The following is a 111,214-nucleotide window of genomic DNA, read 5'->3' on the forward strand; positions in this document are numbered from 1 at the left end:
CATACTTCAATTTTGTCCGGGCCATTTCTCTTCAACTAAAAAAGCTATGGACTTGAAACTTCATAGGATGATAGATCTCATTATTAAGAAGTGCAGTGCACAAGAACCAGTACTCTGCACTTCCTAATTTTTGAGTTATTGCCCTTTGTTAATTTTCATACATTATTTTTGTCCGGGCCATTTCTAATGTATATAAAAGCCATGGACTTGAAACTTCATAGGATGATAGGTCTCATTAAGAAGAAATGCAGTGCACAAGAACTGGTACTCTGCATTTCTTATTTTTTTGAGTTATTGCCCTTTGTTTATTTTCATACTTTAATTTTGTCCGGGCCATTTCTCCTTAAGTATAAAAGCTATGGACTTGAAACTTCATAGGATGATAGATTTCATTATTAAGAAGTGCAGTGCACAAGAATCGGTACTCTGCATTTCTTAATTTTTGAGTTATGGCCCTTTGTTAATTTTCATACTTAATTTTTGTCCAGGCCATTTCTCCGAAAGTATAAAAGTTATAGACTTGAAACTTCATAGGATGATAGATCTCATTAAAAAGAAGTGCAGTGCATAAGAACTGATACTCTGCATTTCTTATTTTTGAGTTATTGCCCTTTGTTGATTTTCTTACTTTCTTTATTTTTGTCCTGGTCATTTTTCCTCAAGTATGAAAGCTATGGACTTGAAACATCATAGAATGATAGATCTTATTGATAAGAAGTGCAGTGTACAGAAACTGCTGCTCTGCACTTATTATTTTTTTAGTTATTGCCCCTTGTTATTTTTCATATTTCATTTTTGTCCTGGCCATTTCTCCAAAACTACATTGTTCACAAGGCGACACATCCGACTCGCGGAGTTCTAGTTTTAATTTAAATTTATGGTCTTTTAGTAATTGAGCGACTTGTTAGATGTAATTTTATGATGTTTTAGCTTTTTCTTCATTAAATTTCTGAGTATAACGTTTGTGAAAAAGATTTTAAAATTGCTTAGTTTTTAATTATAATTAACTCGCTTCAAAAAGGTTTTTCTCAGTAGTAATGCTTGTAGAGTAATTTAATATTTATCTTTTCTTAACTTTTTCACTAGATATCACTTAATATTGGTTAAGACTCCAGAGTTTAAAGAATAGGTTGAAATAATTTTTTGCTTGAATTGTGAAACAGTAGCTTTGAATATGTAAAACATGTATGTCTCTAGCTTTTTGTCAGATTCTAGTGATTTTTGAAAGTTGCTGTCATTATTTGTTACCTTGTAAAATCATGTTGAGAAACAGCATTGTAAAGTCATGTCAAAGAATAGCATGATTTCTATCGTTTTTAGCTAGAATAGGGAGGGCAATGATTGTTACATGTAGTCTCCCAAGTGTCACAATTTGGTTAAGTTTGTACCTGTAAGGTGGTGTCTAAAAAAGTACTGAAGGGAAAGAATTGAACCTTTACACTTATTTAAGAGCATAGTAGGAGGTCACTGACCAAGGCCCATAACTCTAACATGGATTTTTGACAAAATAATGGCCCTTTTCGAACATAGAATATTCTTCATTTTTTTTGGCTCTTTTCTCATTTTTTTTTACTATCAAGGACTGAGAATAGTGGAGCAAGCTGTCCTACTAACAGCTCTTGTTTTTTTCTCTCTTCTTGTTGTCACTATCTTTTACATGTTGGTTTGTATTCTAAAAAGCTTATTTTGTAATTTTGCTTATGTGATATTGGTCCATGGCTAAGGATTACCTTTGCTTCACTTTTAAAGATGAAATATTGGATCATGGCCAAGGCTGTTATGACTGTAGTTTATTGTAATGAATGTAGTCCATGTCTTATTTGAGGACCAATAAAACTAGATATTGGTCCATGGCAGAGGGCCAATGTGACAGCAGTTAAGTAGGGTGATATTGGTCCATGGCTGAGAGCCAATATGAAAGCAATTAAATGTAGTGATATTGGTCCATGGCTGAGGGCCAGTTTGACTGCATTTAACAGTCATTATATTGGTCCATGGCTGAAATGTTATGTTATTGTAGTTAGGTGTGGTTAAAATGGAACAATACAAGTTCATTTTTGTATAGCGTATTTAACCATGGATTAGGCCAATATGTATTGTTTTGTAAGAGATGTTCCATTTGAAATTGCTTACTTCACTTTAATTTTCCAAAAACATAACTTCACATCTATTTGAAAGCATAATCGAGATTCCAAATAATTTACACTTTGATGACTGGTGAAGGTTTTCAAGATATTTACCTCTTTTAAACTTGCCAACATAGTTTTGTTACTGTAACAATGAGTTTTATAAGTCTTTCGTTTAAGCCATACATCTAACAAGTTAAAGTCATTTTCATTGTAAATTGGTGCATTTTCATTCTTCCCTTTTCATACAGTGAAATGATAAAAATGAATGCATCTCTTAATCATTTTTGTTTTCTCATTTGTGAATTGAAATATTGTTCTTATGCTTTTGATAACTGTATATTATTATTATTATTAGCATTCAAACCTGTTTGCAAAGAATCTACGTGGGAAATAAGTAAGGTTTATCGATATTTATGCTCACTTTGTATTTACATATCGTCACCTTAGTGCAATAACTGGTTAACTCTAAATTGAATTTAGATGGGCTTAACCCATTACTGCACTAAAGTGAAAATATGATAATTATAATATAATAATATTACTCATCACTCGCTTTCTACAACACTCTGTATGGGAGCTGTTTTATATGATAAATATATAGGATCTCACATGATTTGCCATACCAAGTAAGATTTTATTAAACAAGTTCAAGGAAAAGATATAACATTTTCTCAGACCAGTTTAATGAAATTTTAAATGAGAACAAATGTCAGATTCTTGTGATCACATGACTTAAATACATTGAAATTTATGAAAATATACAGTTTATTTGATGTTCTAGGCGTGCTTTTGTACATGTTTTTTTAGCTCACCTGTCACAAAGTGACAGGCTGAGCTTTTGTACTCGCTTTTCGTCCGTCGTCCGTCCGTAAACTTTTACTTTAAATGACATCTCCTCATAAACCACTAAGCCAATTTCATCCAAACTTCACAGGAATGTTCCTTTGGTGGTCACCTTTAGAAATTGTTCAAAGAATTAAATTCCATGCAAAACTCTGGTTGCCATGGCAACCGAAAGATATATTTTTTAAAAATCTTCTTTAAAAAAAATCCATAGAGCTAGAGCTTAGATATTTGGCATGAAACATCTTCAGGTGAGTGTCTACCAAGTTTGTTCAAATAGAAGCCCTGGGGTCAAAATTGGCCCCGCCCCAGGGGCTCATAGATTTTCCTTATATGCATATAGTAAAAACTTAAAAAATCTTCTTTTAAAGAACCCATAGAGCTAGAGCATGAAACATCTTCTAATGGGTGTCTACCAAGTTTGTTCAAATAAAAGCCCTGGGGTCAAAATTGGCCCTGCCCCGGGGGTCATTGATTTTCCTTATATGTGTATAGCAAAAACTTAAAAAATCTTCTTTGAAAAAACCCATATAGCTAGAGTTTAGATATTAAGCATGAAACATCTTCTAATGAGTGTCTACCAAGTTTGTTCAAATAAAAGCCCTGGGGTCAAAATTGGCCCCGCCCCGGGGGGGTCATTGATTTTCCCAAGATGCATATTGTAAAAACTTAAAAAATCTTCTTTTAAAGAACCCATAGAGCTAGAGCTAAGATATTTAGCATGAAACATGTTCTAATGGGTGTCTACAAAGTTTGTTCAAATAAAAGCCCTGGGGTCAAAATTGGCCCCGCCCCGGGGGTCATTGATTTTCCTTATATGTGTATAGCAAAAACTTAAAAAATCTTCTTTGAAAAAACCCATATAGCTAGAGTTTAGATATTAAGCATGAAACATTTTCTAGTGAGTGTCTACCAAGTTTGTTCAAATAAAAGCCCTGGGGTCAAAATTGGCCCCGCCCCAGGGGGTCATTGATTTTCCCTATATGCATATAGTAAAAACTTAAAAAATCTTCTTCTAAAAAACCCAAAGAGCTACAGCTTAGATATTTGGCATGAAACATCTTCTAATGAATGTCTACCAAGTTTGTTCAAATAAAAGCCCTGGGGTCAAAATTGGCCCCGCCCCAGGGGGTCATTGATTTTCCCTATATGCATATAGTAAAAACTTAAAAACACTTCTTTTAAAGAACCCAAAGAGCTAGAGCTAAGATATTTAGCATGAAACATCTTCTAATGGGTGTCTACCAAGTTTGTTCAAATAAAAGCCCTGAGGTCAAAATTGGCCCGACCCAGGGGTGTCATTGTTTTTAACTATATGTGTACAGTAAAAACTTAAAAAATCTTCTTTTAAAAAAACGAATGAGCTAGAAGTTAGATTTTAAGCAGGAAACATCTTTTTGTTGGTGTCTACCAAGTTTGTCCAAATAAAAGCCCTTGGGTTTAAATTGGCCCTGCCAAGGGGTGGGGGGGGGTGGAGGTCATTGTTTTTTATTATATGTGTGTAGTAAAAACTTAACATTATGAAACATCTTCTAATGAGTGTCTTCCAAGTTTGCTCAAATAAAAGCCCTGGGGTTTAAACCGGCCACGCTCCAGGGGCCTATATACAGGTGAGCGACCTCAGGGCCATCATGGCCCTCTTGTTTTATTGAAATTTTAGATTTGATTGCATTTAATTATAGCATTGTATATTCTACTATAAGGGTATGTCTGGAAAAAAACAATGGGGTAAGCCTTTAGATCAAATTTAATTCTTTGATTTACATTTAGCACGATTTATTCCACTCTAAGGAAGATAACTTAGTAAAAGCAACTGATAATTTTTGTTTTGCAAAATTGCAGTTAGCTCCCCTTTCTGTAATTGGTTTTGATTCATTCTTTGGTTCTTGTTATATGCATACTTCTGTGTGAAGTTTTAGCATATCAAAAACTGGGAAGTCATTTTATGCCATGTCAGAGTGCTTTTGACATAAAATTAGAAATTAATTTCAAATTTTTTCAAAAATCTGGAGTCATGTCTCTTTTATAGAATTGCTAAAAGTGTGAAGGACATGTTATAAAGTTGAAAAGGCTGCATTTACTATGTTGAAGATACTCGTTACTCTGTGTACAAATCAAACTTATCTGGTCATGTAGTCAGAGATATATACATGTTGATAAAAGGGAAAAACGGTTTGAATGAAAATTGTTTTATAATTGTTATTGTGTGATAATTTCTGTATACAAGGTTGCTCGACCAGGGCCGGCAAAAGCTCAGTTTGACTTGCTTGTCGTATTATCTGAAGCATTTCTTTACTTGTCCGCATGATATTTATAAAGTAATATCTGGGAAAAATTTACTTTTCCGTATAGGGTGTTGGACAACCTGAGTATAGGGACAACTCCTTTTGTCTGTACATGCAGTGGGACAACCTGGGCAACAAGGACAACTGCTTTTGTCACCCCTGAAAACCATTTACATTTTCATTATTTTAAAAGCGCTTGCTTATAAAAATATTTAGTTAGGGAAGGTCAGTGGTACAACTCTGGTTCCGACAGGTGCTTGAAAACATGGCAAGAGATGGCACTTCTGGTGTTCTTCCACTGATAAAGCTGAAAATTTGTCATATTTTTATTACTGGAATAATTTTGAGATTACAAAATTTCCATTTTTGAGCAACATTGAAGAGACAAATTGTGGATTGGCCCGCAAGTCTTCAAATATTGGCTCTTATTTGTTTTTTTTGTTGTTGTTTTTTGGGTGAGTTGTTAACATTTGTTTCTGTGTCATTTGATTTACCATTTTTCTTGATAGAAAAAAGTTTATGTGTGTGTAATTTAAGTGTGGTTTTGAATATTAATCAGTTAATATATTTTGTCCATCATTTTGATACGCCGTATGGCACATGATATGAATATGATGTTGCTGTAATAGTTAATAATGCTGTCGGATGAGAAAAGTAAATCTTCAAAAAGAAAAAAAAACACTTGGAAAAATGCATTTATAGTTATAGAATTGTATAAAATTATCATATTCACGATACAGGTGTAACTGAATGTTTTTATACAAAGTATGATAGAATTTTCTATGTTAAGCACAAATTTTTTTTGTATATTTTGACAAGTTACAGGTAAATTCTGTAGAAAGTATGTGCCTTAGGCTAAGGTTTATTGGCTTCTTTTGTACACATGACTACAATGGCTGCCCATTAGAACAAACCGTTTTCAAGTTTTGTAAAACTAAAATACAAATCTTGATGTGGCCTCTGAATAGAAGGTTATTTGATTGATAGAGACGAAAGAAATTAAACGAATACCTGGACTACTATACTTTATTTAATTGCTCAGAATAAAACTGAATTTTGTTTTTAGCCACAATTTTTTTCCTAGTCTCCAAACTGCTTTTGAGCCATAGAGAATGGTAGCTTAGTAAATATTTGACTCTTATATTTTGTCATTAACTTTAATGTGTTGAAATTGTTACTGTATTTTGTTACAATTAATGTAATGCTTATCATGTACATAGAGAACTATTTTTACACAGGCTTTTATTGTAAATACTGCAGGTTTCAATAAGAAAGAATGAAAAGACATCAAATAACCTGTTTATATGTGTTTGGTAATTATGCTTATATTGACATGTGGGATTAGAGATTCTTTCATGTAAAGAGGGACACCTGAGGTCTTCCTCCTCCAGTAAAACTGGAAAATGATAATTACCACAAGTTGTTTTCTGTGTTGGTGTAATGAAAACCCAATCAGTCAATCACTGATTTAAAATGGTGTACATCATGAAGTGTAACATGCACCCTCTACCATGGTGGTTTAAACGTTCAGTGCTATTACATATTGTACAGTGTGAATTTTTCTTTTAGAGTGCTGTGTTTAATTCACGAGTATGGCCTATCAATGTAAACAGTGATAGTTAAGAAGTAATTTTAATATCTTGAATTATAGTCTTTATATGTTTTAAAATATAATTTGAAAAATTGGTAATTTCTGTTTATAAAAAACAAAATATAATTACATGTTTATTTTTCCATAGTATTTTAATATAGTGGCTACTTTGTAATGAAACAGTATGAATGTGTAATTGTTGAGTAAATTATGAAATAAATTTTGCTTTCTTGAGAACATGGTTTATATTATTTGAATGACAAAAAAGTTACGTTGGTATTTTTTTAATAGAATTGAATTATTTTTTAATGACATATTGTATGCCAGTCGGCTTTTGTTAAGAAATTAGTGAGTTTAAAATCAAACTTAAAGATGTAAAAAAACTCATTCTATTATCAATGGAAATGTTTTGTTTTTTTGGTAAGGGGTTTTTGTTACAACAGTTGCATATTTTTGTTTTTTTTCCTTTGTTCCTTTTTTTTAAATCTACAAAACCAAACTTTTTTGAAGCTTTTATTATAATATACATTTATTTTTATAAGCTTGAATCAAAGGAAAAATACCAAACCTTTAATTGAAAACCTTTAATTGGTTATTTAATGTATGAATATTCCAGGTGACAAAAAGCAATCACGTGATAGTAATGAGAATTGTCCAAATATTGCAAACTTCAACACAGTGATCCCCCTTTGGTTCGCTACAGCGTAGCCAATCAAACCACTGCAGGGAGTAATATCGAGTATAATGAAAGGGAATGCCTTTTCTAATACCAGGCTATTCCTTCCTGTAGGTCAACACATATTTTAATGTTGTTGTGCCTTAAAGTTCGAAATTTTTATTCTGACAACACAACGGAGATGCTTTGCATTCTGGGTAATTTAAACCGATGAAGTCACTTACAGTAGTCAATGACACTGTAAACGACGTTTTTACAAAAGACAAAGTAGGACAAATTTCATTTTACAAAAAAAAAAACTTAAATGGTCAGCTAACAGTGGAGTTACTGTTATGTAAAATTTTCATTTTCAAAATTGGTGTCTGCATTATTGGGTGTATGTTTGTTTATTTTTCATTTTGTTTAACTGATAATTTTGTGTATTTAAATGCAATTTGTTTATGACTTGTTGAAACATAATATATATGATATGATCTTTTTGTAATATAGATACATGTTAAAAACTAAAATAAAAGGTCTGAAAATCTGGAGATATTTGTTGTAACTCGCTAAGTAGCATGCTTATGCACGTTGTTTTATGACAACAACACTGTTGCCAAGTGATGAGAGTACCCACAGTTTTAACATGATTATAATGGATATAGATGTTCAGTGAAACCTGTGTTTAAAGACCAACTCCGAATAGAGATTACCCTGTAAATAAAGGTCATCTTTAAAGAAAGCACCACAAATTAAATGGAAGAGAGTAACTCCAAATTATAAACCACTTGACTGAAAAGGCCATTTCTTTCTCTCCATTGCATGGACTTTGTATTCAAGTTTAACTGTAGGTCTTGGAAATTGTTATTTTTTGTCCCCCGCCCTTTCGAAGAAAAAAGGGGGATATAGCAATAGGCTCCGTTCGTCTGTCTGTCCGTCCGTCGTCACACTTTCGTGTCCGGTCCGTTGTCATTTTTCAAAGGAATTTGAAATAACTTGGCACAAATGTTTGTTATAATAAGACGATGTGTCATGCGCAATAACCAGACCCCTACCTCCAAGGTCAAGGTCGCACTTGCTCATTCAAGGTCAACGTTGTATATTTGAGGGTATATGTCGTCTGCGGTCCATAACTGTCTAATCTTTGAAGGTATTTTTATTAATACTTGCCACAATTGTTCACAATAATGAGATGATGTGTCATGCGCAACAACCGGTCACATACCTGCAAAGTCAAGGTGAAACTTGGAGGTAAAAGATTATCATAGTCTGTTATAAGGTATTTTGTGTCCGGTCCATAACGTTTTCATAGATCAAAGGATTTTGAAAATACTTGGCACAATTAGTCACTATAATAAGACGATGTGTCATGCGCAACACCTGCAGCCCTACCTCCAAGGTCAAGGTCACACTTAAAGGCCAAAAATTAACATAGTCTGTTATAGGGTATATTGCGTGTCCGTTCTAGAACTCCTTTAAAAATTTTAATTCGGTGTTTCATTTTATTTATGTAATAAATTTATTATTGCATTTGCAGATCTATAGCATTGGTAATAATTTTGGACTGAAAGTCCTGGGATCCATACCACAATCTTTTGAAATAGCACAATTTTATGCTTCTTATGAAACTTCCCTGAGGCGGGGAACGTTGGTAACTCTGTTACAAATTCTTGTATTAAAGAGTACCTAAGAATATAAAGAACCGCGTTATAATGAGATATATGGGACCGTGTTTGTTGATTGGCAAAACAGTGGTATATAATGCATAATCAATCTGTTCCTCATTTGAACAGCATGATGGTTTGTTATTTCACAGCATTAAGATGCAATCTTGCCGTATAATTTAGGTAATAACACATCTATAGGTTTGCTCAAAAAGGAAATTAGAAATGCTCTAGAAAACTAAATTGACAATCTGACGTGATTTAATGAAATTAAGAACAGTTTGCAGAGGAGATGATTTATGCAGTATAGGATCATTACTTTTCTCAGCAATGAACGATACATTACTCTCGCAAAGTAATGTCAATCATGCACGCGCATGTTTTTTCCAATCAAAACGGACGTAATACTGATACTGGTTCCCGTTCTCATTGCATATTTTTAGACAATTTGCTATCTATGAGAAGATGTTCAACAAGCTTGCCAATGCACTATTCATTATTCATTTCATAAAAGACCCATTAAGCCTAAATAATGCAGTAAGTTTTATATCGAAAAAAACCCACTTTCTTTTGTGTGTGTCCTATTAAATTATTAAAGTTATTCCTTGGCCACATAGATGATCAATATTTTGTTTGTTTGCGTTTAGCAATTACATGTAGCCTTGTATACTTGTAGTTATAGTGATTTAGTATTTTTATGATAGACAAAAACACTTTTGCTACCTTTATGACAAATTATTTCGCATTCAGCGACATTTTCTCTAGATTATAAGCATGTAACATGTTCTTAATCAATTATTGCAACATTATTAAAAATTTATTAACTATTCCTACAAAATAAAAAAAAATTTTTTATTCCTGAGTAACAGGTTTTTTTCGAGGCATTCAGACTCGAAAATTTAAAGACTATCGAAATCGCTAAGAAAATTCAAGATAGAGTCAATCTCTGTAAATGGTCTTCAACGCACATATTGTTGGAATTTCTACTTTGTTAATTCCTCTTGGCCAGAATTTATGAAGGTAATGGTTGGCAGGGTTAACATACTAAAATCTCACAGACTGATACACAATCTAGCCCCCACAGATTTATAGTAATAAATAATTGTCTCAATTCTCATACAAACCTAATCATTAAATGAAACCTTAACAAGGTGCATTGTTAAAACTACATCAATATTAACACCATCGGTGCTTCGTTCCTGGCAAACCATGTGTTAAATTTCCGGTGCTGCTATTGTGCGTGTACGAAAAACATCCAGAAAGAATATTTTTAGGATTTTGATATTTTCCTAAATGAAAACCATAGTTTTAAATTGCTTCATGTATATATACCGATGCATTAAAAAGTATTATTAAGGAATATTTAGATTCTGATAAAAAACAACAAACATAAACATATTACCCGAGAGCAAACCACCCCCACCAAAATAAATAATTAATAAATAAATATAAATAATTGGCAATTGATCGATTGATTAATTAATTAATTAATTAATTAATTAAACAAAAAACATTGAACAACAACAAATACCCAGAAAATCAACAAAATAATGAACAAACAAACAAACAAACAAAACAAAAGTAAACAAACTAAACAACACATGCTATGTCTATATTAAGTCTGTTCAACCTTCGCCACCTGCTTAATAATTGATTAGTCTTTAACATTAAAATATTAGTATACTACTCGTAAATGATCCCGAAGGAACAAAAATCATGAATGAATAACAACTCCGAGATGATGTACGGGACAAAAGTTAGCAGCTGACATACGTACATCACTTAACATCTGCTGTTGTGAGTATAAAAGTGTTTCCACTGAGGTTATTTTTGACATGAAGGGACTGAAAACAAGTTTTCGAGATTAATGTTCAATTTGATGTCGGTGTATACCAATAACTTGTGTGTTAAGTTTCAGATTCATTCGCTCAAACTATTTTTGAGTGTATTTCTTTATTATCTAACCTATGCAAGAAATTAAATTTCGGAGGAGTTCTTTTAAAGATTCTGGAAAACTGAAATCACTCGAGAGCAAGACACCTATGCTTCGTTCTTAAGTTGGGGTAAAACATTCTATGTACGGAAAATCTGCACTTGGCGTGTTTTTACACTGTAATGCCTAACCGGGACTCGAACCCGGGACCATCGGGATACCGCTCCCGGCTCTACCGACTTAACTATCCGGTCTCTAACACATCTTCGCCCCTACAAAGTAAGTTTACAGTTCTTAACCGCTACGTTAAGCTATAAAACAAATGTGATGAGATGCATGCATTTATTTCAATGTTTTGTTTTAACAACGCAGAAGCCTTAACTATGCGTTGTGTTCAATAAAAACAATGTTTTGCATTAATTAGAGGGTATAAAAAAACTTTACCACGTCCGCTCATTGTCATTAAAAATCTTCTCTACGGAACTTAACTACGTTTTTAGTTAAATCTGCAATCGCAGTAAACGATCAAAGGAAATAATTAACGTTAATCTTTTTCAGTTGTAGTTAAAGTTTTATTGTTATCCTAAACTTTGTTGGAAGATTATTTCCATGCCCTGTAGTATGCAGGTATCTTAAAATATACCTCATTATATGAAAATAATTTGTTTGATCTAGTTATTTGCTTGTTTGTTTTTGTTCAGTACAGTCACTGTGGCCTTTCTGGTACATGTAGTTAATTTAAACACTATTTTATACACAAAGTAATTACAATCAAATTCAAAGAGATTAATATTGGAAACTAAAACTTTTTTAAGAAACTCTCTAGCTCCAATATGGAACAAATATTGTCTGATAACATGTTCATATTTTGTAAAAAAAATTTAAAAAAAGAGTGAAAAGTTACAACAGATTTATGTAACTACTGATTAATTATATTATAGGCATTCAGATGGCCACGGATGAGTACAGTATATAATAATAATAACAATAGTTCTCGTCAAATACAAAAGATACTCCGAGTTTGCAGACTGTCAGTACACACGCTGCTGATGGATATCGCACTTGCAGTTAAAACAAGAAAACAGAGCCGGTATTTTTACACCGGACATGAAACAATCACGATTGCAGCTCACTTCTGAGTACTTTTTGCCAAAGTAAGCCTTAACTCGCGCACTATGTTTGTTTTTAAATTCTGCATACATGCATTTAAGTTCCATGTCAATATTTACCATTTTCAAGACAAATTTACACATCATAAGATTGATAAGAGTCGGCTTGTTATTATTTTCATTTTTTTTTATTTGCCGATGCATTATCACACATTTATGCAAACTCAATTACATATGTCACAATTTGCACGATTTTCAATGTACAACTACGGATGGTTGACGAACATAGCTACATGACGTCCTCGCACGAGGCGTGCTTTTCGTGAAAATTTTGACAAAATTACCGCGTCCACCACTGTACAATTTTTTCTTGTAACGTTGCTTTTTTCTTCTTGGATGTGTAGTCGTTCGGCGGGGGAAATATGCTGAGACTCAGACATTGAAACAAGACAGCAAAACAAACGTGTTTCCTAGTGCAGAGCATATATTTGACATTAACTGTAGGATTTATTTCGTGTTGGATATTCATTGATGAAATTGATATTATCTTAAACAGACGAACATATTAAAGTGAGACAAAATGCTACGTCATCAGTGTTTAGGATATATAGCAGCATCATCACATGTGATAAACGGCGTAGGCATGCACGTGTTAAGTGAATGCAAGTATGCTACCTTATATAAATGGTAAAATGAACACTGGAGAATACATTTGAACTTTCAATATTTTTCTTTGGCCTAATATTATAGAGAAAAATTCAATTGATAACTGATTGGTGTTTCAGAACAGCAATGCTCCCACCCAATTGTCAAAGAAGTTTAAGAAATGGACAAAAACACGCATTGCCCTATGTCTTTGTGGCCAGGTGGCTAGCACTGTTGTCAGATACCAATCAAATCGAAATTATGTGGTTCTCTATGAAACAAATGTTACTGAACTGAAATTCAAACTTTATTTGATATACTCTGGTGACGATTCAGCTGATGGCTTTGCGGAATAGTTTCCCATGAGACATTTATCAGTTTATTCACCCCTCTTTTACCGTGTGTAAGAAAGGAAATGATGCTTCAAAAGGGAAACATCTCTGAATTATAACAGAATTCATCCTCATGAACTGGTGAAAGGTAAGAGTGTTTGTCCTTAAAGATACACTATGCTCATTCTTGATTGAAATATTTCAGTCATAGAAATTATTTAAGTCTATGATTTTTTTAAAATTTGAATAACAGAATTAATCAACTATGAATTGGAAAGCTGATTTCCCCATTACAGGCCAAGTTAAAGATACTTTGTAGCAAGTATCAATATTTTCTTGTATCAAATTTTAGCATAGTAAATCTTTAACACTTAAGCACGTGCACACACACTCGTTTCACACATTATGGAATCATTTTACCTCACAGTGCCAATACCAATACCACGTGACATTTTTGTATATATTATATTCAATCTTTATTTTAGTCTCATCAATGTACATACATACAACAATATACATAGAACACATATAACATGATTAAAAAAAGTACATTGCCACTCATATATTGAGTTATAAGAGACTTTAGTAACAATTCAACGAATAAAAAGTCTTACGTAATTACTGCTATATATACTATATGCATGCTTATATCGTTAAAGCTAAGAAGCAGACGCTAATCGTTAAATAAAAAATCATTAAAATACACGACGATAAAAAACTGAATGTGGAAAAATGGCACTATTGCGCAATTCAAAAAAATGTGTTAAAGAATCAGGTATCACCCCGATCAGATCGTGGATGAACAGATTAGCATCTACTTCCTAGGAGAAGTTAAAAGATATAGATATCACATAAAAAGAAATTACATTATTTACACAGATAAAATTGTCTCCTATTTAAAATATCATTACAGGTTTTGGCACAAATTCTAATAAGTGAATGATTTGAAAATACAAGTTTCAGCTTATCAATTTCCTGCATATCGTAGAAGTTTGGTTCTATTGACAAAATTGTATTTAGCAAAGAAATTCTAAGGTCATTGTACAAAGGGCAATCGAAAATAACATGACTTTCAGTTTCAATTGCTTGACAAAACGGACATGTTCTATTTTCTATATTTAAATTTTCGAATCTCCCAGTTTCAATTCGAATAGGCGCTACCCCACAACGAAATTTACAGTATGCTGAGCGATGCTGGGGAGGCATAATCATATTACAATAGTGCTCTGTGGTAAATTCTGACTTATATGTACAATAATTTCTAAGCTTGTTACCACCTCTACCAGTAACACTCGTGGTCCTATTGATAGTTTCAAGCCATTCAGCAATAAACTTGTTTGTCATATATGATTGTATACCTTCAACAATGTAGGCTTTAGAAACATTTACATTTACATCAGAACAGTTGACTAAATTACAATCATTTATTTGCTTCTTCACAGAAAAGAACCAGTTTTTACATGATGTACCAGCTTTAACACTTGCCCAAACTGCAATTCGCTTATTAATACGAGTAGAACGGGTGTTACAAATACAGGCCCAATAAGAAGCTATAGTTTTCCATTGGCGAACAACGGGGGGCTGCCAAGCCATTCTCCTGCTAAAGCCGCATTAGGTTGTATATTTGCCGACGCCTAGGAAATACCTCATTGCTCTATTCTGAACAGCATTTTATACAGGAGAAAGATCGACAGCCCCACACTGCTGCACCGTAACTTATTACAGGCCAAACTAAGGAGTCGTATAACTTAGTAAATACATTAAAGGTACTCCACCTATTAATTTACATTTGGCAATTACCAAACCCAATGCACGGCTTGCACTTTGAGCAATTGTCCTGGCTGTTACATTAAAATCGAGGTGTTCGGTCAAAACTATACCCAAGTATGTATATCTATCAACAATATCAAGAGTTTCATTACCACATTTGAAAACAAAATCAACCTTTTGTACAGAGGGTGGTCTAAAGTGAACAATATTACTTTTTGTACAATTAATTTGCATATCGTTAACATTGCACCATTCACTCAAAGCATTTAGCAAAACTTGCAAATCATGTTTGTTTTCAGCTAACAGAACAATGTCATCTGCATATAACAAAATGCTTTATAATTTCACTTCCTATAGACACACCAATATTCAAGACTTAAGATACACAGCAAGGTCATTAATGTACAGATTGAACAGCAGAGGGGACAGGGTGCAGCCTTGTCTTAGGCCAGAATGTACACTGAACCAGTCAGTTTTATAAGAATTTACACGAACACATGACGAGACATTAGAATATAGTGATCTTACGGCAGTTAACATTTTCCCTGATATACCACTATCATGAAGTTTTTTCCATAACTTATTTCTATTAATATTGTCATAAGCTTTTCTAAAGTCGATAAATGCACAAAATGTTGATTGCTTTAGCTTTTTCCTAGTATCTATTAGATTACTCAATGAAGAAAATTGATCAATAGTTGTGCGTTTCTTTCTAAACCCATTTTGCTCGTCTACCAGTTTTTCATTTTCTTCAGACCCAGGTACTAAGACGATCATTAAGAACTGAACAATATAATTTGTATACTGCAGGAGCTAAAGATATACCTCTATATGAAAGAGGATCTCTAGGGTCCGCAGAAGATGACTTGGGAATTGGGTTAATAATACACTTTCCCCATATACCAGGAACAACTCCGCTGTCAAAAATAACATTAAATAATACATGAAGAAAATACACTGTCGTATCATTTTTCAAAACCTCGGTCGGATATTATCAGCCCCACAAGCTTTTCCTATTTTCGCACTAGAAATGGCCTTTTTAACCTCAAAAATTGATATTCGTTCATTAAAAGAAACATTATCAGAAGAATCAGGGTCTTGCAAAAAATCTAAAAGAGGAGGTGCATCATACTCTTTAAAGAGAGAACTATAATCCGTTTTCCATTTTTGGAGTACATCTGTGACAGTAGACGATGTATCACCGTTATCCAAATTTACTTCCATTGGTATTGTTTATTTTTTTCGAATAGCCTATCCCAATTTTTCCTATAGATTTCCAAAACTGATTACTGTCAACTTTACAATCGTTTAACAAGTCATTCTGCATAGAATTACCAATAAATACGTTTGCAACGCTGAACCTCATGATCAAAAATTTTTTCTACTAGAAATATACACAGATTTAAGATGTAGCTTATCACTTCTATTCTTACAATCAAGCCATTTGCGTTCATTATGACACATATATTCCAAAGATCTGATAACTTATCAGACCACCATGGCTTACCAGCTCTTCGCTTTCTATGAGAGCTACTAATATTTACCGTTTTATATGATAATTTACTATACATGTTATCTTTAACAATATTACACCAATCCAAATATATATTATCAATATCAGTCTGGTTGTTAATACCTGATTCTAACTTTTCTATAACAGTGTTTATTTGTGCTGTAGTATCATGACTATTTAAAAAATCATTAGGTATATTACGTAATTCAAACTTATCAAAAGAACTACTGGCATCTATCGAAATAGTATTACTTTTACTTATATTGACATTTGTCTCGTAGTTAATATTCCACATAAGTAACGAATGGTCTGGGATACTAGCTGGCATTGTAGTGGGTTCACATAATCAATACTATTTATTCAAATCTGTAACACGTACAATACAAAAATCTTTAAAACAATTTAAAATTTCGTGAGACGTGACACAATAATCGACTACAGCTGTACCTTTAACAGAAATAGACGTAAAATCATTTTTAATACAGTTCCTTCCATTAAGCATACACATACTTGTATTAATCAGAAAATCAATAAAAAGTTCCCCATAAGAATTTTTAACAAAATCTATGACATCACGGGGCGGTAAACTATCAACTCCACAAATGAAATCTTCTAAATCTCCACATCTGCTGTTAAAATCTCCGCAAACGTACACCACACCTTCATTTTGAAATCTATATATATCTGCTAAAATATTATCATAAAATGCATGTACGTCAAAATCTTTTGTATGAAGAAAACCATTACAAATAAGTTTCTTCCACAACTTTTTTATATTATTATTATTATTATTATTATTATTATTATTGTAATTTACGCTGATCACAAAATGTCACGTGATATTACCTCGTACCTCATACCCATCAAAAAGGGAAGGTGAAATTGCACAAATAAAATCAGCAACAATGATCTTAGGTTCCGCCTAAGAAATAAAGATCTGACAGATATTGATAAAGGTGGTATTTATGCATCTTTTCTGGCTGAAAATATCAAACTGAAACCTAATAATTATCCAAACTTAATCAGTGTTAATTATTGATTTTGATATTTTCGTGAAAATCGTGCATTTCAACGGAAATGCATTAAATACCTGTCGGATAAAGCTGAGTAGTAACCGGGTATACAAGTTGTGATCAATGTTATTCTATAAATAAACACGTAATTCACAATTATTTAATGATTTTCTTTTTACTTAAAGTGAGTTGGTCTACGAAGTTTACATTTTCCATGAGTATTTTCTAATTTTATATGAAAACAATAGAAATATATCATTTCGATATTCTTATAAAATATTTCTGGAAAGTAAAATGTTGTTAGAGTTCTAAAATCATTCATTAAGTATTAACATATTTCTGATGATTAGTATATAATATTTTTTTCTAGAACACTATTATTTGCCATATATTATTAATATGTCATATCGAATCAAATATCTAACACTTAACAATAACATCCGCATACAATTTTTTAGCAGTTTGTTTTCAAGTATGAAACTAAATACTATGAACATAACTATTTATGGTACTCCCGACCTTCCATTATAGACCAATTCACTTTAAAATGCTTCTATTATATTTTAAGATCATGCAAAAGTTTAAAGATACATTCCCACACAAAACGGGTCTAAAACATTAACATATCTGTATACAGCTATTAAATATGCATGGAAGTAAAACTTAAATGTTCTTCTTTTATTGTCTCTCTTTATAGACGTATTAATTTTCTATCATATATTGCGCAGCAATCCTTTATCTGATAAACAAAAAGCATGCGTCCGCAACCAACGGAACTTAACGGGTATGTTTACAACTTGTGTCAATATTTACAAAACAAAATATTGCAACGGTGTAAAATTACAGCATGACAATTATTGCAAAAACTTTACTTAGATGTCTTTTCGTCGCACAAGAAATGTATTGATTATCTAGTTCTATATAAATGTACGCGTCTCTGGTGAAATTTTATCTTTTGATGACATTTAATTCCAAAATACGCCCAAACTATGTGTGGGTTTGTAGCTTTAATACATTGTACTGTACAGTTTTCTTTCTGCCTATATGTCTATCTGAAACTGTAGCAGACGTCTTTATAAGTCAATTTTGTTGTTGAATATAATTACAAGAAATACATATCTGATGATAATTGCAAGTAACGTAAAGAAGTACTGTGCTCAACCTTGAGTAAAATATCTTAATCACATCAATTTATTGAAATCCATAAAATTCTTAATGAATATGTCTTATTTGAATAAAAAAATGAATAAACTTGTCATGGGAAGCTGCGTTCCGTGTTACGTGTCAAGTTAATTTCATATTTAATAAAAGAAAACCTGCCAGTTTTTAATGACTCTTTATATTTATATTGTGACCAGCTATAATATGTAGAATTTTATACATTACATTATTATCTACATAATGTGAAGTTGAAACATGTTTATTTTAGAAAGAGACTATGTAGAAATTAATTATTATTTTCAAAAAAAATATCAAAGTTGAGCATAGTATATCTTTTAAGGTAGTGAAAAATGGAAATATTGAACACATACGATAACGTGCGCATAACATTGAAATAATTGTCATTTATTTAAGTGTGTAGCACAAAGAAGCATATATGTAACACTATGAAACATGTGTAACAATTTTAACATCTTAATTTGAGTTGAAAAAACAAAAAACGGGCGTTTATTACGAGCGTAACACGTACTGGCATCGTTGTAACATATTGTAACATTTGTAACATTATCATATAATTGATTTCATACAAATGCCAATAATTCAAAATCAATTCTATAAGAAATACCAGAAAAATCTTTGCATCAACAGGATTGTGGCAAACTTCACTATCATTTAAAATGTCTTAATTGTTAATTAATCATTTCACATGATACATTTAAGGTTAATTAACAATAACTAACTTACAATTAATCAATTTTATAAGAAATGCCAGAAAAATCTTTGCATCAACAGGATTGTGGCAAACTTCACTACCATTTAAAATGTCTTAATTGTTAATTAATCATTTCACATGATAGATTTAAGGTTAATTAACAATAACTGACTTACAATTAATCGATTTTATAAGAAATGTCAATAAAAGTTACAAATTCTTTGTGGCACACCTCAATACTATCTAAAAGTGTTTTTAATATTAATTAATCATTTCACATGATTTTGATTAACTTGAAATATTGAACATGTCAGCTATATTAAAGGAAATTGTCTAGCAAAGAAGCATCTACATGTAAAAGTTTGTAATATTTGTATCATTTGAAATGGAATTTATTTTATACAAAATTATAGTATCAATAAACTTGAACACTAAAATATGTAGAATACTGTTTTTTGATTTTGTTGAAATATTTAACATCTTTTTTGACCTCATCACAAAGGAGCAGTCTTTTCAAGAGCATACATACTTATAAACCTATAAAAATTTTGTAACATATTATAAAATTGGAAACAAATTGTATTTTTAATGGAATCGATTTTATAAGAAAAGCCAGTAAAATAGCCACCGAAAAATCTTTGTACCAACGGAATTGTGGCAAACTTCACTACATTTTAAAGTGTCTTAAAAATAACTTATCATTTCACATGATTGAAATTAAAATCACGCATAATTTATTTGTTTTCTCATTAAAAACATTTTGTCCGGGCGGATTTTATCCACTTCCGCCCGGATAAATGCCGCAAAAATAGTGTTAACTCATAGAAAACAAAATGGGTGCATCCGCTGTTTAAAAATTAACCATTATTACATTTTGTTTAAACACTCGGCGTTTATTACGGCTGTTACAAAAACTAGCATTTATATAGCACATTGTAACACCTTTGACATAGGGAGCATTGTTTGTTTTTCAAAAGGAAGAAATTGACTTTAACCTAAAAATATCGAAAATCTAATGACTATTGCACACGTAGAACATGCATTTTATTGAATGACTTTGCATTTACTACAAGCGTGGCATAAACTAGTATCCTTATTACAAAATGTATTTTCTAATATTTGTAACAATTTTGTTTTAAAAGAATCCAGAATTATTGAAAAAATGCCAGTAATTTCAAAGAACATTTGAAAACAAGACTGTGTGACGCAAAGAAGCATTTATGTAACGTACTGTAATATATGTTTTTTTTGAAATGGAAATTTATTTCTACGAAAAAATAGTTTTTAAACTTTAACTTAAAACATTTTAATTTTGTTGGGGTTTTTTTGTTGAAAATTGACATATTTTAAAGACCTTAACCAAAGGGGGATCTTTTAGGGCATACATATTTTAACCCGATATGTTTTTTACTATCAAAACATTGTCACGTGACATCTTAACATTTTTTGAAATAAAGAAATATTTTCATAAAAACTTTAATAACATAACAAGAATTTTGTTAACGAAGTAGACAAATATACTTATCTTACTTTAAATTATTTAGTATTCATCAAGAGTGTTTCACAAAGAAGCACCTGTGTTACCAAATGTATAACCTGTAACATTTGTAACAATTCATTTTGAAAAAGAATTCGAATTCATTAGAAATGCCAGTAACATTAAAAAGTAGTGGCAAATGGAAATCTGGAAAATACGGAGCACAAATATGAAGAAAAATATGAAAAAGCCATGCATATTACACAAATTAACATCTTTTGTAACATATTGTTACATCTGTAATACTTTTGATATAATATTTTTTTTTCCAAAATGGAATTAAATTGAAAAAAAATGACAAAAACATAATTGTAATGTAAACCTGATACATGTATATTGCATATGTAAATTGATAAAATCTAATGACACGTGGAAATGTAGAATATTTGGATCACAAAGTAGGCATATTTATTGATAAAATATTTAAAATGTCATATTTTACAAGCGTAACGCTAAGAAGTATCTATAGTATACTTGACAAATGGAAATATTGATTATATTTCGGGCTCAAATTTAGCCAATTTATTGAACAAAAATGGCATCTATGACTAGTGTAACACGAAGTAGCAACAATTTCTTTTTCCAAAATGAAATCGATTTCATACCATTACACACAACATAAAAGTAACGTAAACTTCAAGTTTGGGGCATTTAGAACATAACGTGGGCGCATTTTATTGAAACAAATCTCATTTAAAACTCAAAAGTTAGTAACAAATTGCAGCATCAGTAACATTTGTAAATTGTCATAAAAAAAGAGAAGACATTGCTTTCAAAAAAGAAAGTAACATAAAAGAAGTGATAAATGGAAATCTTGAGCATATAGACCACAAATTGGGTGCATTTTATGGAAACATTTCACATTTATAAAGAGCGTTTCACTCAGGAACATCTTAGAACAATGGATCATTTGTAATATTTGTAACAATTGTTGTCAGAAAAAGATTTTATTTACGTTACGTCACACTATTAACACTGTCTGTAATGCTGTCTGACAGACTTGCAATGCTTTTGCATACGTCTTCTATGGACATATTTTACTGAATTTGAAATATGTTTTTTAGATAATACATCTATATGGACAGGTGTGATTGTAAATGATATCATTGAACCTCTACCGTCTTAACAATCTTCATGAAATTACAAAAATATTATTCAAAGAACTGGGTTGTTTTTATCCTCTCAAGTTGAAAGAAATGTATTTTGTATTCCTATATTGCTTCATAACTTTAAAATTTTATTTAATAATCAACATTGGCTATTGAGTCATGTGAAGGTTAAGAGCAGCATATGTATATTCTGTCAACATTTGTGTTTTAACACCCAACCATATATTTGCGGATTGTACTATTTCACCTTTTGTCCCTATCTATCTTCAATTAAGGATTATTGTGAAAACTTGTCGAGGTGCTCCGATTGCTGATCGTGTTGACAATTACTTAGATTACTTCGACGCAGTTGATACAAATGAAACTAATGAAATGATAAAAAGAAGGAAATTAATTGCAGAACATTTCCCCAATATCTACTAGTATTTGTTTTCATTCCTGTGACAATCATGGTATTGTAAGACTGCCAATACATCAGTGAATATAATAACCTTTTCTATCATCGGGATATGTTAGATACCAATCTGCTGCAGGGTGACAGAAATAAACAATTATTGTGTTTGTTGAAATAGAAAGTGTCACTTGAGAATCAATGTAAGCATAATAATTTGGAAGAAATATTTTGAACAGTAAAATCTGCAATAGGTTGAAAATGAATAAACAAAGCACGTTTTGTTTTTAAAATGCAAACAAAAACTCACATTGAAGAGTAAAACATGGATTAAATGGCTGAGTATGTTGGAATGATTTAGATTGCTTTGACAAACACAAAATGTGAAATGTGTACAGGATTTATTACCCGTATATGGATGTAAATGTAACAAAGTATAACGTAAAAAGCAAACAAATAATCACTTTATGCGGGATTTTGATGCTTTAGAACTGTAAGTTATTTTATAAATACAGAAGTCGATTTCCTTAAAACAAATTTGTGTTGGACATGAAAATTGATAATTTAAAATAAATCTTGTAAGCTGGAATAAATTGACACCTCAAAAATAACAATAGCACGATTTGTAAAGAAATTTGTGTTCAGAAGTAAAAAAAAGACTAGTTGGATAAGAATACTTATTAGGTGATTTTAAATAAGTAATGTGGACGTTTTGCGCCGTAAAATACAAGTTAATCATCCATCCATCTGTAAGGAAAGTTTAAGCAAATTAAATACTTGCAAAAAATACAGATAGTACGGATTATATAAGACGAAATATATCAGACGAAAAATAAGAAGCTTGTATGGTGTAAAATAAACACCACTAGCAAATATTGAAAACTTGATCTCTAAGATATATTTCTGAAAAGGAAAATGAATATGGGTATAAAGTAGTTGAACACAATAGCCAAAACTGATATGAAATATGCAATTTTATTTGTTTAATTTTGATTTTTATCCATTTTTTTAAAAACCATTGGAACTTAAAACTCTTTTAGCAATAATAAAGTGTAATGGAGTATAAAAAATGACAACATGGAAAAAGATTAATACATAAGAACGTACGGATAATATACGTTGGATTTGAGTCAGTTTTAAAACTCATATAATTTAATCAGCCATAACTCTTGTACATATTCACTATTGTACATATACTTAAGACATACTATTTTTCTCTATTTTTCTTGAACCACCGGTGTTTCAAGATAGGAAAAGAAAAAGAAATGGAGACTTATAAAACTGCTGATCTACATCCGATGTTTCAAGATTTACTGAAACGTACAGACGGATGGACAGATGATATAAATCAAACAAGTTTGGACTATAACTTTATGACGCGGCATCCTACTATGTCTATACTATTCCTTACGCTGCTTGGTATCTCCGCACTAGCGGGAAATATAGGAAACATTCTGGTAAGCGTTCCTAGCTTTTTGTTTGCCAACGCTTTGCTTAAAGATATACTATGCTTATCTTTTGGTAAAACAATTTATTTCAGAATATATTGAAATCTTTGAAATTCTTAAAGATTGTGTCTTATTAGAAAGAAAGAAAGCCCAAACTATGTTTCGGAAGCTGTATTCCCTATTACCGTCAAGTTGACTTGGTCCTTTCATAAATATGTTGGTAGTTTTTCTGTTGTTGTTGTTTTCCATTTTCTTCTGTTTACCTGAGTTTAAAATGTAACATATCTTCTTTTTATGTCCTCAAAAGATTTTTTATTTTATATTAAAAAAGGAAGGAGTTTAAAGCGATTTTCGCGATTAAGCATAATTTCTTCGCATTTTGCGTCTAGAATTGAAACTCTGCACCTTTTAATATTTTTCTTTATTAATAATAGTGTGTGCTTAAGTAATATAAGTAGCTGCTGGGCAAATCTTTGGTAGCATATGACAACTTCATAAAATTAAGAATAAGCAATAGTACTAAAATATAAATCTTAAATATTCAAAACTGATTGGTACACAGTTTATTTTTTTGGGTTGTACATTGTACAGTATATTTTAAATTGTAAGAACTTTAGATCAATGACAAATGCATTAAAATAACATCATTATTATTTATTAGTTCTATAATGGAACGTATTCAATTGTAATCATAAACAATAGAAGAAATTTATATACGTCCTTTTTTACTTTGTTTTCCGGATTTCATTTTTTACAGAACATATTATAATAATATAATAAATAATTATTTTATTTTGAGTTAAACATATTTATAGATAGTTTTTATGCATATTCCTTCAGGCACAAATATCAGTAGATCAAACTCTGATGGTAGCTGACGTCATTTTAATACATTGCAAGAAGCATTTTGATGTTTTCAAACCGGATGATTGCGAATCTTTGCTTTGCATGATATCCGATTAAAATCTATGAATACATGCATATTTGCAACTCATTTCTTGTCTAAAGACTTGTAATATCGTGACATGACGTCATAAATCACGAAGAATTAACCAATAAGATTAAAGTTACATGAAGATTCCATGAAGTATAATTCTCATTTTTTTTATTAAGAGCAGGCTGAGAACCCAACATATTTTATTTCTTTCAGGTCTAGGTTAAATAAGACTTACTGACATATTTCTTGTTAAAACTTAGTCGATATTTTTCATTTCATTTATGTCTTTGTAATTAAGCCTTGTATTCAGCCCGAGAAAAAAATACACGCAGTGCTAAGAACAGCTTTTAATTTGATTTTATTGTATTCCTTAAGCCGATCATCTTAAAAAAGTATAACGAATTTATTTTGTATTATCAGATATAAATGATATGTTTTTAATTGTAATATTCCCAATAAACTTAGAACAATAGGATGAATCTTGCTATCATTTTTTATAATAAAGAACGAGAACAACAAAAAATACATCAATTGATACTCATTATACGATCTTTAAATATTTTATGAATGTTTCTTTTTTATAGCGCATGTTAAGAATGAGAATGCAACGAATAGAGTTTAAAATGTGACTGATTCATTACAATTACAATGTAGTTTAGAATAAAACTATTTAAAATATTATCCCACGTCATTATGTAACATGTTATTCTCCATGTCATCATTAATTACTGATAAATCTTTATATCCAATCAATCTCACTTTTACATTAATAATTTACTTCTGTAGCATATATTTTGACACCCCATCCTGATAAACTCAAGATGCAAGGCTGGGTAAGTAAGCGCTGCCAATCCTGCGCTAGCACGCTATATGACATTCAACAGTAGCGGACAATTAATTACATTACTTGAATTTATATCAACATGCCTAGGGTTATACCACTTTGAGTCAGAATTCAGTTATTGCTAGAGTAATATTGGCACTATTTATATCGATTTGATTGGATACTAATGGTGTCCGGTTGTACCATGCAGTGTTTATCGTGTTTTTGTATTTTCTTTCTCATGGTATAATCTGATATACTTAAAGGCACATTTATATAAACATTTGCCGCGTTTTTGTATTTTCTTTCTCAGGATAGAATCTAACCTACTTTAAGGCACATAAATGACAAGCTGTTTGTTTTGAAGGAAAGGCAAATGGGTTTGTTTAATACTGTTTAAATAATAATGGATTTTGAGAATCTAAGATGCTTGTAAGCGAAGAAAGCATCGTCAAAATGAGTCATCAAATAAGCAGATCGTACACAAAGTTGTATCTTGTGGTCAATACAAAAAATAAGTAACAGTAACTTTACTCCAAAAGGCCAAAAAAGACTTTTAAAAAATAGGCTATATGGAAAATGATTATCGATTCTGAAACTGTTATGAATAGAAGAACAACACTTAAAGGATTTTGAGAATTTAACATGTTACAGTATAAAGTATTTTGAAGGCTTAATAAGTCTTTAAGTATGACATCTTCATTTCCCTACATTGTAAAGTTCGCTATTCGCTGTGTGGACAGGTTATATGCAATATCTTATCTTTGGCCAATGTAATTGTTCGCTTTGAAATCATTAAATTGATTGTAAATTCTTTGTGGTCCTTCTGTTTTCAAACTTCAAAATGTATTTTCTCTTTTATGACTGTCCGGATAGATAAGTAATTGTTTCAGCAGCTGTTATTTTTACAAAATTAAGTTATTGATGGACTGATATGATCATACTTATCTCTTTCAAAGCATATTGACTAAATAATTAATAGTTGTTTGTGTTGGTAATTATTTCAATAAGTATGATTTATCTTTTCATTTCCACCCACGATGTATAATAAAAGAATAATTTGTATGAACGTGTTCTATTACGATATGTTTTTTAACTTAAGAAAGTGTGAAGGTTCGAATGACCTTTAGGAAAATATGGTGTAAGGGTTGGTAGGGGTTTAGAGGGTATGATAGATTTGGTTGGACTTTATAAATTGTGGTAAAGGTGATTGAAGTTTTTTTTACAGTATTTCAGGGTATGTTGAGTTACAAAAGTGTCTTAATACAGTTGGGCTTATGCAAAGTGTGGTAGGGATGTCATTGGTTTTGGAAAATATTTAAGTCTTTAAATAGTGTGGTAGGGATGTTTGGGGTTTACATAGTGTGGCATAATGTTTACTAAAAACAATACATTAATGTTTGCCCAGCAATCTGAATCCGCTGCTTGCATAATTGATAACTGCAAAACATTTAATCGTCTATCAGTAAATTATCTGAAATAATAATTTAAATAAAGTTACTGAACCTTTGGGAAATAGGACCTCAGAATCATTATGTAATGTTTGTTTTGTTTAGAAAAAATCAATATATGAATGTTATTTATTCAGGATTATTTACTGATGTGACCCTCCATGCAAATTAAACTGTACAGAAGTTTATCCTATGTTTTGTTGATAAGAAAAAAAAAGAATACGTTTATTGAAATTGCTGGCTCGTTTTCTTGATGGAACCGATTGTCACCTCATATCTCAGGTTTCTATCTAATCAATCGGAATATGCGATATTTGTTCTTTAATCTTGTTTTGAAATTGATCACTGGAAAATGTTCTGCAACATAGTGTTTTTGTTTCATGGCGCTTATAAATAATGCAATGAATAATTAATTTAATTCTCTGCTATAATACAATTGATGATATACGTTAATGATCAAATATGAAGTAAACTGAAAAAGATAGGTTTGTAAAATATAGTTCAGTATTCAAGGTACATATACTCAAATAATGACCCCTTTTTTAAAAAAAAATGCTTAACTTATGTCATGAACTTAACTTCATGTAAAATGATACGTATTTATATTTAAATACCATGTACGACTGTTATTTTCATTTTTTATATATTATTTCTTACTGTGAAACAATAATGTATAATTATGATATTGATGAGGAGGGAAATGTTCAAGTCTAAAAATGAAATTAAAGTACTGTTCTGTTTTACCAATAACTTTACAGATGGATCGAATTCCATTAACAGCAAGGTATAATCAAAAAGTAAGAAAGCGTTATATGTTTTAAGTGAGAATGCAACAAGGTAATAACAAGTAATCCCGTATCTTTCTCAAGATTATCAAAATTAATCAGAATTTATATCTGACCATCAAAGACGGTAAATGATAAGGCAGTGATTCGATGTTTCAGTAACACATCAATTATGATCAATCAACATGACTTTCAAGGACATTCTAATCTATTTCTTATCGCAGTTATTTCACGCAGTTTGAGGTCAAAACTATTTAAATAATGTATTATGTAGGATATTGATATGCATGTAAAACATCTTATGATAAATGTAAATTGCTAAATTATGAATAGTCAATATTTTGTCCATCCGCTTAGTTCATCATGGAAAGCATCACATTAGTAACCCAATGGTCGCTGATTCGATCCTCGGGCGAGGCAAAAATTTCCCGTGACTATTGGTCTCGAATGATTATCATTTGTCTGTCACGGCCGGTTGAATATCATGATTGATTTGTAGTCGGTTACTTCCGGTAAAATTGGTACTTACTGTTGTTTGTCCAGGAAAGCTTGTTGGATGGATCGACTGTCGAGATATGACAATTTTATTTTTTTAATTTTGCTTAAAACAGTAAAAAAAGTATGAAAACAAGCAACAAATGAAAGCTTAACAAAGAAACATAACGTCACCTTAGTGCATCAAAGGGTTAAATCCTTCTAAATTTAATAGGAGTTTACCAGTTACTGCACTAAGTCGACGATTAGGTAACGATAAGTTAGCACAGCCGATTTAATTTATACCCACAAATACGAGCCACGAAAGCAAATCGTTTTGAGAACATTTCAGAATTCAGTTCTATTTCTCAAGCGAATAAGTTTTATCTAAATTACATTTTCCAACTACATCCGCCACCCAGCAACTGAAGTAAAACAAAAACGGAATCCCTAAAGAATACAAACACAGCAAAAGTGAAAAGCTGCAGGTTCGTTTTTTCAACATTTCAATTCACTCAGCGTTTTTGCTTGGGATGAAAAAATACACATATAATCTAATTTTTGTTTTTCAATAATTAATTATTTAACTTAATATGCTACATTGCTGATGACACAGACGAACAGAGTAGTTTTGACATGCTTGTTGCTTACTTCAATGTAGGGGCGAGAGTTGTTTATCAAAAACGTGTAAATTATCAACAAGGGAGACCAGCGTACACGGAACGTAGCCTTTGACAACATCTAGTCACACGCTACTATGGAAAGATTTAATTTCTATAAATTATTTGAAAATTTGATCAAAGATAACTATGACAATGGAAGAACAACTTTTATACTGATTATACTACATTATCAGAATATGTTCTTACACATAAATCATTCATAGCTGATAGCGTTATCCCTTTTAGTTTTCTGTAGTTGATATAAGCAGTTCCAATGCCATTAGATGATTAACATGTTAGATGCTGTTGCTGCCTTAACAAACATTGCTTTGGTGTTTTTACACCAGACATATTTCGGCCGAGCTAACAGAAAAGGTTTTACTTGTGTCCTGCAAAATTAAGTGCATTTCTTTTAGATAATAATTGTGCTGGTCAGTGTTTTATGAGCCTTATTATAACATAGTATCATTAAGTTACTAAAATATTTCATTCATAATACAATGTGTATACACGTCATTTTATAAACTTAAATAGAGAAAAAGAATGCATACTTACTAAATTCAAATTCATAGAGACATTTTTATATATATTAGACAATGCTCACATTGCCTCGGCAAAGACTCTCTAGCAAATCAACTAAAATAATTTTTAATTTCATGTATAACTCAGATAAAGAGAAGCAAATTATATTGTGGGATATGAACCAGTACACTTACAGCTAGATTTCGCAATACCTCATACGTAATCATTTTGCATGCTACATTGATGAATGTGCATGTCTTTTCACAATACGGAAGGTCTCTACAAATATTTGTGCATCTGGAAAGTACTTAAGTCCTTATTCTTAAGCAAACATGGGATTTTCTTCTAGATTTATTGCTCTGAGTTAATGTCAATAATTGACTTAGCAACACAATTGTTTACCAGCATTAATACAGTCTGTGGAATGGTTTCTACTTAATTGCTGGTAATTCGATAATATCTTAGAAATGAATCATTTTAAATGTAATGCATGTTGACACTTAGAAAGAATAATTGATGCAGTTATCAAATGCGTATTTCATTGATTCCTTGTATGCATATGGATCTTAAAACCCGAACAAATCAAATCCACCTATTCCCGTCATGTGTGACTCAAGGACATATCACTGGAACTGTTCGAGCAATTGAAAAAATATATTCATCTGTTGGTGTACTTTATGTAGTCCTCTGTACGATATATAATTATTTTCCTGCCAATATTTTGAACATTCGGTCTAAATCACGACATATGGAAAATTTCCAACAAAAGTTAAGGAAAACGCATAATTACCAAACAGATATGTGATGTATGCATGCACCCAGGTTAAACCCCTAACATTTAGTGTCCCGCTTACCTATGAGTTCTGGTCTTTGAAGGGACATGTGGTTGGCTGGCTGGCAGTAAGTGGCTGACATTGTGTCTTATGTGCTGTTTTTACTTGTTGAAAATATTTTTCACTTCGATATAATTATAAATGGGTGGATCGAAAGGTTATATTGCTTTGATTTCAAAGCAGCATGTTAACACATCCTGCAACTCACCTTGAAAAACAGATTTGAAGGACTTAATTGTATGACAGTTCGATGCAATAACGTAAAACATGTTAAGTTAATTAAGCTCAATTAATATCATTATCTTTAAACCACGGAGCCAGAAATGTGATATTCTATGTGGGCTTTAATAACAACAAATTTTCTTTCTGGTTTCATTTTACTGAACACCGATGAAGTCATGTGATAATTTCTAAATCTCTTATTAAAGATGTTTGCATCATAATAATGGAACAGAATTTGTTAGATTGACAAGTCAATTCTAGTTATTTAGCGAGGTGTAATGTTAACAAAGCAGGCTTAACACAATTCATGCATGTTTGATAAATCATTTGCTCATACAATTTATAATTAATCGACTGCATTATCCAGTCTTACCTTATGACATGACAGTACTGCATCAGTCCAAAATTTGTCTTCCTAATATATTCAAGACTGTCACAATGATATTAGTCTTGATATCTCAATTTGCTTCCCTATTTAAACAACTATAGGTAATCAAATACATTCGTATCACATTCTTGTAATTTTCTGGCTTGCAACTAAGAGGATGGCAAACTAGAATTTAATTATGGATCGAATTATTGATAAAAATTAAAACAATTGTACGCTATCATTATGATATTATATATTTCACTTGTAACTGAACAGTTTTAAAGGAAATTTTCAATAACGTTTTTGTTCATACAACAGACATTTGCTAAATTTGCAAAGCAAAAAGAGCCAATCGATTGTGTAACTGAAAATTGTTTTATTTATTTTTATATCGGTAAATATACGGATAATTTGATGAAGCTTTTCAATAACCGTTGTCAAAACATTCATAACAATGCGTTAATGACTTAAGTTGTTTTTCTTGTTTATCATTGGTCATATTTTTGTGATTTTACAAATTATTGTTCAATTACATACTTGATAAAATACACGCACAGCAGAAAAAACTGTTAGATACGTTTATATAACAAACCTTTTTAAATAAGCAAATGTTTACAGACAAAAACAAAAATAACAAAAGCAACATTAATCTCGTCATTTCGAAAGACAGTGAAAAAAATTCTTATCAATAACATGTAGTCCTGATAATATCTGAGCCAATTATTATAAATGATTCATAAAGTTTTGCAAAGTACCAATTATGTTTACTGGTGTTACTATATTTTTGTCCCCCCCCGTCTTTTCGAAGAAAAAAGGGGTAAAAAGAAATGGGCTCCGTCCGTTTATCCGTCCGTCTACCCGTAACACTTTCGTGTTGACAAGCTTGACATGGTCTGTTAAAGTGGGTCAATAACTTTTCTATAGATCAAGGGATTTTAAAATGACTTGGCACACTTGTTTAAAAATAATAAAACGATGTGTCCTATGTAATGCCCGGATCGACCCCCTACCTTAAAGGTCAAGGTTACACCTAGAGGTCAAAACCTAACATGGTATGTTACAGAGTATTATGCAAAGTCAGGCTCAAGCAAAAATGCCAATGGTGAATCGCCCATATAGCTTTGCTGATGAAAATATTACGGACTGGACACAAAATGTACATTGTAACATTCCATACCCTGTATTGATTTTGTGTTTGTCACATTTTGTGGTTTTGAAATGGTGATAACAACAATATAATTGTATTTCTGTTGAGACATACACATGAGTAATTCCATTCCATTTCTTTAATGAATTTATTGTTGTATATGCAGATCTAACATTGAACAAAATTTTGGGTTGAAAGTCGGGACCAAGCCCACAATTTTGTGCTTCATGTAAAAGTTCCCTTAGGCGAGGGAACGTTGGTAATTCTGTCACAAATTCTTGTTTTGGCATGAAATGTGTAAGTTAAGTACTGTTATTTTGTAGTATTCTACGAAAGTAGAAACTGTCATGTACAAACAGCTCTATGAATATAAGGCCAAATGATAGAATTTACAGGACATTTGCATGAAGACATTCTAAATAGTACAAGAAAAGCATTGATGCAAAGCATCAAAGGGCGTCCAAGCAAGAAATGCATCAAGTAAAGATTAACTAGTAGACATCTGATGACCACTTATAAACTTCTCAATGGTTAATTGGTTTTTACTAGAATGGTATATCATTCATGGATGGGAAAACGAAAGACATTATTCATCATGAACTTTGGTAGGCATGCTAGAGATTAGAATATTAGAATATTAAATGTTTTCCATAGGAACTTGTAATTCTATTAATAATAACGGATAATATCCAAAATATACAGATCTGTAATATCCAAAATATACCCCCATATAGTACAAGTCTATTTATACTAGAAAGGGGGCATTTTTGGATATTATCATTAACATTGGTTATTTGATAGAATTGCAAGTTCATGTGGTATTTTCTTTAGAACATACTAAATAGTGGTCAAAATTAACAAAGTCTGTTAAATGATTTATTGGGAGGTCAATCTACTATTTTAATGAATTACTTCAAAAACCTCGTCTGACCCACCAGTGTGTTTACATCCCTATCAATGAACCCATAACAGCTCATGTTAAAATTGCAGACGAAAGTTTCTGTTGTTAAAATGTCACAATATTCGGCAAATCAACATTCCACTCAAACTACCATAAAATCGATTGCCTTCAAACAAAATATAGAAAAGACTTGAACAGCGAATAGGTTTCATAGTATACTTTTCTTGACCTGTTTACTGTCGCACAGCGCCAAAATAAAAGCAACATTTAAAGTTATGAACTAGGTCAATTATATTCACGGTAAAAATGTCATAAATGCAATCAGGGCCGTTAAAGAACCTACGGAAAAGACAATTTCAAAATGATATTATTTTGATAAAAATGGCCTATTTAAGTTTTTTTCTATAGATTTTAAAAAAAGTGAAATTAATTGTTTAAATAAGTTTGCATTTCATTGCCTGCAAAATTCTCAAGTTCATTATTTATTACCATAGCGAGACACGAATGACCGTTTCGTCGAACTAAAACTACGTCTATAAATTTTTTTTCGGATTTTCACAATGTTTAAGTCATGATTCTCTTTATTCTATTTAAAGGTAAAGTAATAACCCACTGTGTACTACAAAATGATAAATAATAAAAAACGAAGTGCGCGATTAATTGACGGATAAGATAATTTCATTTGAATTTGCATTGCGAAATTATCCAGTTCGCTATTCATTGTACATATCGCGACATTTCTGTTTTGATAATTAAACACCCTCATACCAATCGGAATGATCGGCTTTTATGACCCACGAAATGCTCGAGAAGTTGCAATTGCCCTTTCACAAAATCTGATGTCATTCCATAAGGGGCGTCACGCTTCGGCGCGGACGCCAATTTAAAGGCTACCGTTGATGTATGTTATATGTATTGCTGGTTTATTTCTTTCAATATTTGGAGAACTAAATTTAAAGCTACCTAACATTATGTACTATGAGCTTTTATACTTTTTTCTATTGGAAAATTAATACTGTGATTATAAAAACAATAATTACAATGTAAAACGACTTATTATTACAAAAATATTAAAACTGAATAAATAAACCGTTGTTAAGCTTAAAGTTTACAAATTAAAACTATTTAAATTGCTGGATCGTACATAAATGTTTCAAATATTCGTTTATTAGACCGCATAGTTTGCAATGATGACATACATACCTTTTAAGGAAAATGGTCAATTTAAATCAATTATATTAACGATAAAAATGTTAACAGTGTTTGCTTAGGATTAAAGCCCAACAATTGAAATGGAACAACAATTGATAAATGTGAAAATACTAATTGTGTATCGGTATATAATGCGGATAATTTAATTATGATACCAGATGATCATATTACACGTTACTGACATTAATTGTAAATTATAAATAATTGAAATGACCAATCTTGAAATACTTGTGAAGCATTGAAAATCAAATTATGTTTAATTGTTTTGTTTTTTCTGATCGTTATTGTCAACACTTAAAGTTTTATATTGAAAAGTTTTTAGGGCGGTAACATTGTTTTTCGTTGTGTCTAATGACCAAACGCAATAATGCTGATCGACATTGAATTCGCTTTATTTATTCTGTTATTACTACTTTTGAAGTATCCATCCCTTCCAAACCATTTTTGTTTGTTTTACTTCGTACCAACACTGTAAAAATGACATTGTTGTGACTTTCCAGCTATCATGGCGGTGAATACTTCAGGTCTCTCCATCATGCATTTTATTTATCAGGCGGCAGGAACGGGTACCGCAGTATAACCACCGACGTTTAGTTATTTAGATCGATATTCTACGATAAAGATATTGAGAGTTTAAAAATGTTGACATTTTCGGGCAAAACAAAAACCTATACATCTACTTCATTTGCACAAATCATTTAGTATCGGTGAAATAAGGGCGTTGCAAAATATACAAATTGAATTGTAGTTCAATTTTTCGTTTTAACTCTATACTGTACAGGCATTTCTAAAAAGAATCAAAAAGGTGTTTTTAAATGTGTCTGCATGTTTTGTTTTGCTTTGTCTTTTTTTAGCTCACCTGATCTAGCTCAGGGTGAGCTTTAAGGATCGTTGAATGTCCGTCGTCCGTCGTCTGTCGTCCATCGTCCGTCTACACTTGTTCGTTAACACTCTAGCGGTCATATTTTTGCCTCAATCATTATCAAACTTTGTCAGGATGCTTATCTAGGTAATAGCTAGGTTGAGTTTGAACATGGGTCATCTCGGGTGAAAAACTAGGTCACAGGAGCTAAAAATAGAAAAACCTTGAAAACACTCTAGTGGATACATTTCGGACTCAATTATCATCAAACTTGGTCAGGATGCTTGTCTAGGTAATTGCTCAGATGAGGATAAACATGGGTTATCTTGGATGAAAACTAGGTCACAGGAGCTAAAAATAGAAAAAAAACTTGCTAACAATCTAGTGGTCACATATTTGACTCAATTATCATCAAACTTGGTCGGGATGCTTGTCTAGGTAATTGCTCGGTTAAACAAGGGTCATTTCGGATGAAAAACTAAGTCACAGGAACTAAAAATAGAAAAAACATTGTTAACACTCTAGTGGTCACATTTTGTACTCAGTTATTATCAAATGGTCAGGATGCTTGTCTAGGTAATTGCTCAGATAAATTTGAACATGGGTCATCTCGGATGAAAAACTAGGTCACAGGAGCTAAAAATAGAAAAACCTCTAGTGGTCACATTTTTGACTCAATTGTAATCAAACTTGGTCAGGATACTTGTCTAGATAATTGCTCGGAAGAGTTCGAACATGGTCTGAAAGTTTGTTTTGGTGATTTATAGGTCAAGATCGAATATGGGTCACTTGGGGTCAAAACTAGGTCACACTGCTCAAATATGGATGACACTCTAGTGGCACATTTTTGACTCACCTGTCATGAAACTTTGGTCAGAATGCTTGTCTACGTAATTTTTCGGATGAGTTCGATGGGTCAGGTTAGCGATCAAAGCCATCATGGCCCTCTTGTTTGTATATTTGAATGTTCTGCTATTTTTGTTTGCTTTTTATTCAGAATCAATTCTTGGTACATCAAAATGACAGCATTGATATTTTATTTTAAAATATGACACAATGATTTGACAATAATTTGATCATTAATAATTAATATAGAACTATTTGTACAAACATAAAGATTATGTTAGTAATGAGGGGCATTAGGCTGACGCCCTCATACCTATTACTGGAAAATATACGGGGTAACCCAGTTGGGGCCTAAAAATGTCAAAGGTGTTAAATCAATAGGTTTGACCTTTAATGGAAAGAATCAAATATGTTACTAAAAGACGGATGAGATATTGCTTGTTTTTTTTTCAATTAAAAAAGAACAACAACACAACAACAACAACAACAAATTTAACACATGACTTTTGTTCTTGCAATTACATTGATTATTGTCTAGAAAACCTGTCATGTGCTCCCTCTATATGATTTAAGCTGATGTTAACACTACTGTTACATGTACAATACGATATTTTGTAAACTGTTTTAGACAACATCTCTCACAGCACGTGACAAATGGAACCTATAAAATTGATTTTCGACAATCTGATGCTGATACGGGCATGTTTTTTTGTTAGATTTGATTATAAAAATCATGTGCCGCCCCATGAGATCAACCATTTTGATGAATAGGTGGGAAATTGTCAATATCATTTCATCTGAGGAAATGCAATTATTAGTCCCCTACCGGTTTAACCGGAGGGGACTTTAGGTTTACCCTCCGTCCGTCTGTCCGTCTGCCTGTCTGTCCGTCTGTCCGTCTGTCTGTCTGTCAGTCTGTCAGTCCGTCAGTCCGTCCGTCCACAAAACTGGATCCCGCGATCACGCAAAAAGTACTGAAAATATTTTTATGAAACTTGATATATGGATAGATGGCAGTATGGAGATTATGCACGTCTTTTTTTTTTCTTCCTATGTTGAAAATTCTGGTTGCTATGGCAACAAATAGTCTGAAAATATGGCAAATTTAACACATAAACTGGATCCAGTGATAACTCAAAAAGTACTGAAAATATTTTTTATGAAACTTGAAATATGGGTAGATGGCAGTCTGGAGATTATGCACATCTTTTTCTTTTCTTCCTATGTTGAAAATTCTGGTTGCTATGGCAACAAATAGCCTGAATTTCAAGATTTCTGATTTAAATTTTTCAGCTTTTTCACTATATGTTCTTTATTTCTTAAGGTGTTTACTTCAAACTTTAAATATAAGTTTCTGGTCATCAACCACATCATATGTGACAAGGTTTATAACTCTAGCACAAAAAATATCAGTATTACCTCCCTTGAACTTAGATTTTTTAGGGGAAAAAATGTTGTCTTTTTTAAATAACTTCTTTATTTCCTAATGTATCTACTTCAAACTTCATATATATGTTTCTTATTATCACTCGACATTTTTGAGAAGGTTAAATACTCTAGCAAGACTATTTCCAGGATTATGTCCCCCTTGAACTTAGATTTTTTTCGAGAAACTGGTATTTTCACTCCAACTTCTTCATTCCTTATAGGATTTACTTTAAAATCCCACATCGTAATAATATGACAAGGTTGTATAAACATAATTTTCTTACTAAGCATGGAAACTAAACACATTACTGTGATATAGACAAACTTATTTTATTATGTTTTGTGGTCGATATTTTCAAATACAGACTTCATCCTCAAATTCATTATAAATGGCAATACACAGGAGTGTATGACAATTAAATAACTTTTTGAGGGACCGGTAGGGGACTACTGTATTGCCCGCAATACTATCAAATGCTTGTTTTTATTAGAAAAAAACCTTGTTACTAGCAGGCTGAATATATTGTTTATTTAATCAATTGTGAAAATTAAGAGTAGATATCTATTTCATGACATCTAGAGATTAACAGTCCTGTCAAAATGATCTGTAACAGAAAAGTTCACAAATCCATTGCTAAAAGCATTTCAATAATCTCAAAGGATTGCTACTTATGTAATACTGATAAAACGTACATAATGTAAGGAAGGGAAAAACTCATTATAAATGTTGTATTGCATTGTTTCACAGTTATACATAGATTTATTTCACTCGATTCAAAATTCAATTGGTTTATTCCATGACTATAAATATCACAGAGGAAAAGGAAAGAATCTAATATACTTGCGGGATGGGAATTTATTTAGTTAAATATTTTCAATTGATAACAAAATTTCTAATGCACAGTTGGCAAGGTATCTGTTGAACTCTAATATGCAATGAAATTATGGAGACTTTAGTGTTGATAATACTTATTTATTTTTTTCTTAGATACCATTCCGTGTTATTACATATACAATGCATATACAATGTAAAACTTTTCAGTCAACGGGGCAAAGATTAGCACAGTGTATTTGTAAATCAGAAAAATATAACTCTAATGAATCTTTGTAATAATTGCATTACAGCGAACCATTCTACACGTCCTCTTTGATATACTGTGGTTATTTAAAGGTTAGAACAGCATGACAACCTGTCAATCAATTAATGATATTGCATTTGCCATGATTAACCTCATAGAAATTTGTAACGGTAACAAACTGTATACATGTGTACCAATATGAAACAGATATTAACTCTAATCGAACATTGAACATTTAATTCGTTTTTGTTCTTTGGATAAATGTTAAAGTCTTACCTTGATGAACGAATAAAACGGCAAAAACTGTGAAAAAACAACATTTTACAGGCTCTCTTTGATTTAGCGGGTTTATAGACAGTGGATAAAAGAATGCATTTTCAATGTAGCCTACACCAATGGTTCTTCTCAATACTAACCTACATCAAATAGCAATGACAAGTTATCTTTTTTTGTTTGACAAAACAAAAAAATGACATTATCATTTTCTTACTAATATCCCTTTTCTGACCTGATCTAATATATAAACATTTTTATTGCCCATTGATTGCAGATAAAACTAACAGTTGGGGGCATGTACCAAATACAGGTTTTGTTTCTCTCCTGTGACACAAATTAACGGTGGCACAAAGATGACATGTGTGTGTTTTTATTTATCTCGTGGCCAAGAGATACTATGTCGTGGCCACGAGTTATTAAGTCGTGGCCACGAGATAGCTAAGTCGTGGCCATGAGATACTATGTCGTGGCCACAAGTTACTAAGTCGTGGCCACGAGATAACTAAGTCGAGGCAACGAGATACTATGTCGTGGCCACGAGTTACTAAGTCGTGGCCACGAGATAGCTAAGTCGTGGCCACGAGTTACTAAGTCGTGGCCACAAGATAGCTAAGTCGTGGCCACGAGATAAATAACCAAACAGATTACAAGATTTATATGAATTTCCCTAATTCACTAGACATATGCTATAGTACAATGATGCCCCTTCTTCACCAGCCTGTTAAAGTGCAATTTATACAACTTATTGAATGGTCAATAATTTTACACTTAGCGTCACTGTGACCCTGATTTTTGGCCCAATGACCTCAAAAATATTAGATGTCATCTACTGCTCAGATACAATGATCTCTCTGAGTTTTATAAACTATGGCTTATCCCTTCTAAATTATTCATCAGACAAGGATTTTACCGTATAGGCTATCTACTGTCCATGGACAATGTCCCTTCCAAATAAAACAAACCAGGACATATTCTTCTCATGTTATTGTATACACAAGATTAACAGGCCGTAGTGTGTACAAACTGACCAATTCGATCACGAAATTGTCCCAACAAAGAGCTTTAGTCAAAATTAATGTCTGATGGGATGACTTTCTAATATCTTCAAAGTGAATATCTTCAGTATTTACAAAGATTAATGTTGCATGTAAAAGTAAGTTGTTAAGTTAAAAAAATTCATACTATATAGTGTATTCTGATTGGTTAATGATCACGTGGCCACGACTTAGCTATCTCGTTCCCACGACTAAGTAACTCGTGGCCACGACATAGAATCTCGTGGCCACGACAGAGTATCTCGTGGCCACGACTTAGCTATCTCGTTACCACGACTTAGTAACTCATGGCCACGACATAGTATCTCGTGGCCACGACTTAGCTACCTCGTAGCAACGACTTAGTAACTCGTGGCCACGACATAGTATCTCGTGGCCACGACTTAGTAACTCGTGGCCACGACATAGTATCTCGTGGCCACGATTTAGCTATCTTGTGGCCACGACTTAGTAAGTCGTGGCCACGACATAGTATTTCGTGGCCACGACTAAGCTATCTCGTGGCCACGACTTAGTAACTCGTGGCCACGAGATAGCTAAGTCGTGATCTAGAGATAAATAAGATACACACATGTCACCTTTGTGCCACCGTACAACTTTGTGAAATTGTGCTATTCGTGATTCCCAACTGATTTATATCAAATTAATCACGTTTTCTATCAATACTTTAAACAAAGCATTAATTCTTCCACTTTATCTAAGAACGCATGGCTGAGCAATGTGATAAATTTATGTAGGCGCCATGAAATTAATTCCGTGAAATCTATGCTGCGTGGTTATTATTACAAGAGTATCAAACCATTATCTTTGCTTCATAGCTTATGCCTTTGATGCGAACAGGTTTTATAAAATCAAAGTAATGTAAGATCTTAGATAACTTTGAGGTGTTTATCTGTTTGAAATGTACCGAAAGAAATTTCAAAATATAAAATACAATTAATTCTACAATCAACAGTTCTATAATTGCATTACGTATTTACATGTTTGTCATGCTAATAACTGTACACGTGTTTAATGTTTACTAAGTTGCTATGCTCCTTAATTTTTCTAATGAAATTCATCAAGTAAATTATTTTAGTGGTGTAGTGATTTGTAAACAAACATTATCAAGTGGAGGTAATAATAATGCTGAGGAACGCTAATAAGCTTTTCTTACAAAGGAATGCTAATTGTTATGCTTGCCTTTTTCCACGAAATGAAAAAGTAGCAGCTTAGACCCTTCATTTCTTCCAGGTGTGCTATATGCGTTTTTAAACTTGTTTAATATGACAGCTGTTCGTGGTACGCATGCTGACCTCCTCGACAAAATTTTATTTTATATTATTACCCCTCACTTTTTTCGTTATGTTTATTTCCCACAGCCATACAAATAAGGATGCTCACTTGTTGCCAAGTGGTATTTTAGTAAAGGTTTTCGGTAAATATGAAGATAATTTGCATTGAAACAGTCAATCTGAAGTTTAAGGAATTTGAGTATTTAAAAACAAAACCTAAGATGCAAGCATTATATGTGGCTCGTCAGACTGCAAGAGTATGCATGCTGGCGAAACAAGGGGTGACAACTTTAAGTTAGAGCAGCTTAAAATTTTAAAATGGATGTAATAATGACCCTTAGTTAAGCCAGAGACATTTATTCTGCATAGACATGTGACAATGTTCCTATTGCTAATGCAAACGATATCTGGCAACTAAAATTAATTTAATTTCATTTATAATTAATTAAGAAAAAGAAACTAATCTTAAATGGGATTTACACCAGTACACATACGAAAAAAAAAAAACCCGAAAAAAATGAAGAAAAAATCGCGACACAATACCCTTGCATGACAACGCAAAAAGTGTAATGATTTGTCATTGTTCTTATGTAGGTTCAGGATATGTTTTGTATATTCTTATTAAAGCTGGCGTCAAGCTTTTGTACTTTCCGATAAAATTTGCATATAAACAGTTTTTAAACAGCTAGATTTCTAATAATGGATTTTAGATCTCGCAACGGACTTAATGTGAATACATGCATATTCACATTGCGTAAGGTCTCTACAAACATTTGTACATCTGGAAACTACTATAGTACTTATCCTTAAGCAAACATCGGCTTTTCTTCTAGATTAATTGTTACGGGTTAATGTCAATAATTTGTTTGTTTGTTTGTTTGTTTCATTTTACGCCTTTTTCCAACAGTATTTCAGTCATATAGGCGGATAGTTTCCTAACCATCGTTCCTGGAGAGTTACACCAGTACTAGACTACCTTCCTCCGCGCTAAAATGTCAATAATTGACTTAGCAACACAATTGTTTACAAGCAAAGCTACAGTCTGTGTTATGGTTTCTATGTAAGTTCTGGTAATTCGAATATGTCTTAGAATTGAAATAGTTTGCATGTCATGCGTGACGACACGTGTAATGGTTAATTGACGCATAAATTTATAAAATGCGCAATTCCTTAATTCCGTGTACGGGTATGACACATAAAACCCGAACACACAAAATTCATCTTTTACCTGCATAAGTCAATCACGGACATACCACTGGAACTGCTCGAACAATTGCAATACATATATTCATCTGTTAAATTGAAGAAATATCACGCAAAGTATCACAAACTTTATTTTGGCTACTATATGACTGATGAAGTTTTCCGTGCCAATTTGTTGTACATTCGGTCTATGTAACGGCATACTGAAAATTTCCGACAATAGTTATTGGAGACGCATCTTTTTTCAAACCGATATATGTGATTTATACATGCAGTCCACTGGCATATAAACCTGTAATATTTAGTGAACTGCTTACCTTAGAATTCCGGTCTTTCAAGGGACGTGTGGTTCTAAGTGAGCAGCTGAAATTATGTCTATTGTATTGTTTACAGTTGTAGAAAATATTTAACACTCAGATAAATAAATGGGCGGATGGGCAGGATCAATTGCTTTGCTTTCAATGCAACGTGTTCTGCTTCTAACCTTGATAAACAGATTTAAACGTATTTTCAGGACAATTCCTATGCCATAACGAGAAACATGTAAAATTAATTAAGCTTAATAAATATCATTGTCCTTAAACCACGGAACCAGATATCGCGATATTCTACGTAGGCTTTGATAATAACACAATTTCTCTCTGGTGAAGTCCTGTGATCATTTCTAAATCTCTAATTAAAGATACTTGCCTCTTAATTACTGAACAAAATTTGAAAGATTGACAAGTCCCTTCTAGTTATTTAGCGTGATGTAAATGTTAACAAAACAAACTTGTTTGATTAATTAAAGCTAATTAAGCTGCTTAAAACAATAGGTAGCATTATCCAGTGTTACCTTTTGACATGTCAGCACCGCATTATTCAAATCTTTGTATTCCCCATAAATTTATAACTGTCACAATAATATCTGTCATAATTTCTCGTTTTGCTATCGTAATTTAAACCAAACAACTATCGGCAATCAAATACATTTTGCGTCACATATTTTATAATTTAAGGGGATGGCAAAATAGAGTTAAATGATGAATCAAATTGTTGATAAGAATCATAAGAAATGTATGCTATCATTATAATATCATATATTTCACTTGTAATTGTTTTAATTGTTTATCGAGAATTTTCAATAAGTTTTTTTTTATACAACAAACATTTACTATGTTTGCCAAGCAAATAGAGATAATCGATTATATAACTGATAATTATTTAAATATTTATTTTTCTATCTGTAAATAATACGGATGATTTTATTACGTTTTTACAACTACCGTTGTCAAAACATTAATATTAATAACATCACTTAAATGATTTAAGTTGCATTTGTAGTTTACTTTTGATCATATTGTTTGTGATTATACAAATTCTTGTTCAATAACATACTTGATAAGATACACGCGCACCATGTAAACTGTTAGATACGTTTAAATTACAAAACTTTCTAACCCTTTTAAATAAGCAAATGTTTACATACAACAACAACAACAACATCAACAACAACATTAACATCGTCATTTCGAATGACACTGACAAAACAAAAACAATTCTTATCAATAACATGTTATCCTGATTGTATCTGCTGAGCAATTATCTACAAATGATTTATAAGGTTATACTATCTGCTAGCGTTATCATCTTTTGTCACCCGCCTTTTCGAAGAAAAAGGGAGATATAGAAATGGACTCCGTCTGACTATCCGTCTGTTTGTCTGTCGTACCTTCGTGTCCGGTCCATAACTAAGCCTTTCATCAAAGGAATTTAAAATAACTTGTCACAATGATTGTTATAATAATTTGATATTTCATGCACACCAACCACACATTCAAGATCATGGTCACACTTGGTGATTAAATGTCAACAATGTCTGTTAGAGTGTATATGTGGTGTGTCCAGTCCATAACTTTTTCATCCGCCAATAAATTTTGAAATTACTTGGGACAAATGTTCATGATCATTACACTTAATTCCAATGGCAAGATCACAATTGAAGGTCAAAGCTTAACGTGGTGTATTACTATTTCATTGATCAAGGGATTTTGAAATAACTTGGCTCAAAAATTCCCAATAATAAGATGTGTCATGCGCAAAACCCGGACCCCACCTCAATTGTCAAGGACACACTTGGAGGCCAACGCTTTACATGGTCTGTTATAGGGTTTTGTTGTGCCCGATCCATAACTTTCTCTTTCGTCAAGAGATTTTGAAATTTCTTGGCACAAATGCTCATCATAATTGGACGACGTCCAGACGCCTACCTCTAAGTTGAAGGTCATACTTGTGTGGCCAAAGCCTAATACGGTCTGGTGTAGGGTAAACTTTCTACCAGGTCCTTAACTGTTTCAAAAATCAAGGGATTTTGAAATTACCTGGCTTAAATGTTCACAATGAAAAGACAATGTGTCATGCACCCGGGCGCCTACATCCAAAGTCAAGATCACACTAGGAAGTCAAAGCTTTAAATAGTCTGTTTTAAAGAATACTTTGTGTCCGGTCCATACTTTTTTTACCGTTCAAGGGATTTTGAAATTACTTGGCACAAATGTTCACAACAATAAAACGACGACTTATCATGCGCATCTTCCGAACACCTATCTCAATGGTTAATGTCATTCTTGGAGGTCAAGGTCTAACATAATCTTTTCCAGGGTAAGATGCAAAATCAGACCCAAGAAAATAAAATGTCATTAGTGAATCGCCCACATACATTGATCGATGAGGATGTTACGAACTGGACAGGACATGTACCTTGAAAAAAATGTGATGGACCCCTATTGAATTTAGGAAGAAGAAGAAGAAGAAGAAGAAGAAGAAGAAGAAGAACGTTTATTTCACTTAAACTACAAGTTTCTCGTGATTAACATATATACAAGCATACATATATATAATGACATGAAAAATACAATGACATGAAAGTAAACATAATAATTATATTGGATGGACGAAACAAAATAGAGATGACACTAATATTAAAGCATAATGGCTATTACATACACAGTAGTATACACAATAAAACTTTTCATTAGTTTGGTTCTGTTAGGTATACATAAAAGTAGGTTGAAATACATATCTAAGCATTAATAATCTGATATCGTAATTTGAAAGCTTCATTAATATATTGACAGAGCATAATTGTTTCTTTATTTTTATCACTTTTTAATAATTGAGTAAACTTAAACATACTTGGTCTGTTTCTATAATAATTCTTAATATATATTTTTCTTAAATTTTCATATGCAGGACACTTAAACACAAAATGGAACTCGTCCTCAATTTCATTTGTATTGCAAATTAAACAATATCTTAAATTTCGCTCTACTCTTTCACGTGAATATCTACCTGTCTGTATTCAAGATTATGAGCTGAAATACGCAGTTTTTGTCAAAGCTATTCTTAGTTTTCTTGATACAATATTTTCTAAATAAGGTGACATTTCAAAACTGTCCTTTACTGATTTATATAAAAAATAATACATCATTACAATTAATACTAGCTCTCCATTCTTGTAAATATTCATCTATTAATCTCTGTTAAAAAACGACAATAAAACAATTTTGATTAACGCTTAAAGGGTTTAACCATACATAAAAAAACCGTATTTTTCTAAAAGACTTCGTACATTTGCAAACCCATTTGTATACCCTATATTTATATCAGACATACACGAATTAACAATTGTAGTTATAATAATATTACTTGAACTTATTATCTTAAACCAAAATTTTTACAATTCGAACATATCTGTTTATATACAACGGATATCTTCCAAGTTCACCATACACAGCTGCGTTACTAGTAGATTTTCTAACACCAAGAATAGTTTTACAAAATTTCAAATGAATATTTTCTAACTTTTTTGATTTGTGAAAACCCCATACTTCACTTGCATACATTAAAATAGAACCAATAAAAGAGTCGAACAACTGTAGGGCTATTTTTGGTTTTGTTTCATATTTTTTCAAATTTGCCACTAAATTATTTAGGGCTTTTAAACTTTTTACCATATAAAGTTTGAGTATTTAAGTTAAAATTTCCTGTATAATTCAATGTAACACCTAGATAATTAAAATCATTTACAATTTCTATATTATCTTGACCATAAAACCATTTTTCTCCTGCTCTTAAACCACCTCTCTTACGAAAAACTACGATTTGGTTTTGTTTACATTAACTTCTAATCCCCATTTATTGCAGTATTCATGAAGCTTATTTAATGAATTTTGAAGATCTAGAGGATTTTCATCAATTAATACCATATCATCAGCAAACAAAAGTAAAATTAGGCAAATGTCTTGAAGATCTATACCAGAATTTAAGTTATTTTGCAAATAAAGTTCTAGATCTTCAATAAACAAGGAAAACATAACTGGGGAAATTATCTCCCCTTGACGTAATCCAATCGAAATATAAAAAAAAATCAGAATAGTTACCACAGGTCTTAACACAAGATTTAACAGAGCTATACATACTTCTTATTATTCTTAATAATTTACCATTCAAACCAGCATAATACATCTTAAACCAAAGTGCATTCCTGTATATAGAATCAAAACAGCGTTTTAAATCAATAAAAGCACAATACAATCTTTTATTCTGGTTCAAATATTTTTCAATTATAGAATGCAATATAAAAACAGCTTCTGTAGTCGAACTACCTTTTTTAAAACCAAACTGCGCATCAGAGATAATATTATTTTCATCACACCATTTAGTTATTCTTTGATTTAAAATACTAGTAAACAATTTACCAAGATGACTTAATAAAGTTATTCCTCTGTAATTTTGTACATTTTCTTTATTTCCTTTTTTATGTAATGGTATAATACAACCTCTTGTCCAGATTTCGGGGAAATTGCCAAATTCTAAAATATTGTTAAATAGCTCTGTTATATGTCCAGACAAAATATCACTTGCTTCTATAAAATATTCGTTTAAAAGATTATCTATCCCCGCCGCTTTATTTCGTTTGAGCATAGAAATTGCCTTAAGTACTTCCTGTAAAGTAATATTTCCATCTAATTCAGAAAAAACAGGGTTAAAATCATTAAAATCATGGACATTGTTAAAATCTTCTTCTCTTTCATTCAAGGAAAAATTTACTTCAGAGAACATAGTTTCAAAATATGTTTTAAAATCGTGCAAAGGTATTTCACAATTATTACGTCCCTGTTTCTTTTTAAAATAGCGCCAAAATCACGTGGTTTACTCTTTTTTAAATTTTCAAAATTTTTAGTTTGTTGCCATTTAAAAGAACGACGTTTTTTCTTAACAACATATTTTATACCTAGCTTTACGTTGAACTAATTCTAATCTATCAGTCTCTGCGTGTGACATATTAAACTGTTTTAATGCATTTTTGTACAATTGTTTTGTTTCCCTACAATCTAAATCAAACCATTTACAGGAATCATCAATTTCAGTTACATCAAATCTTGGAAATGTACAACCATGTTTTAAAAAAGAGGATCTGCCACTTCTCTCACAGCACTTGTGAATAAATTCACCGTATTTTTACACTATTTACATCATTTACATTACATTTCAATAATATATTCATTTAAAACAGGCAATTTTGCTATAATTCCAGAACGATATAATTCTTTATCATTATCACTCCATTTAATATATTCGTAATTAAATACTTTTGAACCATTTGCGTTAACCGAGTTACACAAAATGTCAAAATTTAAGGCTGCATGGTCGCTGAATTCATTAAAATTACATACATGAAAATTGTTTATCATTTCAAAATCTTTTTCACACAATAATAAATAATCTATTAAGCTAGCACCATTTATAATTATAGCATGTAAAAACACCTTTCCCGAAATCGTCACCTAAGCGTCCGTTTGCTATTCTAAGGGAGGTAGCTTTACACATGTCAATTAATCTATTACCATATGAGTTAGGGTTATAAGGGCAAAGGATAGGGGTCATCATGATCTTTACACTGAAAGTTGTGGTTTCTGGTTCTTTGAAAACAGCAAACTGTATATATATATATATATATATATATATATATATAATATATATATATATATATATATGAAGGTTCTTCAGCTATAAAGGTGGATTGCTTTTTGAAGGAGGTAATACTGTATTTAATTCCCATGTCTTACAAATGTTTCATCCTTACTAACAAAAAAAAACACACAACACTTTCGGGCATATAATGCTCCGCCTAGCGGTGCTCTTGTTGATTTATTTGTTAAATTTGATTATAAAACTCATGTGCCGCCCCATGAGATCAATATTTTTGATGAATAGGTGGGAAATTGTCAATAACATTTCATCTTAGGAAAAGCAATTATTTTGATTAAAAAGAAACAATAATTCTCATTGGCCATGTTAGCAGCAGATTCAATATGTTGTTTATTAAATCAATTTGGAAAATTAAGAGTAGACATCTATTTCATGGCATCTAGAGATGAACAGTCCTGTCACAATGATCTCTAACAGAAAAGTTCACAAATCCAATGTTTAAACATTAAATTAGTTTTAAAATCTCAAATGATTTGGTTTATGTAAAAGCGATTCAACGTATGGAAAACTCTAAATTATCACATACCATTGTTTACCAGTTATCGCTTGGTTCAGGCTCTTTAAATTTAATTGGTTTATTCTATAACCATAAATATCACGACCTAATATACTTGCGGGATGGGAATTTCTTCTATTAAATACTTTCCAATTAATACAATGTCTCTAATGCACAGCTGGCAAGGTATCCTTTGAAACTTTAATATGAAATGATTTTGTGGAGACTAGTGTTGAAAATATTCATTTATACCACCCTGCTTTATTGAACCGTGTTACAATGCATATTTGTCATTGAATAGGAAAATGTATATAATGAAAATAAATACACGTTGTAGCAGCTTTCTCGCGAGACACTTCTCGTAGAACACAATGCCTCGGAAAGTACTACAACATAATAGAGATTACGTAAAATGCTTTTAAGCGAAACATTAAATGTAAACATTATTAGTCATAAAATTAGCAGACAGTCAACAAAGTTGTAATTTGTTTTCTATAAAATATACCAAATCACTGTGACTTTACTTTTGTCCAAATTAGACCAAAATCAATTAAAATCAGCTATTTGGAAAATGAGTATCTATTCTGAAACTGTAATAGAAGAACAATACTAAAATAATTTTGAAAATTTAACATAAAAATACAGTATAAAGGTGTAATGAGTCTTTAAGTATTTCATCCTCATTGCCATACACTGTAAACTTCGCTGTCCGCTGTGCGAACACGTTATATGCAATATCTTATTAATGACCAATGTAATAAACATGTTTGATAATTCTTTGTGGTCCATTTGTTTTCAAACTTCAAAATGTATTCTCTTTTTGTCGCTGTCGGGATAGATTAGTATTTATTTCAGCAGGTGTTATTTTTACAAAATGGGGTTATTTATGAACTGTTATGATGATGCTACTCTCTTGCAAAGCCTATTGACTAAACAATTAATAGTAGTTTGTGTTGGTAATTATTTCAATAAATATGATTTATCTTTTCTTTCCCACCCACGATGTATAAATGAACAATGATTTGTATGGGTGTGTTATATTGCTATATGTTTTAGTAGATTGATTGCTGGGCAAACATTGATATTGATATTTGTTTTTCAGTACATATTTTTGAACCATATTTGAAATTTCTTTAAAATATACCTTTAAAGACATTTCAAATATAGTTCGATAATATTTACTGAATGAAAATACATAAATATTTGCCAAGCAATCAGAACCCACTGCCTGCATAATTGATACTGTAAACAAATTAATCGTTTATCAGTAAATGATCTGAAATGATGATTTAAACGAAGTTAATGAACCTTTAGGATATCAGACCTCAGAATAATTATATAATGTTTGTTTTGTTTAGAAACATCAATATATGAATGTTATTTATTCATGAATATTTACTGTTGTGACTCTCCATGCAAATTAAACTGTCCAGAAGTTTATCATAAGTTTTGTTACTCTAAAAATATTTTTATTCAAAATGCAGAATCTTTATCATCATGATGGAATTGATCGTTACCTCATATTTATCAGGTTTCTATCTAAACAATCAGAATATGCAATGTTTTTGTTCAGTCCTGTTTCAAAATTGATCACTGGAAAATGCTCTGCAACATAATGTTTTAATTTGACGGTGCTTATAAATAATGCATTGAATAATTGATTTAATTCTCAGCTATTATTCAATTGATGAAAGAAGTTAATTATCAATATGAAGTTAATTGGAAATGTTTGGCTTATAAAATACAGTTCAATATTCGCTAATTAATCAAAACTTATCAATATAAAGATACTCGCATGATAACTCTTTTACTACAAACCTCTTATATTCAAATATATTCAATAATTACGTAATGTTATTACGTCAGCAAAGTCCGTGATCAAATATGAAGTTAATTGGAAATAATTTAGCTTGTAAAATATAGACAGGTTTGACAGGTCAGATGAATCAAATTCCATCACCTGCATGGAATAATCAAACAGGAAGAAAGCGTTATATGTTAAACTTCTTAAGGGATTGTGCAAGGAAGGCAACAAGGTAATAATAAGTCATCCCATATTTTTCTTAAGATTATCAAATCAAAATTTATATCTGATCATCAAAGACGGTGAATGATAAGGCAGTGTGCCGATGTTTCAGTAACACATCAATTTTGATCAATCAACATGACTTTCAAGGACATTCTTATCATTTTATATCGCAGTTAAGTCACGCAGTTTGAGATCAAAACTATTTAATTAATGAATCATCTAAGATATTGACACCCCTTTAAAACATCTACTGATAATGAATGAATGTAAATTGATAAATCATGTATAGTCAATATTTTGTCCGCATGCTTAGTTCAATATTGAAAGCATCGGATTAGTAACATAATGGTCGCTGATTCGATCCTCGGGCGAGGTGTAATATCTCCGTGACAAGTGATCTCAAACATTTGATTAAAGATTGCCGTGACAATGGAAGAACAATGTTTATACTGATCATTCTTCATTATCAGAATATACCTTACACATAAATCTTTCATAACTGATAGCGTTACCCTTGTATTTTTCTGTATTTGGTATAAGCAAGTCCAATGTCATAAGACGATTAACATGCTAGATGCTGTAGCTGCTTTTACAAACATTGCTTTGGTGGTTTTACACGAGACATATTTTGACCGAGGGAACAAAAATGGGTTTACTTTTGTCTTGCAAAATTTAGTGCACTAAAATATGTCATTCATAATACAACGAGTATACACATCATTTTACAAACTAATAATAAAAAAATGCATACTTACTAAATACAAATTCATAGAGACATGTGCATATGTTTGTAACAATGTTCACATTTCTTAGACAAACACTATCTAACAAACCAAACTAAAATAACTTTTACTTTCATGTATAACTAAGAGAAAAAAGAAACAATTTTTAATGTGGGATATGAATAAACATAGGACAAAAAAAGCAAATAAAAAAAACAAAAAAACAATTACTCTGAACAATGCAATAACAGAATGATTGAATGATTTGTGGTTGTAATATATGAAATGATACTGTTCAGGATATGTTTTGTATATTCGTATAACAGATGGCATCAAATATTCATACTTTTCGATGAAAAATCATTTAGCAATTTTAATAATTTGTTTTCATACAGCTAGATTTCTTATTATGAATTTTCATATCTGATAATTTTGCATGCTACATATGATAGTTCTCCCAACGCACTAAATGTAAATCACAATACGGAAGGTTTCTAGAAACATAAGTGCATCTGGAAAGTACTTTAGTCCTTATTCTTAAGCAAACATCGGCTTTTCTTCTAGATTAATTGTTCTAAGTTCATGTCAATACTTGAATTAGCAGCACGATTGTTTACCAACATAACTACAGTCTGTGTAGTGGTTTCTACGTAATTCCTGGTAATATGTCTTAGAATTGACATATTTTACATGCAATGCGTGCCGACATGTTTAAAGGTTAATCGACGCATTGATAAATGCCTTGGTTCCTTATATGGGTATGGGACATATAAGTCCATCTGTCCCCTGCATGAGTGAATCAAGGACATATCACTGGAGCTGTTCGAAGAATTGCAATACATTTATTCACCTGTTGTTATAATGAATAAAATACACCAAAATGTTACTCAAACTTTATGTAGTCCTGTGTACGGTTAAAGAATTTTTTCTTTCTAATATTTTGTACATTCGGTCTATCTAACGACATATGAAAAATTTCCAACTATAGTTAAATAAGACTCATTTTTTTCAAAGCCGATATATGGAATGTGTGCATGCACCCTGGTGAAACTCTTAACATTCAGTGCCTGACTTACCTATCAGTTTCGGCCTTTGAAGGGACACGAGGTTCTCAATGAGCTGCTGGTATTGTGTCTTATGTACTGTGTTTAATTATAGAATTTTTTTTTTCATTTTGATAAATGAATGGGCGGATGCTTTGTTTTCAAAGCAGTATGTTAACATATCCTGCTACTCACCTTGAAATACAGATTTGAAGGATTTAATTACAGGACATTTCCGATGCCATAACGTGAAACACGTAAAGTTAATCTAGCTCAATTAATATTATTATCCTTAAACTACGGAACCAGAAATCGTGATATTTTACATAGGCTTTAATAAAACGCATTTTCTATCTGATTTCATGACACTGAACACTGGTGAAGACGTGATAATTTATAAATCTTTAATTAAAGATGCTTGCCTTTAAATAACGGAACAAAATTTGAAAGATTGGCAAGTCCATTCTAGTTATTTAGCGGGTGTAAATGTTAAAAAACCAGACAAAGCTCAATCTATGCATGTTTGATAAATTAGCAGCTTAAAACAATAGTCATGATGAATCGACAGCATTATACAGTGTTACCTTATGACATGGCAGCACTGTATTATTCTAGCCTTTGTCCTTCCAATATATTTATAACTGTCACAATAATATTTTTCATAAACTCTCGTTCTGCTATCCTGATTTAAACCAAACTACTATCGGCAATCAAATACATTTTGTGTCACATATTTTTTAATTTCAGGGGGTGGCAAAATAAAATCAAAGAATGAATCGAATTGTTAATAAGAATTATAAGAAATGTATGCTATCAGTATTATATCATATTATACATTTGTAATTGTTTTAACAGTTTAAGGGGAATTTTTATTTATTTTTTTATACAACAAACAGATGTTTGCCAAGCAAATAGAGCCCATCGATTATGTTACTAATTATTGTTTAAATATTTATTTTTCTATCTGAAAATATTGCGGATAATTTAATGATGTTTTTTCAACTACCGTTGTCAAAACATTGATATTCATAACAACACTTAAATGCTTTAAGTTCTTTTTTTGTATTTTAATATTTGTCATATTGTTTGTGATTTTACAAATAATTGTTTCAATAACATACTTGGAAAGATAAAAGCGCACCAGGTAAACTGTAAGATACGTTTAAATAACAAACATTTATAACCTTTTTAAATAAGCAAATGTTTACAGACAACAACAACAACAACAACAACATTACTATCGTCATTTCGAATGACAGTGACAAAACAAATACAATTTCCATCAATAACATGTAAGCCTGATTGTATCTACTGAGCCATTATTTATAAATGATTTATAAAGTTATACACATTACCAATTCTATTTGATAGCGTTAGAAAAAAAGGGATTATAAAAATGGACTCCGCACAGTTTGTCCGTCGTACCTTCGTGTCGGGTCCATAACTAAGCCTTGTATGAAAGGAATTTAAAAAAAAAAACTTTTCACATTGATTGTTTTAATTAAATCGATGGGCCATGGAAAACAACCACACATCCAAGACAAGATCATGGTCACACTTGGTGATTAAATGTCTGTAAAAGGGTATATGTCGTGTGTCCGGTTCATAACTTTCTCATCCGTCAATAACTTTTGAAATTACTTGGCACAAATGTTCACAGTCATAAGTCAATATGTCGTGCACAAACCCGGATGCTACTTACAATGGCAAGATCATAATTAGAGTTCGAAGCTTAACATGGTCTGTTGTAGGGTAAACTTTGTGCCTGGTCCTTAACTGTTTCATAGATCAATGGATTTTGAAATTACTTGGCTTAAATGTTCACAATAATAAGACGATATGTCATACGCCTACATTCAAAGTCAAGATCACACTTAAAGGTCAAAGGTTTAAATGGTCTGTTTTAAAGTATATTTTGTGTCCGGTCCATAATTTTTTCATCGTTCAAGGAATTTTGAAATTACTTGACACAAATGTTCACAACAATAAAAACGACGATTTATCATGCGCAACATCCGAACCCCAATCTCAATGGTCAAAGTCACACTTGGAGGTCGTCAGAGCCTAACATAATCTTTTACAGGGCATGATGCAAAATCAGACCCATTAAAATAAAATGTCATTGGAGAATCGCTCACATACCTTGATCGATGAAGATATTACGAACCGGAGACGATATTTACCCTGTAACAGATCATATCCTGTATTGATTTTGTATTTGTCACATTTGGAGGCTTTGAAATGCATCTTTTTAAGAAAAATGGTTTGTTTAAATCAATTACATTATCGATAAAATAATTGTTAACAATATTTGCTTAGGTTTAAAGCACAGTGAAACCACAATTGATAAATTTGAAAATACTAAGTGTGTATCGGTTGATAATGCGGATGATTTAATAATGACATCGGATGATAATATTACACGTTGTTGACATTAATTGTAAATTATAAATAATTGAAAAGACAACTCATGAAATTCAATAGGAGCATTGAATATCAAATTATGTTTAATTTGTCTTTTCTGATCGTTGTTGCCAACACTTTTAATGCGAAAGATTGAAGAGTGCTTAGGCCGGTTACATTTGATTTTCGTTTTTTCTTATATGACCAGACACAAAAATGCCGAGAGCCATTGAATTCACTTTATTTATTCTGTTGGCATTACTTTTTAAGTATCTATAATTTTAAGGCCATTTTTGTTGTGTTTTACGACGTACCAACACTGTAAATGTGATATTGTGACTTTCCGGCTACCCTGGCGATAAAAATCCTGAAAAATATTCAAATTGTAGTCTATTTTTGTTTAAACTTGATACTGTTTACTGGCCGTTCCGACAAAAATCAAAGGTGTTTTATCAGCAGGTTTGATCTTTTATAGACACGGAAAAAATCAAATATGTTACAAAGAGGGATGAGGTAATTATAGTTTTTCAATTTTAAAAAAGCAATTTAAGCACAAAGACATTGACAGATCTATTACATTGACTAATGTCTAGAAAGCATGTCATGCATGCGTTCTATGTGATTTAAGTTGACGTCAACACTACTATTACATGTACAATGCGATGTTTTGTAAACTTTTATTGGCACACTTCTTCCACAACATCTCTCAGCACGTGACAAATGCATAAAAGTGATTTTCGACAATTTAATGCTGATACGGGGTGTGCTTTTTTGTTAAATTTGATTATAAAACTCATGTGTTCCGACCCATGTCATCAACTTTTTTGATGAATAGGTGGGAAATTGTCTGAGGAAATTCAATTATTTTGATTGGAAAAAAGACTGATTACTAGCAGGCTGAATATATTGTTTATTTAATCAATTGTAAAAATTAAGTGTAGATATCTATTTCATGACATCTAGGGATCAAATGTCCTGTCAGAATGATCTGTAACAGAAACGTTCACAAATTCAATGTAAAAAGCATTTCAATAATCTCATAGGATTCTTGTTTATGTAAAACCGATTCAACGTACATAATGTAAGAACTCTAAATTATCATATTGCATTGTCCCAGTTATCCATAATATATTTTCACTCGATTCAAGCTCTTTAAATTTATTCCATAACCATTAATATCACGGCGGAAATGAAAAGAATCGAATATTGCGGGCTTGGAATTCCTTCTATTTCATATTTTTTATTTATTTAACAGTTGCACAGCTGGCAAGGTATCTTTTGAACTGTAATATGCAATGAAATTGTGGAGACGTTAGTGTTGAAAATACTTATTTATTTTTTCTTAGATACCATTCCGCGTTATTTTATTTACAAGGTAAAATGTTTTAGTCAACGGGACAGAAATAAGAACAGTGCATTTGTAAATCAGGAAAGTACTATTATTATCGATCTTTGTTATAATTGCATTACAGCGAAACATTCTACACGGGCTCTATGAGATACTGTAGTTATTTAAAGGTTAGAACAGCATGAAAACCTGTCAATCAATTAATGATATTACATTTGCCAAGATTAGCCCCAGAGAAATGTGTTGCCGTACCAGAATGTATACCTATATGAAACAAATATCAACTTTTCCAATGTTAACGTTCAATATAATCATTTAGTTCATTTTTGTTCCTTTGATAAGTTATTATGTCAAACCTTAATAAACGAATGAAACGACAAAATAAAATATTTTTCAGAAATGCTCTGTTTGATTTATCGTGTTTATAGACAGTGAAAAAAGCATACATAGTAAGTTAAAGTGGCACCAATGGTTCTTCTCTATACCAACGTACATCAAAAAGCAATGACAAGTAACCTTACCATTCCTGACAAAAAATAGCAATGACACATTCATTTTTGAGGGAATCTTCCTTTCCTAACCTGATCTAATACATTTTTATTGCAAACTGGTTGCACACAAATCTTATAGATGGACATGTTTGTTTACTAAATACGTTTTGTTTTACATTTGTGTTATTGTTTTTTTTTCAATATTCTAAGCTCATTTATATCCATTTTATCAAGCTTTCAATAAAACATCAATTCTTCCATTAAACATAAGTACGCATGACTGGGCGTTGTGATAAATTTAAATAGGCGCCATGAAATTAACTCCGTGAAATCCATGCTGTGCGGTTATTATTACAAGATTATTAAACCATTATCTCTTTGCTTTTGATGCGAACAGGTCTTTTACAATCTTACATAATCATATTACATTGAATAGTTTATCTGTCTGAAGTGTACCGAAAGAAATTTCATAATATAAAAAAACTATTTTTTTTCTATAATCAAATGCTCTGTGATTTAATTAATTAATTGATTAATTTATTAATTAATCAATTAATCAATTACATGTTAGTAATCCTATTCACTACATTTGTATATATAATATGTCTGTGAGTTTACTTAGTTGATTTGCTCCTTTTTTTGTTCCAAATCAAATTCATCAAGTATAATTATTATTTTAGTTGTTAATGGAGTGCTGTGTTTTTAAACAAACAATACAAAGTGGAAGTACACATGTAATGATATTGCTGAGGAACTCGAACTGTCCGTTTTTACAAAAAACGTGCTAAAATAATCATTTCTGCTTGTTTATTTCAATTTTATCAAACAACACCTAAGGCCCTCCATTTTTACCAGGTGTTGTTGGTACACACGCTGATCTACTCAAACTTATTCCATCTTTTTTGTTATGGAACAAGCATTCGTTTACTTAGTGACATTTGGCGCTTTATTGGAATGGCAAGAGAGTTTTACATTGAAGACAGCCGTCTATGAACAGGCTCAATCAAATATTTTTAATTATTTCATTATTTTTGTGAAAAGCTTTGTAAAGACGATTGCCAGAATCCCACATGTAAGAATCTAGAAAATGTTTTTAGTAGAATAATTTATAAAAGGTTTTGAAATGATAATTAAGTTTCGAAGTTTGAGCATAGAATACATAAAATCTATTACTTCTTTCAGCTTGACGTAACAAAGTAGGATAAAATGATTTATCCAGCTTTGAATTGGGAAATGTCGACTCGAAATTTAAGGAATTTCAGTATTTAAACACAAAACCTAAATAACCAGCAATGAATGGCTTGGCCTGATGGCAATAGTATGTATACTGGCCTTTTATTTGAAACAAGGGATTACAACTTTCAGTTCAAGCAGGTTATAAGGATAATGTATATGTAATAAAGTCATTTTGTTTAGCCTTTATGCTTTATAGAGATTTATTTGTACATATCTTTTGATGCTGTGTAATTTATTTATGTTTTTGTGTTTTTGAATCGTTTTCAATAATTCAACGATCCCAAACGCTGTTTAGTTTGTTTCATAATACATAATATTTTGATAAAAAATACACTGACTCGTAAAAGTGTGAAATAGTAATACCATCATACAAACCTGACGTCTTGTTTACATGACATACATTGGCATTAAGTATTGAAAACTTTTGCATGCGACTTTAATGTTAAGAAAATATAACACAACTGTCATAGAATTATTATAAAAACATACATATAGAATGTTAACCGAATTGTTCAATACGAAAGAACGCCATGTAAGCATACATACATGATTTTAGAATACAATTGAAACATTAAATTACAAAGTAAAATTAGCTGAAATATAAAAAGAAATGAAAGCACCTGATTCATTTAGTATGTATATATAATTCTATATATTGCTGTAATTCAACTCCAAAAATATTCGAAAATTCTAAAGATAAAAAAAGTTAACTACTTTATGATTTATTTTATTAAACGTAATATTATTTTATATAATATGTTGGTATGATTTTGTTCAATTAATTAGTACCATCGTTATTGAGTTGGATTCAAAACAATGCAAAGAAGAATCTTATTAACTATCGTCCTTTCAATTTTCGTTTTGTAATTTTAAATACAAGCTATTAAGCAACAACTATAACTATTATTAGATGTATAGATATCCTCTTACATGCTGGCATGTATATCCGTACCCCATTCAATAATGCGATTGTTTACAAATCTTTTTAAATTAACCTGTGCAATGTACTTAAATTAATACAGAGAACTTGAATAGGAAATGAATAACAATCGGTTGTTTTAACAGCCCTTATTGACAATTAAATGTAAGATAAACACCCTCGTTTTATGGAGAAATGGAGTATGGAACGATTGATTGCAATTTAGATTACTTCTAATGATCCTGAATCACGTCTGTCGAGTGATTTACTAAAGAGGGCTGTGTTGACGTGTTTTCCCGTCTTTATTATGTCCAAACATGCTATTGTTTGTACAACTTCATACGCTGTTTCTTCAGCTATTATCCTTTCATCGCATCTAGTGTGCTATAAAGATTGTCGTTACAATATTTATATCTCTGAAACGTGTACATACAACTTCATGAACTTTGTGAATCTGACATAACTTTTCTCCAGATCTTTATTCATCAATAAAGCAGGTTTCAAGTTCCAAGAGGCAGATGTAAAATGTTGTCCCGTGCTTCACTTCAGTGTTATTATATTTTTCTGGTTCTTCGGGTTATTGATTTCAGCACGTTACTTTTAGGTGTTGAAAACTGTATATCGCTTAAGCCGGTGCTACGGGGCGTGATGGATGTTACACTTTTTCAATATCCCTAATGTACAGACTCAATCAAACCGTGTCTGCAATTTTCATGTTATTTTGTTGTGATCAATGCTTCCGAGGGATCACCTTTTCTCTAGATCGTTTAAGAATACAGTGTCAATTTAACGCATCAAAACTCAAAGTATTTTAGCCAATACCACGCACATTATCTTAACAGGACTTGCCAAATTTTTCAGTTGGACAAAACCAGTCATCTTTTAAGAAAATATTTCAAAATATATCCTTACAGAAGAGGAAACAGTGAAAACTAATGTAAATAATCTATATACTATGCCATTAATATATGAAAGCTGTATGGGTGATCTCGGGGTCATTATTTGCACATCTGTGCATACATTAGACTTAACGTGGAAAATAACTGGAAAACATTATAAGGTTTATCTATATAAACCAGAGCATAAACACGTAAATTGTTAGGATATTTGCTTGCTTAGAACAATACCTATTGCGGTTAGGTCATATATTCTTATAAGAAAATTTATACTGATTTGTCCGAGGACTTGAGCGTTCATCACAGTCGAGATCAATCTATGCTTTAATATGATTTTACTCATGCAAACAGCCCCGATTGTGAACATGATTGCTACCGGACTGAATTATCAACATACGTTATATGTGCACGTGCGAATATTCTTTTCTGTCATGAACCATAAAAAACAAAATAAATTACTTAAAATAATTCAATTTGATATTCCCTAATCAGAGTTCAAAAACATAGGCTACAAAACAATTGCGTTGTTAAAATAGATAGAAATTTGATCGGTTATACGAGATTTGATACGATATTGTTGTAAATCTATATGTTTTGCTTCTCAATAATATATTAATACTAAAGACTGCGTACATCCGGATAAAAAACAAAGAACAACACGATATCTGATAAAGGTACACATTTAATGATAAATTAATAAATTCAGTAATTCATTTTTCTCCCGTTTGATTTTTACAAATATATTTGCTTTTCAAGAGGAAGCATGCGATTTTAAATTTTATCATGTAATATAACACAACTGTAGGGATTATCTGATAAGGTCTTTTATTGCAAACACTCAAAATTAAGTTGCATTGTATATTGTATCTGCCCACACAGCAAACATTGGTTGTACCTTATTTATTGTGTTTAGCGCAATAAATTGATTCGCCTTACAAAATATATTGATATTTTTTCCCTGATAACGGAGCATCAAAGGCATTGGTAGAGGTGTAAGCACACGTATGCATACTTCATATCAGGCAGGGAAGGAAACTCAACCTGAAAACATTGATGAGCGTAAGGATGCACGAAAGAATTTAATTATTATATTAGTGAAAATTAGTAGGACATTTGCTTGCTGTGTTACTTAAGAAACTTATCCATGATAATGATATTAAGCTACATTTTTGAATAAACGGAATAAAACATTAATACGATTTGTGGCACGGTATAGAAAACAAGGATGTTTAAATTTTCTATTTATGCCATTTTAGCAGTCCGGGAAATCAATATATTTTATAACAGTGATGAAAATGTGTTTGTTTCCAAAAGGACATAACTTCTAAAAAAAAATGCTTTATTTTGTACAGAACAGTCTTGAAAATCAAAATATTAATGGAGTAAAAACATTAAAAAATTTATTTTAAAGTTCAAATTTTGAAAATATACACGTATTAGGGCGTAAATATAACCTCAAATTTGTCTACAATACAGCTTAACTGAGACTTTTGTATTTACTGCCTCTTCTAATGTATATAATGAGGTAAGATTTCCAATTAAATGTGCAAAGTACAATTGAGTACGAAGTATAGATACTCTTTAAAGACTAACTGAATATTTTAACACAATGTCTTCTGAGGTTGAAAACTTGCATCCTATGTTCCAAGATATGTTAGAACGTTCGGACGGATGGACAGACAATATAAATGAGTCAAGTCTGGATTATAACTTTATGACACGTCACCCGACAATGTCCTGGGTGTTTCTGATATTTACAAGTCTAGCAGTGACTGCCGGGAATATAGGAAATATCATGGTGAGTTATTTGTGTCATTTTAATTGTTTATATATAGTTCGCTTTAATTGACCCTGCCTTGATGATAAAACGTTTACCTGTATCTTTAAAATGTTACTTAGTACTTACTATCACGTGGTGCTTCCATTTAAAACACTTAGAATTACGTAGGTTCTTGCATCACTGAAATATTGTTGCCATGTACCTACAATTGTACTTTGATTTTGATATTTTGATAATCATCATCATCGGTCATCGCCATCATTAATATCATTGTTGTAATCGCAACCATCATCATCATCATTACCATCATCATCATCATTATCATCATCATCACTGTAAACATTATCATCGTTATTATCAGCATTATCATTATCAGCGTTACCATCGTTAACATTATCATCATAGTCATCATCATGAGCAACGATGTTTTAATCATCATCATCAACAACGTGATTATCACCGTAATCATCATCATTGTTATCATTGTAAGCATTTATATCATCATCAGTACCATCATCATGTGGTTATAATTGTTATCATCATCATTATCATGATTAAGTATACATTATATATATTTTTTGTGCAATACATTCTAGGTTTTATTATGTGCAATTTTACCATGCTACAGATATATATTACCAGCCTTCTTAAATTAGTTACCTCTCGAGAGTAATGCAAACAAAGCAATATCCTTAAGTCAAAGCAACGGTATTAATAAGCTTGTTTATCAACATACAAGCAATAATGATAAATTCAACCTATTACACTCCTATGTATCACCTGTGAAAGAATGTCGATAACAAAAATAAAATAAAGAGTAATTCGGTGCTGAATTATGCTAAAGTAGTTAAATGTTAGCTTAAGGCCTCCACAGATGATAAGGTTTAGATGCATAGCACCAATTTGAGAAATACATTTTTTTTAAAGCAACACAACACTTTCATTCAGACAGTAATTCTATATCTGATTCATTTATATCCATCCTAACCGCCCTCTCCAAATAGGATTTTTGCAGATTTTAGACAGTAGTATAACTGGAACAGGATTGTATAATTGTTACACTTGAATAATCCGACAAGGTTAACAATGGGTCAGGGATTGGGTATTTAAACAATTCACCATGCACTTATTAAAACGAAAATGAGCACCCTTAACCTGTTTTGTGTTCATGCCATTGTGTTCATTACAGATAATAAATAGCAAGGCAATTTCATTTTAGATACATCATTCACTGTGTTGTAAATTTATTTAATCTCAAAAATGTTATTTGGTGTAATTGGAGAGTCTCAAGTGGTAAGAATAAAATACTATATTTATAAATAATTTTTTTTTCTATGTAAGTGTAGACTTGAATACTTAAGCACTATAGCAAAGCATCTTTTACAACCCGCTACGCCTGAAAGTACTTTATTATCAAGAGGGTTAAGATAATGGAATTGCTTGTGATTTAAAAAGCGGTGTAATTATGAAACCATTAGTAAGTTCAAACATAAAAGAAAAGATAAACAAGAATTTCACTTCAGTAGTAATTCTTGTCGATGTCTTTCTATAACAGCAAACAAAGATTTCTTCTATATATCATCACGGTTATTTTCATATATTCGTTTTCATATATTCGTTAGGGAATTAGGCAAACGCATCTTTAATTAACTCTAAGATTTATAGATAACTACCGGTGTAATTATAAAACACTATTATGAACTCTGTTGATTCCATCTGACATCACATGATGTAGATCTAGCAAAAATAAAAGCGATCAAATCATACTTATACCGTAAACATCAGAAAAAAAACTTAAGAATAGAGTAGAGAAAAACAGGATCCCCTAAGAAAGCCAAACACGGAAAAATTGAAAATGCTGCAGGCTTGGTTTGATTGAGGTCTGTTCATGGACGGCACCGGAAAGTGCAAGTAACCTGCATTGTCCTCTAGCACCGGCTTCAGCAGAATTAAACATTTAACATTACCTGGTAAAATATGAGAACAAAGATCATCAACAATAAACGCAGCTCAACAAACCCCGGCAACACCAAATCATCGACACAGAACCCAGCCTGGCAGCGAACAAACTTAGGAGAGGGTTAAAACACAGCACGATTTGATATAATAGACTAAGTACAGAGTACCTCTTTGCTGCGTTTATGTTGACACTTAGTAATGGGTTCATGAACTTTTTTTATCATTATTTCATTGCCAATGATGTTGACATGTCTGTTCTCTATTCTATATTCCTCGCCCATTGAAATGAGAATCATATCTTACTTATCATAATGTATCTAATAAAGAACACATTGTATCTGCTTCTAAATAGGTTTGGTATTTAATAAAAATGATTGCTTACTCTCATCTGAAATCATAATCTGTGCATCACATAGTCTATTCCCATGTGACAGTTGTAAATAATACATAATTATACTTCACACATGGAATCGACTGTCAATGTTAATGGAAACACGTTATCAAAATGAATATTGCTAATGGGTTCGAAACAACATAGTAATTATAAATGGCAGGTTTTCAATATAAAGCATTTTAAGATGGTAACGTTTAGAGTGCTGCGATATTCTCTTTTCTATGATAGAATAGCAATATTTATTGCTGATATGTTTAAATGTCTTCGATCATAAACAATCAACAACCATTAATTAATAAGTAAACCATTGGAAGAAGTAAAAATAAATCTCATCCGAAATGCCCAGTGTGAATAAATGTATGTCACTGACTGTATTTGAAATATATGATATAATAGCAGTCATTGTAACTGGAAACTGTATTGCATAACTATAATGCATTCATTTTATCTCAAATATACGAAGTATTTGTATATGAAGAGCTTTCGTACACACCAAAGCGTCGGTGTTTGCCAACAAACTTCCGATTGAAGTTACTTTGCAGTGTATTGTTTTTTTTACCGTAACGTCTTCTCTTCATGGGATATTTACTTTAAGTGTATATTTCTAATTATGATCCAACTTATATCTGATGTGGTTCATGACTCTAAATCTCCCTATTCTAGATTTATTCCCGCATAAAACTAAAATTGTCCTTAAAGATATAATTTGTAATTGCTTTAGCTTTTTTATTTCTATAGAAATTAATTCGAACATCTAATGTGAAAATATAAAAAAAAAACATTAGTTTGCGCGAAAGGCTTTTTGTGTCATGAAATTAAATTATTCTTGTAATTATGCACCTGTCAGGACAGAAAATACTCTTTAAAAATGATGAAATAAGATGATAAATATGATATTTTTATTCAAAATTCGTTTGTGGATTTTACGTAACGAACGGATCCCATATCTCGTATATGTTTTTATTATAAGAACATTTTTCTATTATCAAGAATCAGTACACCACTTGAATCAACTCACTCTCTTGGTAAACATAGGATTGTTTGTTCCGTAGAGATAAGCCTCCTTTAAACATAATGACATTTTAGTTGTTAGAAAGCAATCAAAGGTATTTTATCAGGTATGACCACTTGAACTCACAATTAAGATTACCCATGATAATTTTAACTCTTTGCTGCGTTAAGTGACTTTGTACTTGATCTTCTGTAACCATTTATCTGGATATAAATCAAATATTATATTATTAAAATCTGTAATTATTTTTTTACACATGAAAACAAAGGTTAAATAAAAGTTACTGATTCTTTATTTCATTTTTAGCTCACCTGAGCAATGCTCAGGGTGGGCTATTTTGATGGCCCTGTGTCCGTCGTCCGTCGTCGTGCGTCGTCAACTTTTGAACATAAACAACATCTCCTCTGAAACCAATGACTGCACATCAACCAAACTTTACAGAAATGATTCTTGGGTGGTCCCCTTTCAAAGTTGTTCAAATGGTTCCGGTCTGTTGCATATGTAGGTCATAGGGCCAGAAAAGGATTTCAAAAAACACAAAATTAAAAAATCTTCTTGTCTGAAAGAACATGGGCCAGAGCTTTGATTTTTGGTATATGGTATCATCTATGGGTCCTCTACCAAAGTTGTTCAAATTTTGTCCCTAGTGTCAAAATTGGCCCCGCCCCGGGGGTCATAGGTTTTCCCTTATATGTATATAGTAAAATCTAAAAAAATATTCTTCTATGATTTGGCAAAGGCTTCAGATTATATATTTGGCATGAAACATTGTGTAGTAAACCTCTATCAAGATTGTTCAAATAATGGCCTTAGGGTCAAAATTGGCTCCGCCCGGGGGGTCATTGATTTTCATTACATACATATAGTAAAAAACTTGAAAAATATAAATGCCCTAGAGCTTTGATATTTGGTCTATGGTATCATCTATAGGTCCAAAACCAAAGTTGTTCAAATTTTGTTCCTAGAATTAAAATCGGCCCCGCCCTGGGGGGTCATAGGTTTTTCCTAATATGTATATTGTAAAATCTAAAAAAAATCTACTTCTCTGAATTTGTGAAGGCTACATGTTAGATATTTGGCATGAAACATCTTCTAGTGAGTGTCTACATAGTTTGTTCAAATAAAAGCCCTGGGGTCAAAATTGGCCCCGCTCCAGGGGTCATTGATTTTCCCCATATACATAGAGTAAAAACTTAAAAATCTTCTTTTAAAGAACCCAAAGAGCTAGAGCTAAGATATTTAGCATGAAACATGTTCTAATGGTTGTCTACCAAGTTTGTTCAAATAAACGCCCTGGGGTCAAAATTGGCCCCGCCCCAGGGGTCATTGATTTTCCCTATATGCATATAACATGTATAATAAAAACTTAAAAAATCTTCTTTTTCATAACCCAAATAGCTAGAGCTAAGATATTTAGCATGAAACATGTTCTAATGGGTGTCTACCAAGTTTGTTCAAATAAAAGTCCTGGGGTCAAAATTGGCCCCGCCCCAGGGGTCATTGATTTTCCCCATATACATAGAGTAAAAACTTAAAAATCTTCTTTTGAAGAACCCAAAGAGCTAGTTTTAAGATATTTAGCATGAAACATGTTCTAATGGATGTCTACCAAGTTTGTTCAAATAAAAGCCCTGGGGTCAAAATTGGCCCCGCCCCAGGGGGTCATTGATTTTCCCTATATGCATATAGTAAAAACTTAAAAATTTTCTATTAAAGAACCCAAAGAGCTAGAGCTAAGATATTTAGCATGAAACATGTTCTAATGGGTGTCTACCAAAATTGTTCAAATAAAAGTCCTGGGGTCAAAATTGGCCCCACCCCAGATCTCATTGATTTTCCCTATATACACAGTGTAAAAACTTAAAAATCTTCTTTTAAAGAACTAAAGAGCTAGATTTAAGATATTTAGCATGAAACATATTGTAATGGATGTCTACCAAGTTTGTTCAAATAAAAGCCCTGGGGTCGAAATTGGCCCCGCCCCAGGGGGTCATTGATTTTCCCTATATGTATATAATAAAAACTTAAAAATCTTCTTTTAAAGAACCCAAAGAGCTAGAGCTAAGATATTTAGCATGAAACATGTTCTTATGGATGTCTACCAAGTTTGTTCAAATAAAAGCCCTGGGGTCAAAATTGGCCAGGCCCCGGGGTTCATTGATTTTCCTTTTGTGTGTATAAAGCAAAAATTAAAAAATCTTCTTTGAAAAAAAAACAACAAATAGCTAGAGATTAGATACTAAGCATGAAACATCTTCTTGTGAGTGTCTACAAAGTTTGTTCAAATAAAAGCCTGGGTCGAAATTGGCCCCAACCCGGGGGTTATTTATTTACCTTATAATTATGTGTAAAGCAAAAACTTAAAAAATCTTCTTTGAAAAAACTCAAATAGCTAGAGTTTAGATATTAAGCATGAAGCATCTTCTAGTGAGTGTCTACAAAGTTTGTTCAAATAAAAGCCCTGGGGTCAAAATTGGCCCCGCCCCGGGGGTCATTGATTTTCCTTTTGTGTGTATATAGCAAAAATTTAAAAAATCTTCTTTGAAAAATTTCAAATAGCTAGAGTTTAGATATTAAGCATGAAGCATCTTCTAGTGAGTGTGTACAAAATTTGTTCAAATAAAAGCCCTTGGGTCAAAATTGGCCCGGCTCTGGTGGGACATTGATTTTCTTTATATGTGTATAGCAAAGACTTAAAAATCTTTTTTGGAAAAACCCGAATAGCTAGAGTTTAGATATTAAGCATGAAACATTTTCTAGTAAGTGTCTACAAAGATTGTTCAAATAAAAGCCCTGGGGTCAAAACTGGCCCTGTCCCAGGGGTGTCATTGTTTTTAACTATATGTTTAAAGAAAAAACTTTAAAAATCTTCTTTTGAAAAACCCAACGAGCTAGACCTTAGATGTTTAGCATGAAACATCTTTTAATGGTTGTCTACCAAGTTTGTTCAAAAGCCCTGGGGTTTAAACTGGATCTGCTCCAGGGGCCTATATACAGGTGAGCGACTTCAGGGCCATCATGGCCCTCTTGTTCTTATTTTTTTTTTTTAAATTTCCCCGTTTCGTCAGATAATTTAGTCATTACAAAATTCAGGTGATAAGAATAAATGGTACATTTAGATTCATTGTCAATAAAATGCAAGTTATGATGATTTAATTTTTCATAAACATCCCAAGAATTATATAACAAAAACATTAATATCCGAGTTCTTTGAGTGTAATTCTTATTGTAAAGATCTTGATAAAAAAACCAAAGTTGCCTCATATCGAGGTCTTTTGGAACGTATTTGTTAAAAAAAACCTGCAAGATTGAAAATATTGTAGGCTTGGTTTGATCGAGTCTGTCTGTGGATGGTAGCGGTAACTGGAAGGTATCTCCAAGCATATATAAACACATATCAATTTATAAAAGCTAGGTAAATTTAAGAAATTCTGCGAATTTTCTTTTTGGAAACAATATACATTTAAAAGTCCCCAATATATTTGACAAACGTCTCTATATTTTTCACAGAGATCCCAAAGCATGAAACATAAAAGATGAAATTCTTACAAATATCAACTGGAGCATTTGAAACAGAACAAAAATCGATTTTTCTTTTGATATTGCCTATCTTAATAGAGTTAAACGTGTTTAAACGCTTTTCAATTTTGATTCAGTTTGCGCAATGCAAATGATTAATCAAGAACAATGGAGCAAATTACGATAAATGTTGCGACCAGGCCAACATCAAATGGTTCAAAAAGTTAAAAAGAAATTCATTAAAAAACCTCAGTGGAAATCCATTCAAAATATTGCTTTTAGATTATTGTTCACACAATCATTTCTAGTAACGTTTTCTTATTTGCCTTTTTTATATTGATAATTATAATACTGCAAGTTTGTAACTTCGCTTAAGTTTATATACATGTAGTTTTATATACACGACTGCTGAAAACTCTCACTTTTTTCGTTCACTAGAAGAGAAGTTTGCAGTATTAAAAAAAATGTTATAAAGATTCCTGGCAGGTTATGTGGCCTTATATAAACGGTTGTTTTGTAATAAAACCGTCGCCTGGTGGCTCGGGTTATATTTCCAAACAACCGTTTATATACGGCCATACAATTTGTCAAAAATCTGTATAACTAATACAATATATGTAAAAGAGGCAATGTATCAAATGGTACCCTCATATGGGGAAGTTCTTTTCATCTTATTTCTCTTGATCTAATAAACAGCAAAACTATCTGCTTTCAAAAAGGGTTTTTATTGAATCATAATGATTGTTTTTTACCACAGATGAACCGCTAATTACATTTTATCTATTCATAAAGAACATGGCACCCTCATGAGACGGAATATGAGTTCAATAATTAAATGAAAAAGAGAAATGTGTCTCGATAATCACAAATGGATGAACAGTTCTCGGATGTAACGTTAGAGTACTAGTGTTCACGTTAATCTATTGCGGTTATCAAAAGTGTTGCAAATGGATATTTTGTCTACATGGTTGCAAATGATGTCTTAAAGTTGCTTGCCTCCAGGTGAGCCAAAATATTTCAAGAAAATCAAAACTGAGAAAAATTGTTCTGAGATTTTATGAAAAGTAAAAAGTTTCAAGCTTAAAGTAATAATTTCCATGTTATTTTCGATAAATGACCGATTTTGCTTTCTTTTTCATCATATTTCTACTGCGTTACTAACGTAGTAAGGGCTATTTTTGCATATTTTGACTTCGTTTTGGTAATTTACATGTGTTGATTGCCGTATGCAATGTGTAAATTATTTTCTTTGTTTACTTCACAATACGATACTACTTTTAAATGCATTTTCAATTATTTTCATGACAGTTATAGAAGAAATCTGGAGGCGAGTTGCTTTAAACATAAAACAGTTATCATCAATGTAGCATATGAGATCTTTATCGCTTAATGTGGTTATCAACATTGAAGCAAATATAAGCCGTGTCACGACAAAACCAACATAGTGCGTTTGCGACCAGCATGGATCCAGACCAGCCTGCGCATCCGCGCAATCTGAACAGGATCCATGCTGTTCGCTTACCAACTCTATTACAAGTAGAGAAACTGATAGCGAACAGCATGGATCCTGATCAGACTGCACGGATACGCAGGCTGGTCTGGTCGCAAACGCACTATGTTGGTTTTGTCATGACGCGGCTCATATGTGTTTTCCTCATGCTGTTATCAACATTAAAGGTATAAAGGGTTTTGATTCTTGTTTGATTGTAGGAAATGCAAGTTATGATGTATAAAAATGGAAATAATTGATTAATATTGTTGGAGTCCGTTTTTAATTTTACTGAGATCACATGTGTGAATGGTAGTTTCGTTATGGTTGTTGAATCCGAATAATCCTGTGTATTTTAGTATTGAAAAATACAATAATTCCATAAAAATATTTGTTTTGAGCGGAAAAAAGATTTGTTGCTGAAGCAAAGAAACGGTGATAATTTGATAGGATTCGGTTAAAACTGATATTGTATTATATAGTGGTATGTATTGACATCAAAGTGCAATTAATCAAAACTTTTTACAACTGTTAATACACGATATAAATAAAACGCAGTTATTTTATACTTTATTATATCACCGCCTATTCCGGATGTTGCATGTATATCAATTTCTTAATAATCTTGATGTGTTTGTTTGTTTTTCTGATATTTTTGCAAATTTTAACAAATAAGTATTTTGGTCATACCTCGGCAGTCATCCACCTAACATGCTATCCCGGATGGCGTAGCTACTATAAGGCCATGTAGGCACGGGCCTACAAGTTTGTTAAGAAATTGACATTTTTAAAAGTCCCAAAAATACAATAAAAACATGCGAGGTTGGGGTTGGTAGTGTGTTCAAGCCGTTTAGTATAATGAAGTGTGTGTTTTTTTTGTGCATGATTTACCATCCTCAGTAAATTTGCAATTTATCAAATCCATCAATATATAGTTTAAAATCATTGTTTTGATAATTTTCCTTGAACATACTTTAAAACGCGCATTTTGCTCTTTTTAATCTGAACTTGTTTTTTGACTACTGGGGGCAAAGCCCCCACACCCCCTTTAATGTGCCTACAAGTTGAAAAAGCTGGCTACGCCGCTGACCAGTAATTACTAATTTCTCCTCAAGAGTCGCACATGATTTCTGAATCAGCATTTAGAGGCAAATGGCAATTTGACTCAATATTCGAGATTAGTTGGCACGGAGAAATTTCGTCTAGCTGGAGGGTCGAACCAAGAACCCTACTTATCAGTTACTCTACCAAGTGAACATAGCATCTTGGTTTGCAACAGTACTTATACTGCCATTTCAATTGCCCTTCACCGCTGTGGGTTCGAATCCCGACAGGGACTACGGAACGTCGGTGGTTCTACTCAGGTGCCCGTTCGTGCCCGGAAGGGCACTTGAGGTCTTCCTCCATCAGTAAAGCTGGAACGTCGCCAAATGACCTATACTGTGTCGGTGAAACGTAAAAACCCAATCAAACAAATATACTGCCATTTATTCATTAAAGCTGCACGCTGCCAGATGAGCCACGATATTTCAAGAAATTCAATCTTTAGAAAAATGTATGAAGATCTAAAGAAAAGTAAAAAAGATTCAATATTCAATTAATAATTTACATGTTATGTGCAATTAATGACTTATTACGCAGTATCAATCACTCTTGTTCTACTGCGTTATTAACGCAGTAGAGGTATGACCTCCTTTTTGGTAATTAACGTGGATTGCAAGCGCCCTTTGCAATGTGTAAATTACTTTCTTCGTTCACTTAACTATATTTTACTTTTAAACACATTTTCAAAATTTTTGAGAAATATAGCATGAATCTGGAGGCATGCTGCTTTAAACAAATACAACATGTCTCTTGCTATACAAAAAAGGAAAATACAATTAAATCTATAAACTATGTAATCGGACACTTATATTTCATATTCAAAATGGGACAAAAAATTTAAAACGTTGTTATATGATCTGACGTTGCATTGTTATTTAAAAAAAACATCTTCGTGTCAATTTCTACCGTTGACAATAGGAAACGGGTGTACAATTGTAAACCCAAAAAGAAGATGTTTAAAAGATAAGCTGAATTTAACGATTATACAGTTTTATTCCTGTTGTGTCGGTTTCGGTTAAAATATCCCTAGATACCGGTTAACGCGACAATTAAATTGAAATGTGGGGCTCAACGTGTAATAACTACATGTTGAAAATTGCATGTAATATAATGTTATAGGACAATGTTGTAATATGAAGATTACCGGGTGGTTAACTGTTTACACGTGTATGATGATCGGATAATATGTACGTGTTTGGCCAACAGTTGAAAGACTACATTGTTACATTTTTTTTATCACGGAGTATCTTTAAGGAATATCTCTCTGAATAGTACATGCATGTACTGCGGATAGGAGAGACAAACTGTGTCTTCTACCCAACGTGCGGATGAATATTCAACTTGATATCTGATATGTGTTCGTGACTATGGCATATAATGGATACATCTATATATTACAACAATAGGACACTATTTCATGTTTTTTACCCAAAGAAGTTATCATGTAAACACGGTTGTAAGGATTATCAGATATATTTTATAACGTCAACAATCACAGTTGGTCTCGTAAAGTAAACATTCAAAGTACATTATTTATTGTGTTAAACGTATTAAATTAATTCACCTTACAAAGTATCAATATTTTTCCTCATTCGAAGGTGTGTTTCGGCTAAATATCAATGCAACGCGTTCTTTATAGATCGTACACGGAAGTAAATCATGGAAATGGGAACCTATTCAAAGAAAGAAGTAATATTCAATATTTGTGTGACTTGCCACAGGATATAGTTTATACAATGTACAATATTTCAGTAATTAAACGTTGTAAATTTTGTTTTAGATTACAGTAAATAATGTAAAAATATGATATGTTTAATTTCCCGTCACTGTAATTTAAGCCTGTAGTTGTATGGAAAACAGTGCCTAAATATCTTTAGACAATATATAATTGATACTCGATTTTGTTTAAAATTGATTAAGTGTATCATATACGAAAATGAATAGTGTTAATGTCTTGTAAATGTAAATTGTTTTATACAAAAGATATACATGAAAAAGAAAGATTAACACGGATCAAACTACGTTGATAAAGAACTGTTTGCTTGTAATTTTTAAATAAATGAAATACTCTATGGAGGTGTAATAAAAAGCTGTTTTTCGAACGTGTGCTTTGAAAACATAACGTTTCAATACAATGACATCTGACGTGGAAAACTTGCATCCAATGTTCCAAGATATGTTAGAACGTTCGGACGGATGGAGGGACAATATAAATGAGTCAAGTTTGGATTATAATTTTATGACACGGCACCCGACAATGTCCTGTGTGTTTCTGATATTTACAAGTCTAGCGGTGACTGCCGGGAATATAGGAAACATCATGGTGAGTTTACTGAGCCCTATGTAATCATTCTCGGTAACCCAGGCTATTAACCGTATACCAGTATATGTATAAAACATATCATATACGGAATGTGTACCGTGGATTCCGACGATGTAATTAATAGTTTGAATTTCAAACTCAAGAAAGATAAAAGACTTACATTATCTATTTATTGTTATAAAGGTGAATTTTCGTGTGGTTTTCCTTAGCAATCATAATCAGAAAGGTAGAAGTATACGAGTGTAGTAATACATCTTACGCCCCTTAGCACCGGTTCAAATTCGCAACACTAAAAGTAATAAAGATTCAAAATTTCAAGATTCAAGATTTTATTTTCAAAACAACAGAAGGTCATAGACCCATGTGGCCGACATTTACATACTATATATGCCTACAGCAATTTAACATTTGATTAAATCATAATTACATATTCAAACATGCATGCATACATAAACACATACATACATATACCTTACGGAACGTCGGTGGTTCTACTCGGGTGCCCATTCGTGACTGAAATAATGCACGGAAGGGCACCTGAGGTCTTCCTCCACCAGTAAAGCTGGAACGTCGCGATATGACCTATACTGTGTCGATGTGACGTAAACCCCCCCCCCAAAAAAAAAAAAAAAAAAAAAAAAAAAAAAACAACATACATATACATAAGCATAAGTACATTCACGCTCATATATCTGCATATACAACATCTTAACCCGTGTATACATATACATTTTCACATATGTATAGACACTGCTATATGCAACCCGATTTTTAATTACATAATATAATCACATGATATAATCAATTATTCCGAAGTACCAGAAAAATATCACACTAACTAAAGATGAAATACGGCGCAACAGTTTACACTTGCCACCTACCGTTGTGAGTTTAACAAATCTGGTAAAAGGGAAATACCTCTTAAGCGAATACAAAATATGTTGTTTATTTTACATTGCTAACCTCAAATTATCTTTAATTCATTCATTTACAAGTGAAATATATTTGATCAATGAGTTAGCATATATGATCATTAAAAGAACTGTCCTGTACTGATTACTGGAATTCTGATTGATAGAAACAAACAGTTGTTACAAAAATGTAAAGACAATTACCTTCTTATTATAATTTTTGTTCAGTTGTGTTACTTAGAAAGTATAGTTGCTCATTAAATGGGTCCCTGCTGGTAAATAACGGTGCATTAGTTCTTAGATCTAATGTTTTGTACAAGATCTATAGCGTTCCTCAAATCCAATTATTGTTCGCCTATCGGAGTCTGTCTTAACGTTAAACTCCTCAAACCAGTTTACTAACCAAAAGATTATTTCAACATATTTTTTTACATTTCATCTTTTCACATAATATATGATCATGTTAATTTTGAACAATATGATTACATGAATATAATACAGAATTTTTTTTAGGTAATAGCAAATTCAGTAAGTCTAGCGTTTATAAATAACTCTTTAACAAAGCTGTTGAAACTAAACGCTTAAGAAATAGTGTTATATAATTCGCATTTTTAAAATCTTAAATATCAAAGTTGTTGGCAAGGATCAGTAATTTCATTGTATGCAGTCGAAGTAAAATTTATCGCCCAAATCTAAAGAAAGTAACCTAATACTACTATAAAATCTACGACAACAACATGACATAATGCACAACCAAGGGTATATAGCGAGTGAACAGTTAGAAGTCAATATAAGTTTATATGTTGGCTTAATTATGCCCCCATTTTGAAAAAAAGGGGGTATATTGCTTTGCACTTGTCGGTCCGTCGGTCTGTCGGTCCGTCGGTCCGTCGGTCCGTAGACCAAATGGTTTCCGAGTGATAACTAAAGAACCCTTAGGCCTAGGAACTTCAAACTTGGTATGGTGATTGGTCATGACCAGTAGATGACCCCTATTGATTTTGGGGTCAAGGGGTCAAAGGTCAAGGTCACATTGACCTTGAAAGCAAAAACGGTTTCCGATCAATAACTAAAGAACCTTAAGGCCTAGGAACTTCAAACTTGGTATGGTGATTGGTCATGACCAGTAGATGACCCCTATTGATTTTGGGGTCAAGGGGTCAAAGGTCAAGGTCACATTGACCTTGAAAGCAAAAACGGTTTCCGATCAATAACTAAAGAACCTTAAGGCCTAGGAACTTCAAACTTGGTATGGTAATTGGTCATGACCAGTAGATGACCCCTATTGATTTTGGGGTCAAGGGGTCAAAGGTCAAGGTCACATTGACCTTGAAAGCAAAAACGGTTTCCGATCAATAACTAAAGAACCTTAAGGCCTAGGAACTTCAAACTTGGTATGGTGATTGGTCATGACCAGTAGATGACCCCTATTGATTTTTGAGTCAAGGGGTCAAAGGTCAAGGTCACATTGACCTTGAAACCCAAAACGGTTTCCGATCAATAACTAAAGAACCTTAAGGCCTAGGAACTTCAAACTTGGTATGGTGATTGGTCATGAACAGTAGATGACCCCTATTGATTTTGGGGTCAAGGGGTCAAAGGTCAAGGTCACATTGACCTTGAAAGCAAAAACGGTTTCCGATCAATAACTAAAGAACCTTAAGGCCTAGGAACTTCGAACTTGGTATTGTGATTGGTCATGATCAGTAGATGACCCCTATTGATTTTGGGGTCAAGGGGTCAAAGGTCAAGGTCACATTGACCTTGTAAGCAAAAATGGTTTCTGATCAATAACTAAAGAACCTTAAGGCCTAGGAACTTTAAACTTGGTTTGGTGATTGGTCATGATCAGTAGATGACCCCTATTGATTTTGGGGTCAAGGGGTCAAAGGTCAAGGTCACATTGACCTTGTAGGTAAAAACGGTTTCCGATCAATACCTAAAGAACCTTAAGGCTTAGGAACATCAAACTTGGTATGGTGATTGGTCATGATCAGTAGATGACCCCTATTGATTTTGGGGTCAAGGGGTCAAAGGTCAAGGTCACATTGACCTTGTAGGTAAAAACGGTTTCCGATCAATAACTAAAGAACCTTAAGGCCTAGGAACTTCAAACTTGGTATGGTGATTGGTCATGATCAGTAGATGACCCGTATAGATTTTGGGGTCAAGGGGTCAAAGGTCAAGGTCACATTGACCTTTTAATTAAAAACGGTTTCTGATCAATAACAAAAGAACCCTTAGGCCTAGGAACTTCAAACTTGGTATGGTGATTGGTTATGACCAATCAGATGACCCCTATTGATTTTGGCGTTAAGGGGTCAAAGGTCAAGGTCACATTGACCTTGTAGGTAAAAACGGTTTCCGATCAATAACTAAAGAACCTTAAGGCCTAGGAACTTCAAACTTGGTATGGTGATTGGTCATGATCAGTAGATGACCCGTATAGATTTTGGGGTCAAGGGGTCAAAGGTCAAGGTCACATTGACCTTTTAATTAAAAACGGTTTCTGATCAATAACAAAAGAACCCTTAGGCCTAGGAACTTCAAACTTGGTATGGTGATTGGTTATGACCAATCAGATGACCCCTATTGATTTTGGCGTTAAGGGGTCAAAGGTCAAGGTCACATTGACCTTGTAGGTAAAAACGGTTTCCGATCAATAATGAAAGAACCCTTAGGCCTAGGGACTTCAAACTTGAGATGTTGATTGGTCATGATCAGTAGATGACCCCTATTGATTTTGGGGTCTAGGGGTCAAAGGTCAAGGTCACATTGACCTCTTAGGTAAAAACAGTTTCCGATCAATAACTAAACAACCCTTAGGCCTAGGAACTTCAAACTTGGTATGGTGATTGGTCATGACCAGCAGATGACCCCTATTGATTTTGGGGTTAAGGGGTTAAAGGGCAAGGTCACATTGACCTTGTAGGTAAAAATGCTTTCCAATCAATAACTTAAGAACCGTTATGCCTAGGAACTTCAAACTTGGTATGGTGATTGGTCATGACCAGCAGATGACCTATTGATTTTGGGGTCAAGGGGTCAAAGGTCAAGGTCACATTGACCTTGTAGGTAAAAACAGTTTTCCGATCAATTAACTAAAAACGCTTTAGGCCTAGGAACTTCAAACTTGGTGTGGTGATTGGTCATGACCAGCAGATGACCCCTATTGAGTTTTAGATGAAGGGGTCAAAGGTCAAGGTCACATTGACCTTTTAAGTAAAAACGGTTTTCTGATCAATAACTCAAGAACGCTTAGGCCTAGGAACTTCAAACTTGGTATGGTGATTTGTCATGACCAGCAGATTACTCCTATTGATTTTGGGATCAAGGGGTCAAAGGTCAAGGTCACAATGACCTTGTAAGTAAAAACGGTTTCTGATCAATAACTAAAGAACGCTTCGGCCTAGAAACTTCAAACTTGGCATGGTGATTGGTCATGACCAGCAGATGACCCCTATTGATTTTGGGGTCAAAGGTCAAGGTCACATTGACCTTGTATGTTAAAACGGTTTCCGATCAATAATAAGAGAACCCTTAGGCCTAAGAACTTCAAACTTGGCATGGTGATTGGTCATGACCAGCAGATGACACCTATTGATTTTTGGGGTCAAGGGGTCAAAGGTCAAGGTCACATTGACCTTGTAGGTAAAAACGGTTTCTGATCAATTTACTAAAAACGCCTAGGCCTAGGAACTTCAAACTTTGTATGATGATTGGTCGTGACCAGCAGATGACCCCTATTGAGTTTTGGGTCAAGGGGTCAAAGGTCAAGGTCATGGCCAGTAGATACTTTATAACCCTTATTAATTGTTTGATCACTGGGTCAGAAGTCATGCATAATAACCTTATCACATGACTAATTGGCTGCTGATAGGGGGCATACATGTTTTACAAACATATCTTGTTCTTTTAGTTTTTATAATTTACTTCGTATGAATGGTAAATAACTCACATGACCCAAGCAAATTTATATAGATATCCATCGGAAATTAACTGTAACGTCCAATTTGTAAAAAAGAGCGGAACAGTCTATTTTATATCTTAGGCAGATGAATATAAAATCCTTTACATTTTCTGGTATCAACTATTGGTCAATCACTATTATAACAGTCAATTTAGCTTAACTTGACAATGAAATAATGAGCATAATGTCACTAATAAATAAGAGACAACATTGTGGTTGATAAAGGTTAATATTTTTATTTTGATGCATTGTTCATATATGATTTAAGTCTATATTAAATACTATTAACAGAACATAATAGAAACGTGCATCCAGTTAGTTGTCATACAATAGAAGTTCTTTTATGTAGATTATCATTTGAGGCGTTTCAGGTTTGAGAAGAATTCGAAATTGAAATTATGCCTAAAACAGACGGGAATTTACCGCAATAATAAATTCTACTTTGTGTGGATAAAAGCTGTATATTTGATGTCACATGCGTAATAAAATGTGTTGATCAAAATATGGCTAGATTTACATTTTGGAACCTGTATGCAAACTAATTATTCCTTTTAAGGCGATCATTTGTGTTTTCTTCGTAAAATATGGCATACTATTTTTGAATTTCAAAAAAAGAAAGAAATGCCGAGTACGTACGTTACTCTATATGCATGATTCAGCATGAATTTTTACGAAAACAACGATAACGAAAATAAAACATATGTTTTCCTTCACCAAATTCATTTTATCTTCACTAGATTCGTTATCAGAACAGAACAGAACAGAACAGAACAGAGTTTATTTCATAACTTGTACACACATAGGTACATCGTTATTACAAGCATTTTTAAATATAATTATAGGTCACATATTTTACAATTATACATAAAGAAAAAACAAATCAATACAATACTGAGCAATGGGATATTTAATACATACAATGTGATTCATTATATACACTGACAAAACTCCATTAATCAATTATATATCCATTTCTTTAAATTACATCTGTAAATGAATAATGAAGAGTACTAAATTTAAGCGGAGAACAAACTATAACTTCGCTTTTAATCGAATTTGTTTGATAAATTATTTATATAATAATATACTGAAAAAACATCGAGGTATATATAATCAAAACTGCATCATCATACTATTGAAGATTTCTGAAGTAATCATTTCGTTTGATGTTTGCCTTTTTTAAATAATAACATAAGTTTATAAGTACTTTATGACTTTTAGATTGTAGTAGTTCTATAAATTTGGCCATACTAGGCCTAATGTAAAAATATCGCTTAATATATTGACTACGTAGATTTTCATAAGCACTGCATTTTAAAACAAAATGATATAACGCAACTGTAATGGTGATAATTTATGCTGTTATGTTGAATAAACTAACAATCAAAATAAATTGATTGATAACAAATTTATTAGTTATCGTACATCATAAACAAAAACGCAAAGGAGCTCGTTGATTTACCGTCATTGTAAACATTAAGGGTGGTTGGGTTATAGTGGTAAAGTAAATTTGTGATAAGATGTAATAAATTGATTTGTCTTACATTATAATGATATTTATCTCCTGTTAACGGAATATCATTAAGACAAATATCACCTGTAGAGTACGTAAGTCCACTAGATTAGACAAGGAAATCATACTAAAAATAATGTGTTGTTATGAATAGGATAAAGTAGAATTTGATATATGTGAAATGTTATACATTGTACAATCAGATAATTTTGCGAGGTTAAAATTAAGTGCAATGAACATTTGGAACAAATGCATTCAGTCATGTAAAAATCTAATGTAAGAATAAACAGAAGTAATTATTTGCATTCCGGAAGTGATGTCGATTGTAGCGACATTTGTTTTAAATGCCTCCGAGGGAGGATTTAACAGTTAGGTAGAATTTCATACCAAAGTGTGTGTGTTTGGGTCTGTTCATTCATACCAAAAATAAGAAATTGAGAAGTGATCAACATATCATTACATCACCTTTTGTTATGTGATTCGCTGAATTAACCGTTACCTATTGTAACCGTATATTGGGCACGATGAAGTGTTATAAATACCATATTAACCGTGTCTGATTTGTTTGTAAAAGATTATATAATACGTGTTCATAAAAACAGTTAACCGTTAGAAGGTTCGTCTTAATTTTCAACACCTTGAATACACGTCACTGCGTCGGTGTCATAAGGAAGTTTAAAACATCTTTAACACTTTTGTGTCCATTGTTATAATAATATCGTTAGCTCATATTGACTTAAACTTGAGCGAAAAGAAAGCGGACTTCTGACAAATTGCTACATATTGTATACAAAACACGATTTGGATATATATGTTCGAGGAATCATTCATAACAACATGTTTAGTTGAATTACACATGAATAAGAACATGTTTAGTTAAAAAACAATATTCCAGTCAAACTTTAGATGAGGTTGTACAGGATAAGAAAACGTGTTTTTAATCAAACATTAACTGTCGTTAAAGTTTACCATTATTTAATCGATGGTATAAAATATAGGAAACTAATTTTCAGAACATGTAAATATTCATAAGACACAACTTAAGTACAAAGTGATCTATATTAAATAATCTACTCATTACAGACAAGGATTTACATAAATTATTACGTTAGTTACATTCAAACGTTATGTTTGTTATGACATTCAAATAAATGTTCATAGTTCAAATAGTAAAGAAGCAAATTGTGTGGATGAAAAACAGATTAATCAAAGAAAATGACATCTGAGATTGAAAACTTACATCCTATGTTCCAAGATATGCTTGGACGATCAGACGGATGGACAGACAATATAAATGAGTCAAGTTTAGATTATAATTTTATGAAGCGACACCCGACAATGTCCTGGTTGTTTCTGATATTTACGAGTCTGGCGATGTCTGTCGGGAATGTAGGCAACATATTGGTGAGTTCACTGTATTCTTTCAAGACGTCCTGTTTGTGCTGAAATTTTGTAATGAACACTGATGAATATTAAAAGGATGTGGAAGTAAAATAAAGATATAAATATTCTTGATGTTCAACCTGTGTTATCAAAAGGCCTTTGGTTATAAGGCTTTTAAACGGTTTTCTGTTATATAACCATTACCAGGAAGTTTGTGTTATACATGTATAAGCATATAACTGTTTATACTAGATCATATAACTCTTCTTAAATGACGCTGTGTTTTACGTCATATGTTGTAGCAAAACTACTAAGAGCCCCATTTACTTATAACATAAGTCTTACAGAGTTTAATAGGTCCTTTTAAATAGTAAGGAGATGTTTCTGGCTCATAAGCAGATCTTTAAAAGCATAATGTTATATATAGTTTGTAATTCCACCAGACCAATGGGTTACCTATAAGCAAATCTAAATATTTAAGTTTAAATTAGAAAGTCATAGATAATACATATCAGTGAGATATTTCAAAGCGAATCGTATTTTTTGTCAGTGAAAATCAAGTGTACCTTTGATATAAAAGGCAAAATTGCATGAATGTCCTATAGGTTGTGCATATCGGATTTATTTTAGTGTACATGTATATATCCGAGAACAAGAAAACTGTTTAAGGAATAAGGAAAACAAATAATTTCTACACACTATTAAGCTGTGTGTTTTTTTGTTTTTTTTTGGTTTTGTGTACTTATTTTTGTTGAACTTTCTGAAGTTTCCAGGAAATAAACACGTTCAACAAATGAATTCCGGATTACTAACGAAACATCCGGTGTTCTTTTATGTTCTGGTTTGAAAGAAAATTTCACATTTTCTGGAATGTAGGAGATACATACACATACTATTTATGTCAAGGAAGATCACGCATAGCTGAAAACAACTTATCCCTAGAACATTTATCACACTTCCACCGGAATCATGGTAATGCTATTATAAACACACGTGATCTTACAATAACTGTGCTTGAAGTTTTTTTTAAGAATTGGTTCAATGATATTTACGATACCGTAAATCAGTTACACCCTATTTAAATTGAAATCAGACTTATACCGTATCATTTTCAAGCTATGCCAAACAGACTTAGCTCATATTGCAAAGTTGTTATTATTGTGTGTTATGCTTGACCTTTTGAGACTCTAGGAATGAAATGAGTGATTTTTTTATAATTTGTTTTATGTTCTTCGAGAATACGAATGATACATAATTCAAATGATTCATCCCTCACATTCTAATCCGCCATTAGGGGCACAGCTGCAAGTACTCACTAGTGATACCCAAGACTGTGCCGGCCGCGGCCACCGTAACCGGAGAGGTTTAGGCGGAAGAGGCGAAAATGTAGCTGGCCAAACTTTTTGTCTATATCTCTTTCTTTTGACCTATTCAACCTCTTCTAACTTTGTATCATTTCACGTATATTTCTTTTTATTGACCTAGCACCACCCGTCGCGTTATAATCAAGTGTGATTGCGCCGACGTACGATGTAGATTTAGTAGATATAGGAGGAACTGCCGATATCTCCGTCGCTCCGTTGAATTCTTTCAACGTTGCACAAAATTAACAAATGTTGCATCATTCAATCAGTGCATTTGTAAACATGTACCAATAACATCGCATAACTGGTTTTTAAAGTAATGATACATAATTCAAATAATTTACATTAAAATGACTGAAATTCATCTACAACGCATTTAATTAATTGGCATATCTCTATATATTTATATATGAATTATAATGGATTAATTATTTTCAGGCTTAATTTTGGTAATAAACATCCGATATAATAAATTGCTCCATAAAGTAGAATTATCAGACAAATGTTTGAAGAAGGGTATTAATATATTTACAAAAACAAATACTTGCATTACCTATTTATACTTAGAATTCGTTAAAACAAAAGTCTAGAAAAAAGTAAAGCTTAGTTAATGAATAGTTAGTGCGCTATTTATAACGTAATTGCAAACACACTTGATGATATACTAAATTTGATTAATTATTATCTTCTGTTCTTAAAATATCGTTATTTTCTTTATTATCTAGCCATTTGTAATATCATTATTACTGACCTACAATTAAGTAAGGTAATAGAATGTCTATATAGTCAATTTTGTCAGAATTTTTTTGGTACCTTAGACACTATGCCTAAACTTACTACATATAAAGTTATAAAAAGATGTTTTGATATTGAAAAATATTTGCTATGTGTTAAGGTGAATAAGCATAGAATAGCATTAACTTAGACTACGGTGCTCTGCTCATAAACTTGCAATAGAAGAGGGTCGTTATCGGAAACATTAGTAGGATGGAAAGGAAATGTATATTTTGTAACATGAAAGTCATAGAAGACGAGTATCAATTTTGTACTTGGTCTGTCCGCAATTATCGTACTATAAGAAATCAATGTCTCCCAAAATTATTATTCCAATTGGCCAACTATACCAAGAAATTTCAGGCACAGTTTTTAACTTGTAGTCAATCTTGGTGTGTTTATGTAAACTTGCTAAAAATTATGTTTTTTCTGGCTGATAATAAACCCGTACTAGTCTTATTGATCAGTCAGGTATTGTATTGAAAATTGAAATGTAAGAAAACATAGTTTGATGTAATCATTAAAAAAAATGCTGCAGTAATGTTTGTTTCATACATACAATTGGGTTGCTAACAAATTTTTAAATGTTAAGCAAAAAGAAATTAAAAGGGGAGGTTATCCTTTAAAAAATGATGCATAAAGGGAAACCCCAGATTGTTTTTCCCTTTTTTTACCCCTTGGGATCTATATGTAAATTAGGAAAAAAACGTTTTTAAAGTTATTTTTTTTTTTTTTGGATATTTTCCCAGAAACCTTTTTTAAATAGCAAAAGTTTTTAATTTAAAAAATAAAAACCCATTTTTTTAAAAACACCCCGGGTTTATGAAGGTGGCTGAAATAAAAATTTTTTAAATTTTTAAAGTTAAGGTATACCCAAAATTGTGTTGCATTTTTCCCCAGGTTTAAAATACCCCCTTTTACTGGCCTTCGGGGCCCGGTTTGTTTTGCAAATTTTTGGTATACATCTTTTTTTACATAGAAAATAATGTGAATTAAATTAGGGTATGCAAAATATTCCCATCTCTTCCTCAAATTTGAAACCCCGGCCGCCCCAAATTGTTTAAAGGGCCCCGCCCAAAACATAAATGTTCTTTATGCTGAATAAAAAAAATTGGGGAATTAAAATTGGGAATTTTTTTCGCTAAAAGAATTTTTTAATGAGTTTACCTCCCCCCACCTCATCACCGATGGTATATTTAATTATTTTATGCTTTTAAAGTTACTAAACATTAATTTGAAAACAATAGAAATATGAAAAATGCATAAATTTATCTGATTTACATTAATTAAATCATTTCATACATCTTTCCGTATTTGCGTTTAGTAGAAGAATTACATGAATGTTCTCCTCTCATTATATAATTCACTTTACGTCATAAATGAACGGAACGGTTTGTTATTATTTTCATACATGATAATATCCACTTGAACAATATTGTTATTATGAGAACATCGATATTTTGATTTGATTTTTTCATATGTGTAAGAATGTTTAATAATGTCTCTATATTTTATAGGCGTCAAAAATACGATTTGTTGAACATTTGGCTGCGTTATTTTAAATCTCTTTAAACAAAATTGTTGTGATAAAAAGATAATTTGGAGGGTATTGTTTATTTACATAAATCTTCATGCTTTATAAATATTGCAATATGGTTTTTCTTAATGATTACATATTTATTTTGCTTCTGATAATACGTCATCTAAAGATACGATATAAATGTCAGAATATTTAAACAAAGAAACTAGCTCGTTATCATGGTAACTTGATATCAATACCAGTAATTTATTAAAATTATTTTGTTTTTCAGATATTCACAGATTAATTAACGTACACATAAGTTTACTGTCTCGCCAGGGATTCTTTACTAAGATTGATAAAATACACATAACAGCATTAAATAAGAGTATGGATATCATATTAAGTTGCATTAATTGGTGTGGGGTGGCTTGTCAATAAATTCCGAATTTGAAGGTTGTACGAACAAAGTTACTTATGGTCTGTTAGCTATGGCGAAAATGGAGAATCAAGTCTATTCTGCAATCGTACTTTCTCGAGCTCTTTTCGTCAAACTTCGGAAAAAAACGGAAACGGTATTTCGGTCTGACCTACGCTACGAAACTATACATGTAAACAAATAGGTTTTTTTCCCTCCAATATCGAGTAAAACTCCGCCTAAATTAAGTAAATTTATAGATATAATAGTAAACAGTATATTATATAGATTACATACTTATTGAAATAGTTGTAGAAACCGAAAGTACAAAATGTCTACTTGTTCGGATTTGTTTATTATTGTTCATCATTATGCATTTTAATATTGATTATAATTGTCAGACATTTTTTTTTAAATTTGATTTTACTGAAACATACTTTAGTTTCCTTTAAATGTCAAATTCACAGAATGCATTCGTTATACATTATCAAAGATTGTATCATAGTTTGGGGACCTTTCTGTTGAGTTGAATCATATACATATACATGCATAGTGCGTTAACTGGAGTACAGGTATTAGTTACCCGCACTCCAGAGCATGCTCATTGATTGGCTCATTTTGCTGGGGTTCACTTATTGTGACGGCCGAGAAAAAGGAAATCGATAGAAGTAACATATTCAGATGCTCGTTCATTGTTTTTCTGGGGTTTCATATTGTGACAACAGGGAATGTGTTTTTTATGTTTGACTATGATACAAAAGAGAAAGAACAAAAAAAAACTAGGCAATCTGATTAATACCCGGGGGCTACGCCCCATCGTACAAATTAGATAGCCTCGTGTTTCGATGCTCTTTCTATTACTTTTAAAACCACGAGGTAGAACTATTTTTAATCTGTAAGTCCGAGGTTATCATGAATAATAGCAAACATGTTCCGATTGGTCTACACTGTGTTGCAAGCGCCTACGTCATTAACATAATACATTCAACACAGAATTATATTATTTAATCATTTTCAGGTAATCGGAGCTGTTATAAGCTACAGACCACTTCTCCGGAACAAAGGTAGCATGTTTGTAATAAACCTGGCGATTGCGGATCTCTGTATCACGGGGATTGTATGTCCTATGAATATGATAGGTAAAGTTTTTATCTAGCTATTGTCATTTAATTGATTTATCTTTTTGTTTTAGGCCACACAAAATATGGTTTACATATATGACTTAGTTTGTATTATGAGTTCGTTTTAAGGATACAATGAACATTCGATATAGTGCATTCTATGCTAGTGGAATATGTAAAAGCTTTTTTATTGTTATCAAAACCTGCATTGAACTGATTTTCAGTATAAACAGGTGCAAGGGATTATTTAATAAAGCTGGCAGCTTTTTAGTAAAATATCGTAAACAAATCTCACATGTAAGGCATTTTAAACAATGAAAATCCGTCAAAAAAATCTCATGCAGTTCATATAAATTCTTTTGATCTATTCAACATTCCAGGTGTAACAAAGGGCCCTCGTTTCTTCTTAGACAAAGTCCAATTGTGTAATCTGCTGGGAAGCATTTGTACAGTAAGCTGTATAGTGTCTATGCTATCAATAGCAGCTGTCGCTGTAAATCGGTGAGTAACGTCACTGTTAATAGCAGCGGTAGCTGTTTATCGGTGAGAAAAATCATTGTTAATAGTAGATGTTGCTGTAAATCGGTGAGTATCGTCACTATTAATAGCAGCGGTAGCTGTAAATCGGTTAGAAAAATCATTGTTAATAATAGCTGTTGCTGTAAATCGGTGAGTATTGTCACTATTAATAGCAGCGGTAGCTGTAAATCGGTGAGTAACGTCACTATTAATAGCAGCGGTAGCTGTAAATCGGTGAGAAAAATCATTGTTAATAGTAGCTGTTGCTGTAAATCGGTGAGTAACGTCACAATTAATAGCAGCGGCAGCTGTCAATCGGTGAGTAACGTCACTATTAATAGCAGAGGTAGCATTAAATCGGTGGGTAACTTCGCTGTTAAAAGCAGCGGTAGCTGTCAGTCAGTGAGTCAATTCACTGTTAATAGCAGCGTTAGCTGTCAATTGGTAAGTAAATTTTTAATAGCATCGGTGAGTACCTTCACTTTGAATAGGATTTCAACTAAAGCATATCTATCTTACTAATAGAAGATTGTTCTGAAGTCAGAGAAACATTTGCTACAAATTACATTAAACAAGACATGCATCTATGATTTCAATAGAAGGCGCTTTCGTCCTCTTGTTAGTACATGTAGCAGAGTATGCGGTAAATTTAATAGATGACTATTAATTCTGCTTTTGAACAATAGATGCGAGTCGTTTAATATATTGTTAAGAACAAAGCATCATGTTTTCAATGTACAATGGTTGCATGTGTATCGTTTACTTATAGATGTTTGCTTAATCCTGCCTGACATTTTTTTATTTGATCTTGTGATTTTCTTGCATTATGTTTTGTTTGCATTTTTGAGTCATGTTTATTTATGCTTTTATTTAAACACTGCAATATTGTCAGCTATACCATCGTAGTAATGTAACAAACAAATTTAGCATTACATGCAATCAACCTTTAGTATCACACGATTTTACTGAGCCCTCTGATAATTTTAGCGAAAAAATGTTTAAAAAAATGCCTAATAAAAAAACTTTAAAATCATGTGCTTTTAAAACAGACAAAAATAAAGAAATATCCATATTGTCTTACGACATTTCTCCAGATACATGTTACCATTTTTTGTTTGTCAGAACTCCGCGAAAAAATAGTTGTTCAGTGTTCGTTCAAATGAACTTTTTTAAAGACCATCATAATACAACGCAATACAATACCATGCAATGCAGTGCAAAACAATATAATGCCAAACAATATATACAATACAATACAATACAATGCAGTACAATGCAATACACTATATAATGTGTAATACAATACAATGTAATACAATACATACAATGCAATACACTATATAATGTGTAATACAATACAATACAATGCAATACACTATATAATGTGCAATACAATACAATACGATACGATACGATACGATACGATACGATACGATACCATATCATACAATGCAATGCAATGCAATGCAACGCAACGCAACGCAACGCAACGCAATGCAATGAAAAATACAAAAAAAAAACAACAAAAAAAACAATACGACACGACTTTTGGTAATGTTATAGCTTGGTAAAGGTCTTCATGCAAATGGTTTTGTAACAATACACATAGTGCAGCTTATAAACAATGGTTTCACTACTAGATTCGATACGAATATTGCACATATGAATATCCCCTATCTGCATCATTTTATATTTTTGTTAATTTTGTTTTCCTTTGCACCATTCGTACCCTTTAGTTCATTTTGTGTCTTTTATTTACAGAGCAATACAAATATGCAAGCATTTCTCTTACAAAAGAATTTTCACACAGAAAAAGACAATATGTTATTGTATTGCCATATGGCTGTTTACTATTTTACTTGATCTACCAAATTGGCTTGGAATCGGGGGACATACGTTCGCTCTCAAGGAAATGGGATGCACATTTGATCGAGTAGCAAATTACTACTACTCCGTTTTCCTCGCAGTTGTGACGGTTGCCATCCCAATGGCGATTGTTTTTACTTCATACGTGACAACTCTTTGTTATGTAAGGTCAAGTAGAGAAAATTATGTGAAGCATTTTGGAAACCTGCCAAAACAAAGAAAGCATGATGAAATACAATTCAGTATTACGTTATTTATAGCTTTTCTAGCATTCGTATTGTGCTGGAGCTTGTATATGCTTGCAGTTTTAATTGATAGACATGACACGTGGCCGAAACAGGTTTATGTTTTTGGGACATTATTCGGACATAGTAACAGCTGTATGAACCCGATAATTTATGCCTCATTTAATGAACGATTTCGTAGAGGATACAAAGTGTTCTTGAGAAAACTCTGTTGCAGAAAGATTGTCAAAGAGCCATTTCTAAAAGACGCACACTTTACAAGTGGTTTTAAAACATCTAAAAATAGAACATTTTCCGAGTTACGAACAGCCTCTACCAAGTCAAACGAGTCATCGTCAGCCTCTTCTAAGTCAAATGAGTCAGCATCAACTAACAAGTCAAACGAGTTACCAGAAGCATCAACGAGGTCAGACGAGTTACCACTAGCTTCTATTAAGTCAAACGAATTACCACCAGCCTGAACTGAATCAAACAATTGTGATGCTATTATCTGGTAATAGAAACTGTTTCATTGCTCAGACGTGTATGTTAAATCCATGCATCAATACGCAAATGACGAGAATTATGCAAACATACATTTCACACATTGTTTATAAGTATACATGAATATCATAGCATAATCGACGCATCTGAAAAACGTAAACCATTGTTTCTTCTTACTATCCTAGTCAGATTTACTAATCACGTCATTTTGCCTACAAAATTGATTAATGGAGTGTTGATGATAGAATGTTGTATGTTGTTTTTGGTTTGTTACCAGAAAAAGAAGAATGTGCATGTACAAAGTATCAAAAACTATTTAAATCCTATTTCAGTCGTAATCATGTGCCATCAAATAACTTTTGTATCGAATGTGAAATATTTGAAAATGTTTTTTTATTGGATTTTATGAAAACTAGAAAAACTTTAAAAAAAACCCCGGCCATTTATATGCACTAGATTGTTCTTAATTTTATATTAATTTTACTTGTTAACTCATACATATTTTTATATTTTTTCTAATAAACAACTTTTTATTTTGTTAAGAAAGGTAATCGGTTCATTAGACATTATCAGCATTTCATAATTTATGTAAGAGAGATTTTATATATAAGTATTGCAGATACTAGAAAATAAAAGAATATATACATTCCTTTTAACATGTCTTAATATTTATAAGTCCTTAAGTTTTGTCAAGGGAGCTCATGTCTCAATATTGATTAGTTCATAAGCAAGGGGGCTCATGTCTTGATATGGATAAAACCTTAAGCAAGGGAGCTCATGTCTTAATATTCATTAGTCTCTTAAGCGAGAGGGCTAATGTCTTAATATTCATTAGTCCTTAAGAAAGGGGGCTCATGTCTTAATATTCATTATTTCTTAAGAAAGGGAGCTCGTGTCTTAATATTCATTAGTCCTTGAAAAAGGGAGCTAAAGTTTGAATAATCATTAGTCCTTAAGCAAGGGAGTTCATGTCTTAATATTGATAAGTCTTAAGAAAGGGAGCTCATGTCTTCATGTTCATTAGACCTTTAGCAAGGGAGCTCATGTCTTAATATTGATAGGTCCATAAGAAAGGGAACTCATGTCTTAATATTGATTAGTCCTTAAAAAAAGGGAGCTAATGTCTTAATATTCACGAGTCCTTTAAAAAGGGAGCTCATGTCTTAATATTCATTAGTCCTTAAGCAAGGAAGCTCATGTCTTAATATTCATTAGTCCTTCAGAAAGGGAGCTCATGTCTTAATATTGATTAGTCCTTAAGCAAGGGAGCTCATGTCTTAATATTGATAAGTCCTTAAGCAAGGGAGCTCATGTCTTCATATTCATTAGTCCTTAAGCAAGGGAGCTCATGTCTTAATATTGATTAGGCCTTAAGAAAGGGAGCTCATGTCCTAATATTGATTAGTCCTTAAGCAAGGAGCTCATGTCGTAATATTGATTAAGTCCTAAAGCAAGGGAGCTCATGTCTTAATATTGATAAGTCCTTAAAAAAGGAAGCTCATGTCTTAATATTGATTAGTCCTTAAGCAAGGGAGCTCATGTCTTAATATTGATAAGTCCTTAAAAAAGGAAGCTCATGTCTTAATATTCATTAGTCCTTAAGCAAGGGAGCTCATGTCTTAATATTGATTATTCCTTAAGCAAGGGAGTTTATTTCTTAATATTCATTAGTCCTTAAAAAATGGAGCTCATGTCTTCATATTCATTAGTCCTTAAGCAAGGGAGTTCATGTCTTAATATTGATAAGTCCTTAAGAAAGGGAGCTCATGTCTTCATATTCATTAGTCCTTAAGCAAGGGAGCTCATGTTTTAATATTGATAAGTCCTTAAGAAAGGGAGCTTATGTCTAAATATTCATTAGTCCTTAAGCAAGGGAGCTCATGTCTTAAAATTCATAGGTCCTTAAGCAAGAAAGCTCATGTCCTAATATGCATTAGTCCTTAAACAAGAGAGCTCATGTCTTAATATTGATTTATCCTTTTTAAGCAAGGGAGCTCATGTCTTAATATTGATTAGTCCTTAAGCAAGGGAGATCATGTCTAAATATTGATTAGTCCTTAAGCAATGGAGCTCATGTCTTAATATTGATTAGTTTTTAAACAAGGGAGCTCATGTCTTAATATCCATAAGTCCTTAAGAAAGGGAGCTCATGTCTTAATATCGATTAGCCCTTAAGCAAGGCAGCTCATGTCTTAATACTGATAATCCATTAGCAAGGGAGCTCATGTCTTAATATTGATTTGTCCTTAGGCAAGGGAGCTCATGTCTTAATATTGATTAGTCTTTAAGCAAGGGAGCTCGTGTCTTAATATTGATTAGTCTTTAAGAAAGGGAGCTCATGTCTTAATATTGATTAGTCCTTAAGCAAGGGAGCTCATGTCTTAACATCGATTTTGCCTTAAACAAGGGAGCCCATGTCTTTATATTCTTTAGTCCTTAAGCAGGGGAGATCATGTCTTAACATTCATTAGTCGTTAAACAAGAAAGCTCATGTCTTAATATTGATAAGTCCTTAAGCAGGGGAGCTCTTGTTTTAATACTGATTAATCCTAAAGCAAGGGAGCTTATGTCTTTACATTCACTAGTGTTCAAGCGAGGAAGCTTATGTCTTAATATTGATCAGTCTAATTCTTTCTTTTACCGAATAGAGAACAGTCCACATTATACACAACCATTCTGTATTTCTTGCCAATCAATGTATTGCTTTGATTACCAAATGTGTGTTGTATTTGACTTGTGTGCATTCCGTCAACATTGTATTGTCGTGTTCTGAATTTTATTTTTTAAGTTTTACTTGTATCATTTATTTTTTCCTTGCAAGCTACATTATTACTTTCACTTAACCATCAAAAGAATTATTGATGTTTTGTTTGCATAATTCTAGTTTTATTATTTCAAAGCAGAATAAATGATTTTTGTGGTGTGTGTTGCGTTTCGGACGGTGCATGTTAAAGGTAATGTGTATATTTAATTTGTATAGCTCTGTTGTTTTTATTTTTATAATTTTCATATTCCAATCAACGTAAGCTGAATTTTTTGTACAGAGTCCATTTGTATAAATGTTTTTCTTTCTATTTCTTGTTTAACATATCAAATTTGAGTAGTTTATGACGCTTTAATACTCAAAACTTCATTTTCTATTAGTAACAGTTAAAGGTACATTATGCCTCAAAAGTCATTTTTTTAAATAAATAATGTATGAATAATGGATTTAGAGAATGTTAGATGTTTAACAACCGAGGGACGTATCTCTGAAAGTGACGTAACGTGTTGTAAAGGCAGCAACATGTAGACAAAGTACTATTTTGACTACCATACAAAATACAAGTTCATTATAATTATACCATTTGTCGAATGAGCTAAAGAAGCAAACGATAGGCCACTTATATGGTAAATGAGAAATTTTTGGAAAACTTATCAGGTACCGAAAAAATACAGTTGTGGAAAGGTACTTCTGAGGCATGATGGGCCTTTAATAGCAATATCGTTTTATTTTTTTCTGAAGAAGTAATACGCTGTAACATTTGCGTTTAATATTTGATTTCCTCTACGCAAAAATTCATCATATATCTACTTATTCATTTATTTCAGACTGATTCAAATCTGCAAGTTCTTCATATATCACCGTATATTTACCCACAAGAAAACAATATTCTATTGTATATCACTATGGCTGCTAGCAATAACATTGGACCTTCCAAACTGGTTGGGTTGGGGTGGACATACATTTGGCTTAAAGGTAAGTTAAATTTAGATCGCTTTGTAAAATACTGGCAACATGTAAGAATCCCTTGCCAGTGTTTTAGAGTCCATCTAAGTATGTATGTTTGTTTGATAAACCTATGCGGTGTAATTTTTCATTTTTTTAAATATGAACTATCACGACTTATTTTCATATTTGCCTTTTTTTGTGGTGAAATGAATTTCAGGTTATTTCAGTACAATCGTAGTTTGTGACATAATATTTTAAATATAATCCTAATGTTGCTTCACATCGTTATTCTTCCATATAGTGTCAACAAATATTTATTACGCTTGTGCATGCAAGAAATATTATATTAAAAGTATATAGAAATTTCATATTTCTTTCAGTACAAATGATCTGATTTCGTACAGTTGTGTGTATTTTATTTTAAATATTTTCTCTGGATAGCCACCATTACCCCTTATGAAAATGCAATGATCACGTGATTCTAGTTATGATTTAATCGTTGCAGGAAATGGGCTGCACGTTTGATAGAATAGCCAACCATTCTTACACGATATTTTTGGCAACAATGTCAATAGCGGTGCCCATGGTAATTGTTCTAACGTCATATTTGATAATAATACTGTATGTGCGGCATTGTCGGATGGAATTAAAACAAATAGGTGAGTTGAAAGTTACAAGATCCTGATAACAAGTAGACATTTCTATTTGAAAGGCCTCTATTATTTAATACGGATGATACTTTTCATTAACATGTTTCTAAAACAGTAAAATAACCCGAGAACAATGAAAACGATTAATGCAGACTCGGTTCCATTGAATTTTTTTCATGATAGGGAATGAAAGCTGAAGTATTTGTATAAATAATCCGTAAGGCATACATGCCTATGAAGGATGCAAATGTAAATGTGCAACCTGACCGGAACTTGAACCCAGGACTCATGGATATATGAATTTCGACCACAAGTCATAAGTTAACAGGTGTTTTTGTAAAATACATGACATAAATCACATTTAATCGAAAACATCCATTTTTATAAACTTCTTTGAGTGGTTAGACTAAAAGAGCCGTATATTTATTCAATTTTGCAACGGAAGTTACATTTGGCACTTCTCAGAACATTCTGTTTTTGATTAATGTTTTTGTTTCCTATAATAAAATGGGTAAACAGGATATGTTAAAATCCAACTTACTGCATAAATTTTCTTCGAAATGAATTTAATTGTGCTTAATGAATTCAAGTTTCTGGTAAATTACATTATTTCCAACTTCTTTTACGCCTTACTATCTTACATGTGAAGTTTTTTTTGAATTTTACAATTAATATTACTTAACGTGTCGGATTTAACAAAATGCCATAATGTATTAAAATGTGAAATCTTGGCAAACAATGGTAACGCATACGTCGGTGATATTAATCTTAACGAGAATAATGATAGTAAAAGAATAATTATTGCACACATTATACAAGAAAATGTATTTTGTTGCTTGAAGCACGAACCTAGGTTTAAGATGTCATTTATTCAATAAATCTTAGAACAAATAAACTTATTTTCATCATTATCTTCAGTTGCCTAAATATTCAAGAACAAATAAACCGATTTTTATAATTATCAATACCACAATAATAGCCTTAATTAATGTTCAATGTATTTTTGACATATATTTCTGTTTTAATGATATTGTGTAAATTATTCAAATATATACCGAATACTGCTGAAACAAACAAACAAAAAAAAAAAAAAAAAAAAAAACAAAACAAACAAAAAAAAAAAAACAACCCCCCCCACCACCCCCCTCCCCCCCAAAAAAAACAAAAAAACAAAAAAAAAACAACAACAACAACAACAAAAAACAATGTAGAGGATGTGATAGATGTTGTACTTACTATGTGTAAGATTATTCGTACATAAGATTAAAAGATTCTTTTTTTTTACTTTATTTTTTTTATCCGAATACTTTCGGAAAAGCGCAAAAGTCGTTTTCATGTATATATAAATGGAGTTAAGATTAATAAACATGTTTAAGATATCTCAATTTATAAATGTTTTATAAATTATCTTATAATTTCTTCTACAAAGTGTTTTTTTAAACTATGCATTCTTTTCCATTCCGATGACTAAACTTGACATTTTGTATTAACTTTTTAGGGGCGGTAATTTTTTTAAATTTCTATTTTGGAAAGTACTGGGTTGGACATTTGATTTCACATTTTTGATAAGGAATTATGCTTACTAAAGTAAAAACATTTCGTTTTAAAATTATTTGAATTACCCTTTTCAGGCAGCATGTCAAAGAAGAGGTTAAAAGACGAAATACAGTTTGCAGTGACGCTTTTTGTGTCATTCATCGCATTTGTCATCAGCTGGTCACCGTATATGATCGCCATCATCTTCGATTACAAAGACCTTTGGCCTAAACAGGTCTACGTAGCAGGAACGCTTCTTGGACACAGCAACAGTTGTTTTAATCCAATCATATATGCTCTAGCGTGTGTGAGGTTCCGCAAGGGATATTATGTGTTTATTCATAAACTTTTCTGTCTGAAAATTACTAAAGATAGTTACATAAATGATTCTAAGAATGGAACTACATTAAAGTTTACAAGTAAAAGTAAAAGCCCAGTGTCAACACCTATATTGGACAGATCTGTCAGAATACAGGATGCAAGAATCGTAAAACATAATATAAGATCGTGGTAGACATACAAATATAATTGTTTTTATTGTTAAACGTAAAAAGATTAACAACATATTTTTTCTAGGAAGTAAAGGCTGCATTGAGGACAAAAAATCATGGTCACGAGAAGTTGTAAATGGTCTAATGATATATTTGACGACAAATTCAAAGTCTTTGCTCTTTATATTTGCCCGTGAGAACGTTTCTAAAAATAAGTTATTATTAAGTTTATTTATGACTTAATGCATAAAGACATCGAATGATGGCTGAAATATTTTGCATATGTTTTTGTTTGTATACTTTTCATATGCTTTCAGTCGCCTTTGCAATAATTCATAATTAACATTCTTACAATTTCGCAGACAACTTCGAACAAAAAATATCCTTCTCCTGACGATCTAGTATAAAGTTTTACCACTCTGTTGTCCATTTGTTCAATATCTAAATTTTGTCTTTTTTCACTTTTTCAACACTTAATAATCAATGTATATGAAACATAAATGATATCATAATTGCAATTTCAAGTGCAATTATAATCTACTATAATTCGATTTACGTTAATTCTTATGCATCGCATCTACATTTTAAGAATGTTGATCATAAAGTTTCAGAATTTTCACAATAATATTTTTTTTTCATTGATTTTTCGGCGGACTCTTCATATCAACCAAACTGGATCTCGCTTATCCTCTGAAATATCACGGGTGAGACATATGTACAGGGTAGATATCGTGACGCAAACACGGACATGATATTACTTTTCAGAAAATTTCTGATATGAAAAAAAAAACATGAATATATTTCTTTTAATTTATCACTTTTATTATGATAAAATCACCATTTTTATTTTAATGCTATGTATTGGTTAGAACCATCTTAAAGTATTTTTCTTTTCTTAAGGTGACATTATGCTCATTTTTCATTGCCAAGTAAGGCTAAACTGTATATACGAGTACAAGTATTTCAAAAGATTCATTATTTAAAAACTGTTTACCAGTAGTTGATATTGACAAAAGTTAAGGAATAAATATAAATCTGTCTGAAATAAAAAAAAAATATAAAAACTATTGCACTACACTTTTTTATAATTTGAACGTTATGATTAAATTCCGATGTATATTTTTTAAAAGCCACGTGAGTAATGGGACTTTCATGCGAAATTGGTTATGCAACGTTATGAAATTATGGCAAAATCTTACTTTGCGGTTCTCTTCACATGTTTACTCACTATAAACACTTGGATTGGCATAATGTCGAAGAATATGAGAGCTATTGTAGTCGCCCCGGCGTCGGCGTCGGCGTCGGCGTCAGCGTCCGCGTCGGCGTCTGCGTTGGTTAAAGTTTTTTGTAAAGTTAAATATCTCAATTATTGCTTGAGATATTCAATTGAAACTTACAATACTTATTAATAGTAACAAGATACATCAGATTGACAAGTTGGATAACTCTGCCTACAATATTGACAGAATTATGCCCATTTTTAACTTAGAAATTTTGGTTAAAGTTTGTTATAAAGAAAAATATCTCAATTATTGCTTGAGATATTCAATTGAAACATACAATACTTATTTATAGTAACAAGATACATCAGATTGACAAGTTGGATAACTCTGCCTACAATATTGACAGAATTGTGCCCCTTTTTAACTTAGAAATTTTGGTTAAAGTTTGTTATAAAGTCAAATATCTCAATTATTGCTTGAGATATTCAATTGAAACATACCATACTTATTTATAGTAACTATGTACATCAGAATGACAAGTTGGATAACTCTGCCTACAATATTGACATAATTATGCCCCTTTTTAACTTAGAAATTTTGGTTAAAGTTTTTTGTAAAGTCAAATATCTCAATTATTGCTTGAGATATTCAATTGAAACTTACAATACGTATTTATAGTAACAGTGTACATCAGATTGACAAGTTGGATAACTCTGCCTACAATATTGAAAGAATAATGCCCCTTTGGAACTTAGAAATTTTGGTTAAAGTTTTTTTTGTAAAGTCAAATATCTCAATTATTGCTTGAGATATTCAATTGAAATTTAAAATACTTTTTTTATAGTTACAATGTACATCAGTTTGCAAAATTGCATATCTCTGCCTGCAATATTTGCAGAATTATTTGCCCCTTTGAAACTTAGAAATTATGGTTAAAGGTTACAGGTCTTCAAAAATATTTACTTGAAACTTCACACAATCATGCACTTAGGGTCATAATTGGAGGGTCATAATTGTATGTCACTGACCAAGTTCCATAACTCTATCTTGCATTAAGGCTGATTCATATCCCCTTTTTCTACTTAGTCTCTTGGTTAATGTTTACATGCAAGTTATACATATCTCAATAACTATTAAAGATATTTATTTAAAATTTCACATATGTATTTAGGGTCATAATTGTAGGTCACTGACAAAGATCCATTATTCTATCTTGCATTTAGGCTGATTTTTCTCCCCTTTTTCAACATAGAAATTCATGGTAAAGTTTTGCTTGTAAGAAGTTATCTCAATAACTACTGAAGGGTTTGTGCCTTTTTTGGGACAAATTTATGCATTCATAATGATAAAGCAGTGATTTACTTGATAAAACATCTTAATAACAAGCCTTTGTACCTTTTCTGTCAAATTTATGTATTCATAGGTAATTAGTATTATTATACTCAATAAAACACCCTTGTGACATTACCTTCCAAATAGTCAAGCCAATACTGTATAATTAGACTCTCTCTAAGGCCTATTACATGTATTTATAAAAAAAATTAGCCCTTTTGTGAACTTAAAAAATTTAACATTATCAAGGCTCTTTTACTATCAAGCACTTAGAATAGTCGAGCGTGCTGTCCTACTGACAGCTCTTGTTTTATGACGTAGTTAAACAGACTTCATGCTACCGGTGCACTTGTAAAAAATGTTATTTATATGGAAAGTCATTGCAGTTTTAATAGCAAAAATATCATTTGCGCATTCCTGTATTTATATCTATAAAACTAACTTAAAAACAACACAAAAACGTGTGTTTCATTAGTTTACTGTTCCTCTTTAATCACCCCAAGGGATTTCTGTTTTAGAATATTTTACTCCCAATTACAGGTGTATATTACAGTATGTGGCTGGATTCAAAAATCCCCTTCACTTCATTTTGGTGTTGTTGTGATTTTCTGGTCCTTTAATATCATTGAATATATTTTATTTCTGTATGATGAATATTAAATATCAATATGACACTTTACACAGGCTCCCTAAAAAGACTGAATGAAACTGATTTTTTAATTTTCACAAACTATTTTATATGCACTAATGGCTTTCCATAGATTATTTTTCCCCGCCAAAATGATGTCAAAAGGTAAAGTGACATGTAATGGAGGTTGAATGACGTCAGCACCTGTCATTTTTTATTTTTTTTTGGAAAAAAGTGTTTTGTAGATGACCAATTTATGCAATGGAGGAATATGATAGTAAATAAAAATAAGGTAAGATGTGTGAAATATTTCATTAAAAAACTCATGAAAATGTTTAAAACTTTAAAATAGCAAATATTATTGGGAGCATGTCAATATAAACACTCGGTAGGTGGTTTTGACAATAATATCGCCAGATATGTGAATATGCCGGTAACGTTGAACCACCGGTATCATGAGTTCGAGTATACATTGAATTCTGCATGCATTTAAATCAATTTTCTTTAAAATAAATCGTTGTTTTTTACAAGTAATATCTAGTTAACACTAATAAATAAATCCTACATTCATCACTTTGAAGTATTATGTTTCAATATAATTTATTATATGACTAACGTTCTACTATAGCCCCTCACCGCTGTGGGTTCGAATCCCAACAAGGACTTTGGATTCTTTCATGTGAGGAAGCTATCCAGCTAGCTTACGGAACGTCTGTGGTTCTACTCGGGTGTCCGTTCGTGCCTGAAATAATACACGGAAGGGCACCTGAGGTCTTCCTCCCCCAGTAAAGCTGGAACGTCGCAATGCGACCTATACTGTGTCGGTGTGACGTAAAACCCATAACAAACCAAAAAAATCTATTACATACCAACCCACTTTAAATAACAATACAGCTCATAGATTAAAATGATTATGATATTCATGAGACTGTGTTCACTTAGCATGGATCCTGGTCAGACTGCGCGGATGCTGGTCGCAAACCCATTATGTTAGTGATGTATCATTTGGATACTCATATGACATATCTCTTTATCTGATGCATCTCTATATAATGCTCACAAATCAGTGAAATAAACAAACTGTTCCCTGTTAATACCAGCTCTACCATTAAATGTCCTAAAAAAACTAAAGGACTAAATGCTAAACATTATTTGTAAATGTTTATGTCATAAATCACGCATTATGTTCAAATTACTATAACTATTGTCTGATATATATTCATCAGTGTATAGACTTCAAACATGATTTGTTAAAGTACTTTCTGTTATACACCTTTAATTGTATAGACGTAACGCATGATGTTAAATTTGGTATAATATATGTTAGTGTACAGACGCAACGCATGATGTAACTTGAAATTATATGCAATTTTAACCCGTTTAGCCCGTTTAGAGGGAAAAGCGTTGCGATCCGTTTTGTGTCGCCTTGTAAAAGTCGACAAACAGGCGTCACCTTAGGCTTTTACGGGCATTTCTCAGTCATTTTAGGTCGGATTGACTCTAAACGTAGTATGCAGGCTTCTTCAATGACCCCTGATAATCTGCACTTCTTATTTTTTAAAATTATTGTCCTTTGCTAATTTTCATATATTTTGTTTGTCCGGGCCATTTCTCCAACACTTTAAAAGCTATTGACTTGAAATTTCATAGGATGATGGATCTTATTGTGAAGAAATGCAGTGCACAAAAACCGGTATTTTTATTTTTTTATAACATAACAGTTTTATTAATCCTGACGTGAAATTGTTACAATCAGTTCAAATGCTAGTAAAATAAAGGCACATGGATATTGTTAGAGCAGTGTTTATAAAAATAACCTAGTATATGTAAGAAGAAAATGCCTACCTGACAGCTATACTGTTAACAAGGCGCGGAGTTCTGTGTTTATTTATATTATTATCATTTTTGTCATTCTTGGCTCACTTGGCAGCACAATAAAAGTTCTGGATTCTTGAAAAACCGATGAGATTTGCATTCACAATTTTCAAATCGTACACACATCTCTGAAATTGGTTGCTGTTTCGTCATATCAAGAACCTCAGTTGTGTTCCTTTAAGATAACTTTTAATATTGATTGGCTATCCAGGTAAGCCTGTTAGGTGGACAAAAAAAAACAAAAACAACAAATATAACAAACAAATAACATTTGCACCGAAACATTAATATTTATTTGCTTTCCTGGAAAACCGGTTTGGAGGAACTTCAGCCGAGGTAACACCAAACTTTTACTTAATTTAGCGTGAAAAATAAACAGATAAATATCATTTGTAACGAAACATAAATTTGAGAAGCAATAGGAATAAAATGAAAAACATCAAATGATATCAGTAAAATCCATCGGCGTGACCAATTGACGAATAATATGCTTTTGATGATTTGATTGATATATGGTTATCTATTCAATATTTTACTTTCATCTTCTTGGTAAAGTATTTGGACTTTTTATCAAAACTGCCATTTTAGACTTTCACATTTACATTAACAGATTTGAATAAATTACATATAATGCACTGCGCTGAAAGTTTAAATAACAAATAAGCACAATTAATGCCGTTTAAAATGCACTTCAATTTCAACACAGTAAGTAATTTGCAAATATTTGTGATGTCTTATTTTACATTTGCAAGATCAACACAATGCACAATTATAGTTATAAATTTACTGGAAATTAAGTTTAAAATTTATGAAATATTTAGCATATGTACTTTTAAAGCTATATAATTTCTCATCTTATCCCAAGGTCTTTACCTGCAAACAATATCATCTACCAATGATATTTCAACACGCCAATTTGCTTTGATATTACATCGTTAAAGTTGGCGTATACTTCGGTAACGTTTTGTTATCTCAACTTTTGTAACGGCAAAGATTTCAATTTCTATCTCGTAGAAAAATACAACACATTATAAGCGTACTTTCTTTGACAGAACAAAGTTAAAAAAAAATAATTTAATAATTATAAATGCTATTGCTTTGATGATATGCATTACAAAGTTGAATTTCAATAAAGAAGTTATACAATAATTTTATCTTATTTTCATTGAAAATGTAGTTAAATCATTATCCATAACGAAAGCCAATAATGTCAAACTTAGAAATCCTACATGCTTTGCTAGCCTGCTCATGTTCGGAAGTGATTATTGCAAGATTATTACCGCAAAACACCCTCCCCCCTGCACCGGTTTAAGCATTATTCAGTTTTGTTTGCAAATGTATATTTTATGTGTATTAAATTTAGAGGTTGGAATCTCCTATATTTCATAATGATGTTTGTATGTTTGAATTTTCTACTGTTGCTTTTCTTGAAAATCTATAAACTACTTACGATAAAAATACATTTAGTTATGCTTTGTTTGTTTTGGGTTTTACGTCACATCGACACAGTATAGATCATATCGCGACGTTCAAGCTTTACTGGTGGAGGAAGACCTCAGGTGCCCTTCCGTGCATTATTTCAGGAAAGAACGTGTACCTGAGAAGAACCACCGACGTTCCGTAAGCTAGCTGGATAGCTTCCTCACATGAAAGAATCAAAAGTCCTTGTCGGGATTCGAACTGACAGAGGTGAGGAGCAAATAATTTGAAGTGTTTACGTTTTCTTAATGTGCACGCACTAATGTCCATATAATGTTTTTAAATGTTTATTGTAGAATACATAAAATAACTTAAAGTTCTTCAAGCGCAAATTGTCAGTTTAACGTGCAATGCAATGCAGTAGAAATTCACTGTCACCACCGATACTAATTTTGTATTGAAATCGGCATAAAGTAATTGTAACAGTGATTTATATATTAATCACGATAATTATTCACTTGACAAACTACCGCTTTAAATTACAAAAAGTAAATTATATAAATGATGGTTTTAATTTCTCCTTATCAAGATTTAGATTCTGTACCATCATTTTTTTCCTTACTTCATTTCGTAACAGCAATTAATCTTAAACGATTTTAATACCAACCAACATATTTTAAGTGATAACATTCATATCCAAAGGTTATTTACGTCTTTATCAAGCTCATAAATCAGTGAAATGATCAATGGAAATATAATAATTATGCTGATCTTGTCTATTTAGGCATGATCTATAGTCGAAGTCACTTAAATTGTTAATGTGATGACAATTAAATTGTTCATCTAAATATCTTAATATCTTTAACGCACACAATAAAATTTTATATGTGTTAGAACGAACGCAACCCCACACGACTGAGAGCATTGGACCACCAGCAAGGAACCCATCACGACACAAAGACAAATGAATACTAGTGCACTTGTACTCAGATGTCGAACTATCTTGGACGACCTATAATTTATATTACAATTGTCGCAAATTAAAACAAATACATCTTTCTTTGCACATGTTAATAACATTAAAAGTATCACACGTTTAACATTAAATTTAACATTAATGCAATGATGTCAATATCTTTTATCTGTTGGCCGCGAACACTATAGGTGGTATTTTAGTCTAGAATTTTTATAACAGACATCATGCAATGCTAAAATGACTTGGACAGTGCCATTTGGTACTGCAGTGCTTAATTATTCACTTTATTTGTAATGATAAAAAGGCTTACCTTTAATGGTATACATTAACATTAAAATACTCTTTTCTATTGAAGTGTAAGTGCATGATGAAAGACATAGAAGAAATAGATTTTGCCAATAGTATTAAACATATTGTATGTTTAAACAGCTTCGGAATAAGTATGCATATCTAGAATATTTGCAAACTAAACTAACCCTTCTTAAGGTAGTACACCCCTAATGCACTATCACCACTTTGAAGAGTATTCAAATAGGCTAGAATGACTGTAATGTGCATTGAAACTGTGGGGGCGTGGGTTCAAACCCCAGAAGTGGCAACTTTTTTCACTCTTTTTTTTTCTTTTACACATTTTTTTTATTTATCTTTCCGATCCTTAATGGAAGAAAAAGGTGTTTCATTTTAATTATATAATCTTTTAGGTATCTATTTACTAAATAATCCCAAATTTAATAGCAAATATGATACGAGATATTTTCAAAATTTAATAAAGTTATAACTACACGGTAAAATTATTTTATATTTTGCAAGACCAACCAATAAACATTTTAGAAAATTTAAGCAAAATTTCAAAACAGCCCCTCATTGTGGAAAAATTAAGGGATATATTATATAAGGCTTTTACACAGGGAAATGGTGAAATAATTGTTAAAAAAGTGGTGCGGTAGGGTTACATTCTATACATATTAAAACATTTCGTTTAAAAACAATTATTTTGCTTGTTAAATGAATTACCTAAATGTCATTTTTTGTTTATTAACAATGTGCAATAAGAAAACATTTTTCATAATGATGATACTATAGATTATTTAGTGTTTCCTCATATATGAAAAAAAAATCTTCTAATGGCAAAGTTCTAGTTCAGAAAAATGTCCTCATAACCCACACGGTATATTTTGTTTAAATTTTGCACACAGGTGACATTTAAGGCATATAAGTGTCCTTTGTTGTCAAGATTACAGTTCCTTATAATGCCCATTAGGGGTGTTCTACAGCATAAATGAAGAGTCCAGTCAAAAATGGATATAAAGTTAAGCACAAACTGGCATTTTTTAAATATCACAAACCCATTACAATGACCAAAGTTAAGTCTCCCACTGAACTTTTCCATTCTATAGTTGAGTTTTTGCCATATAGTGGGATACACCATTGGATTCTACCCTCATATAATTAAAATTCTTGTAATTTTCACGCTAATATATTCACATACCAACAAGTGGCTGGATAAGACAGCCCAAATTTATTGCAAACAACATGAATTTTTCACTAATAATTGCTTATTTATTTAATATTTTGATTTTTTATCTTATAATTTATTTCACTTATTATTGCGATATTTAATAAGTACATGTTAAACAGCAAGTTAAGAGGAAACATTATATGAAGTGAATAAAGTCTGTATTTATATGTGCAATTTCATTAGGTTAAGTGTACTATAACAAAACAAACAAACATTAAATACGAATAATAAATTTTCTGCACTTAGTTAGCATTTATTGTGCATTCAATATAAAATACAGTGTTTTATATGTGATATTTGTATTATAAAGAAAATAAACTTCTGTATTTGTACATCATAGTTTTATCAGTCATGCACTAATAAAAGGCTGAAAGATATTCTTTTACACAGGTCCTTAAAATACTCATGTGACGCACTAAATATAACTCTTTTAAAATAAATGAACCAAACATTTAATAAAATGTAAAATGATTAGAAAGTATTATATTGACTGTAAAATCCTAACCCAAACTTTGTCCTATCTATTTTTAAAGTACTGTCCCTTATCAACAAAGCGTTTAAAGTAATTAAAGAAAACAGAATGATGCTGGTCTTGAATTTTCTTCTTGTGAATGGCAAAGTGCATTTTCCAGAGAGAGGTTTAGCATGAGAGTTGTGAATAAGATGAATGTTTGTTTCGCGCTTAAAAGTAAGCGTTTATCTAAACATTTATGCAATATTATATTTTTTCTGACATAATTACCGAATATGCTTTGGATTCCGTTTTACATTGCACCAACAAAATATTGGTCAAATGCTGACTGGCCAGCTTTACGTGTCAAGAAAGACCCCAGGTACCCAATCCGTACATTATTTCAGACAAAAACGAGTTGTGTATAACTACCGTCGTTCCGTAAGCTAGCTTAATAGTTTCCTTACATGAAATAATCCAAAGTCATCGCCGGGATTTAAACCCACAGCGGTGAGGGGCAAGCGGTTTTAAGTCAAAGATCTTGATCATTTTTAAATACCTATTTCCTACATATTTTTTTTGAAGATAGCTTTCTCAAATATAGAATCCGGCGACAAACAACCATTTATCGGAGGGGCAGGGTATGACATGACACATACCACCCACGCATTCCACTGTATCTGCGCAAGCATCAGCAAGCTTTTACAAAAATAATTACATGTAGGGCGAATCTAAATAACCGGAACGTTAAAAAGTATGTACGTACCTCAGTACTTCGGTAAATTATATAAAAACAGATATTGCAAATCACATGTTTTAGCACGGTTGAATTTATTTTATTAACAAATTTGCACGCTCCAGCCAACCGTACTTAATGGATAAGCATTGAGTGCACTACTGTTGCCGGGGTATGTTTTCGATTTCACACATATTTGCAATATTTCCAGTTTGTTATCAAATGTAAAATTATAGCTCTCACGTCTTATTGTAACATATTATATTTTCATTTAAAAGAATAACACATATGTAACAACAATTACTGCGTAAGGAATTCAATAAATGATAATTTACTAAGGTGCCATAGATCTTATATCAACATATAAATTGCTGCGCATCTTCAAACATATTTTAAGAAAAGATAAAAACATTAAACAAATATTACTGTTTATGTAATATCTCTTGTGTAAAATAAATAATTCTACTTTAGAAAAAGTGGATACATTATATTTATTATTCATTATCAATTTATTATAATCAAAGAAAAGATGTTCACCACGGCACGATACTTACTTATGTTGTTGTTTAGGGAACTGCCCTTTTCCAGATTTTTTTTTTACTTTAAATTGATGATTTCGTTTAAAAAATAAATTGTTCCAAAATAATCTGTTTGTGAATGCACACTGTTTTTATAGTTGTTAATGTATTTGTTGAAATGGTTTTTTCTTATGAATGAAGAGAAGTGGCACTGAACGTTTTCTGAAAGTCTTCATATTTCTTGATTTCTCACAATTTTCCATTTGTTGCCGAAGGATATAGTGACATTATACATTCTATATCAGTCTTTACAATATAATGGGATATCAAAACATTACAATAGACAAACGAAATCGTCAATTCAATGTGTATTCAAGATCATACTTATAACAACCAGGTAGGCATAGAGTGGATGTGGACAAAAGAAATAAGTTTATGATCATTGTAATTTATTGGTGTCCTGAAGACCACAACAATAAAATGTAAATACTTTAAGTAAATGGTTTGTAAAAGGGACAGTATGTATATATCAATTTCATTTACATAATAAGAAATGGACTTTTAAGTCACCTTATTTTTACCGGTAGAAACCGGCGACTATATTTGTGACAGTTTATATCATAACTATGGTAGGAGAAGCCCCTAAAATCTGAAAATAAAACGTATCAATTAATAAGAAAATAAGACCACAATTATTTTTCAGTAATCTCAAAAATTCAAAGATATGATAACTTTGCTCAATGAAATGAAATATAAACATATTGACATCTTAAAAAGCACCATTACAAATTTCATAAAATGAAACAATAATGTATCCCTAAGGATCAGTAATTAAATTTTAGGATACTTTTACTTTTTTCTATGTGTAAAGCGTTGCTATTTCAAAATATATGATTATACAGTTGAGACTGTCATATGTGACTTTCCAAGTGATTTTCAGAAAAAGGTCACATTTGACATGGAGTCTCTAAATACAGTCTCAAAGAAAATTAAATGTAAATACCATCTATCTGTCTATATACCATTGTGACTTAGCATACATAATTGTGTGAAGGAATAATGTCTAATCAATTGCAAATCAACTTAGGTATTCTTAAAATTTTTGATGTAAATAAAATAAGAATCCATGTAAAACAAATGTATTTGTATATATATCATATAAAATTTACTTTTATTTTTTTTTGTATTAAGATTACAATTGAATCTTTATGGTATAAATAAACTGGAATTTGATATTTTGGTGTGTGGGTGTATATTTTCTCATTTCTTTAACAATTTATTTGCACACTTGTATCTTTATCTGATCCCTAGTAGGGGAAAGTATAACTTACTATATATATACATATAACAATATATTTATCATGAATGATATTAGAAATGGCACTTTTAAATTATTTGGTTGTTTATATTTTATGAGACATATCATATATAAACAAATCCTCCCTGTTATTTTGTAAGAATCACATGACTGAAGTATATAATGGTAATCGTTGATTTCGTTATATTCCGTCGGTTTCCACCTCTCAGATTTCCAAAACAGTATGACGGTAGGGGTTCGGAATCGTATAAGATACTTAGAAAAAAAAATTTTTGTTAATAGTTTAACGCACTGAAAGGCAATTAAACACTAATTATATCGTATTAAACGATGGGATTTCAACTAAATCATATATTTTTTTCGATAGCGCATAATAATGATGGACACTTTTACAGTAAAATTGCATTGTTTCATTCATAAATAAAACATTTATATTTTCATAGTCACTTTGCAAATATTGGATGATCGGTAATTATTAAACCCATACGGATTTCAATCTATGGTTCATCAGTTTATGTATAAGGTAAAATTACAAGTAGAATTACCAGCATATCACTTGCCTTACAAGCCTCGGTGGCAAACATTACTCAACATATTGTTCCCCTTTTCTTTGTATTTGAACTATTAAACTGATATTTTCTTATGATCTTTATGATAAAACAATTATATTTCTATCCGGCTACTTGATGAATCCCTACCATATATACAGACTGTGTACAGTCCCTACCATATATACAGACTGTGTACAGTATGTTTTCCTTTACATGACTTTCCTTTCTGAAGGTTAATGTTTTGGCGCCCCAAAATGTTTAAGGGAATAATTTTCACTATGTCGTTAACTTACACTCTAAATATTAATATCCACTTAATATATTTGTAATGCATAACGGTTCTACAAATGCAATTTGAAAACAATTAAATGCATTTATCTATTTAAGTTCATCTTGACAATTTTTCTTATAAAAGGTAAAATGTGGAATAAATAGTTACATCCTTATCTTCAATCGCAATTACTCGGCCCTTTCCGCCAGTCTTCGGATAAGGACCTCGAACACAATAGTATTAATACACAGAACGGATACGGTATTCTGGTCTAACCTACGCTAAGAAACTAAACATGTAAACAAATAGAAATTTAATGCTGGGAGTTGTTGACACGTTTATTTCCAATATATGCAGTAAAAGTCCACATAAAATAAGTGAATTCATAGGTACAAAAGCAAACAATACATTATTATATATTTACTTATATGGCTGTGGAGACCGAAAAGTAAAAAAAAACAACAAAATGTTGACATTTGATCGGATTTATTTTGAATTGAACATTAGAGGGCAAATCTAAAGAGACATATTTTCAAGCATAAGAGTACTGGAACAGACATTAGAAACCAAAAATATACATTCGTTTTACATTATCTCTGTTTCTGTTTACATCTGTAAACCACGTGGTAGAACTACTTTCAATCCGTATTGTTTCCGAGGTTAATATTATAGATTATAGCCAAGGCAGTTCCGAATGCCCTTATTTTGTTTGAGTCTGTTTAATACGAAAGACTATGAAAAAAAGCAACAGCACTCACGACCCTAGCACCAGCTTAAACGGTATCCGATGCTCAATAATTGTCCTGTATGACCAAAAACATGTTGCATCATTGCATTTATGATCCTCATAGTGACGTCATTAGTACAATCGCGATACAACGAATACTTTCGTTAATTAACATGAGTATATCATACGAAAATAAATTCTTTTAATCTTATCGTTAAGAATCTATATGTGCGATAAAGTGATTTGGAAGAGCATTTTATTTTAGTGCTGTCTGGTTTAGAATAAAATTTTTCTTAAGATTATGAAACGCACCCGGAGTTACATTAAGTTTACATTGATAACTTTTATATGTTGATGTTTGCATAAATATTTTGTAAGACAACAACACACAGCTTTGTTGATAATTCAATGTCTCAGTCAATAAACTTAATTACCGAGTTTTTATCAATAAACTCTTCAAAAACGTAATCAAACATAAAAAATTCATCTTCCACACTTTTTTCTAGTTATTAAAGAAGTAACAATTTATGTGTACAAATTATCTTATAAAATAAATTTCATCTAGGTTTAAATGATAGATTTATTAAACAAAACCAATCAATTTCTTTAGATAGAATAGAAATATTTATAAGATAGAACTAAAACACATTAAATTTAACGTTTAGTTATTTAAATAAATCTTGTCTAACAAGGCAACTCTTAGTTGTACAACATCTTTTTTTATCATCATAAGCATTTTGATTGATTAACAAACGCACAAACACATTTATAACCGTTTTATTATTTTTAATTGGCTTCAAATAAGATCGTTATCACAATCAGATGTTGGTGGTAAAATATTTTAAGTTGAGAACTGGCATGTAATAAATTTTATAATGCAAAACACTTCAATATTGTTAGATTATAGCAAATTATGCATTAATTTTGCATTAAGCGCAAGCATATATAGATTGTGTTTTAGTGCATATCGTGATATGTGTTTCTGTTAACAGCATTTTAATGAATGATATTTGAAATTTAATTCGTAATCATGACAATGTAATTTGCAGTGATATTTTCTGAATATACCTGAACAGTTTTGTAATAAAATACAATCACATCGCAATGGCGATGTTCATAAACTCATCGACCAAAACTTGTTAAGCACTTAAAAAAGTTAAATGTACAACTAACTCTTCTTAAGACGACATAACTTCAGATAAACTGAATTAAAAAAGAAGACAATATGTATTTTGAAATGATAAAAGTCGTTGACTTCAAACCACTTACCACTTCTTCATCTTCTACATAAAGTGTAAATGATATCTTAGAAAGCTTCGAAAATTCATTATCTTTGGTTAATTATAACGTACAGAGTTTTTTCCACAAAAGAGACATTTTACAAGGGGAATTACAGCACTTCGACATCATCTCCTTTACCGAAACGTGGCTTAGCAACAATATAGAATCTGATTCGATCTCTTTTGAAAAATTGTCCTCACCTTTCAGAAAAGACAGGATTGTTGATAATCACGGTAGAATTCTGGTATATGTCAAAAGTAATATTCCAGCCATAAGAAGGCAAGACCTTGAGATAAGTGGTGTTGAATGTGTTTGGGTAGAACTAAGGATTCAATATACAAAATTCCTCATTGGTACTTTTTATCAACCTCCAAATTCACCATCACACATGTTATCAAATATTGAACCTTCAATTGACCTTGCCTTTGATACTGACATTAAAAACATAGTTGTTACAGGAGATCTTAATCTAGATATATTAAAACCAGCACATCTAAAAAATTGTTAGATATCCCC

At 31.8% G+C, this 111,214-nt stretch overlaps 1 protein-coding gene across 5 annotated transcripts; it reads left to right on the forward strand.

Moving 5' to 3' along the window:
- The first annotated feature begins 13,204 nt into the window (after positions 1-13,204).
- Positions 13,205-96,316, forward strand: LOC132746304 (melatonin receptor type 1A-like). Of its 5 annotated transcripts, XM_060735416.1 has the most exons (6): positions 23,559-23,849; positions 86,269-86,389; positions 86,752-86,872; positions 93,076-93,223; positions 93,702-93,855; positions 95,478-96,316. In XM_060735416.1, exons 1-6 carry the CDS (start codon positions 23,658-23,660, stop codon positions 95,894-95,896), a joined length of 1,155 nt encoding a protein of 384 aa, XP_060591399.1. In that variant the 5' UTR covers positions 23,559-23,657; the 3' UTR covers positions 95,897-96,316. The 5 variants fall into 5 exon arrangements, with proteins under 5 accessions (XP_060591400.1, XP_060591399.1, XP_060591396.1 ...); XM_060735417.1 differs by lacking the exons at positions 23,559-23,849; positions 93,076-93,223; positions 93,702-93,855; positions 95,478-96,316 and adding exons at positions 13,205-13,334; positions 88,652-90,133; XM_060735413.1 differs by lacking the exons at positions 93,076-93,223; positions 93,702-93,855; positions 95,478-96,316 and adding an exon at positions 88,652-90,133 and having other exon boundaries at positions 23,571-23,849.
- Positions 96,317-111,214: the final 14,898 nt, after the last annotated feature.

Source organism: Ruditapes philippinarum, unplaced genomic scaffold (assembly GCF_026571515.1).
Source record: "Ruditapes philippinarum isolate M1 unplaced genomic scaffold, ASM2657151v2 ctg1186_1_1_1_1, whole genome shotgun sequence".
Classification (NCBI taxonomy): domain Eukaryota; kingdom Metazoa; phylum Mollusca; class Bivalvia; order Venerida; family Veneridae; genus Ruditapes; species Ruditapes philippinarum.

What these genes read in the sequence shown, in the direction of transcription:
- LOC132746304 (XM_060735413.1), top strand. Translation starts at nt 23,658, where the DNA reads ATGGAGACTTATAAAACTGCTGATCTACATCCGATGTTTCAAGATTTA. An exon ending in ATGTCCTATGAATATGATAG is followed by an intron (nt 86,390 to 86,751) that starts GTAAAGTTTTTA and finishes TCAACATTCCAG; the next exon opens with GTGTAACAAAGGGCCCTCGT. An exon ending in GCAGCTGTCGCTGTAAATCG is followed by an intron (nt 86,873 to 88,651) that starts GTGAGTAACGTC and finishes TTTTATTTACAG; the next exon opens with AGCAATACAAATATGCAAGC.